At 36.4% G+C, this 121,896-nt stretch overlaps 1 protein-coding gene and 1 long non-coding RNA gene across 2 annotated transcripts; one reads left to right on the plus strand and one right to left on the minus strand.

Annotated features, from left to right (window-relative positions):
* Window positions 1-58,894: 58,894 nt before the first annotated feature.
* Window positions 58,895-59,457, minus strand: LOC132141803 (uncharacterized). Its single transcript, XR_009433925.1, has 3 exons — window positions 59,312-59,457; window positions 59,146-59,195; window positions 58,895-59,066 (listed from the first exon to the last, which is right to left on the minus strand). It is a non-coding gene; the product is annotated as an uncharacterized LOC132141803 (long non-coding RNA).
* A 4,916-nt stretch (window positions 59,458-64,373) lies between these two features.
* On the plus strand, window positions 64,374-119,842 carry LOC132142214 (bifunctional heparan sulfate N-deacetylase/N-sulfotransferase 4-like). Its single transcript, XM_059551898.1, has 14 exons — window positions 64,374-64,686; window positions 66,607-67,844; window positions 82,100-82,187; window positions 83,413-83,567; window positions 88,383-88,568; window positions 95,626-95,754; window positions 105,595-105,777; window positions 106,833-106,929; window positions 107,495-107,618; window positions 108,991-109,165; window positions 110,508-110,678; window positions 110,779-110,888; window positions 115,666-115,768; window positions 118,878-119,842. The coding sequence occupies exons 2-14, from the start codon at window positions 66,861-66,863 to the stop codon at window positions 118,995-118,997; spliced, it is 2,625 nt and encodes an 874-aa protein (XP_059407881.1). The 5' UTR covers window positions 64,374-64,686; window positions 66,607-66,860; the 3' UTR covers window positions 118,998-119,842.
* The last annotated feature ends 2,054 nt before the right edge of the window (window positions 119,843-121,896 follow it).

A 121,896-nucleotide genomic window follows, 5' to 3' on the forward strand; every position in this document is an offset into this window, starting at 1 on the left:
TTCCCTCGAGGAACTAGGGTTACATACGTAACCTAGAGACGTTTTTATACACTATACAGGAAACACTGAATTAGTGCATGATTAGTTGTAGAGTTCACCACTGCTTTGAGGTCAAGGTAATCAAGTCAGTAAAGTCACTAACTAAAATGGTTTAAATGATTACACCCAAACATTGGCTATTCCTGAAGGTGCAGAAGACAGGGTCCTTTCAGGAGCTCTGACACAATTCGACTGACTGTACAGTTTCTCCATTTAATTGTAGCCTCACAATAAAAAACAAAACAAAATGCAAGTTATTTCAACAGTCACTCATGCATTTTTCTCTAATGTTGGTTTCAGTGGCATTAGCATCTTTATCAGGTCGATTCTTTCACTGGAGCTGAGAAAGATTGCGGTTGCTAATGTGACTCGGCCTTGAGTTGCTGGAGGCCTGATTGATTTGTTAAACTGGTGCTATTTTACTCCTGATGGAGTCTACAGTTTCTATTTTTATCTCTTTGCAAATAAAATAAACTACATAAAAAAACAAATTGTGTATTCACCATTTTTTGTGTTTTAAATGTTTTAAAGACTGTAGACTTTACATTAGTACACTGTCACAAGACTAGTGCTAACATTTGACTCCATTCAAGTTCACCAGTGCATTCATTTCAATACCTGTGCAAATGTAAGCAGCAATTTTATACTTATGTTGATTGATACAGCTGATTAATCTCATATATATAAATAAAGCAGTGCAATCCACAATACTATGATTGGATTATTTGACTTATTTTTTCTACATTTGTCATTTTGTAAACATTGTTATTGCATTGTGAATATCGTACTAGGTTATTTTTATATATTTTTTTTTTCATTGACAAGATGAAGACTGCTCTTAAGAAGCTCTTTGACCTTCTTCTGTAGAAACACACACTTAGATTTTCCATTATTCGCTTCTTGGCAATACCTTTCTTGCATGATTCTGGTAAGATACTGTCTCTTCAACCCAAAACAACAAGTTACTTCCAATTTCAATCTGTTATCAGCCTGCCATTGTTTCTGTCGACTATTTTTCACTCTCATTTCTTCAAATGCAGGACGGAAATAGAAAGATGAGCTTGCGCAGATGCTGTTAAGTCATCAGGCTAACTCTGTCCTGTTACAATAACAGATCTCGCTGTGAGTAATTTGCATCACAATCCACTCTGACTGCTCACCCTCGTGTCTTTTATTTTCCCCCTTCATCATTCTCTTACTCATTCTCACTCGAACCCACTCGTGTGGTCTTTATTTATCCCGCTCTCAGCTGCCCATTAACTCGTGCCTCAACCCTTCACTTTGCTCTTATCTTTCACTGATGACAGAATTGCACAAATCTTCCTCAAGTGGCCCTTGCAAGGTTCATAACTGTGTGCGGTTGTGTGTAGACGAATAGTGTTTGCGTAGATTTTCTCAAGGCCTGCTTGTTGCAGACACACTAGTGATCTTTCATCGTTTCCTATCAAGCCCTCAGTTGAGTCCTCAGTCCCATTTCAGCTCCTAAACACTTGACCTTGGCTATGCAAAGGCTGTTGGCAAAGCATGATAAATATGTTTCTGGCATGTTGTATGTTTGGCTGGAGACGTACCCATATACATATTCCAGAATGACAATGCCAGAATTCATCAGGCTCAAATTGTGAAAGACTAGCCACCACAGAGTCCTGAACTTGAACCCACTGTAAGTCTTTTGAACGTGCTGGAGTGGACTTTACAATGCCTTGCCAAAATAAAATAAAAAAGCTATGCACTCTAATATTTATTTGGATCGCCTTTTGCTTTGATTAGTGTGGTTTCATTGTGCCATTGATTCAGCAATGTTAGGCAAAATTACAGCATTTATTTCCATCAAGAGCTGCATTAATGTTTGGCTAATATCTTGTATCGACAATGATAGAGTCAAAGTCGACTTCAGCACATCCTAAAGATGTTCAACGGGGTTAAGCTCAGGACTCTGTGGTGACCAATTCATGTATGAAAATGACTCCTCATGCGCTCTGAACCACTTTTTCACAATTTGGGTCCAATGAATCTTGAATTGGCATTCTGGAATATAGGCTAGACATGGGTATGTCTTCCAACACGGTTGTTTGAGAAGTAAAAAGCTGCATTAGTTAGTGTTAAAAGAATTGATACCAAACGTGCAATATGCCAGAAACATATTAATCACTGCAATAATGATCCAATCCTAGACTTTTCAGTATTTGGCAAAATGGCAGTGCACATTTATTGGTATTTAAATACAGGTACAGGCTTATATTAAACCTTATTCTTGTGTATACGGTTGCTGTAGCAGGAAATAAATAATTGAATGAAATTTTAAAATGGTTTCTATTGCTACAAGATATCCACTTCATCTGTGACAAAGTATGCAAAGAGTTTCACTATAGGGGAAGTAGATGTGTCTGACCTAATGTCTCCCATAACCATTTTATTTTTTGAGAATTTAAAGTGAGAAATGTGACACTTATAATTGTTATAATATAAGAGCATTTAACATATAAGAATTACATAATATAATTTAATATAAAATCAGTTATATTAATTATTCTGTTAAGGCAAATGCATGTAGTTTTGTGTGTTTTGCGACTTTAGAGACGCCTACAGTTAGATGAGTATAATACATTGTCATAAATATAACACCGCGGTAATCTCCAGCTGCACATGTGCATTTACTGCTGCCTTAAAGCAATCTGTTCTTTTGGTGGAATTTCCTGCTCACCAAACAATATGCACAGAACAAAGTTTGGAGGGAAATGTCGAAAATAAACAGCTGTTCGCTTTATTAGAAGAAAGTCCATCTGAATGATTTTGAAACTGATTTCAAGGTTAAAAAAATAAAATAAATGAATATAGTTACAGTTTTTTCTGATTGCTTAAGCACATTTTTTGTAACTATTGGCTATTTTTGCAAAACTCTACACACAAATAAGAAAATCTTTCACCCAATTATCAAAACATTGTAGTTCTCTTGCAAAAGCGAACACAGCTAGATTAACTCTTCACACCTTCGTAAAAATGGTGTTTTTCGTATCAAACAGTAAACCCAAGCCATCATCTACTAAGCACAGAATGTGCCAACTACACACTGATGGTATGAATACAAAACACACCTGGCTTTTGCTTTCTCTGTGTACAGATGTCAATTTGAGGTCATACTTTTGTCATAGTGTCATGTAAACATACAAGGATCCAAACTTCAAGTATTGGTTTTTATTCACACTCATCAAAACCAAGACAAAGTCAGAACACAAAATAGTAATTTCACAAAAAAAAAAGAAAAAAAAAAAGACAATCAGCCTACATCATGTCGTCTTTCTGGGTCCGGCCACAAAATTTCGTCCACATCGCATGCGATATCCTCCAGTCCAAGGCACCGGGGAAAATATCTCCTTGAATGCCGTATCCAGGCCTGACATGATGCCTGGTCAATATCTCCACATGCCTCCTCCATTGCCTGTAAAAGGGCTACCTGTTGATGAGGATGACGGTCGTACACTTTCCAGCGCCAGGCAGAGAAGAACTCCTTGATGGGATTTAAGAATAGAGAGTATGGAGGGAGGTTGAGTGCCATGAAGGATGGGTGGTCTGTAAACCAGTTGCGGACCAAAGCAGCCTTATGGAAACTAACATTGTCCCATATGATGACATATCGGGTATGCTCTGGTCTCTGAACAGTGGGCATGTCATGTAAGGTGTCCAGGAATGCAATAATGTGTGCAGTGTTGTATGGGCCTATGGTTGCATGATGGTGAACAACACCATTTTGGCTTATAGCTGCACACATGGTTATGTTACCACCACGTTGTCCTGGGACATTGATGATGGCACGGTGTCCAGTAATGTTCCTGCCACGTCTCCTGGTTTTACTGAGGTCTGGAGTAAACATTCTTCCTCTGCCCCCAACATCTGGACGTCTAGCAAATCTGTAAAGTAACAATTTCAGTATTTTTGCATGTATGGTACTGTTGTGTTTATCATTAGAGTATGGCAGTGCTACAAAGTACTTACCGATTCTCATTTCGAAATGTCCTAATGATGCTTGCCACAGTGTGCCAACCTTCCCTCAGGGTCATCCCATGGTTGATGACATGGTCCACTATTGTAGCTCTGATGTCATCAGTTATTCTATTTCTTACTCTTCTTACCCTTCCTCTTTCCCCTCCTCGTCCTCTTCTTGTTCCTCCTTGTCCTCGTCCTCTAACTTCCTCTAACCCTCTCGCTTCTTCACCTCCACGTCCTCTCCCTCGGCCTCCTCGGCCTCCTCTGATTCTCACTCTTCTCACTCTTACTGCTCCTTCCATTGTACTCCACACAGACAGCTTACCTGTGGCATATTTATAGTGCTTAGGCTGATTGGAAAGTGAACTAATTATCTAAAACAGTTTTCACAAGTGAAAGTGTGCCAGACAGTTGGCAAAATACTGTTATTGATAGCCATTCACATGTATAATTTTGCTAGGAGTGTGTTGGAAATTCGGTAATTGAGTGTAAGCAGTGAGTTGTGTTTAAAGTTCTGCAAAAAGATTGTTGTGCAGTGAATTGTGTCTACAGTTTTGCAAAGTGTGTGTTACAAAATTGCAAACTGAGTGCAAAGCAGTGTTTGTGCTTTTAGTTTTGCAAACTCAGTAAGTGGTTTTGCTATACGTATTAATAGTTTTAGAAATTGTGCTACAAGAATCACGATTAGCGCTTAAGCATTCAGAAAAAAACTGTAATTTAGTTGTATCTGTAAAGCCTTTTAAATCGTTGTTAAAGTCAGCTTACGTTTCAGTTATGCTGACATGGTTTTGAGGTTAATAGTAAAATTAAACAAAAGGTTAGTAAGCAAAATTATTTTAACAAGAATGTTGTTTATGTCTTGTTCCTTTGTCCCTATTCACTTCTATTGAAGTGCCTCCTAAACCAGATTTTGGTTTGTCTCTCTCTCTCTGTGTGTGTGTGTTTGTGTGTGTGAATGTGTGTCAATCTATTTTCTGCTACAAACACTGCTTTGAGCTTAAGTTGTACTCGACCTGAAGTATTCCTTTAAGTGTTGTTACAACTTCCTAGCACAATATATTACAGAGAGTTTGTTTTGTACTGATTATATAGCAGTGGAATTTTGGCCAAAGCAACTGTATGACTATCAGCACCGAACACACACACACACACACACACACACACACACACACACACACACACACACACACACACACACCAATAAGGAATAGAAAAATAATAGAACTGAGCATGAATGTAACTAATGCAGCTATCTATCTACCCATCCACATACAAACAAACAAACATTAACCTCCATAGAAATATTAGTAGTAGTAGCATTGGTAGTATTGTGGTTTGTAAATTCTTAAAAATAATTACTATTAATAAAGCCATTATATGTCGATCTCATGACAGAAAAACAGCTAGAAAAAAAGCCTCCCTACAGGTTATGTATTTAAAAGCATTGAAACTATTATAAAAATTATACTATAATTAAACTATATATCATAAATGAATCGCTTCATTCCAAAAAACCTAAGACAAATATGTGTTTAGTTATGTTAGCTTGGTTTGAATTCAGTGTTTTTTTATTTTTTTTTCTTGCTTTCTTCTTACAGCCTTTTAAACACTGGCTGTGCCAGGCCCACAGTCTGTGCCACTCGCCAGTGCACTGAGAATGTTTTCTTCATTTTTGATATTCAACAAGTAATTTAAAATCTTTCAACCATCCCTGGTCTCCCCAACGATAACAGAGCAGACGTTTAAGTGCAGAACAGTAGAGAAGACTTTTTCAAGTACAATTCATTAAGGAATAAATTAAAGACAGCATGCATGGAGACCAAATAAATGCCCAGATACTTTTGGCAGCTCGGCTGAAATGCAGTGGGATGTTTGTATACACAGTAAAAAAGAACAAGCTGGCTGCAAACCATCTTTCACGTTGTATGAGGTGACATACTTATTGTGAGAAATAAATATTTGAGCAGCATCTGAGCTGGGTGACAGGATTATTTGAACGAAGAATTACACATAGAGTTGCTAAATTTGATCATACATTTTCTATTATGCATTATGGTTGGGATTCGTTCAATACACAGTGGTAAAGAAACAGGCAGTGCGTGAGAGAAACTGTATGTGAAAGCACACATGCTTTCAGTCTGTCCTAGAACAATCCAAAATTATTGACAAGGCAAAGAGACAAACTGAGATTTTGAACAGTCTCCTCACTTCACTGATCATAGCAGGAGGACACCGCTTAGTGAAACATGCAGATTTGAAAGATATAAAGAAAAGGTCTAATAAAAATAACGTCAAGCCCTTTAGGGGAGACCCTCTCATAGAGAAGATGTGAAATTATTAAATACGTATATATGGATGTGTGTGTGTCCTTGAGATGAGAGCAGCTTTCATATCAGCTAAATAAATGAAAGAGAATTATGAATAGCATTAGATGGTGAAGCGAAGATATAAAGTGGGAATCATTTTCTCATGAGCAGGAGGCTAAGAGAGTGTCCTGATCTCTCTCTCTCTCTCTCTCTCTCTCTCTCTCACACACACACACACACACACACATGCACACACACACACACACACACGCACACACGCACACACACACGCACATGCACATGCGCACACACACACACACACTCACACACACACACACACACACACACACACACACACACACACGCACAGTAGTGCTAACTTCAAAGACAGCATTCAATACTGAATGACAAATAGCTGCCATTATAGTTAGTGAATAAATAGCTATTGTAGGAACTTTACACTACAGTTTGCATTTCACAGGCAACTTCTAAAATAGTATCAAAAATAAACTGGGTAAAAAAGGTAAGTGATTTGATTACGTATTGATTAGTTTGGGGTTTCTGAAGTACATAGCTGAATGTCTAAAAATAATGACAGGGTACAGCAGGGTTAATAGGTCCCTCAGGGCTTTTATTTTACTCTCACAGCACTAAATAAAAACAGACACCACAGCATTTTCCAAAAAACCTGTTCATCCAGATGCACTGCAAAATGTTCCAACCTACAAGGTAAGTGTGCAATGACAAAAGGTTGAATCTGAGATAAACTGATATAGTTATTCAAATAATGTTAAAATCACATGTAGATTTTTTTTAAAGCCTATTTTTGTTTGTATACTTGTTCATGATTTGTTGTATCCATGATTATTGATGGATAGTGATAATAGAGAATTTGTTATTTGTTAAAACTGTTAAAATTGATAAAAAAAAGAGGGACTAGTACACAAGTTGCCAATAATCAACATGAATAACTTGATAAAAAATAAAAAGTGTATGGTGACAATAAAGTATTTTTATTTTTTTTTTAACAAAAAGACATTTATTTTACAAAATGTTCTGTTTCAAATACATTTAAAGAGTCCTGGGAAAAAATGTATCAGCAGAAATGTTAACCATTACAACTATTTTCATTAATAAAGAGAAATGTTTCTTGAGCAGCAAATCAGCATATTAGAATGATTTCTGAAGACTGGAGGAATAATGCTGAAAATTCAACTTTCCATCAAATGAATAATTAATTTAAAATGTATTTAAGTAGTTATATTAAATTGTTATAATATTTCACAATATTGCTGTTTTACTAAATTTTTGGATTAAATAAACATACCTTGGTAAGCATGAGGGACTTTTATTTATTTATTTATTGCCAATTATTTACCAGTTTAAACAAAGGTACTGAACAAGTGTTTTGTGGTTAGAAAAACTGAATAACGTCCGAAACTGCAGGGCTAAAATAACAGAGTGTAGCGTCTCACAGACCCCTTAAAACAGACGCTTAAAATGAAAACAATAGCAAACCTCAACACCAGCGATGGCACTGGGGACATTAATATGAAGCTGTGGATGGGCTAAGCCTATGGGTGATTTTCATCCTGTTATATATTTTACACCTGCTTTGTCACATCCCTATGCTGTGCCTCTCAGACAGAGCTGGGAAAGAGAGTGTGTGTGTGTGTGTGTGTGTGTGTGTGTGTGTTTGTGTGTGTGTGTGTTGCTGTTGTAGAGTGTGTGTACATACTCATGCTTCAGTGACTGCTTATCTGGCTGTGCCACCATGTGCATTTGAGAGTGTGTGTTTACTCTTGATACACTCTGTACGCTGTACGTTTAGGGCTATCACCCTCAGTGGAGTGTGACCATTGTCTTAATACATCTAACAGGAAATGTGTGGAGTTCATTCTTAAGGGGCTTAGTCCTTTATCTTAGTCCTGAATAAAAGATGGTGCGTGTCCATGGAATATTTCTTGTTTCAAGTTTGCAAGGTCTATAGGTCATTATGTTTGACTGACAATTTCATATAAAAAAAGTGAAATTTATATAAATGTTTATAAAAGTTATACTATATATAAAATGAATAATATAACTAAAGGAAGACTATGGTATAGAGGCAGATTGTTCACGATATCGTCTCATTCTTTGTTGTCCGTGTAACTATCACAAAGCAAAACTAAACATATCCCTTCTGTGGAAATTGATTTTGTGAATGTTGTTTCTTCAGGATAATTTATAAAATAAATAAATAATTTACTATAATAGGCAGATACATAGTAAATACACAGTGTAAAATATATTATAGAAACTATAAATCTATAAAAAAAATTATTAGCATACAGTATGATAAACTCGTATGGGTGCATATATATATATGTGTGTGTGTGTGTGTGTGTGTGTGTGTGTGTGTTCTGCTCTGTGGCTGATTCAGAAAAGTTCTTTGTTTGGGATGAACTCACTGTCCTCAAAGCATTTAATCTGTTCACTAAGACTAAATAAATTAAATTACATTGGCATTCCAGTGCCAATATAGCATTTCAGAACTTTATTTATACTCCCTCATAGTAACATGTAGGTAATCCTGTCGTGATAAATGCCACTGTCCTTTAAAGTAATGTTCACACACACACACACACACACCATATGTGTATGCTGTATGATTGACATTTGTGGCAGATGTCAGGGCAGCTGATGTCACTCTGGTTGCTGGCATTTACACACAAATACAAGCAGGACTGTGAAGTAACAGGTGTTGGATGTGTATGGCTGTACATGTTTACTTCTAGAAGTATACAGAAAACCTGCACCTGTACTTTGATATGAAATCTAGGCCTGAGATTCAAACCTGTCAGGTGGATTTGGTGTTTGAGTGTGTGTTTGGGAGTCAACAGAGGGCAGTGTTTCCTCATGCTGGTTTAGTGTACCAGATTTAGTTTTAATTAGATCTCATTTGCAGCTCACTGGATGTTTTAGAATTATGTCAGAAACTGTGAATCAGTTCAGTAGCATCACATTATAGGCTATATTCTCAGATACACGCCAAAAGTCTCTGTTCTTCCATACTTCTGAAATTTCTCTTCCTCCCACTTCTTTATAACAGGTATATGATGAGGTCAGCCTGTTTTTCCTTTTTTTCCTCCTTTTTATAAGAGCATAAGTGCTTATTGATTGGAACCTTACACTCTTCATTACTTCTGTATGTGTGTTGCGGTAGCCCCCTTAAACCCAAGAACAGATCCGCACATCATATACTTTTAGAAGACAGGCTTTATTCAAGGTTTTTTATTTATTTATTTATTTATTTATTTATTTATTTATTTATTTATTTATTTATTTATTTTTATCCTGCCCGTGCTCATATATAACTTGATCTTACTGTGGGTATAGCCAACATTTTCAATTACATAATGTACATACAGGGACTATAAGGGATCTGACCTGCATCTGGTTAATTCAGAACTTTTTTCGGGTGCTATATCACACACACACACACACACACACACACACACACACACACACACACACACACACCAAAAGTACACACCTTCTCATTCAAAGAGTTTTCTTTATTTTCATGGCTATGAAAATTGTAGAGTCACACTGAAGGCATCAAGGGCTATTTGACCAAGAAGGAGAGTGATGCGGTGCTGCGCCAGATGACCTGGCCTCCACAGTCACCGGACCTGAACCCAATCGAGATGGTTTAGGGGTGAGCTGGACCGCAGACAGAAGGCAAAAGGGCCAACAAGTGCTAAGCATCTCTCGGGGAACTCCTTCAAGACTGTTGGAAGACCATTTCAGGTGACTACCTCTTGAAGCTCATCAAGAGAATGCCAAGAGTGTGCAAAGCAGTAATCAAAGCAAAAGGTGGCTACTTTGAAGAACCTACAATATGACATATTTTCAGTTGTTTCACACTTTTTTGTTATGTATATAATTCCATATATAATTCCACATGTGTTAATTCATAGTTTTGATGCCTTCAGTGTGAATCTACAATTTTCATAGTCATGAAAATAAAGAAAACTCTTTGAATGAGAAGGTGTGTCCAAACTTTTGGTCTGTACTGTATATATATATATATTAAATCAGGCATTAAAAATACCTAATACCTATAATTTGTTGTTTTTATTTATTTAATGTGTGATTGTATTTATTTAAAAGCAAAAATGGTCGTCACTTAATTGACCTTTTTTTTAAGCCCAAGATTATCTTGTCACTTATAATTTCTTTGGAGTATTTTTTTTCTATAGTGAAAAAATATTTAGGCATGTTCGTTCTATCTTTCTTTCTGCAGAGCAAACAGCAAGTCAATTTATAATTTTAACGATTGCTTATTTAATATATAGTATTACGTTATTCTCTAACTTTATCCTCTGATCTCTTTTAACTGGCTCAGTTAACCTGGGATGCCTGCTGGATATCTTTGTAATGACCTGATTTACTGAACACGGTCACTTAGAGGACACCCACCACACATACACTTATATGGCCTTTAGATGACTACAAGCCACCTGAAATTGGGCCGCCATGAAGTACAGGCCCTCGCTTTCACTCTGCATCTCTTTATAAGGGTGGAAAAGAAAAGCATCATAAAATTGGGAAAAGTGTTATTTCATTAGTACAACAAACAGAGACAGAGAGAGAGAGAGAGAGAGAGAGAGAGAGAACACTCTGTTGTGTGCAAAGGTGAATCTGTCCTTGAAGAAGTAGAGTGTGCAAACGGCCTTAAGATATACGTGAAAAAAAGCAGCTGATGGGCCTGATATATGTATGTGTGTGTGAGTATTGCATTAGACCAGATGTGTCTGTTGTTTCAGAGAGACACAATATGAGATAAAGCGCCAGTAAACATATTCCACATTCAGGCTGAGAAAGGGAGAATTGAAAAACTACATTATAAACAAATGATACATCTCCATCTGACATTCTCCATAGTCGACATGATAGCGTTGATCCAACCAAGCAACAACCATTGGAATTTGGTGCCATTTGTTAATTGAAGCAGTGTGAATTAGCCTTTAATTGTTGTAATGAATCAGTGGACTCTGTTTAATTACAGTATGTGTATTCATTACAGCTACTGTAGGAGCTTTCTGCTAATCTGGCTCAGGTTGCGTCTGAAATTTATTTTGATGCATTCATTCTGTTTAATGCTCCTTCAGAGTTTCTAAAAGAAGAGCTTTTTGGAAACTGAGCTGGAATCAATAGATTCGGGAGGAAGCTTCAGGGTGTTCTGGCATGTATTGGTCTTGTTCAGATTTCAGATACTCAAACTCTGAGTCCCATCTGAGTTCAGCGGAAAGCAGATACGCCCACCACATTCAGCATGAAGTTCCAGACTAAGGTTGCTCTCTGTTAGATTTTTAACCGTCAGCACTGTTTTTGAATGGTGGAGCTTCATACAGTCTGCACTGATAATTCACTTATCAGTAATACAGTTATCAAGAGAACAGGGTATTAAACAAGTAAAATTATACTTTAACTTTGCATCTGTGAGATGTACAGTGAAAGCCTCTTATGCTCTTCAATGGTGCATTTATTTGATTAAAAAAACTGTAATTGTGAAATATTATTATTGCATTTTAAAATATCTGTTTTCTAATTTAATCTATTTAAAAATGACTTTGTATTCCTGAATTTTTTTTTTCAGCATCATTACTCCAGTCTTCAGTGTTAGATGCTTATTCAGAAATCCTTCTGATATGCTGATTTGCTGCTCAAGAAACATGTCTGATTATTATCAACGCTGAAAGCTGTTGTGCTTAATATTCTTGTGTGGAAACCATTATGCATTTTTTCAGGATTGGTTAAGACAGTTCAAAAACAGCATTTATATATATATATATATATATATATATATATATATATATATATATAGAAATCTTCTGTAACATGTCTTTATTGTCATTTTCGGTTAATTTAATGCATCCTTACTTAATAAAAGTATAATTTAAAAAATTTAAATAAAATAGTTTGAACTGTAGGGTATATAATGGGATGAAATGCTCTCCACTGAGAGTGATTTCAAGCTACACGTTTATCATCTATTTTCTGGTCATCAAACCCTTTGGTGTTCCATTCTCTCCCAGTCGATGTGGTTATTCTTTTTTTAATTTTTTTTAACTGTTTAGAATAAGTAATAACCTTCTATTAAATGCTTAGCAACATTTCAGCATGGTTTGAAAACTCATAAACATGTAAATAAAGATATTTTGGATTATGCAGTAACCTAGTCAGTAGTTTTATCTCAGAGATGTTCTGAGTGCTTCTACGTGTGATACATATGTGAGAGAGAAAGAGAGGGATCTCACATCAGAAAAATTGACCCTTGTGACTACAGTACCTGTAGTTATGTGTAATACATTCATATTTGATTTTGTTGGTCATACTGAATATAAAAGACTCCTATTCTAAAAAAGACTTAAGCCTGCGATGGGTTTCAAAGGTCTGAATCGATATGAATTTCTGTACACTGTCATGTGATATATACCAGGTTCAGTATTGTCTTTAAATGTGGTGTCTTTAAAATACTCATTCCTAGCTTTAAAGTCTGTTGTGTTACATCTTCTGTGAATTCCATTTTCTACTTCTTTTCTGCTCATCTTGGACCCTGCATGTTGCTGCTTGCAGTTATTTTTGGGCTTTAAAGTTTATTAAAATATGTATTTCCAGTTCCAACTGTTTATCTTTCTTGCTGCTTGTTTACATGTGTTTTGAAGACATGAAAAAAAGCGTGTGCTTCATAATCTGGATATGTATATATATAAACACATATACACATGTATGTGTGTATTGCCATGTCACAATCATCTCTGTCTTTGTGTACCTTTAGTTTAATATTATCTAATTTAGAGTTATTTAAGTTATTAAATGCATAATTTAAGTTATGCATTTAATTGGCATGGTTGACATAAATGTCAAACATGTTTTTAGGCAAAATGCATTTTGTAAAAAAAAAAAAAGCATACCTTAACAATTCATATCAAGAACTACAATTACACCATAATGATAAACTATAACTGTTAGTTAACAATAATGATGATTATAATGATACATTAGCATTGTCACCAATTAATAATAAACATTATATGTTTATTCTCACATTAAAGTTAAAATGATTGTAATCGGCTGTCTGTTTTTATCATTCAGGAAAAGAAATTGATTATCATGGTTTTCTCATTGTATTATTATTTATTTAATATCTATTTAGATATCTAAATATCCAGATCTCAGTAACTAAATAACTCATATTTAATAATTTGAATGCCTTCCATCTTTAATGATGCACTAATGACAACCTATTTATTCAGTCGTTACTATGTTAAATTAGTTATAACATTGTGAATCTGAGTGCACAATTATTCTGAGATAACAAGTAATTATTTTTCTGTTTTGTGCCTTTGTGTTTGCAAGTGTGTCTCTAATCTTCCTCGTGGTAATGTTTGTTCAAGACTCAGATCCTTCTCCTCATCTTTTCATAGCATCTGGTTACACAGCACTGTCGCTATAGCAACACTGGGAGCTGTAGTCCAAACGTGTTAGACATACACAGACATCACACCTCTCTAATCAAATTAATCAGCCTCAAATTTGTTGAAGGCAGAGAAGTTTTTGAATTGGGTCCAATTTAACCATAAATCATACACCATTTTTGTATTTTTTTTTCTTTATTTTTTATACTCAATTCAAACCCTCGAAATGTAGCAGATAAACACAAACAGTGCAGAAGTAGTTCAGTTATTCTAAAGGCTTTGCTTCATTCTGTTTACCTCATTATGGTCAGTCATATACCTCTTTCAATGACAATTGGTGCTGATATTAAATAAGAAATAAAATAATTAATTAAAAAAATGGAACAGTCCATAGTTTAACAAAATTATATTTATAATATATAATAATTACATAGTCACAATTAAAATAGTTGCATTTGTACAATAAAAAGCTGTAATTACTTTTAACATTTTTATTTTTATTTTTTTTACTCTGAGGCAATAACAAACTTCCATATAGATCGTTTATCTTCTGAAATTTCAAAGCTTTAAGCTAAGCATATTCAAAACATTTTACCATTTTCTTTGCCCTTCCCTATTTTTTTGACTCCAATTTATTATTTTCCTAATCTGGTCAACTACAGAATGTCGAATCAGTGTGTCTCCTGATGATTGGTTCATTTGTGGAGTTAATTATTATTCTTTTTTAGACCTGTTAAGGATGTATTGTAATTGTACTGTTGTTATTTTATGTCAGGCAGTGAGCTACTGTATGGATGTGTGTGTGCTGGACACAGCAGGCTGTGATAAGTGAATCAGCAAGAGTTTATTGATTGGGGATGTGCACACCGTCAGTGTCCTGACCAGTGATCTCATGAATCATTATATCACCAAATTAACAAGAGAAGAGTGTGGATTTCTACATCATTACAAGAGTCAAAAAGAGGGAAAAGGAATAGCATGCAGGATTGGAACAACATGATGGCGAGAAAACTGTTGATTACTTATAAATTGTATCTATTACTAATTACGTGATGATAAACTGTAGTTAGTAATGTAATCTAGGTTTCTCATTTTAGGTAATTCTGAGTAATTTTTATATTACTTTTTATCAAACATGTTTTAAACTTACTATAAATGTCCCACATTCATTAAAAAACAAACAAAAAACAAAGATTAAATAAAGGTGTTTCATTTTTTAAGGGATTGACTGGCTTAAAATTTGCATTGCTATTTGTTTCACACATGGTCGAATTACTCGAGAGGTGCTTTTTTCCCGCAAATTCAGAGACATGGTTTGTAAATTTATTTATATATTGAATATATTGAAAGATATATATTCAAAGGAAAATATAAGAGAAAAAATAAGAATTAGGGAGAATCAATAAATTACGAACTATACTGCCATCTGTAATCATGTAATCCATAACATTGTAGCTGTAATCTGATTATGATCTTTTTAAAAAGTAATATACTCCAACTACAAGTACATCATTTTTGTAATCTGATTACATAATCCAGAATAGATGTAATCTTTTACAACCCAGCACTGGGAGTCATAATGACATGATTTTCATTTTTGTATGAACTTTCATTCAAATAAACATAATTTTTTCTAAGCAGCAAAGGTTAAGAATGCAGCTTCAAAAGGACATTATTGTCATTAATTGTTCAAACAGAAGTAGTTCTAGCACACCGCAGACCTGTTTCCATTCTCTGATATAGTGCACATAGTCATGCTTCCCTCTTTAGAGTCGCTCTCTTGAAGAATAGATTAATCCTCTATAATTGGTTGTAAAATAAGATGAAATTGTCCTGTGCCTCGGAGAAAGAGGCAAGAGATATAGAGAATGAGCATTATATTTATCACAAGGGACTATTAGTTTGCACACAAGAGCTGTTAAACAATGATTTTTCTAGTCTTTTTAATGTCTCTTTTGTGTTTGCATTTCTCTTTCTCTCCCTTCCTCCACTAAACCTTCTTCTCTCCTTTTTCTCTCTGCACTCGCTATTGGAACAACTCTAATTGAGAGATTTTCTCCATCTGCACTGAATCACAGATTTCATTATTCATTTCTTTTAATAATAAGTGTCGTTCAAGCCCTCCTGTGTTCCCAATTCATAACGAATTTCTCAGTTGGAGGCTTTTTTTTTTGTCATGTGATTGTCTCTTCAGACAGAACGTAATGTGATGTTACAGTGTCTCCAATATGTATCTTCACATGCTTTTTTAAAAATGTTTTAGTATGGAAATGAGCGAATTTAATGAACAATGTGGCTAATTTGGCACTGCAATCTGTTTAACTTGTGTTACAGAAAAAACAGGGGTTTTCCACCACCGCCTGTGAAATCTATCAAAGCTTAATGGCATGAGAGAATAGCCCACCGTTCCTTTCCAGAGCTGTGCTAATAAAAAACTAAACATACTAATGATAATACAGCAGCACATCAAACCAAGCCCATGGCAAGGACAGGGTTGCTATGACACCAGAGATGAGCAAGAGGAATGTGTTGATCAAGAAAGTTTGAATGCTAGAAGTTTGGTTTGACTCCAAATGCCAATTACAGAGAACGGGTATTTTTGACTCCGAGAACTGAGTGTTGTGTGAATTCTCCTGAGATCATGACTACAGCATTGAAAGCCTGTCTTATTTATGTTTCTATCCAAGATGAAACTGGTAAACCTTGGTAAAATGACAGATTACCGAAGGCATATGATGCACATGTCTGAATAATGACTTGACTGTGATAGATATGGACACAGACAGCCTAAAAATATGAATATTTTGTGCATTCATTACTCATTCTGCATTGAACTTGGCCTTTAGTGGTATTCCTAGATGAAATTCCTGAGCAGTATTTTTCTGCACATCCATAATGCGAATTTCACGTTCCAGCACATCCCAAAGCTGCTCTATTGGACTGAGATCTGGTGACTTTGGAGGCTTTTTGAGTAAAGTGAACTCATTGTCATGTTCAAGAAACCAGTCTGAGATGATTTGAGCTTTGAGACATGGTGCATTATCCATCAGAGGATGGGTACATGGTGGTCATAAAGGGATGGACATGGTCAGAAACAATACTCAAGTAGGCTGTGGCGTTTAAATAATGCTCAATTGGTACTAGTGGGGCCCAAAGTGTGCCAAGAATATATCCTCCACACCATTACACCACTACTAGCAGCCTGAACCGTTAAGACAAGGCAGGATGAATCCATGCTTTCATGTTCTTTATGCCAAATTCTGACTCTACCATCTGAATGCTGCAGCAGAAATCCAGACTCATCAGACCAGACAATGTTTTTTCAGTCTTCTATTGTCCAATTTTGGTTAGCCTGTGTGAATTGTATCCTCCATTTTCTGTTCTTAGCTGACAAGAGTGGCAGCAGTGTGGTCTTCTGCTGCTGTAGCCCATCTGCTCAGGGTTCGACGTGTTGTGTGTTCAGAGATGGTATTCTTGCATACCTTGGTTGTAACGAATGGTTATTTGAGTTACTTTTGCCTTTCTATCATCTCTAACCAGTCTGCCCATTCTCCTCTGACCTCTGACATCAACAATGCTTTTTTTATCCACACAACTGCCACTCACTGGATATTTTCTCTTTTTCTAACCATTCTCTGTAAACCCTAGAAATGGTTGTGTGTGAAAATCCCAGTAGATCAGCAGTTTTTGAAATGCTCAGACCTGCCCCTCTGGCACCATTAACCATTCCACGTCAAAGTCACTTAAATCCCCTTTCTTCCCCATTCTGATGCTCAGTTTGAACTTCAGCAAGTCGCCTTCACCACATCTAGATGACTAAATGCATTGAGTTGCTGCCATGTGATTGACTGATTAGCAATTTGTGTTACCAAGCAATTGAACTACCTAATAAAGTGGTCGGTGAGTGTATATTTCGTTATACAATGTTAAAATTCCATTAACTGTAATACAATCTATTTTGTTCTGGTCTAATATACTAAAGACAACTGTATCAATACAAATAGAGTTCATCACATGTGCCCTTTCCACAGGCTAAATAAAATACTAATATATCAGCCTGATCTCACAATCAAAACGTACATGTTTAGACGTAAATTAAACTGTCCAATACGTATGTGCCTTTACGTATTTACAGTGTCGTTTACGTATTATCTGGACGTAATAACAGGTTCCATACGTATCTAAATTTACGTAAAAACAACCTCAAATACGTACAGATAGAACGTGTTCTCTGACCAGTCAGTTATCCATAGAAATTTGCTCATGAAGCTGCTTTTAAATGAGTATCTGATTAATTTTTTTAATATTTATGTATATTTTCCCTTTTTATTTATTTTTTTGATAAATGTAAGATCCCTATACCCCACCCGAACCTAAACCTACCCCTTTTATACAGAATGTTAAAAGAATAAAACATAATAAAACACAATTTTAGTAAAAATGTAACATTAAAACGTTATTTTGAGCCACTAACGTAAATTCTACACCTACCCCTAAACCTACCCATAACCATTTCTTAAAACTACATAACGTTACTGTTATAAATAAAAAAATAACAGACACACAAATGTAACGTTAATCATTTATTTTTTGCGAAAATATCAAAAGTGGTACCAAAAGTAGTTCAAATGATAATGAGTTCCAGTCGCTGTCCTCTCTTGATGTAATAGTTTTTTATAGCGTACAGAGCAGAATTTAATTTATTAATTCGTGAAATTATGTATCTGTCTTCTCTCCATGAAGGCGCACTGGCGCTATTTTCAACTTCTAATCATAACGAGCGTGGGCTTTGACCGTGACGGACACTGTTCCTGAGAAGGAAGATGAAGATCGATTGATTAAGGGCTGAATTTGGATATGTTCCTTGCAAACATCTGGATTCTAAAGATATGGAGTACAGCAAACAAATAAAATGGATGTGATTTGTAATTTTATGCTGTGCTTTTGTGTATCTATGGTTGTATGGTCAGTCATTGGATAGGAGAAAATCACAAAATGGTTAAACAATTAACGTTACATAAATTGTATTCATTTTAAGGTTTCAAAGTGTAGTCTCGTTTAACATTATGTAATCCCCCCAAAAAAGAGTTTGCAGCATGCACAGAAATGTTATTTCCTATTAAGTAGATGAGTAAACTGCTTAATAAATTCAATAAAAACATGTATTGATATGACAATTAAATATAACAGATTTAAATCATTAAAGCCACAATTTTAATATTAATACATGGGAATTCATATACATTCATACTTTACATTAGATTATTTACGTTTTTTTAGCTGCTAACACGTAAGTATTTGTACGTTTTACTGCTATAAATACGTCTAAATTGTACGTTTTTATGTGCATGAAAACGTAAGTAAATGTACGTGTGGTAGAACCACATTTAACGTAAAAATACACACGTATTCTCATGAGATCACGTTGAATATATAAAAACAAACAGAAAACACCATCATGGTTTTTCAAAAGAAAAAGCTAAAAAAAACTGAAATTAACATTAAATAACTCAAGATTTTATAGAAAACCACATTTCAAAAGAATCATTAAGTTCTTAAGCAAAATACCATCAATTGTGTCATGTGGGGAATTTTTAATTATAAAATGAACATTAATTTGTACTTCTAAAATGTGTACATTTAATAGTATTTTACTGTAATATTACATAAAATGTCCCCTTAGATCAGCGGTTCTCAATTCCAGTCCTCGCTCCCCCGCTCTGCACATTTCGTATGTTTCTCTTATCGCTTCTCTTATCGTCCTATTCGAACGTAAGTGCCCTGCGAAGTGGACATCACGGGATATTCCGCCATGATTCCAGTTCAAGGCGAACGTATATGTTCCATTCAAAGTGCATTGAAGTGTGCGAGACATGAATTTAAATTGTATTTATTTACAGAGGTATATGATGTCACACCGTCCGTGTGTGAAGGCGTTGTGCAGAGCGAATCCATGAATGAATGTTTTGAAGTGAAGTGAACTTCAACAGATTTGCCCTGCATGGGGAGTAGGGAGCAATGAATACTGTGTAGGGACCATGTAAATGGGAACACAGTTCATGCACATAGCTCACTTCTAATGAGGTGATTATCTGAATCAGGTGTTAACAAAGAGAGACATACAAAATATGCAGAGCTGGGGGGCGCAAGGACTGGAACTGAGAAACGCTGATTTAGATCTATTGCATTTTTCCATCGTATGTAGGAAGAGAACTTGCTATTAACTAATTAACAGGTTTTAGTGTATCATTATTACAGTCCTTTACGGTTAAAATTACAAATATTTTTTACAGTGAAGAAAAACTCCCCATGAAGATAACTCAAAAATTAGAAATTACAAAAAGTGCCCTTAGAAGCCAATATATTGATTGTCCATATCATTGAAGACAAACCTGTTACAGTCATCAGTCATCATCTATTTTACAATCAAGTTTAGCGATCTGAATGTTCAGTTTGGTGGCCCATTCAAAGCACAACTTTCTTTTTTTCACTGGTGGTCTATACCTGTTTTTGAATGCAAGAACATACTTTTACTTATTTTATGCTTCCTGGATTCCCTTGTTGTCTGTAGTCTTTTTATTTATTTTTTGATCATTCGTTTATTTCCCAGAAATGAAAAACACTGTTTAATGCAGTTAACTGCTATTATCTTGTCTCTTGTTTTTAAAGTATCTTTATCTGAAGTCCACACCAAACATGGTGATCTCTCACCACTGGTGTTTACTGCTGCTTGGTAAGCCCACAGAATTCAATTTGTGTTGGGACAACAAAGTTCTCCATTGTCATGACAAATGCTGACTAAAAGCTACTCTCCTAACATTAAGCAATAACAGAAATATTGTGGCTTCCTTCCCTACAAGTTACCATCTGTGAGAGCTGAGAATGTAATATTAACAAAACTGCAAAAAAAGAAAAAAAAAAAGGATAACACATTGCCCCGTTCACCCAACGAGGTACTTTAAAAAAGGCTGCACTGTCGTGTTATATAATATTGTTTTTCTGAAACACTTTTATTTATTTTTTTTTCAAAAAAATAAAATAAATAATAATAATTAATAATTAAATCTAAAAATACAAATTTACCTTAAGTGGAACATACATGATGTCATCATTTACTGCCTATTAACTTTTCATTATTTTTGGAACTTGACATTCTCTGGTCACCATTTACTGTGGACATCCTTAATAAAACTTCCTTTTATATTTGACACATGACAATGTTCACAGCATGAGGGTGAGCAAATGATTACATCATTTTACATTTTGGGCGAAGTATCATGTTTTTGAACATTCCGTCTCAGTTAAGATATATAAAGTCATTATATAGTCATTATTACATTGTAGTGAAAGAAAAAAAGGCCAGCTAATAACTCCACAATGACAAAAGTTCACCAGCTGGAGTACCATTCCCTGCACAATCCAGCTCAACTCTTACCAACAAACCTAAAATCAAGTCTTTTCATGGCCTCAGTGTATTTGATTTGAACTAATCTAGCTTTGTGTGCATGACTAAAAAGTATTGACTGGGTGGCAGCATCAAAGATCATCATGGTTTGTTTTTTGGCTAGTGTTATTTACTGTTCAGGAGTTTTCAATATACGTGTCAAATGGAAAATGTTAGCGTGACCTTATGGGAAAGTGTGCCTAACATGGTAGAGGTGCACGTTGATGTGCCAAAGGAGGTCTCTAATTTCTAATATATGAAAAAGAAAATGAGATGCAAAGAGAGAGAGAGGAACATAATAATGACAGAGTATGATCCCCATGACACAGGGTGTTCTAAAGTCACACACACACACACACACACACACACACACACACACACACACACACACACACACACACACACACACATTAATGGACATATGCTTATCACTGAATATGTGTTAACTGTATCTCTATTATTAATCCCTTTCTCTTATCTTTAAGAGAGGGTATGTAATCACTGATTCATAAGTGTAGAGGAGAGGCAGCTGTATGCATGACAGACCATAATACAGCACCTGATTATACTATGGCTCTCATAAAAGAGAAGATTAATAAAAACAAGCTGTCTATGAAATACATGCTTTTTATTCGCAGTATAGAAGTAAATTTCACATTGTCAACATGAGTGTTAATTATATTTAATTATTTTACCTAATATGGCATTAAAGTGTTTTTTGCTTTGTTCAGTGTGATTTCTAAAGAAAGTAATAAGCAGCATAAAAGTGGCAGCACAGGTGTACAAAAAAAAAATAGAAAAATAGTCAGATGTGTTCCTATTTATTAGTAAAATTCTGAAGTGATTCTTAACAAGCTGTATATGAAATAAAATAAAACACAGGTAGGTTGTTTAAAAGTAAAGTCATTTTCCCTTTTTTGTGGTGAAACTTAATCACTTAAGGCCAGAGAAAAACAAAAAAAGGTGTAAAGAGGAATAAAGAACACTTTAAATTTACCACTAATAATAATGTATAAATCTACCACTGTCTTGTCTTATACAGTTTGTGCTGTACAGAAGAAACAATATGCTTTTATGATTAAGCCCCATAAAGCAATGTATGTAAAGAACAGAAAGGGACCAAGCACTGAACCCTGGGGAATTCCATGGTTGATATGTATGTGTGAGATTGGGTATCAGTGTTGGAGAAAAAGCTTATAGAAGATGATAGGGGTTGGGGTCTAGAGGACAGATTGTAGGACAGTTAGAGAGAAGACTTTAGTGTCTGCAATAGGAGAAAAAAAGGCAAACAGAGGATTTCATGTGGGTGGCTGTGAGTGTAGAAAACTAGTTGATGGTGGCCACCTTAGTGAAAAAGTTATAAGCAGTCAGAAAGGTGGTGGGAAGAGGGAATGGAGGGCAGGGGAGAAAGGTGAATGTTGTCTGTGGGTGTTTGAAATGCTGCTGATCTTGTTGTGGTAGTAGGTGACATTGGCATCAGAAACACTAGAGGAGAAAAGGAGAAAAGAGATTGATATTTGATAAAAGGTCAGTCGGGTCTGTTGACTTATTCTATTTCGTCAGCAGCCCAAAGCTTAGTCTGATGGCCATGAAGAGTCTCAGAGAGCCAGATGCTTACTTGGAGATGTGTGCAACCTGATTTGTAATCTTTGCTTACATTCAGTCTAGTCAGACTGATTCAAAATTAGCTGCCACTGCATAAATGCATAAACCATTCACAACACTCTGAATCTAGGTTTTATCACTGTAAAAATCACTGTAAAAAATGACTGTGATTTTAACAGTAGACCTGTTAATTGGTTAACAGCAAGTCTCATACTATATACGGTGAATAAATGTAATTACATTTAAATACATTTAGTAAAATACTGTTAAAATGATGGTTTTTAGAAGTGAAAAAGGTTATACTTTAATTAAAAGGTGTCCTTGTTACAGTGTAATAATACATACAAGTACTGAGCAATATTAATTAACAACATGTTCTATTTCAATAGGTTGGTATTTTAATATAACATCATCAAGTCTTTAAAAACTAAAATGTTGCTATCATATTTTTTACAGTTCTAGCAACCACTGCTGCAGGTATTTTACCATAAATGTCACAGATTTATTTATTTATTTATTTTTACTGTGTAGTAGGACTATGCTACAGTCCAGGTATCTTCAACCCTGCTCCTGGAGAGTTACCATCCTGCAGACTTTGGTTCCAAACCCACTCCATCACATCTGTCTGTAACTATCAAGTAACCCTGAGCACCTTGATTAGCTGGTTTAGGTGTGTTCGCTTGGGGTTGGAGCTGAAGGCTGCAGGAAGATAGCTCTCCAGGAACAGGGTTGGAGTCAATTCTTTCAAATTCTTTCTCCCATCAAATACTGTTTTTTTTAAAGCAGCCAAAATAGGACATGTACTGTTATTATCTTATCACATAGACCTTTTAAAGTCTTTACAGCACATACCATCCCATACTTTCTCACTAAACCTAGATTAGCTATTTGATAGCAATCTTTCCTTAGAAAGCCACGTTTCTAGCATTTGTAAAACTGCATTTTTCCATCTCAAAAATATATCTAAATTAAGGCCTATGCTCTCAATGTCAAATACAGAAATGTTAATCCATGCATTTATGACCTCAAGGTTAGATTATTGTAATGCTTTATTGGGTGGTTATTTTGCACGCAAACTAATAAACAAACTACAGCTAGTCCAAAATGCAGCAGCAAGAGTTCTTACTAGAACCAGGAAGTATGACCATATTAGCCCGGTCCTGTCAACACTGCACTGGCTCCCTATCAAACATCATATAGATTTTAAAATACTGCTTATTACTTATAAAGCACCGAATGGTTTAGCACCCCATTATTTGAATGAGCTCCTGTTACATTATAATCCTCTACGTCCGCTGCATTCTCAAAACTCAGGCAATTTTTCAGGATTTTTAGGCTGCATTAATTAGGTAAACCGGAACCGGGAACACTTCCCATAACACCCGATGTACTTGCTACATCGTTAGAAGAATGGCATCTACGCTAATATTAGTCTGTTTCTCTCTTATTCCGAGGTCACCGTAGTCACAAGATCCAGTCTGTGTCCAGATCAGAGGGTCACTGCAGTCACCCGGATCCAGTACGTATCCAGACCAGATGGTGGATATATATATATATATATATATATATATATATGTATGTATATATAAACTTTTTTTTCTGTAGTTTGGTTTAAGAATTTCAGATGAGCTGGAATGGTAAGATTTAATCCCTGCCAAGTCTTTTATTTCAGGTCAAACCATTTAGATGTGTGCAGTAGGGGTGACCCCGACTAAGGGTTTTCATAGTCGAATCGTAATTTTCGAATCTTGCCGATATTCGACTAATAGTCGAATCATATGTTTGGGGGCGGGGCAAAATACATTGAGTCAAGTGAGACATTCACCAGCCATAATTACTGATGTTAACACACAGGGAAAATGTGTAACAAATGCCTCGCAGATACAAACAGGGTAAATAATGTTTTTAATCAATGGGATTAAACTCATAATTTCATGTAGAATATGCTTCGTTATTTATACAACATAACATTAATATTAAGACTTATAGGCTATCTGGCAAAATAGCCCGAGTGCAAATGAACGTGTCTGCGTGGCTATGAATGCGAACTCCTTTTGTGGACGCGTTCTTCACGAAACAATGCGCAGAAACACGGCAGCTAAACTCTAAAGATTCACAGCGTTTTATTATAATGGTCTTCTTATTATAATGGTATGGATGTGACAGTCCAGTCATAGTTATTAATATTCTGCATTGTAGTTTGACCTGCTCGCGCTGTGCGCTGAAGAGATAATCACCGTAGTACTACAATGAAGTGCTTGACTGAACCAAACACATTTTATATCAGGTAAACAATATATCCATGATATATATAAACCGGCTGAAAGGTTTTGAAATCACTTGTACCCTACCTGTTCGAAAAAATTCAGTCTCTGTCTGTGTCAGTTTGAGTCTTGGTAAAGTATTAAATCCCTGCTGCCAAGATGCTCCTCTGTCGGTCTATGGAAAGTGGATTATGGAAAGTGAAACATAAATCTATACGGGTGGTTGGATTTATTCACGAACTTTAAAATATTTATTTGAAGCTTCTTTATTTTCAGATTCTTATTCCCGGATTTATCATAATAGGCTGCATATTAACTCACATATAGTCAGAATGGCATAATCATAACAGCCTGCGAATATTCGACTGTGAGATTGTTAGTCGAATCAGGCTCCTCGAATCGAAGCATCGAATCGTCGACTATTTGGGGACACCCCTAGTGTGCAGTATATCCAAATGTGAAGCAGGAAAGAATGCTTGTATCACTTTTATCTGGCTCCCTTAAAGTCATGTAGTCACCCAATTGTGTGTGTGTGTGTGTGTGTGTGTGTGTGTGTGTGTGAGTGTGTGTGTGTGTGTGTGTGAGAGAGAGAGAGAGAGAGAGCTTGAGAGAGAGAGAGAGAGTTTTAAAGGTAATATGTTTCTGTCCTGTCTGGGATTTGAGCTGAAGATTAGGAAATATCAAGATGAAGATGTCAGAGACCCTAGCGGCAAGACAAGCCCCTTCACCTGCCAATAACACACACTCACACAATCCTAGCATTAACACACACACAAACACACACACACACACACACACACACACACACACACACACACACACACACACACACACACACTCCTGTGAAAATGGCTATCCACTAGGGTTTTGAGGGCTGTTTCGTCCTACACAGGCAGTCGAGTTGAAGTTGGAGGAGGAGAAAACCCCAGCAAGATTTCTGAAAGTCAAACACTGGAAAAAATGAATACGTAAAGCCGTAATACATTCACCCCTGTCTGTGACACTGATGTTTATAAAAATGCACAAAGTCTGAGCCAGTGAATTACCACTATTTTTGTTCATTGCTATTAGTCTCAACTTCAACAGCATATCTTAAACGGATAGTTCAACTAAAATTATAGCTATAATTTGAGATAAGATAATGAATTATTCAAACATTAAGATAATTTAATGAATATCTGGTTGGGTGAATTTGATACAACTGCTGTAAATCATGACTCGCTTTAGTGCGTATTAAAGCACCCAAGCATGTCAATAAAAAACTTTTATGTAGTTTGCTGACAATTTTCCAAGTACTCTGACCCATTTCTTTGAAAAACAAACTTGATAGTTAGACTGCAGAAGTAAAAATTCCATGTATTTTCTCCATAGGGGAACTGATTAAAAAAAAAAAAAATTATAAAACTTTCAGACCTTTTGTGTGCTCCAAGCTTGTTAAGCGAAAGTATATGATTTAAAGCCATCAGCCTGCATTATTTTAACTTACTTTTTAAAATTAAGCTTGTACCAACAAGTCAATGTAAGTCACTCAACATTAAGTTGTTGCTTAACTTTTTAACTTACACTCACAATTGCTGTTGGTCTGAAAATCTACCTGTGGCAAGATTTGTGTTTTAATTTTGTTACCATTAGCGCGTTTTAGCTCCTGAAACTCTCTCATGTAAGCATCCATTGCAACCAGAAGAGAAGACACACTGTCCAGCAACAGGGGCAATACATTATTCATTTCGGTGAGCTCCCAATCTCTGGTTTGGGTACACACATGCGAGTCTGTGTGTGGGTTGTTGAAACCCGAACTTGTTTGCCCTCTCTTCCACCCGCACTTACAAACTGAAAGAAAAAAAGAGATTGATTATCATCTTCTTTTCGGTCTATTGATCGTTAGACACAGAAGTTGTAGTAAATGCTCACAACTACAATAACAGAACATGAGCCTGGACCCAAGAGACTAGCTTGAGCAAAGAAACGCTCACAGCCAAGCACACCATTCAGTCATAGTGAGCTAAGTGACACTTCCAATGCAGTAAATGCTTTCTTAAGAATGTTACGGTGTCCTTTCCTTGTATCTCTGTCTTACTTTAAAATTATGAGCCATATAAAGCCTTTTTTTCAATGCTTCCTATATAAGAAATTACAAACAGCAAATTTTATAATATTAGTGGGGTTACAGATTGCACGCTCAAGCATTTTATGTAGTGTTACTATTGTTGAATTTGCACATTCACGTGTTTTTAATGTAAGATAAATATTGCCTTGTGTCAGTCCCATTGTGGTGTGTTTATTTTTATGAAGTAGTTCACTCAGATTGTCACATGCTACATTAAAGTCTAGTTCAGTTATGAAAATATTTCATGTTACCTTTTTATTCATACTGCAACTTGGCTGTCACTGGCTGCCATGCATCTAAATTATAGATAAATATCATAGTTATATCATAGGGTCGAACAGAGTCTGTCCTTGAGGTTGTTATTGAGGGGACAAATATTGAATAGTATAGCAACAGCTTCAGATCGCAAGAGGGATGGAGTCAATAAATCACATAAACAGAACACGCATGTTCATGCTTTGAAACATGTAAACTAGCGTTGTGAAACATAAGACATGTGGCTGCATATGAATAAGCTTATACATCTGAAAGAGCATGTATTTTCTTTATACAACAGCTGCTGAACTTCATCTGTGTGCATGCACGTGCACCCTGGGTTGTGAATTCAGCTGCAGAGATAATGTTATCATGTCCACCATATGTCTTGAGACATCAGCAAATTACAGCTGTGCATGCCTGGCCTATACATGTAGTCAATACCATAACAACAGCAGATTGCCAATCTCTGTTTTAGTGTACTTACATACACCGGCACACACTCCTGCATTATAAAGAGTTCACTATCACAAGAAACTCTCAGATGCTGCCTTGAAAATGTCAATCTTGTCTTTGGTGTATTTTTAGCAGAACATAATGAATTAAGACATTTTCCTTTGATTTAAATGCATGTTAATGTGTGTGAAACTGGTAAGGAGCAGATCAGAGTGTTAAAGGCACCCCTGTGATATTAAAACATTAACCTCACAGTTGGGTCAAAAGACCTATCCTCAATTAATGTTATCTGTCAAACTGAAAAGCACTTTTATAGTTCCTCTAAAAATTAACTACTCACCTTCATGATGTTTAAAACTGGTCTGATTTTCTTCCTTCTGTGAAAAACAAAATGTTTATTTGATTTTAGCTGGATGTCTCAACTGTGAACTGGGTCTGTCAAGCAATAACAATCTGAATCAGAATGTGCATTATTCACCCAGTGTGCACAAAAACACAAGGAATTTGATATGGTTTCCAGAAGCTTTAGGTACTTATAGAATAGAGAGAGAGAATTAAATAAGCTGAATGGAATAAACACATAATATACATCTACAAAAATTAAGTAAAATTAAAAAATAAAAATAAATAAAAATAATTAAAAGTACTAAGACGGACCTACCTAGCACTCATGTTTTTGCTCACAGTAAACTTGCATTTAGTCATTTATTCACTCTAATATTATAAAGATTATACCTCTATTAGTTGGGTTTTAGCATGAACTATCAAAAATTAAAAAAAAACTCCCTGTTCCTCACACAACGCTCTAAGACTTAAGATTCTATATATAGTGCTCAAGTCTAATGGGTTATTTATTCCTGACTCAGGTCTTATTAATTCTGCTAAAAAATTATTGAAGACAAAACAGATTTCAAATGAAATTGTGTGTAGAACATTTTCTTTTCAAGGCGAACTATCCCTTCATGAATCAGTCCAATTAACTCCCAAGAACGCCTCCTATTTTTCACTATAACTACAGTACCTTTGACTTGAATCCACTGTCATTTGTTAGCATATGTTGTTTTCTTTTCTTTTTATAAGCTGTGCACTCGGAGGACTGGAAATAAATGAACTCCTCGTGGCTCATGCTCTGACTTAGCTTTTTAAGTGAGCTATTAGTCCTAATGACACTACAGTACTGCCGAGCAACCTTTAAACCACATAAACACACACACAAAAAATGAGTCTACATGTCATTTCATAGTAGAAACAGCAAGAAAAAAAAGAGCTTCAGTGCTGCACCATGCACTGCTTGTTTGAATGTGTTCATGGTAAAAATTGGAAAGTTCCTGGAGTCACTGGAAAAAGGTGAGCAATTTTATTTTTGGAATATAAGCACTTATTCGCTATATATACAGCCTATCTATTGCAACTCTGAGAAATAGGGTGAATCATCAACCTTATGAGAATTTGTAAGCATCTATACTTTAAACTTAATCTTTTCTGAAATGAATATGCTCACTGGCTCACTCATTGGAAAATATAGTGTAAGCTGGAGAGAAATGAGCTCAGTTTTGAGTACAAGCACACAGATATGGATGTATCTGCCCTCCTTACACACTCACACACACACTCACTCAGGCTGACAATGTGTTATCCATTAGCAGGGTTTCATATAGCAGGCCACTGGGTCTTCAGAGATCAGACTTGCCTAAAATAAGAGCACTTTTAGCAATCTCTAGTGCACACGGCAAGGACATCACTCAGTTTTCCTTCACACACAACTCTTTCAATACCTCACAGATGTACATGCAATGAAATATTTTGTTACTTGTTGGCTTTTATTAAAGATTTTCATCATTATCAGTGTTAAAGTGTGGTTAGAAATTTCTTGAACCATGGTTTTAGTTGGAATAACGTGTGCACTTACGCTTGCAAAGCTTTTCCCAGTGTTCACACATCCTGCTCTTAATGCCTCAGTTTGTTCAAATGTCATTCCCTGAACTGAGGCCATTTTTAGCACTATTTTCTGACCATGTTCACCGTTACAGAGAGGCTCGTCATGAACATGCCACATGTGATCGATTCACCACTGTTCCCATCAAAAATATTTTATGATGTAGTTAAGGTAGCCAAGTTTTGTGTGAGGGGTAAGGATAAGAGTATATAAAATATAGTTTATAGGCAGTTGTGTATATAATATATGCGTGTTTGTGTGACAGAGAGAAACATAAAAAACAGGATTTTAAAAGTAATTTAATGACTGCATTTGCACCTCATATTAAACAAATATTTCAGCAAAAAATTGCGATCATGTCATCATTTACTCCATCACATGCCATTTCATGACTTTCTCCCTTGGAACACAAAGCAAAAAGCCAACAAGTCATAGTTTACAGTAAATTTAGACCAGCGAAGGTGAGTTGTTCTAAATTCACTGTAATCCACTGCTTAATAGGGCTTGCTGCTTTCATAAAACAGTTAGTCTAGAGTAATTCACAGTGGCTTTGAACGCAGCTACACCAGTCCTGATCAAGGACCTGAACCAAAGAGTTTTATTACCATTGACTTTCATTGTATTGACAAAAAAAATGTATACGACCCCATAGCATTTCAAGTGTTAATACTGATCATGATGTTTCCCGAACAACAGCCAGTCACTTGTGTTCATTGTGTAACAGGCAATGACACTGCAGCTTGCAGCTTATTTCTGAGTAATTTATTTGTCATAAATCACAACATCAGGAAGTGGCAAAACTATAATAGTTTCACATGCACATATTTTGTGCCACCTTATAAGCGCCGATCTACAACTGCTGCCCTGAACACAACAATCTTCAAAGGGTGAGATTGCTTTGAATTCTAATTATTTAATTATTTACTGTTGTAACTGCATTGCTATTTATGTTTTTTTCCACCTCACAATTTCATCTTGATGACATATTACTTATTTTGTTAGTGTGCGTGAATATAAGAGAGAACAAATATTATTTTGAGCTGTTTAGGCCTATTTGTTACAACGAAAATAAATAATGTGCATTTTGAAATATTCAGTTTTTTTTAATACAAATAATAATCAAATATTTGTAACACTTCAGCTCTCTCCATGGCAACATAAGCCCAGTCAGTTTATACCTACCTATACTGCACACACACACACACACACACAATAATATTGTCTACAGTCTTTCATTACTAAACAATTAAAGCATTTAGCATACAGCTAATGGGCATGTAAGGTCGAGTGTGAGATCTCAGTCACCGTATCCACACACACACACACACATGTTAAAATACTGCGGCAATTAATGTGATATTTACGCCACAAGGCATTTAAGACTATGAATCATTTAGCTTCTGTCAGAGTGAGTCAAGTCGCTATTAGAATAATTCTTAGCCTTATTAATGCAGTAATTGTTATTTGACAGTCATTCCCCATATTTTACTCATAGTGTCTTTACTCCTAATGTAAGGACATTAGTGCATTTGATGGTAAATGCATCGAGAGTGAGTTCCAAAGTGCATTTATAGTAAGAAGCTAAGTACATTTATGTTAGCCGACAGTGCATTTAGACTAAATTTGCAGTGCAGGGGTTAAATCGCGTGAGATGGTGTGTGGTGGGCTGGCTACAGTATGCGAAACAGACATGAGTGTTTTTGTAGTAAAGCGCAAGTTCATTTAGACAGTGCCTTCAGTAACTTCAGTATGCTAATGCAGTGTCCAAGTGGGCCATTATCTGAGCATTTGAGCTCTGTGAAAAGGTCTGGAAGATGAATTCACTGCCAGTATGCTCTCAGGGTAAAACCACCATTTTTGAAAGAAGAAAAGAAAAGGACTGGAAGCTGTGTTTGAAACTGGACACTTTGTATGTGTCTGAATTGCTAAGATGCTCCAGGCCGGAGTACACTTGACAAATGATCATGAATTTTTATGAGAAGAAAGAATGTCGAAGCGTATTTTAAATAAATGAATAAATAAATAAATACGGTTGGAATGCTTTTATAACACTGAATCATTCTCCCTACTGCACATACTTACACATGCACACAAAAATGTTAGTTATAATATATTTAATTCCAGTGAATTGAATTGCTTTCTTGTAAAGCTGCATTTGGATAAAATAATCTGTCATAAACTGTAGCACACACTCAGCATATATATTTTTTATCATAGTGGTTTGAAAATGCATCTTCCCTTACATGGAATCACTGAAGGATCTCAGTCCTGAATCATGGCACTGATTTGTGTTGTTAGGAGATCACTGAAAATGGGTAAAGAGTGAAAAAAGAAAAGACACTGATAAATGTGTGTCAACCAGATAGATGACTAGAAACATTTGAGAAGGTATCTTAAAATCTATTTAACACCAAAATACATAAAAAAAAAAAAAACTGAGATGGAAAGTACATGGGTTAAAATACATTTATCATGAAACACAAGAGAGGCTATTTGAAAATAAATAGTTTGAAAGACTCTGATATACTCCAAGTAAAATCTTAAAACAAACTGGTGTGACGTCATTTTGAACAGAATCAGGCCAAAATGAAGTTTATGTGGAGTTTGAAACATCTTTACAAAGCAGACTTTCCAGAAAAGTTTGCTTCAGCTGGTAAACACTTTCAAGCGTTGGTCCATGCCGATTACATAGTGGCTGGATGTGTTCTGAGGCTCCGCCTTCTTTTACATGAACAAGTAAAGTGAGTGAGCAAAGACACGAAAACACACTGAAGAGCTGCTTTATAATAAGCGATTTCTGAGAAACACTTTTGAAAGTGGATCAAACTGAGCACCAAACACACTTGTAGCCAATCACTTTCATTTCTTATAAATCACTTACTGCTCCTTTAATACTGTAAAGCTGCTTGCTTTAAAGCAATCTGTTATATAAAGTCTATATAAATGAACGTGATGTGACTGGACTGGAGTGCAGAATTGAATAGCTTATGCAAACATATCCAAGTCGCTATGGTCAGGTAGTTTCTTAAATGCCATTTTCTCACTACTCTCTTTTTGTTGTTATGGTTTATTTTGTTACTGAGAGGAAAGTGCACAATGTATTTGCATATTCATCTAAACACACTGGGATGTTCGCTAACAGTATACCGCTCCAAAGGATTTGAACTTCTTTTCACCCCTAAATGAAGATTTTTTTATTTTCTTTTTTCTGTGAGTATACTGGGTATGTAAAAGTTGTATCTGGTCTTTCAGTATGGTTATACTATAACTAGTTTTTAGGGGTTAATTATTTTGCCTTTAATATTCCTCATTAATAGCTGCAAAGTACATGCAATGTTATTCAAAAGTGTGTGTGTGTGTGTGTGTGTGTGTGTGTGTGTGTGTGTGTGTGTGTATGTGTGTGTGTGTGTGTGTGTGTGTGTGTTTGTGATTGTCTCTCTTTACCTACAAACTCTAAACAGGCTTATCTCTCCAAACGCTATACCCTATTAGAGTAGAAATAATTAGAGGCATTTAGTGGGATCATGTTTAACTTTAACTGAATACCAAATTAGTATAATGTTCCCTCTTTCTCTCTACTGAACTACAGCAAGTGTTTTAATCAATAAACGTGGGCTGTCTGAAACAGATTTAGTGAGTCATCCATGGGTTTCAGGTCCCCTTCTAATAGGCCTGCATTAATAGTTTGATGTTAAATCAGTCGGTAATGGACACATATATATACACATGTCTTTTCTGGTTACAGGTCCACAATGCAGTGGGAGAGGGAAGTGAGACAAAGTGAGAGCTAAATCCAAACTAAATTTTGCATATCATAACCATTAAATCTGCCTACACTGGAAGAGTATGTTGCTTCAGACACTCTATTTTTGACTTGGTTCAGATCTGCTCCAGGCATTTTATTTACTTCTACTTCCACTCGCTATGAATTTTATTTGTTATACAGCATTATTTTGTATCAATAAATGTAAATAAATAACTTTTTTTTTTTTGCTTTCCCTAATGTGTGACCAATAATTAATTTGAAGAATGATTTTAACCCATTTTATTGCTTCTGAAGTTGCAGTTTATTGGTCTGTGTTAGTGAACATTCTGATATGACATGCACCACTTTGAGTGTAGACAGGTGCAGGAGTTTGTGATATAACTAAGTTACCCAATGGAATTTCCTCTCTGTCCGCTTTTGCCAAATCTAAATGTATGATACAGCATGCTGTTTAAAATGCAAATGAACTGCTAGAAGTTTCTTAGCAAAATCAATGTATATTATTTTCATTACATCTCCTGTGCTATATCAGTTTAAACCCTGCAGCACTAAGTGTCAGAACAGAGATCGACGGAGAGAGAGAGAGAGAGAGAGAGAGAGAGAGAGAGAGCAATAGAAAGAGAGAAAGAGAGAGATGCATCTCCCTTCCCCAGGATTTATTCTGCAATTTATTTTTGTCACAGCTTTGCAAAATAAATCGTAATTCTTCAAGCGACTGGCTATTTTTTCTCCCCCTGGAAGCTTTGATGAGTTGTTAAGGTGGGTTTGACTGAGGCAATAATTGCCTGTTTGTAGTGGCGCAGTAGCATAGCTCTCTGAAATGTGAGTGAATTATTGCCTCACCGCTCCTCTCTAACCACACAAACTGAGCATTGCCAGAACACACCTGTGTTGGTACACAAAGCTTTTTCTAGACATCTCCTACAGGACATTTTCAACAGTCTTCCAGGTCGAACAGAATTTTGACACAGAATACTGCCAAGGAGAGGCAAGATACAGAAATTACACATTGAGTTGTTACCAGAATAGGGTCTGGGGATCCCATGGGGTTGTGCTTGGGGGGGGGGGGGACCAACCCCCTGAAATAAAAAAATAAAAAAAAAGATTTAGCAAAATATCAGTGTTCACACGTGCACTTAGGATAGTAATGAAATGTGTTCTAATCATATTTGAGCATTGGCATGACAACAAGTTTGAAAAAAACTTTGTCTTAGAACCTTGTCATAGACTGTATTAAAAGATGGATGTAGTGTCCGTGACGTCACCCGTAGTTTTCTGAAGAGCATTTTTGAAGCCCAAAGTGGGCGGAGCTGGCTGTTGCCATATTGGCAGTGCGTCAACACGCATCAGTCCTAGATAATCGAAAATGGGCAAAGAGGTGGGACGTGGGTGGAGCTTGTTGCTAACACCACGCCCACTTAGCTTGACAGTGGTGACATCAGCAGCAATCCACCTGTCACTGAAGAACATTCTGTAATATTCTAGTGCATTCTGGAATATTCCAGTCATAAAAGACAAACCTCATCTAACAGACACTTCTGAAGTGTTGGACTCACTTTTGCTTACTGTTTATGTCAAACTGCTGTTGTTAGCTCAGTATTATGCATGTAGCATGTCATTTTTATGTATGAGTAATAACAGATTAGGTTGTATAAGTTGTCAATTGAGTTTTCAAATTTTTTTTTTTTTAGTTTTCATTAAACTCAAGTAATGTAATTTTCGTATTCAGCATGTCAAACTTCATAAAAGGAACATTCAAAATGAATCAAAACTCTCATAAAAATTTGTTTCACTGTGTAATAATACTGTAATTAAATAATTTCTCTTGAAAACCAATAATATTTTATTCTATTACTATTTTACTGTTTTTCTGATCAAATAAATGCAGCCTTGGTAGGCATTAATGACTCACTTTTACTGACCCCAGACTGATCATATAAATTGTGGTGTATTCAATATGGGAGACATTATAAATGTGCAATGCTTCCAGAATTGAGATCTACTGCCTATATAGTTTGATATAGTCTTATTTCAACTATGTGCACTTATGTTTAGTTGAATTTGATTGTTTTCATTTTACCTAATTTTTTTACCTTGTTTTTGGCTTTGTCAGAAGAGATTTGTGACCCACCACTTAAGAACCACTGAGTCAAAGAATAACTCCTGATGCAAACTCTTGTTTGCCCTTGGGAGTCTTTCAAAAGGAGAATACTTCTAATACTGCTTGGTAGTGAGACAAAAAGTAAAAAAAAAATCAATAGCAATTCAAATTTGTTGAAAATGTTGAACTCAGCATGAAAATACAACATTCTTTTCAGTTTTGGTTCATTTTAAAGTGTTCTCCACAGGTGTTGATATAAAATATCAGTCAGCAGTCTCTCTCCTTCTCAGTGTTTCTTATAAAATGTTATATAGTTTGGCTCCATCTCTCAGCAGATGACTGCACTCAGCAGATGAAACAGTCTGTATGCGGGTATCACCTTTCATGTTTCCCGCATTTTCCTTTTCATTCACCTGTAAGCGAGGCAGAGAGGCAAAAAGGGAAAAAGATGACAGGAAGGTGCTGTATTTTTCAGTAGCTCCAAACCATTGCATGAAACGGAAGTCAGAGAAGTCATCTTACTTGAGAATGACCAGCTTCCTGTCCGTGTGTAAGTGTGTGTTAGACAAGGTTTTAAAGTCTGAACGTCTGTGTATCAGATGTTTTGGGAGTTGGCATATTACATCACACCCACACACACACACACACTGGCATGCAGCGGTTTGGTATTGCAGTGAGCAGACAGTGAGAGGTTGATGATATCGATCTAACCTGATACTCTATACAGGAACTACAGTATTATTCATTACACACTCATGTATATAACATGATACCTGAGAGACAAAGAGACATTGATAGGCTGATAGACGGAGACACAAAGATAGGCAGGGGAGATACAGAGATGAGGGACAGACGAAACAGAGACAGAAGAATTAAATATGTTGTGACCTGTGTCACAATATTAAAACTGGAATAAAACTTCTGAAAAAAAACTGAAAAACTGAAAAAAAAAACCACAACAACATTTTTCCTAATAATTTAATGAGTTTATTCTCAACGTAATTTTGAGTTTTTTTCTCAAAATGTAAGAATTTTTTTTTCTCAAAAAAAAAAACAACAACATTTGTTTCTCTTAATTTAATGAGTTTATTCTCAAAATGTAATGATTAAATTTTTCTTGAAATTTACGAGTTTAATCTCGCATTATAATGACTTTAATCTCGAGAGGGTTTAATTTGTTTTTATCATTGCTTAATACTGCACACTAGCAGAGAGACCTTGTCATCTCTTATATTGGAAAAATTCCATTATTTGTTTCAGACTTGTGACTAAACTTAGAAATGCTCTCTTATTGTATATTTGGAAAAGACAATACCACAGAAATACTATAGCTACAAAATGTTTGCAACTTGTAGCCTATGAAAGATGTAATACATTTATTTGTTTTCATTTATTGTGTGTTAGACCATTTGTAACATTTCTAATTAAAGCTAATTGAACTGACACTGAATCAATGGAGTGAAAGAGAGTGACGGAGATGGGGTGTGTGAGAGGACAGCTGCTGAAATAAAGCTGAGTCAGGTTTACTGATATATTTGCTGTAGCTGCTGGTTAATGAGACCTCACTGGTTTGATATGAAGAGCACCAGCCTGTCTCGGGAGTCAGGCCTGAACCTTACCACAACCCTCTGCTTCAATGCCTCTTAAAATTGGAAAAGGTTACCTCGGCAAAAAAGTAGGATGCAATCATATTTACAGTGTTTAAGTGATCCAAAAAATTATTTGTGTTAAAAATTAATATTCTAATTTACTCACCCTAATGTTGTTTCTAATAAGACTTTGCTTAGTCTTCTAATCACAATTATGATTATTTTAATGAAACCTGAGAGGTTTCTGTCTCTCCATTTAAAGTCAGGTAACCAAAACCCACACTGATCGAATCCATCTGAGATTACATCAAGAGACAGAAGCATCTGAGACACTATAAATCCATAGAAAAGCTGTGGCCACTTCCTCAAGATGCCGTTTTTTGTTGCACTTCAGGATTGCACAAAATAGTATACTAGTGCAAAGATATTGACAGTGCTTAAGTGTGCTTAAAACATGCAAAAGAGCCTCACATTTTTTATTTACTGCTATGCATGATTTTTACATGACTATCCTTAGTTTTTAGAAACACTAAGCAAAAGCTGTTGCATGTGCTATTGTGCTGAGCCATCCTTTTCCAATTTTAACAGCAGCTGAGGCGCCTCTTCACACTCACCTTCTCTATTATACTCTCAAAGCTGTTCTCAAATCAGTTTGATGAGATCTGGGAGAAGCTGCTACCACACATGAGACTGAAATATCCTACGTCAGGCTTTTGTGTCTAGCACACATTGCAAATCTGTGGAGTTCACACACACCGGGGAGCACATTGTGTCTCTGATGTACTGTACCTGTCATATCAAACTGTTACAAATAAACCCAGCAACTTAAATTAACCTCACTTTATAGCTTTTATCCCATCTCATCCCTTTCTCTTTCTGTCACTCTACTGCATGCATGTCTGTCTGTTTCAGGAAAAGAGAGTGGTGGAGTTTGCAGGCAGCTCGTGGCAATTTAGTGAAACGCTGATCAAAGGAGACGGTCCAATCCTAAACATCCTCCACATCTCACATGTCCTCCCTGCTTCAACCACACACACGCACACATTACATTATGAAGTAGGAAACGCAAGTGTAATTGGTATTAAGAGGTGCAAGATATCTTTTTTTTAAGTGAATGCTCATTATACAGTGGGCTCAAAACATATCTGGACACTTCAGCCACAGGTAAAATATATGCATGTCTTATCTAATTTCTAATCATTAAAAAATGACCATAAGAACTGACCTACTAAAGTAACAATAAGAGTGTGCATGATAAAAAACACATACCTTTAAAAAAAAAAAAAAATATATATATATATATATATATATATATATATATATATATATATATATATATATATATATATATATTTTGACATCCAGGCTCTCTCTTTTTTTATTTAATGATGTTAATGTAAAAAGTACTATACCTTGAATACATATAATTGTGCATCTCTCAATCAATAAAAAGGTTTCAAATATTTGAAGGTAAAAATGTATTATTATAATTATTACACTAATATCAGGAATGATTAATTCATAAATATATTTAGATACTTTTTGGCTGATGTCAATCTCATCAGTTATCAGTAATAGTATCATTCATTATAGTATTAGGAGAGATGAGATGTAAAATATGCTTATCTTAGAAGAGATATATTCCAGTCATTGCACGCATGAATTGCTTGTAATTTGAATAAATTAATAGACAGGATTAATTGCCATTGACCCAAATGCAAAAAAAAAAGATCATCTCTAGATTAATTGGATTTCAGATGCCACTTGATTCAGTATTTTATCTATCTGAATAAACTCATATTTTGAAGTGTGACTTGTGCCCAAAAGCTAATACATTTTGGGACCACTGTAGAGACAAACTTGTTATAAGGAAAGACAACAAATGTCTAGAACTTATAGTATGCACATCTGCATGGGTAATTATGTTTACTTGTACATGTTTATGTATGCATAAGGTATATACTGTATGTGTAGGAGTAAAGAAATGTTCAGAGTTCATTCAAGTAAACATTTGAACCAGCTTGCAGTGAGTTTTTTTTTTAATTTGAACTTCTCTGTGTGTGTGAGAGAGGAAGATTTGGCAAGGCCTGTCACATAGATCACGTCAGTTTGACTGAATGGTGAGTGAATGTTGCTTTGAACTTTCTCTACATCCCAGACCTGCCAAAACCCTCAATTATTATTAATATTACTCTCTCTCTCCCTCTCTCACTGAAGGAAATGTTAAATAAACCTGACACTCACTCAGTTGCATGAAGTAGTTTTGCGCACTATGAAGCTAAAGAGCTTGTTTTGAACTCCCACTGAGATTTCACCCACACTCCAACTCTGACCAAAGCAAAAATCATTCAGAAGTCTTTACTTTCATCTTTGCACATTAATAACTGTGTTGTCTTTGTTTCCTGTTTTTGTATATTGCAGGACAGTTTTGATGTAGGGAAGTTTTGACAATATCTAAATGGGGACATACTATAGACATCTATTGGTTTTAGCTAATTATAATTACAGATTAAGACTAACCCAAATCTATCAAAGCATGTTTAATAAAAAGTTAATTGCAACTCTCTATCTTGCTTTTCTGATTTTATATCTTGCAAATTCAGACTTTAAATCCCAAGTTTATGTCTCACAACTTTTTCACACTATTTTCTCACAATTCTGATAACTAAATCTGAAGTGTAAGATATATAAATTTACAAATCAGAAAAAAAAAGTCAAAATTTGTACCTTTTTCTCAGAATTGAGAATATATCTCACTGATCTTTTTCTGAGAATTACAAGTTAAGTAAACTCAGATATAAACTCAATTACGAGATGCAAACTCATGTTTTCTGATTAAAAAGTCTGTTCTGATTAAGTTTCTCTCTTTTTTTTTCTATTTTAGAATTTCAAGGAAAAAAGTCTTTGTACGGAAGCCCATTTCTGCCACTGAATAAAAATGAATGAAGAAAAAAAAACTATAACTCTGATAAAAGAAGTCAGAATTGCGAGATACAAACGTGCAATTGCAGAAAATAAAATTGAATTGTAAGATAAACTGAAAAAAAAAGTTGTAAGATACAGTCAAAATTACATTTACATTTTTTATTTAGTGGCAGAATAAGGCTTCCATACCAACCTCTGCCTAAACACATTATAACCTCTTTTTTTCTTCTTTTTTCTTCTTTTTTTTAGAATAACAATTTTTTTAGTAAATTTATAATAAATAATTTAATTATTTTTTTTATAATAAAATTGTTTAGTAAATGAATACTAAATGTTTAATTTAATTTAATTTAATTTTATTTTATTTTATTTTATTTTATTTTATTTTATTTTATTTTATTTTATTTTATTTTATTTTATTTTATTTTATTTTATTTTATTTTATTTTATTTTATTTTATTTTTTTACTTATAAGAAACTAACATTCCAGGATGTCCCCAAATGGAGGATTTGTCACTTTGAGCTCACGTTTGTGGTCAAATTCATCCCCAAAGTATAGCTAAGTGTGTACACCCACACACACACACATCAATGTATTTCATTTCGAGATAAGGTGAACATATTCTCTACCCTTAAGGTTTGTGGAAGAGATTTGTCATATACTTTGCAAGCGAATATATTTTAGAATGCAATTTAAAGCATCCGATCGCTCGTCTGGTTTAGAGGGGGCGACTTTCACACACGCACATGTACAACTCTGTTGTGTCTGATCTTCTGATGTGGAGGAACAGGAAAGGAAGTGCAGTGTGTTATCTGAGACAACGCTATCAGGTTTAACACATCGCCTCGCTCCCTGTCTCTATTTACACTTCAGCCTCATCAGTGACACAGTGAGCGACAGTGAGAAGAAGAGACGAGAGAACAAGAACAGAGAGAGAGAGAGAGAGAGAGAGAGAAATGAGAGAGATTTACCTGAGAAGCTTTATCTGAGATGATTTGCACTGGGACACCATTCTTTATTTATTCTGCTCTGAAGAAGGCAAAAAATAAAGTTTATCTGAGGACATCAGTCAGTTTAAACACTGAAGTTTAAATGCCAACATGAAAAACAAGAAACACACACATACACAAAAAAAATCGCAATGTTTTTGTCATGTTTTAGGAAGAAACATCTAAACAACCCTAAAATGAATTTACCCGAGAAGCAAAATTGCACAAAATCTAAGTTATACTTTTTTATTTGCAAGCTTAATTATATAAATATAAATTATAAATACCTCTTGACTACTAAAATTAAATGAAACCATTAAAGAGGGTTCCAGAAAAAAAAAATGTATGGGATACATACAATAATAATAATAATAAATGTAATCCAATAAAATGAAAATGATTTTTTTTTTAATAAAATAAAATTCATAGGGCCCTATATGAATGTTATATTTAAATAATGAAATGTTAGGGTTAGGGTTAGGGTTAGGGTTTTGCATGCATTAAGTTTAGTTGGCACAGACACATTTTAGTTACATATATATTTTTTTTATTATTATTTTATTTTTGTTATAATGAACTAATGCTATTTTCCATCCCCCAACCCTAAACCTAAGCCTCGCACAAAGTTTCTTTCTTTCTTTCTTTCTTTAAAAATATTATTTAGTATGTTTATTAATACTTGTGGGAACCACTGGCTAATCCACACAATGAATATAATTTTCAGGTCAAACACAACCACGCCTGATTAGCTGGCACAGGTGACCTTGACGTGATGTCTCTATACTGAGGTGTTTAGATGACACACATCAGCTGCCAGAACTGTGTGTGTGTGTGTGTGTGTGTGTGTGTGTGTGTGTGTGTGTGTGTGCGTGTGCGTGTGCGTGTGTGTGACAGGTATCCCTCCTTCTTAGCAGTGCAATTTATCACTCACCTGGTGGCCAGACACTCTGTCTGGAAAGGCATCTGTCACATTGGGCATGCAAACACATGGCATGTTTTTCAGTTTCTGATTTTTGAATAATGGGTTAGTACTGGATTAGTCTGTTCAAAATGTTCAGAGATGTTCATGTATGTTGGGGTGCAACTTTTTTCTTTTTTTTTTCTTCACTAGTTTTGGTTTTTACTATTCTATAACATTGTATGGGTGTAAATGGGGACAAATCTACCATCCATTTAAATGCTTAAAATTAATGTTTGTTTGTTTGTTTAGTTTAGTTTTTTTATGTTTTCATATGTGCAAAAACAATTTTCTGTTCTGTAACAGTCTCTCTCTCTGCAGTGAGTGAGTGAGTGAGTGAGGGGTAATTACTGTTAGATAAATGCCTGTGACCTGGTTTAATTAGATGCCCAGAGAGGGGAGTTCTGGGTCTGCACTGCCACTGCAGCTAAAATGACCAGACAAATAGGACACATGTACTGATGAACTCCTCGACAGAGACCTTTAACACCACTGTGTTAAAACAGACCTTTTCTACTGCTTCCTTGTAGCCATGTTGGAGTTATTGTGTTTATGGGATGAACACACATTAGACAAAAATGCTACAATTGATAGATGATGGTAAATTCCTTTGGCCATAATTAAGCTATAACTGTGAATGTAGTATAATGTTTTTCATTCACTCTATTGTTCAAAATTTTGAGTCAGTATTTTTTATTTTTTTTTAATTAAGTAATACTATTCAGCAGGAATGTATTACAATGGTCAAAAATTATAGGAAAGATTTATTTTTTAAATGAATACCGTTCTTTTAAACTTTATTTACATGAATGGATACTGAAAAGTAATTTGAAAACATGATCCAAACCGCTTTTTAAGTTGGTTTAAAATCTAATTAAAATCTGATTTGTGTTAATGCGCTTACATCTGTACAATCAGATCAAATAATAAAAATTAAAAAATCCACCAGAATTCTATGTGCAATATGTTCACATGATGTGAGGAAAAAGACTTTATTAAAACATTACATGGCATTTATTCTCAGTGCAACAAAAAGAAACAGAATGCATGGGTCTCGAGCTGAATTTTTTTCTTGCAAAGGTAACTGTTTTTAATATGACACAGCATTTTATTTTTAAATTCACCACTTGTGGTATGAGATGCTGAACAGCAAGAAAAGTGATGCAGCAGTTAAAAACACCTGATGCATATAAAGAACAATTTTAAATAAATAAATAAATGTGACCCTGGAACACTAAAGTGTAAATTTTTCGTAACTGAGATGTATACAGAATCTGGAAGCTGAGTAAATAAGATTTCCATTGATGTATGGTTTATTAGGATCGGACAATATTTGGCTGAGATGCAACTATTTGAAAATCTGGAATCTGAGGGTGTAAAAAAATCGAAATACTGAGAAAATCACCTTTAAGTCAAGATCATGTTCCATGAAGATATTTTGTAAATTTCCTACTGTAAATATATTAAAAAAACTTAATTTTTGATTAGTGATATGCATCGATAAGAACTTCATTTGTACAACTTTAATATCTTAATGATTTTTGGCCACACACACACACACACACACACATATATGGAGAGAGAGAGAGAGAGAGAGAGAGAGAGAGAGAGAGAGAGAGAGAGAGAGAGAGAGAGAGAGAGAGAGATAGTCCTGTGCAAAGTTTACCATGTTCATACAATTCATTAAAACAAAAATCTTGAAATAGAAAATATTAAATTGAGGCTAGAAAATACCTGTTTTCACAGAAAAAGAAGACTAAAAGACTGATTAAGAAAATGTTTTTTGCAGTAAAGAGAACGATCTTGAGTTGGTGCATCACTGTCAAACAGGCTTTCGGTGCTATTAATGTGCTGCAACAATTTCTGTGATATGGGCACCTGTATCTACATTAATTAATATCACAAACATGTTCCATCATTAGCATTAATGGTGTAGCGTTCTTGTATGTTACACCAACTATTACACTACTGAGTGTAAATGTAAAGATTTCAACAGGTCTAAATAGCATTTTATTGAAAAGCTATGCTGTTGAGTGAGTTTTACAGAGCAAAATGCTGGCTAGATGCTGACACTTACGATAGGGAACGAAAGAAATAGAAAATGTCTCTGTTTGAATGATGTGTGGTAAACTTCCAGGTCAAAGCAAGAGAGACTGCGGTATAATGTTCCTGTTGTTTTATTTAGGAGCTTCACTAATGGCTTTTAATGATTAGCAGTCAAGAGTAATGCTTTTATTGCCTCATTAACATGTCAGTTAGCCAAGTAATAGCTAACTGCTTGTCCTGAGGCAAGTCACTTCAAGAATCAAACTCTTAGTTCCCATCATGGATGGGAATCATTTCCACTCACACAGACTCACTTTTCACAGAGGGCACTATAAAGCGTAATATATAAGCATTTCAAATGATTAGCCTAACTGGTGTGAAATGAAATGCATGTGTGTTGCTTATTTTGCAGTCAGCACATGAAACATCTACCTAAAAATCACCTTTTAGCATGTGTACAAACACATACACACTCTCTGGCTCTGGAATGTGACCTGGAAACATGCTGCTGTCTTTGGAAAAGGATTTTATATATATTATTATTTTCAAAGTACCTGACAGAGAGCCTTATGCAAAGGCTTGAATGTATTTGTGCATCCGTTGTTCCCTACTAGAACATCCAGTGGTTTATATTATGGCGGGAATCACTACTGACATCTTTTGTTATCAGTCAATGACAAATAAGAGTCCATGATAAAGAAAAGAGAAGATTATTACTATTATTATTTTTTTTAATAAAAGCTTAAATGTAATTAATGACCTTGAACGTATGTGAGTATGCACATTTCAGTTAAAATGATCAGTATTACAGTTTGTCTGAGAGAGACTTATTGACCTCTCTATATGATATTTCCCCTTTTCTGTTTTGTTTCTAACTTTGATTTTGGCAAACAAATGCTTTTCAAATATATTAATAATATTTTAACAAAACTTCACTGCTTTGTTAAAGATTATGCCAAGCTACCTAATAAGGTTTTAATCTAAGAATCTATTTTAATGAGGCTTTTTCTTCATTATGATATCAGGATAGTTTTATCATCATGACATTTTTTTTTGACTGAAACAAATACCAATTTTATTCTTTCTTTTTTTATTCTTAAGTATAAAATGAGTGTCATGTCTTTGACCTATTAATTATTTTTATTGTTTATGCTAATAAATTAAAGGCTTATTTTTAAGAGTTGCACAGTGTAATGTGGTTATAATTGTCATAGACTAGCCTAAATCAAGGGAACAAGATAAATTTGTCTCTTTGTGAATCTGCGTATTAAGGAAGTTTATTTATTTTTTTGTCAAAGTATATATATATATATATATATATATATATATATATATATATATATATATATATATATATATTAAAAAGTTATTGTGACTTTTTATCATTAAAAAAAACTGACTTTTTTTCTGACAATTCAGACTTGTTTCTTGCGATTGTGATATAAAGTTTGAATAGTTCATAACTCACATGTGTGAGATATAAATTCACAATTCTAAGAAGAAAAGTCAGGATTTCACTGGAAAAGGTTATAATTACCAGAACTGCAAGATTAGCGAGGTATAAACTGAGAACTGAGATACGAGAAAATACTGCTCGCAATTCTCAGTTTATAAAAAAGTCAGAATTGTGAAAGAAGTTTTAATTATTTCTTTTATTTTATTAATTTTCCCCCCTTGTGGAACCACAAGGTTTGTAAACATTTTATTTTAAGGACAATTCTCACTACTAACTAGCATATTACTAGAATATTGGCTGTTTATTAGTACTTATAAAGCACATATTCGTTCATTTTTAAGAGGTGGCTAATTCATATGAATTTGTACAACCTCATTCGTGCAAATTGATAAGATTTGTGCTAAATCGTACCTATTTTACGAGTTGCACAATTCGTATGATTTTGACCTACACCTAACCCTGCCCCTAAACGGTTGTACTCTTTTTGGAGGCGAGATGACACACACAATGATTTACCACATTGTGCTCAGCACTGAGAAAATCGATTAAAACGGGCTGTCACTGGTGGCAGTCATATTTAAAAAGTCTAAAGGTTAAAGTGACAATTAAGCAGTGGATGTTTCATCGCCACCCCTCTGTTTGGGGAATCAGGCATGCACATAGCCTTCTCACCCAAATATTACTGTCGAGCTCATATACAAGCGACAGGCCTCCACACAGCAGGTTACATACTATAACCCACCCCCGTGCATATTGAAACTTGGCAACCCTGGCATTCAGCGAAGCCCATTACAGTCATTAGTTTGCTGTTTGTCTCCGTGCATTACACACAACAGTGACGTGCCATTTATTGAATGGCTTTTGCTGCTGGGTGAAAAAAGAGCGCCAGGGAAAGAAAGCCATTACAAACAAGCGTGTGATTTATGAAATCAATCTCCTGCGCAGTCAGTGCCCCTCATTGTGTATGCGTGCTGCGAGACAAACACAAACTACACACCTTATGCAAAAGAAAAATAGCCTTCGAGTTAAACAACGACCGAGAGCGAGGGAAAAGACCTGCGCGTAATCAGCTCCAGAAATTAAACATCAAAAATCCCAAAATTATTGTGTGTGGCAAAGCGATTTGTCTGCAATTAGGTGACTTGCACATCAGTCAGAGTGCAGAGGAGAGGAACAGAACGTTAATGGAATGGCAGAGGCTATTAAGACATTTTAAAATACAGCCCGACCCGACGTTTAAAAAACATGCAGAATTAATAAGCAGGTCGGCGTTAACAAGAGCTGCGGTAATTTGTCCCCTGCGACTTCATTTGCTAGTGAGCCATATTGAGGGTTTTTAAAGAGGTCGTTGTTTTGGTTTATTGTCTCGACGGAGGCATTTATTGAGGCGAGAAATAGAGAGAGAGCGGGAAGGGAAAGACAGTGAAATGCAGAGAGAAAAGGGTGATCAAAGTGTGGAATTGAAAGACGCGGAGTGATTGAAGGTGGATAAAGGGATGCAAGAGTAAAACTGCTTCTCCAATCGGCCCATGCGCACATGTGATGTGACATTTATAAACAGAGAAGTAATTTGTAATTTGAAGTTTCAGGAGTTGATAACATTTCGTATGTATGTGTATGTGATGCTTTGGCCTACAGGTCTTATTGGTGCTGTAATTTAGTGTGAAGGACCTCAGCTCGGGTGATATAGTGTGACACACAGAGTGTGTGTGCACTCCGGATTGCCGACGCTGCATAATTGTGCAGCAGTGTGGATAATGAATTAGGCAGTGCTGTGAATGATATGTGCTGTGTATTATAGGGATGGACTCAAATGTCTAAATCTATCTATAATGTCTCAACTCTCTGGCAAACTGCTTTTCTCACCTTTTTTTCTTTCCTCCTTTTTAAAAAAAAAAACGTAGAAAAGTTCGTTTAAAATGTCAGTATAAAAAGTCCCTTGGGTTCCATTAATTTATTGTCATGAAAGAATACCACCGCCATTATTCTTGTATTTATAGGCATAGCTCTCCTCACACACATCACAGGTTTGCTGGACTTATTATCACGTCCTTGAACTTTTGAAAGTTAATTTGACATGCCCTTTAATGTCTTCTTGTAGACTGCTGTACCACTACATCCTTTCCGCATGTTACCGCGTCACGCTTGTTGCCAAGTCTCTACTCCTCTTCTTTTCTTGCAGTGTTGTTCAGATGTGTTCCGTGTGGCTCCAGAAAAGAGTGGGCGGCACTCAAGAAGATGACAGGAAGTTAAATGGAATGCTCTAAAGCCTGGCATATTTGATATGTTGCTGTAATGAACATAACACAGTTGAAATTGAGAGGAATACAACTCAGTCAGTTTAATGTTGCTACTTTCATGAAAAATAACAGTTGTGTTAATCTATTTTTTTTCTTACAGACCTATTTCCACAAAAAAAAATAAAGCAATACTGTTTTGAATACTAATAACAATTTGTATTGATCACCAAATCCTTGTATTTGCTTAATTTCTGAAGGATCAGGTGACACTGAAAATGCAACTTTTTTTGTCATAAATAAATAAATATTTTAAAATAATACTTTTATTGCATTACATTTAGTTAGTTCGTTCATTTACAAACAATTAAGCTGCACTACTGTAGTTCACTAACTTACCATCATTCGTATGTATTAAATATTATTTGAAAGTAAAATTAAATGGCATTGGCGGTTTCAATGAAGAACCTTTAACATCCTTTGAGCTTTTGCAATTCCCAAAATATTTTTATAGAGGAAAAAGGTTCAGGTTGTTTGGGGAACCAAAAGTCCTTTTGGGACCTTTATTTTTAGGTATTTTAAATATTTATGTATTTTTAGTTGCAGGTACTAACAGTCTCTTAGCAAACTGATGCAAGCGTTGCTAGGAAAGAATGATTTAGTCTGCATTTAAACAGTACAATATGAAAGAAAATCTTTTTTTCTGGTAACATGTGGATATTCATAAAGGGAAAAGCCTGCAGGATGCTCAGACTGAAGCCAAGATCTTTCTGTATTTTTTGTTTTACATTTTGCTCAATATGATGTGTTGATCAAATTTTCATGTAGCAATGTATCTTTAAGTCAATTTTATAAGCTCTGAGGATATTTTTTAAATCGCCTGATAGCTACATTTCAGCATCAAGTACAGCAGGCTGGAATCAAATTCAGCCATATTATCTTTTTTTTGCTGTGAGGAGAGAGAAATGGAAAACTGCAAAATCAGCTCCAAGTCACACCAAGTAAGGAGTAAAGCGAGCTTACTGGTTTATTGAAAGTGAGACGCAAGCCTTCCTCTGGCTCAGCGTGGAATTGAGTTTGATTTGAGATCCACCATCTGCTGTCTCTTTTGGTCTTTTTCGCCATTTTCAAAACTGTTGATAATATAAATAACAGTTACTGTGTAAAACACACATCTTATTAAGAAATATCCCATGTAGAAAAGATGTTTTTGTTGATTGCCTTGATATAAAATGTGTGCATCATGGGTAATTCCTGCTATCCAGTACATTTCATGACGTCTTACGTCTCAATATCTTACATCTAAATTTTTTTTTTTTTTTTCTCAAGGTGGCTATGTTTAAAAATAAAAATCATCAGCTAATCTTGCCATGGCTCAGCGATTTATTGCAAAGCAAGTTCTTGATTAAATATTATCATCATTTAATGGTAGATCTGATGACGAAGCTGTTGGTGAACAAAATATTAATGGTGGTGAAGTAGTTTCTCAAAACGCCCTTCCAAGTTCCAACTGATAACGAAAAATGCTTTATTTTATTGCTGTGTGATTGTTATTACAGTAAAATATCAGGACAGTTTTATACTATTGGGTCAAAATGTGAGCAAACTCTCTCTGAGGATCTTTTTTCCTCACATCTTTAGCTCTTTATTTCCATCCTGTCAGACATAATGTTCTTATCAAATCAAATTAATTATTAACAATTAGGTGTCTAAACTTGACCAGGGCATTTTTTTCTACAAGTCTAGTCCACTCTTTTACAAATGATTACTAAAATAAAATAAAAAAACACATTTTCTAAAAATACTGCATAACAGGAATTACTCATCTTATATTGACTATATTACAGATTTTGCAGACGCTAGGACACATTTCTCAATACTTAGGTCACTTTTGCTAAACTCTTCACACAGTTGTCCTAACCAACTTTCAGCTTGGCAAAGCAGTTCATTTCACATTCAAACTCATTCTTCCAGAACACTAGCAAAGGTCGACAGCCGACAAACACACTTTGTCACCCACAAAACAATGACATGTAGCACTAACAACATGTCTAACAACATGTAGCATTATACAATGTTTTGTTGTGTAAAACAAGGACACATCTCTGTTTATAATTCACTGCAATATATGTTACTGGAATGAATCAGACATGATGCAGAATTCATCAATATTTTATGTCGTTTATTTATTTTTATTTTTTTCCACTGACTACAGTAATTCCAAAATAGAAGAATTTGTATTACACACCATCCACTGATACAGATACAATAGTAATGCTAATCTACTATTTGTCCAATAGTTTTTATAGCATTTAATTTTAAGATTTAAAATATATTTCTTTCAAATATTACAAATGTAGCAAATTGCTGTCTTATTCATTTTGTATTATGTTGTTTTGAACATAAGTTTAACAGTTTTGAAAACAGTATGTAAGCATGTGCAAACTGGCCTGTACGTACAAAGAGTTTTGGCAGTTGTTGTGTCTGAGTGAGAAAAGAATTCATGAAATTTGAGAGATGTAGTCATTGAATGCATCTTGTGCCAAAGCAATGATAATTGATCCTCAGTTTAGCCCACATAGACTTCTGTTGTGCTCACTGTGTGAAGAGTTTTGCAAAAGTGACCTAAGAATTGAGAAATGTGTCCTAGCGTCTGTAAAAAAACTCTATTATATTATTACACATTCTGTCTCCTCCCCACATTCCTTACAACACAATGTTTGACCTAAACGTATTGTCAGACACTTTAAAGGAGGTGACTATGAGATTTTCCCCATCATGCCGAGTGGTGGGCAGCAGTGTTGTGATTGGTTTCTAAACGGAAGTTGTTTCAAGGCCAATTAAGCAGCTACTGAAATTAATCTCTCTACAGCAGTTATAAATTATAGTCCTTCACTGTTGGCCAAACACTGCTGCAGGGAATGATGAAGCACTGGTGAAAATGAGAGGTCTTGAAGATGGAAGAAATAAAGGCCAACTTATTATAAAGGTGGTCTAGATGAAAGGAAAAAGAGAACACACAATCTGAAATATGGAAAAAGTGTATCATTATTTTGACAGAGATACAAAAAATCAGAAAAGATGGAGATTCAACTGTGTGTCTATTTTACTTTCGACTTTATTTCTCAGAATTGCGACTTTATTTTATAAATGTGACTTTTTATCTTGCAGCGTTACTATGTCCTGCAGTTTAATGATCGGATTTGTGACTGTATTTCTCAGAATGGTGACTTTTTGTCACAGTGTGACTTTGTTTTATAATGCTACTTTTTTTTAAATCTCAGTTACCTTTTTTTATTTTCTACTCTCAAACGCAAACAGGCTTTTATAGAAAGCACCCATTCACATGTCTAAATTTGGTCATTCCAACAGAGATTCACCATGTGCTGATTGCTTAAAACTTAAATTTCTTTCATCATCTACCCACCAACCAAATTGTTGCAATTTTTGCTTTATTAAAAATATGTTAAGTCTGTGTTTGAACTCTGGATCCCCTTTCATGCAAAACAAAAACTGCTTATCTTATGCATATATAAAGAAATACTAAGCAGTTACAAGTTTTTTGTTCCTCAGTAATGTCTCATCTCACCTAGAAAGCCACTTATGCCCTTTCAATTAAAAAATGTGCATGGAAAAAATGTGCTTCCAGCCAAACTAATCAAACAGGCCTCACAGCACTTCTCCAGTGTGTGTGTGTGTGTGTGTGTGTGTGTGTGTGTGTGTGTGTGTGTGTGTGTGTGTTTCCTGGTGTTTCGCATCTGACTTTTTCCACTTAAAAAGAGTGTGGTGTGTAACATTAGTTTTGTGTGTGTCTGCTTTGTTATAGCGGCAGGTGCTATGGGAAAGTTTTTGGCCTCTGAGGAAAATAAAAACTCTGCAGGGATCCTGGTGAGAGCCGTGTGTGTGCGTCCGTGTGTGTGTGTGTGAAGGAGACTATTGTCTATTAATTTTCAGCAGAGTGAATCTAATCTATTCGGCTGATTTTCTTTAAGATCCAGACACGCTCCCGGAGTCGCACAGCATGAGACAGGAGTGTAAACAATGCACATATGCTAATGTATGATAGTTAGTCAAAAACGTGTGGATGTCTTCCTGTGCATGAGTTCATCATGTATGTGTGTGAGTGTGATGTGTAGCTCTTTTTTCCTGAAAGGTTTTGCAAGCCTCTGAGCTGAATGCTAACTGCCTTGCCTGGGGCACAACAGGCTACTACAACCTACACACACAGACACACTCTTGCAGGGTTAAGCACTGGTGAAGCTCTAGAGCCACACTTTCATATATTTTGCAACAGAGGTTAGCTTCGGAGACACTATGTGTGTATGTGTGTGTTTACCTACTTCACTTTTGGGTTCAAATTTGTCGCCAAAATATGGTTAACTAAACCTGACAAAATATCCCAAAACCTCCCTTTGGGGATGTCCTCATTTGTAAAACTGGTATAAAAATAAAGTAAACAGTTTGGGGGTTTTTTTTATTGTAAAAATGCACAACGTTTCCTGTAAGGGGTAGGATTAGGTGTAGGGTTGGTGTAGGGCGATAGAAAATACTGTTTGTACAGTATAAAAACCATTACAACTATGGGATGTCCCCGTTTAGATTGCGAAGTAAACATGTGGGTGGGTGGGTGTTTTTTGGAAAGAGATTTGTATCGGTGATCGAAACTGTTCTCTTTGTATACATTTGTTTAATAACTGAAAAAAAAACTAGTAATAATATAGTAATTATTTGATACTATTACAGTATACTGCAAAATTCTCACACTCTCTAAAACGGCCCTTTCTCACATAATTTCTGTAGTATTGGGAAGTTCAAATCATTTTAGTGAATCAATTTGGAAGTGGTAATATGGTTCAAATAAATGACTTGGTGATTCACTTGAGTTTTGACAGATACATTACCATTGAAAATTTGGAGTTGGTAAGTTCCCTTTCAGTCGGTCACTCTCGACGCCACGACGGTGACCGACGAATATGGGATATCGCTTCGATAGACCAATCTACTTTGAGTGTAAACTAAACGAACCAATGCACATTGGCATGCAATTATTGCATCCAGCTGCCGCTGATCACTGCGTGAGTATAAGAGAGCAGCAGGTGCAATGCATACCAGCTTTTCGCTTCGAAGCCGAGCGACAGTGTCGTTCTGCTTACCTTGAACTGTGTCTACGGTGAACTGCGAGTTCAGCACGCTCTGGGAAGCTTCCTGTGTTGGCGGGACGGCGCTACAGCGGCGGTCGTTCCAGTATCGAGTGGGTTGCACACTTCAGGCTGCACTATCCCCTGTCGTGTGGCAAGCGGCCATCTCCCCTGTGCGCCTCAGCACTGAAAAGAGCAATTTCCTAAAAGAGCAAATTTTCTCTAAAAGAGCTTCACGGGTGCGTCTTTTAAAGACGACGGGTCGTCCTTTTAAGGATGCCGTTTCACCCGTGCGTTTCTGGGTGCGGTCGTTTCCTGGCACCGGGTGATGGTCACGATCGCTGCCTCACGTGTCTGGGCGTTAAGCATGCTGAGGTGGCTTTCGTGGATGAGTCCTGTTCCCATTGCGGGAAGATGGCCATGAGAATCTTTTGTTTCATTTTTTCCCGCTGTTGGCCTCACGGCCGACGGTACCCAAATACTCGATAAAAGAGCAATTTCCCTTATCTCTGGGTCCCAAGGGGGCACGGAGAGTTGCGGACGGCCAAGCTCCGGACCCCACTCATCCTCCTCCTTCGCCAGATGGCAGCAGCGGGCGGTTCGAGAGCGTCAACAAAGGCCCTACTCACGCTCCCTCTGCCAACCCGTGGAACCATGTGAGCCCTGCACCCCACACTCGCACCACACTCCGGCCTGCTCACAAGCCGCCCGAGTTGGGTCCCTGTGTTCCACCTCGCTGCCCCACTGCGGGTACGGCTGTGGTTCTGCTGGTCCCGCTTGTACGGTTTTTAAGCGCTACCCAGCCCGTCTCGCTGGCTTCTGCAAACCATCAGCCTCGGCTATGCGATTCAGTTCGCCCGGCGTCCCCCCAAGTTCCGTGGTATCCGCTTCACTGCAGTGAAAGCGTCCGATGCCCCTGTCTTGCGGGAAGAGATCGCAGTCCTAATTGGCGAAGGACGCAATAGAGCCGGTCCCTCCAGCCGATATGAGGACAGGGTTTTACAGCCCCTACTTCATTGTACCCAAGAAAGGCGGTGGGTTACGACCGATCTTGGATCTGCGAGTTTTGAATCGGGCCCTCCATCGGCTACCGTTCAAAATGTTGACACAGAAACGCATTTTCGGGTGCGTCCGTCCCCAAGATTGGTTTGCAGCGGTCGACCTGAAGGACGCGTACTTTCATGTGTCCGTCCTTCCGCGCCACAGACCTTTTCTGCGGTTTGCGTTCGAAGGAAGGGCATATCAGTACAAGGTCCTGCCCTTTGGGCTGTCCCTGTCTCCCCGTGTCTTTACGAAGATCACGGAGGCAGCTCTCGTTCCCCTCAGAGAGCAAGGTGTTTGCATACTCAACTACTTAGACGATTGGCTGATACTAGCACAGTCTCGAGATCAGTTGTGCGAGCACAGGGATGTGGTGCTCCGGCACCTGAGCCTGCTGGGCTTTCGGGTCAACTGGCAGAAGAGCAAACTCTCGCCGAGGCAGAGGGTCTCTTTTCTTGGTATGGAGTTGGATTCGGTCGGACAGACAGCACGCCTCACAGAGGAACGTGCGTGGTCGGTGCTAGGCTGCTTAAATAGGTGTGTGTGTGTGTGTGTGTGTGTGTGTGTGTGTGTGTGTGTGTGTGTGTGTGTGTGTGTGTGTGTGTGTGTGCGTGTGTGTGCGTGCGTGTGTGTGTGTGTAGAAAATTATATTATCTCTTTATAAAAACCATTACGCCTTTAAAAACTCCTAATAATTGTAGGTGTATCAATGTGTGTGTGCAAACGGATGTTTAATTTAATACTTTCACTCTAAATGTGTGTACAGCTTCCCCAACACCGTTGAAAGTTTTAATTGCATGAAGAAAAAAAAAGCTGTCAGGACATTCTGCAAAATTTCTCCCAAAGAAAGAGAATGACTTGGGTCTGGGGCAGCCCAAGGGTGAGTAAATTATGGCCTAATTTTCATACAGTTATGACTGGTACAAAAGTCAAGAGAGAAAGCAAAAGTGGGAGAGTTGGTGAAGAAGGGCTGATCGAGACTTATAAGAAGTTGTGTGTGTTGGCAGTTATACGCCTACGTCCTCCTCACAAACATGGAGGAGGGGAGAGAGGGATGTGGTTCACCTCAACAGCAACCGAAGTGACGATCTACCTTAACACACAGAAATACTCACATGTATGGGTACACATACACACACACACTCACACACACCATGTCAAACTCCCACGCAGCTCCACAACACTTACAGACACACGTGCTTTCTTCAACATGTTTACAGTTTAAGCCACAAGAACACTTGTGACTGACACACACTTTAACCATATGCTAATAACACAATAACCCCCTACACACACTATTACACAGCCACAAGGCAATTTATGAAACGATACGTCTGTGTTATCTCAGTGTTACTTCTCAGAGTTTTCAAGCAGCAGGTCACTATTAGATTAATAAAGCCCTGTTTAAACACATCTCCCACACATACGTTTGAATTCTCAGTTATTTTTTTGCCCAGATTCTTTGTCATTTCTTTTAACTTGATATAATTACATTTTGCTCTCTTAATGGAAGGCGTTTTAAAAAGATACAACTCATCAAATTGTCACAGCAGTCACACCAGATTATTTTTCTCAGTAAAATATGAGGTGAATATTATGTCCTCTGACAGATTTAAAAAGTGACTCTTTAAAATAAGTATTTTCAATGAAGTGCATGGCAGTTTTGGAACTCAGGTGTTGTTTATATTATAAGCATCATTGTAAATGATTGTTTCTGTTTGTAAAAAGCTGTGGAGTTATGAAAGGTTGTTACTTGGGAGCTGAGGCCCTTCGGTACAACACTAGTGATAACAAAACACTCTCTAGAGACCCGTGATAATGTCATTGACGTAATTACTGATAAAAATGTTTGTTGAAAGTTGTGTTTTTAGATTTCATCTGCAATAACAAAAACAAGATTAAAAATATGAAACATTTTAATAATCTTGACAACAATATGTCTAGAAAAACGTTTGTATGTATGTATTTTATTTCTTTTTTATGTAAATTTTTAACACTTTTATTCAGATAGAATTGCTGTTATTCTGAACGTTCTAATAATTTTGCTGTTTCATTGAGGATAAAAATAAATATTTCTCAAGCACCAAATCAGCATATTACAATGATTTCTGAATGATCACATGAAACTTAAGACTGGAATAATGGCTGCTGAAATGTTAAAATGTAAAATATATTAAAATAGAAATCAATTCATTTAAATGGTTATAGCATTTCATAGTTTTACACAGTTTTCGTTCTAATTTAGCAAAGAAAAAAAAAGCAACACTGGAGAAAAGAGAATTATTTAAAAAAACATTTTAAAAAATCTTTCAGACTCCAAATTTATAAACAGATCTTTTTTTTATAAAAGGTCCATTTATTAAATGCATATTTTAATATATTAGAATATTTGGTTACAATTTGACACTACTTTTGCACATTATCTAATTTTATTGACTTAATAAAGATGGAATTTTCAGTTGAAATACATTAGACTAACATGAATAAATGACACCACACAAGTTGGATTATGTTTAAAGGACATTATCATCAAAGACTGAGTAAAATATTTATCACTGCATTTAAGACAATGGTGCTCAAATATACAAGCTTGAGGAACTACAAAATCACTGGTCGATTCTAATTTTACTTCTTTGGGTCTGTGACATGAAACGTTTACTTTATGCTGAGAAAACATTTCACTGTCACGGGTACTTAATAAATCAGTTATCAGATCCCAAATATGCGATTACTGCCTGAGCCCTCCGTGTCATCATATTCATATTACTGCACTCAGCAAAAGAGCAGTTGCAAAAAGTAAAGTGGTTTGGCCAGAGTGATGGAGAGAGAGAAAAAGACAAGAAGGAATGTGGAAGGGGGAAAGATGGAGGAAAAAAAGAAGTAAAACAGGAGAGACAATGTGAGGTGGAAGACAGAGAAAGAGAGATGACTTGTATTGGCAGTGAAAAACGTGTCCAGAATGATCATATCTCAGTGACAGGGAACCTACTCAGCAGAAGTAGGGAGTGTGTAAATGATCTGCCCCTGGACACACACACATACACACATACACATGCACACTGACCTTGCTCAGTCATAGGGAAAAAATGAAAGAAAAAAAAACCCTTGAGTTACGATGTGATATTAAAGGCGATCTACTGCACCTCTCAGTCATAAATCATCATGTAATTACTAGTCCATCGATCGCTATCTCCTCACTCTGCCTCCTTTCTACATCTTTCTCACTCTTTATTCTTCCATCATTTGCTCATTTTTGCCTCCCTTTGTCCCATCGCTTTCATTTAATCTTTTACAGTCTAACCATCTCTCTCTCTCTGCTTTGGTTGTCGAATAGTGAATAAGGCACTGACGTTGCTGGAGGAAAACACTCTGTTATTATCGACAGCCTCGGCCATCACCTTTAACTTTGTTACTGTGACTTTATCAAACAATGCAGCAGTCAAGGTGCATTTAACACTTCAAACTTGAAATAATCACCAGAATTTTTACTAAATCACACATAAATAATGCACAAGTATCATGCTTAAAGTAATAGTTCACCTAAAAATGAAACTCTGTCATCGTTTACTTACCCTCATGTTGTTCCAAACCTATATGACTTCCTTTCTTCTATGGAACACAAATCCTTATTTTGAAAAAATGTCAGTTTAGTTAGTTAGTTAGTCCATATAGGAAAAGTCTAAGTAGTCCAGAGGACAAATATGCCTCTACAAACATGAAAAGAGCTTTCCTGAAGCCTTTCAGTTCTTGGTAGTGCAACTGAAGCAAACAATCAACTATAGGCACCCATTAAAAGATCACCAGGATAAAGTTGTCGACAGGCACAAGTTGAGAAATGGATACAAAAAAATCCAAAGGCTTTAACAATGCCTAAGCACAGTGAAGTCTATTATTAAGAAGTGGAAGGTATTTGGTACAACACAGATCCTCCCTGGATCAGGACATCAATCCAAACTGGATGAAAGAGCCAGGAGGAAACTGATCGGAGAGGCGACCAAGAGGCCTACAGCAACTCCAAAGCAGGAATTTATGACGAAAAGTCGTCATTGTGTGCATTTGACAACAATATCACAAATTCTCCACAAATGTGGCTTTAATGGGAGTGTTGCTAGAAAAAAAGCCACTCCTCAAGAAAGGCCACATGCAGTCATAACTGACTGCCAGACTGACTAAAATTGAATTATTTGGCCTCAACACCAATGTTTGGGGGAAATATAAAACAGCTCACCATCCAAATAACAGCATTCCTGCAGTAAAGCATGGAGGTGAAGATAACCTGTTATGAGGGTTTTTCTCTGCAGCAGGGACTGGAACACTTGTCAGAACAGAAGGGAAATGGATGTGGCAAAATACTATAAAATTCTTGAGGAAAATCTGCTACCCTCTGCCAGAAAGTTTGTCAATGGGAAGAAGGTTTACCTTCCAACACGACAATGACCCAAAGCACACAGCAAAACTGAGCACACAAGGAGAAAAAGGGGAATGTCATTGAATGGCCGTCAGAGTCCAGATTTAAACCCCATATTAAATCTGTCGAATGACTTGAAGACTTAAATACCAACATTGATAGATTCACATACATTTTTTCTGATTCAACTGAAAGAAACACTTTCACATTTTAACTTTGAAGGTGTTGCAACACATGCAAGAAAATAAATAAATATCATCACAGGCACTTTTTTTTTCAAATGAGCTTGGGCTGGTATATATAAGTATAATGGTAAGTATAGCAAAGTAGCATCGAGTTTTACCTGTTGCCGAGTAATGCTAAGATTAAAAGCTGGACGTTGTATATTTTCCCTTCCCTTTCAAAATGTTTTAGAATCACTCTGCTCCAGTTCCACATCAGGATTCCCTCCACTCAACGCTCAAAGCTTCTTTCAAGGTGAATCGGTTCACTCTCTGGCCATTTTGGGAAAACACTTATGTAGCTCAGTCATGGAAGTACAGGTCCTCTCTAACAGAATGGAAAAAATACCAAATTCTTAAGAATCTGCTTGTCAAATTTAAATTTCAAATCAGAAATAAAATCTTACCCTCAAATTACATTAAAAAGCTGTATATTTTAGGTTGGTCTGCCTAATGCCTAAGTGTGATGTAGAGCAAATGTTGAGCAGTTAGTAAAACTGGATGTATGAATGAGTAGGTGAGTGAGAACAAACCGCTGTGTCTGTGTGTGTGTGTGTGTGTGTGTGTGATTACCGTCTGTTTGCAAGGCTCCTGACACCACGACAAATGAAACCGCAAAAAAAAAACACTCGCCCTCACCAACTGAAAAGAAATATGACAAGTCTGAAAGAATCTGCATTGCTTTTATGATACTGAAACACATCGTTAAATGTTGAAATGTCTGATTGCTGATAAACACTTTTGTAATTTGTCAGAATAGATCAACTCTGCAGTTACAGTGCAATTGTCCTAACACAAAAGGTTTTCTTTCAAGTTTCTTTCTTTTCAGGCTTAGCTCATTCTCATCTGTTACTTGGTAGGTGGATATGCATAGTTGTGGTTACTTTGATTCAGTTAGACTGAAATTGATCAATAAAGAAAGTCATTTCAGAAGTCTTGTAGACATTGATTAACTGAAAGTGTGTGTGTGTGTGTGTGTGTGTGTGTGTGTGTGTGTGTGTGTGTGTGTGTGTGTGTGTGTGTGTGTGTGTGTGCGTGCGTGTGTGTGTGTGTGCGTGTGTGTGTGTGCCTATTGCTCTGGCCTGAGGAAAGGTTTATAAAATAAGAGGTAGAATGTGATGGATTGCAAGTACTACTCTATAAGCAGGCTACACAGCTTTTAAGGACAGAATTGCCGTTTTCGTTATAATTTGGAGCATTTTAGATGAAAGCACTATTGTTTCCTTAGGGTTTCTGTGTCTTGTATTATTTATGTATATTTTAACTGGCCAATGTGCTTAGAAATTATTTGAATATTAAAAACATTGCATGTATGATAATTTCATTTTAGTCAACACTTAAATTTATTAGAATTATTTAGAAATGGATGCAGCAAAAAATATTTATGATAGACAGTATCTTCTTGTGAAGACAAAGTGACTTCCTGTGTAACTAACTCGGGCAGAAATGGAAAATATAAAATGCACCATATTTGCTGTCAAAACTGAAATGGAAATGCACTTTGTCTTGATTGTTTCAAACCAGTTTTTTTTTCTAAATGTTTTCAAAAACTTGTATTTGTGTAGTCTTGCATGCAGTAAGTGCTCTTATTTTTACTTGACTAGATTCTGTTTGAATAGAATGAGTCGGTTCTTTGTCCAATAGTACAAAACTATACTGCTCATAGTGTCTTTATATCTCAAAAAGTCCTGTTTTCACCTGACACTGACTGAGATTATACATTGTGAAGTTTTAATATAAAATTATCTTCCAATTAAACTGAGCTGAAGTACAGAAACCTTACCAACCAGTTAAAATAGCTAATCAATTCAGACATGCTACATACATTACTCTAGGCTTTTCATTTGCATTGGTCTGACGTTCGCAGTGATGTGTAATGCTGAGGAAAACCATGGTCTATTCGTTTCAGGCATAACCAGTTAAACGATTTCAGTTTTGTTGTAAACTTTCCCCCAACAAATAAGTGTTTTTATTTTTTTTTGTTTTGTTTTTTGTTTTTTTTTTGTTTTTTTTTATCTAGGTTGATCTACATCTATTAAATACCCATTTAATGTGGTTGTCAAGGATGCCTGAAGAACACTCAAAAACGTTAAGAGAATGTATTCTAGATAAGCCTGGCTGATTTGCTGATTGAAAATGATGTGCGTCTGCTGACAGGCCGCTTGAAGTATAGTTGTTGGCTGTCATAGTGATGCTATCTCTTCACCAATCAAAGTGCAGGTAGAGGATGACAGGGAATTTATCTCTGTGTTAGAGCGCTATATCTCATGGCCTCAATTACAGCATAGAGTGTTAAGCCTTCATTGAGAGGAGTGTGTATGTATGTGCGTATGTTTTTGATGGTGTAAAAGAGGAAGAAAGACATGAATCAACAGCAATACCCGGACAGCAAGCAGGGGGTTTTGAAGCTTTGATAGCAAGATCACACAGTGGTGATGTGCCAGTGTGTGTGTCAGTGAAACAGAGACTGAAAAAGAAAGCTACAAGATACATAAAAATTGAGACTAAAATTTGCACTTTAAAATTAGTTAGTATGCATAAAAATGAACCCCCATCTGATCTGCATCATTTTAAATGGAGGTTGCCAGGAGGGGAAAAAATAGTTTTGTTATTTAATATTTGTCTTTATTTGTATTGAAAACTTTAGAAGCAAAATTGTGTTATAAAAAAGCTTGTTTTCAGAGAATGTTAGTGTATAGTTATGTTTCTAACACAATTATAAAATAGTCTCTCAAGCTTTAAATAAACTTCACTGAATTTTGTTAAAAAATGCCAGAGGTCAGAAACATGATTCAATAAATACTATCTAAATCCAAGTCTTAATATATATTATATACACTTATTTTTTTCTTCTTAATTGACGCATTTTGGGTCACTTCTGCATCGGGTCTGATTAGAAGAGGACCTTATTGATCCCCCCTTGAAAAGCCCAGGAAAATGTTACTGGTTTTCCCCAACTTACAATATTAAACAAACATTTACCCTTTAAAAAACAGCTGACAACAGCATGAATTTCTTGATCAAGTTTTTTTCTGATTTAGCGATTGAGGTAGCTTTCTGTGGGACAAACATCACATCATTATTCAGTGCTCGAGGACAAGTATTCAAAAACACAACATATGACGGTGCCCAGATATGCTAGTCTTTTTAAGTATATCATTAGTCTTATACATTTAATTAAACATATTTGTTTGAATTATGTTGATCTAACTGTATAGAAAAATTCTGCTTAAGAAGTACAACAATAAAACTTTTTCTTTAGTTTAGTAGGAAGTTTATTAAACATGTAAATGCTTGAGGGGGGAGTTTGACAGTTCATAGTTTCCTATAAGTTTATTTTCTTTATTTGGGGGATGGTTTCGATAAGTTAAAGTGTTGGTCCTATTGGGTTTAAATCTAAATGGCTGACTTGAGTGCAACACAGTGGATCCATAGACAACCGAGGAGCCTCAATTTGAATAACAAATACAAGCTGGGCTTCTCCTGTCATACACACACAATACACACTCGTCACACACACAATTACCCTCTTACAAACCACACACTCACACATAGACATTCAGAGTATTCTCTCTGTCTCTCTCACTTGCGATTTTCACACACATATTGCCTTCCGTCCTTCTCTCACAAACATACACCTTGTCTCTTTTTTCTTTTTACTTTCTTCATAGGGAAGAAAACAATAGGTTGTAAATAATCAAATTAAACGCATGTTTTAGCAGAGAACTGCTGGAAGCTTTCAGTCATTAGCTCCAGAAAGGAAGGAGGGAGAGGGGAGAAAGGGAAGGAATGGACAGGGAGGGAAACATGGATGGAGAGGAGAGGAGTGGTGGGAGAGCAAGAGGAAGGAGAGCTGAACGCTTGCCAGACCATCACATTTGGCCTAAATGAGCCATACGCTAATGCTGCTTCTTCAGAGTATCTAAGAACTGTGTGTGTGTGTGTGTGTGTGTGTGTGTGTGTGTGTGTGTGTGTGTGTGTGTGTGTGTGTGTGTGTGTGTGTGTGTGTGTGTGAGTGAGAGAGAGAGAAAGTGAGAGAGAGAGATTCTTTGGCTCATATCTAACTCATCAGACTTGCAGGCCACCCAACAGAAGCTCTCTTCTTGGTTTAAATAGCTGTTTAACTTTGAGTGTGCATATGTGTTTGCATGCCCATAGTGAGTTCTCGTTTGTTCTATTCAAATCATGAATTGTGGAGTACTCATGTTTGTTATACTGCATTGTAAACATGTCTCTAATAACCTCCTTCATTTTTAAAACCCTCTGATAATCAACCATAACTGCACCTCCCTTCATCCTGCGTAAAATCACATCAATCTCTTTATCCCAGATGTAGTTAATTCTAAAGTACAGTTTGGTCCATGCTGCCTTCAGCATTTCCGCAATAGTCAGCACTGTCCTGTTCCATTTTGATTTAAACTCTCAAACCGTTTGGATTTACTAAAAGCAGAACAGAAAATCCTATGCATGGAAACCGTGTGCTTCCAGTGAGCATTGGAATTAAATGCTAAAAGAAGTATGATGTTACGGTTTAAGTATCCAGAACTTGGGGAAACATAGCCTTTTAATAAATATATTATTATTTTTCATTCACATCTCCCTCCTTGCGTGGTTAAGACTAATCTTGGAATTTTATTATTGGGAATGTTATTAGGGTCTGGAATAAAAAGAATTTAAAGCAAGCAAGCATGCTTGTTGAGGAAAGTGAAATGGTCTAATTATACGCCACCACACTGGCATAAATCCACCAGGGTGGATGGAATGTGTTTACTATGAAATACTATGGATCATTTTCATTTTAAATGTTTGCTATATTGTAATAAATACATACATAAAACTAGCAGCTGTAACAAGCATTACAGGATGCGACTAGTTTCTGTATGTCATTTGGCTGATACAATGTCAGTAAATCAACATCTTTTGGATACTAAAATATGTTAGTGTACTGATAATAACAGTGCATACAACAGAACAGTGGCTTAAAATTAAAAATTCACCTCTTCTGAAACACAAAACACCATCATGGTGACACTCATAACAATAAACCAAGAATAAGCAATAAGCATAAATATATGCATTTAGCATAAACACTCTATTTTGCATAATTGATTTAAAAATCCGTTTTTAAAAACGTTTATAAAAATCCAGATAAATGTAGTTGTTCGGGAATTCTGGGAAACATAATATTTTAACATAAAATGGCTGAAATATAAGTGACATATTATCTATAATTATAAAGTAATTTTTTTTTACAATATTTGTAAGACAGATTTAACAATAATTTACTTTTTTTGTATTATTACAAAAACTAAGTAACGCAAATTGGATAAAGTATAGAATATTTTAATGTGGCATTATTTGGCGGAGCTGCCTGTAAGTGTACATGATTAATTTAATTAATTATAATAAGAATGAATAATTAGGGATACCGTAATTTAAAAAATACAAATAAAATAAAAGTAGCGTTCGTCTCACGTTCCATATAATATTTCACCGCTTATCATACCATCACATTACATAGGCTACCATAATAAAAAAGTGCCAATCACTCAGCATCTCTCTCTCTCTCTCTCTCTCTCTCTCTCTCTCTCTCTCTCTCTCTCTCTCTCTCTCTCTCTCAGCGGTGGCACTGGAGGGCAGTCGTATATCTCAGCGCTCCTCTCTGGATAGCTATTCTCTTAAGTTCGTCTTTTGAGCGCTTCTGTCTCCAGTCCTGTCTCCCCCCGCGCGCTCCTCTAATCCGTGTCGCAGCGAGAGAAAGGGAGAAAGGGGAAGAGGGCGCGCAGAGAATAACGAACCGGTCCCCGCATCATTCCAGATGGCTGCCTCTGAATCAGTGGATGAGATTGGGCTCTCGGGTTCAGAGCCGTGAGAAGCTGGTGTTCTTGGAGAAAGGCGGCTTTGGTGTGACGGCTTCCCGCTCAGCAGTGCCTCAGGTTCGGTTTAAGGTAAGGTTTCGTCGGCTGGAGAAAGCAAAGTGCGGCTTATTTTGAGTTGGGTTTATTGTAGTAACTTTGTGCCGAATGGGGTGCTGAACGTTATTTTGTGCGAGAGATTTAGAGATGCGCTGTGCTGGAATGTCATGGTAGCCTACCGGTATCTGACCGGAGACGCTGTGCGTTTAATTTTTTTACTCGTGTTTCTTTTACGGTCTTTTACTTTATTATCATTTTTCATATTTCATCAGTGCTTTAAGCGTGACTGATGGCGGTCTCCGGTTTAGCTTTTGAAGAACCATACATATAGCACGAGCACATGTGTAGGACTATGTTTGTTTGTCACCATTGCATATCAATGTCTTGGGCTAAGTATTTGAAAACCTTTTTGTAATTATTAGTTTTTCTAGCTCACAGAGCATCATGGCTTTTGTTCGCCTTTTGTTTCTTTCTTTTTTATTAAATGTTAGACTTTCATTTCCTTTTTTAGGTTTAGACATTACCTCAGCTTATTATTTGCGTAAATTTAATATTTAATTTTAGTGCAACTGTAGCTTGTTTAGGTTTTTAACCCAGATTTCTTAATGCATTTAGTCTGTTGAACAAGAGAGGACCTTGCCAAAAAATGTATGAGATACAATATTGTTATTAATGTAAATTAAAATAAGCAAAAGATCTCGTCCTTTGCGATGTTTTCCAGCTCACAGAATGCGCCGCCTCGCATGGAAACACTCACACGCGCGCGCGCGCACACGTTGGTTTGATTATTTTAGTAAGGGCAACTCACAGACGCAGTGTTTTTATAAGGAGGTGGTGATATTTTCTAAACCTAACCCGTACATAAGTCTGCTGACGATATAAATCAAAATAAGATTTGGTCGATTTATGAGACTTTTAAATTGTGACCCCCCACTTCAAATGTTTCACTGTGCTTTTAAAAGTATTCGCAAGTACTAGGCTGATCTGCACGTGGGACAGCCTGCAGACTGCACTAAACTCCCTTATTATTCAGTTTTCAATAAGCATAGTAGAATAGTCAAGTATTAATACACACTCCAAAAAGAATCACTTGCAATTTGAATTAGAGTGTCATGTAAATGTAAATTGCTAGAAAGTCAAAATCTCTAATAATCCACTTAGTAAACCTTTATCTCAGTTTAAATGCATAAGGACACGGTTTTGGTCATTTTAGTTTTCTCATGTTATGAAATACATCCTGCACCTCAATCTCACATTCCCACCTTCTTGAATTCCCCTGTGATGTTCTCGAAACAACGCTGTAATCTGTTACTTCGATCTTGTTTAATTCATGTCTCTTTAATTACGTACTCCGATATCACACCAACCGTGACATGCACATAGTCACAAACACATAAACAGAGAGTGCACAAGAGCACTTCCTACTAAATGTATTAGTTTAGAACGAATCGTTGCATTTAATGAGAATATATTCCATAATTTATTTTCTCACAAACCATCCTCAATGTATTTGCCCCAACCTGTGTTGGGCTGTCTAAAAGAGGAAAAAGAAAGTGTACACTTTAGCCACCATGTCTTTTTTTGCAGAAGCAACTTGGAAGACAAAATGCGGTCGAGCAGATTACCTGATGCACAAAAAGTACATGTGTGACAGTTGATTCCCATTAGACAAATGATGAATTTCTCCCTTAGAGCCACCCTTAGGCTCCTATTGGCTTATCCTCCAACTTCCTATTTATATGCGGCCAATCACACACTCCTCCCGGGAAGTGTTGGCCACAGCTGGTGAAGTGTTGATTGAAAACAACCTGAAGGCTGACGGCCCCTCAAGAGCATCCATACACACCCTTGATGAACACTTCTGTGACAGAAAAAACACACACAGACACACATACCTCAGAGATGCTTAACGTTATGCTAAAACATTGTCTTTTGAACCCGTCTTCTCTCCAGGTTTGTTGGAGGTCAGTAGAAATCCAAGGACATGGAGGGTCACTAGTTGGATGCAGATTCCTTTCGGGAACAGCTGGTGACGTAGGTTGAGTATTGTGCCACATTTTCAACTCTTTCAGTGGCCTGTCTTGGAAGCGAATTTGCCAGTTTTGTGAGATGGTCACATGACTGCAGCATGATTACCATAAAAGCCAATTAGCAAACAATCAGAGATTCCCACCCACACACACTCCCACACATGTGTGCCGTTTGCCATGAATCTGGCCACCAAACTGCGGAGGAATCTGAGGAGGCTGATCATCCTCCTCGCCACCTTCTGTATGGTCAGCGTATTAGTCTCTGCCTACTACCTTTACACAGGCTCCACCCAAGAACTGGACCTCGCGGATCGCGCCGTAGGTCTAGACTGTGCCGATCTCCGGGCGCTCCCTTTCCGACAGTCAGAGCCTCGGACGCCTAAACCGATTGATCTGTCACGTAAGGATCCAGTGGTGTTGGTATTTATAGAGAGTCAGTATTCTCAGCTGGGACAGGACATCATCGCCATTCTAGAATCCAACCAATTCCGTTACCATGCCGAAATAGCGCCGGGAAAAGGTGACATCCCGCCTCTAACGCATAAAGGACGTGGACGCTATGCGCTGGTCATCTACGAAAATCTTCTTAAGTATGTTGGAATGGACACATGGAACCGTGATCTGCTGGATAAATACTGTGCCGAATACAGTGTTGGCGTCATTGCCTTTCACCGTGCAAGTGAAAACTCCCAGCCTGCACTTCAGCTGAGGGGTTTCCCTCTGACATTGCGAACAAATGTTGCACTTCGAGACTGCTGCGTAAACCCCCGCTCACCTCTGCTTTACGTAACACGGGCGGAAGTGGATCGAGACCCTTTACCAGGAGAGGACTGGACTGTGTTTCAGTTCAACCATTCCACGTATGAACCAGTCCTGTTGGCAAAAACTCGGCCCAGTGAGAGTGGGGCAGTCCACGTGATCCCAGGTCCCCAGGGTCTCCATGCTACCGTCGTGCAGGACTTGGGCCTGTATGATGGGGTGCAGCGTGTACTATTTGGACACGGGCTGAGCTACTGGTTACACAGACTTATACTAGTGGATGCAATCGCTTATCTCACAGGCAAGAAGCTGTCACGATCTCTGGAACGCTACATCCTGGTTGACATAGATGATATTTTCGTGGGGAAGAAAGGGACGAGAATGAATATGAATGATGTGAAGGTAAGAGAATTGGTTAAAGAGTATGTGTGTTGGAGAAATTTTAAAATATAAAAAAAGCTAAATAAAAATTCATTTTCTAAATCTATAATAATTAGCGCATTTAAATGGTGTCGTGATATGATGCATCAACAGAGACATTTTACATTCTACACACACATCTACCGTAAAATTACTTCCAATCTGTTCCAACTAATCAGCAAAGGCGAGACAAAGACTGCTAGCTGAGCTCTAATTAGCTGTGTGGGATTTTGGAAGCAGCATTTGGTTGATATTTAGTCTGAGTTTCCCTTCACAGGTGTTCACGTCTGAATTACTAAATGTGAATGTTTTTTGTGTGGACAAGAAGGGGATGTTGTGTGTGTCAGTGAATTGGAGAGGGTGTTTGAGTTGGCCTCAGTCAGTATAAAGAGGCTATTTAGAGGGACAAGAGCAGTAAAATGGTGTTCATTCTCTCTTTCACACACTCATTCATAATCTCGTTCCCACGTTTGGCCCTCTCTGAGGCTGTTCAACAGATTGAAGGGCCGTTCAGACTCCATTGTGAAATGACTTCACGACTTCCAGAGCTTTCAGTTTCAAGTGCAAACACACGAGTGTATATAAATTAATGTGGGCATCATGCAACAATTAGAAATGGATACACTGATAGAAGAGAGTTAAATATATAGAAGAACAGTTCACCTAAAAATAAAAATTCTGTCATAAGTTACTGATTTTGTTCCAAACCTGTATGATGTTATTTATAGATGTAGATTTAGATAGTTTGTAGTGAACTGTCAAAGGACAGAAAACCATAAAAGTAGTCTTCTACAAGTCTTTGTGAGAAACAGACTATAATGGAATTAATGAAAACAAAGAATTCACACAATTAATACAAAGTTAAGTACAATGGCAGTACGTTGTGACTCAATTTAACTCTTAATAAAGCATTTAAGTAGTGTCACCAAAAAAATTAAATGCATAAATTCACAAATGCTCCAAATGGTTTTGGTGAAAAACAACTCAATATTTAAGTAACTGTACAGTAAAATTGTGGCAGCCACCATTGATCTGATGTGCGCCACGCATCATGACACTCTCCCATCCAGTAGGTGGCAGAAATGCAACATTATTTTTCTACGTATGTTGTTTTAATGGCAGGGCTTGTCCCAAATCCCACACTTGCAGTCTTGGCCACTTGATAGCATATGCATGTGACATGAAGTAGGAGCGCAAAACTCGAAGCTCAGTGCCCTTAACGCACACTAAATCTGAAGCTAAGTGTATTCCATCATCCATTACATTAAGGATCCTTAAAATTGGGAAATGTTGAGAAAAACTTTGCAGGGTAAGTTAGTTTATTTCAGTATCAGTTTGTGTAAAATGTAAAGTGTTGGACATTTTACTGGTGCAAAGATGCATATGTGTATTTTGTAAAATGTTTGCAACAATTTAAAGTGCAAGCTATTACATATACAAAGTAAATAGTCTGTAAATAAAGCTCTGTCTGTAAATAAAGCTTTTTAAAAACTTGAAAAGTGGGATTAACCTATTGGTTAATTTGAAGGAAATTAGTAGATAAGTGTTCAATTGCAAAGACTGCAAGTGTGGGTATTGGGACAGACGCGCAATTGTCAAATGGAGCACAATGTTGGCCGCCATGATTTAACTGTAACTTTTTTGGGTGAACTACTCCTGCCTTCTACAGACTCGCATACCCTCTTTTTTGTTGTCTTAACTAAAATAAACTACACACATCTTTTATGAAATGCATTAATTCATAATTGTATTGCTAACAGTTTCCGTACTATATCTCTTCTGTCTGACTAATCAGAAACTTTAGTCACTTGTTATGCAGTTTTACAACATTTAAATGTATGTATTGAGAAGTACCAATTATGTGTATATTCGTATTTTTATATTGTGTCCATACATATTTAATTAGAGTGATTATAAATGAGGTGCCTAACATTCACACATTTCTGAACCCATGGCACGTTCTTCATGGTTCCACCGTATGGGTCATTTCCTTGTTAACTGTCCCTCAATTTCAAACAAACAAACTCTTTAAACAGTGTGATACCATTATACCTAGCGTTGGTATACATTTAATTTCCGAATCTAATGTTCTCTGAGAAAGGTTAGTGGCGAAGCACGTGACAGCTCCCCAGATGTTGCTAGCTAAGAATGTGCACTATCAAATTCTTCCCGATTGGTCTGAGCTAATTCAGACCTGGCAAATTAGCCGGCGGTAAGATGGAGGTTTTGGAGGGGGTGCTCAGGGAGAGAATTAGAGCTAGTCGCTCTGGAGCACGGCTGGAAATGTCAGTGGAAAATTCCCAGAGGATTCTGGGGAAAAACAAGGCGTGTAGTGATGGGGGAGAGAAGTGGGAAGGCTTTGATCCACCAGCCATTGTTTTTAGCCATTGTTACTGCTGGTTATAGAGAAGCCTCTGACTGTTTACGGCTGGCTGTCAGAATCCAGAACAGGTGCGAGTGTTTGTGCGTGTGTGAGGAAAGGCCGATACTAAGCCAGTGGAATGAAATGGCAGATAACAGCTAATCAATGGAAACCCACGGTTCTTAACTGCTGGGTTGCGACCCAAAAATGGGACACAAGTCTGTTCTGGTTGGGTCATGAGTTAAAAAACTAAATACTAAAAATAAAGTGCAACTAATCTTATAATCATATATAGTTAGACTAATGAACTTATATAGTGAGGGAAAAAAACATCCATGTATTGGTAGAAATTGCTTGGTAGAAAGAAGCCAACGTGTCCTCATTCTCATAAACTAGGTAAAAAAAGATAAAAAAAACAAAATATATCCAGACTGTGTTAAATATGTGTTCACTTAAATTGAATAAAAACATGTCTCCATTAGATTACTGTAGTAATCATACGAGAGATACATTTTTACTTTTGTTAGAATAGGCTTATGCAATGTATTTGTTGAGAGTATAAAGATGAGAGAGAGAGAGAGAGAGAAAACATGAGCGAGAGCGAGAGAGAAAGGAACCCTGTGTGCTCTAGATGTAGGTGTTGTAGATTAGAATGTCACTCTTAGTGACTGCTTGCCATATCTCCCATCAGCCCATGGGGCAGGCTGAAAAAACAGGGGACACCAGTGATAAATGACTTGATGCACACTTGCACACACTCAAAAAACACAAATGGGATTTACCTTCACTTTATGTGAATGTATGTGTGGATTCCCCAAGCAGAGATTCTGCTGAAATTGCAGTTAAAGTGACCTTGTGTCTGTGATTGTGTAAGAGGGCATTTCAGCACAGCTGTGTGTATGTAAAACTTTGATTTTGTGTGGTTGTATGCAGTGCCGTCGCTAGTGTGGTGAAAAGTGGTGATGATTATAGGGGCCCCCTGGTGAATGCCTGAGACCAGCATCAAATACGCTCAGGATAGTTGATGGGCCTATGCTATGTGTATTCATTTAAGCTTATCATTTGCACGTGTTTTTATTTAAACCTTGCCAATTAAAACATTCAAGAGATTGGAACCCATTTAAACACAATGCAAAAAATCTTGACTGAGGACTTGTGCGCTGTGTTCAGTGCACGGACACCAAATTGAGTTCTCATTTGCTTCTTCTTGCAATTGAACGAACAAATATAACTCATCAATTTAAACATTCAAGCACAAAAAGATGTGAAAGAGCTTAATTCAGCACCCATGCACACAGAGAGCTGCGTCTCACAGCCCTTGAACACTGAATTTAGTTTTGCCTCTTCTTTCGCTTGAACGGACAAATACATCGAAAATTGTGTTGAAAAACCTGTCTTGGCAGATATCTTCAAAAAAACAGTTAGTTACGTCTTAAGAGAGAAATCTGATGTGTACCATTATATTGGATGCCTTGTCTCTTGTCTCTTAAAGTGGCCTTTTAATTAATTTAATTCATCTTTGCTAAATAAAATTATTGATTGCTTAAAAAAAACACCTTGGTTACCCCAAACATTTTAATAATTGTGTTATTAGTTTACTGTTCACCATTTCAAAAACAGTTTTGACAGTCACTGGCATTGTGGTTTTGTATGCTTGCATAATTTGACATCAAGCATTGATAGCATTAATGCTTATTTATATCAAGTATGGTGCTGAAAGCAAAAAGCAACAAATAAAAAGACTAAAAATGGCTATCATCTGCTCAGCTGCATTTTGTGATGGACACTTATTTCCTGTTAGCTTTAGTTCATTTAGGTGACTCAGACTATCCATTTCAGTGAAGTTCATACTACATTAGTTCAAAAAAGTTCATGTTTCATTTCCACCATCACTCAAAAATGTTCACTGAAGACCCTGAGTAGCTTTTTTTATGTATTAAAATATTATTGCAGGTTATTGTTGTGGAAAACCATGGAATGACTTAATTATTTTTTACAGGGTTTTGATTGTATTTGACATCTTGCTTGAATTCTAAATGGCTACAAAGGCTGTTTGGTTGAAATGATTGCTTCTCTGAAACAAATCACTCTTTTCATTACAAAGCAAATGTATAAATATTAAGATGGTACTGTTAGCAATATCTTGCAGCCTTAATACACGTACAGTAAGTCATTGTGTGTGTGTGTGTGTGTGTGTGTGTGTGGTAAGTATGATTCTTGGCTTTGAAACAGCATATAGATGAGGATTAAACACAAAGCTGCCACTTCTTCAGCTGCACACTGACTTCAGCATGTACTGTAAAACAGAATCACAGTGAACAGAATCACAATATCAAAGCTATATCTGCACACATTCAGTCAGAGACTGAGAGCAGAATCAAAGTGACTCCTGAAGCCTCCCTCTCACACTTCAGCTCATACATACACACAAATATGGGTTAGAAAACAAGGGAAATGAGAGAGAAGAACAGAACAGCCTCTCATTTCCGTTACAGACACTTCAGAAGGGAGAAAAAAAATGTAAAGGGAGTTAAAGAAATTGTTTACCCCAAAGAAAAAAAAATGCTCATCATTAGGACATCCAAGATGTAGATGAGTTTGTTTCTTTACAGAACTTTTTTTTTGAGAACTGTAGCATTGCATCACTTGCTCAACAATGGATGCTCTGCAGTGAATGGCTGCCGTCAGAATGAGAGGCCAAACAGCTGATAAAAAAACATCACAATCATCCACATGTAATCCACACCACTCCAGACCATTAATTAACATCTTAATAAGTGGAAAGCTGAATGTTTGTAAGAGACAAATCCATCATCCATTGGTAAGCAAGTGATCTAATGCTAAATTTCTCAATGTAAGGCTACTGTACCAGCTGCCGTTTATTTGATTAAGGGCAGATTTTTCAGATGTGCATTGGTCTTTACAAACAAAAAAAAAGAAAAGAAAAAAAAAACAGTGGAAAATAGGTATGGACTTAAAGAAATCGCAGATTCTGGCCTGAAGTGCTCATTGAATCAGCCGGTACCTTGTTAACATGACTTCTTTCCCCTGTGGACTGATAAAAACCCCCTATGAGCCTTTACTCTCAGAAGTTGTCAGATTAGGCCTTGCCAGATTGAGCAAGTGCTTTCCAGTTTTGTGTGCAATATGCGTCTGGGCGGTTCATGCTGTCTGTGAGTAAGACTAGCTTAAACATAGAAGTACATTTTTTTGGGATATAGCTATGCTTAATTTTTAATTGCATTTTTTTGATTTTCAGATATTTTTCAGATATTTTGACTTATTTTGAGAAAAAATTACAACAATGGCTGCAACCAATGATGGAGAGAAGGTGAAGGAAGTGGGAATAATGTTTTCTTTTGCCATTTTTCTTCTCTCCTTTTTTTGTCTTCACACAGACCGTATGGTGCAATTATACTTTAGGTGACCTGATTCGAGTAACAGATTGTGGTTCTTTTCAATCCCATCCCCCTCTTTCCCACTTTACTTCCTATCCAAATCTAGTCAAATCTAAATAATGGCAAAAAAAAAAGGCCCCAAAAATTGTGCACAAACCAACTTAAACAGCCACTTGTTTCTTAGACTACATTTCTGGCCCAAATTCCCAAATTCAGTGGCAATTTCTTTTTTCTTGTGTGTATTTTAGTAGATAAACAGACTCTGTTCTAGGTCAGAGATTTTGTCATTTGTGCACTCCGTCCAAGTTTGATTGTGTAGTGTGCTCTCTGCTTTTCTAACAAGACGACAGACTGAAAGAATGTTGTATAATGCAAGCAGTGCAGTGATTTAGGTAATTTGAAAGTCATGTGAACCTGACACTTTTAGAGCAGATTGAAACTGAAGCATCAGTCTGATGTAAAATCTGAGCTTCCGGAGGTCAAATACAGAACAATCAGAGAAAAACTCACACCAGACCTATTTTCAGAAAGTATTGATCCAATGATATTTCTGTTCAGAGTAAGATGGAGCTGGTGTATGTGTGTTTCCATTAAAGGACTCCGGAGGTTGCTAAGCAGCTGTCTTCATTTTCAGCTGCACACTCACGTCAACAACACACTCACACATGCGTGTCCTCTCGCACTTGACACATTATGAGATGTGTTGGGGAAGCTACTTGCCAAACTGCATATAATTTAAAGTATAGACAAGCTACCCTTTAGAAAAATTGTTTACAAATAACAAAAAAAATAGCCAACTACAATGAAGATATGGCAATTCTATCTTTAACTTATATAATTATCACATATGACTCAGTTAAAAAGACCTTTATTTATCATGTTTAACAAAGAATAATCAATTAGGGCATCAACCTTACTATATTGATATGGTACACATAAATGTACAGTACACATGTTTTGAACTTGAAATTTGAAAACAATTATTTGAATATATATTTTTTTATTACTAAAAGAAGATTTGCTGCATCTCAGCTCAAGTGGAGCGTTTTCTGTTGCAGCGATAAAACTCTGAAGGAAAGTTCCACTAAAATAATTAATCTCCATTCATATCATCACCTACATATGTGAACTCAATATAATAGTAAGAGCATCAGAAGAGCCTTGTCCATTCATACTGAGTGGGCACGTGGCTCTTTACGAGGATTTCTGAGCCAAGTGGATTTTAAATGCAACTTCCAAAGGCTAAAAACAATATTTGCATCTTTGATAAGTAATTTTCCTGTTCATTGTAGCTTCAAAAAGTATGCAAGAGTAGCTGATTTTTTGAAAAATGCTATCACTTATCCACCGATATGTTCCACTGAAAATCATATGTCAGATCTTGGAGGACATGCATGTAATCACTGTATGTAGTAGGGGTGTAATGGTACACAAAAATGATGAAGTCATGGCTCGATATGTTTTTGGTACAGCAGAAAGAAAACATTGTTTGCTTGTTTGTTTGTTTAAAACAAAAGTTTGCTGAACACACTATGCCTTTAGTTAAAAAAAAAGAAATTGTCATTGCTGGTGTAAAACACTCTTCGTACTGCAGTTTACGGTGCTTTTCTAAAAAGGGGAAAAAGTTTAAAGTGCTTCCATGTTTGGATGCTAAATATTTTAAGGAAAAAAGTATATTTTAGTCAGAATTATTTCCCTCCCATTCTGTTGCACAGTTTGATATCTTCGAGCAGAGATCAATAAATGTAAAGAAAACTAAAAAAATGTTAAAATAATAAACTACTGTTTAGACTATAGTCACATGATATCTTACATTCAAGTGTTTTTGTTACCTTTTATCTTTCAGTATGTTTTAGTGTACAGAAAAAAAAAGAAAAGAAAAAACTTATAGAAAACTATTCTACTTTGTGAGCCCCTATGCAATCCCTCGAGGAAGGCAACGTTTTGTCCCACAGCAAGCAGTCCAATATCACACACAACCCAACAGGATTTAGATGGCTCCTTATCCCACTGTATTCTTCTCCCCCTCATGACATCAGTATTTAACATGTTGTGTATATAGCAGTGTTATCAAAAATAAAATGCACAAACACACACACACACACACACACACAAACTGACATAAAAGTAGTATTTTTCCTCCAGTAATCAAAGAATGAGGCTTCACCGAGGTAGACTAAAATATGCACTTGCTCTTTTTTTCTCATGGCCTCAGGAATAAGCAATGATTTCATGTCCAATAAATATTACATGTGGAGCCTTTCCCAGTTCCCCTGGTGCACACACACACACACACACATGTACACATATGCACATAGTCTGCCTTTGAAAAGCAGATTTGATCTGCAAAAGACCATGTTGAGCATTATGGCTTCAGAAAGTCATTAAACACATTCCTAACATGAAATATATGAGGTAAGATGGATGGATGGATAGATGATGGACGGACAGACGGACGGACTATAGACTATCTATCCATAGATAGATAGATAGATAGATAGATAGATAGATAGATAGATAGATAGATAGATAGATAGATAGATAGATAGATTTGTTTGTCAGTTCAATATTTAAGGAACATGTTGCTAACAAAACTCTAGAAATAGCTGTCTCTGTCTTTCTTTGTCGCTCTCTCTCTGTCGTTCTCTGGGGGCATGTTCGTCTTCTTGCCTGCCCAGATGTCTTCAGCTATTTGTCAGCATTTCAACAGGTCCACTCCTTCTTCCCTCCTCCACTTTCAGTCTTTTTTCCCTCCTTCCTTCTCTCTCTCTATCTCTCCCCTGTGAGGAATCGATCAGTGCTTTCAGGTCATTAACATGCATCTCTGTCACTCTGTCTTCTCCCTGATCGGCCCTCAATGTCAGCAGAGAGACACCAGAAGAGAGGAGAGAAAAAGAAACATTCAGATGAAAGAGTGAGGGATAAGAAGAGATAATGTAAAAACCCAAAAGAGGACAGTGAGTTTGAAGGGAAAATGATATAAAGAACAAGTGATAAACATACACTGGTCTTGATACGGATGTGTGTTTTTAAACTCTCACCAGAGGCTTGTCTACGTATGTGTGTGCAATAAAATGAAGCACAGCTTTGGTTGTAGTTTTTAAATATAATTTGCTCTCTCTGCAGTCTACTAAAAGCCAGTCAATCGGATTAAATCTGGTGCTCAGTCCTTTTCTCCCCATCACTGTTCTTTTTATGAGGATCTAAACACTAAACTTAGAAACTTACTGTTATGACTAAATATGATTGTAGTTTTGGGGAAACTTTTGGAATAATTTTATATGCTCAACAGGTGCCTGTGAAATTAAAAAAGCACTTAGATATCACTTTGACATACTGACTGTCTGTGTTAACCTTCCATTGCACAATGAGTAAAAACCACTGACAATAATAGAAAAACTCCTATTCATGTAAACATGTTATAGTTTTTTTTTTTTTTTTTTTTTGACTGCAAGTGTTTCAAAAATAATTTCATTAACAGCATTCATTTTGAAGCAGGTAATGATTTAAACGTTGGTTAAAATAATTATTAATTCAACATATACATAATGCTAGTAAAACCCAATAGAAATTGTCCAATCTTGGAGAATCTGAAATAGATCAAGCTCAATCGGGACATTAAAAATATACACATAACTTATTCCGAGAAATAATGCTTACTACATACGGTACGGACTTAAAGACATGAAGGTTTATTGTTTCCATGATGATGCATGGTAGATTTTGAATTTTAATACAGTATTGAACAATATAGTAACAGAATCAAATAATTTCAAATACTAATACCAGATATATGTTTATGTTTAATATTCTCTGCACAAGAATTATGTTTTGTGTTGGCTCAGTGACACACTCACCTTAACGATTTCAAAATATCACTTATCCTGCCCAAAAAAGACCATAAACATTGCAAGTAATGTCTGAGTTAAAAATTAAGTTTAGAACGCAGTGAGCAATCCAGTCATTCTGTGGTAGAATCTTTGTAAACACATTGTGCATAAACGATAACAACATTCAATATGAAGGGGTGACTTATTATTTGTGCCCTTACTGTAGGTCTCACATGGGATGAAGAGGATTACATACGTATTAAGACTTATGATTCACATTTGTTAATGAGTAAACAGTTCAAAAATGTAATACAAATACAATGTAATACAATGTAATAAAAATGGTATTCACATGTTTTTTATCATCTATTATTAAATATCTACCTTTTAGTATTTACTTAACATTTAATAAAATAAAAATGCAATTTTCATTCGTTTCTGTTATGTAGCAGTGTTTGACATTCAGCAATGGCATAGAGTTTGATTATTTTCTTTTCGATGTCACATAGTGTTGCCTCCAGGAAAAGAAGTCCATAAATATTACTTTTCAAAAATGTATTTTATTATTATTTTTTTTTATAAAACTCTCTAACATCATATCAATGAAGTCTATTTAATGCAAGAATATTAAACTTTTATTTAAACATTGCCTTCAGTTAAAGACAATTCTGCAAAAAGTCTTATGAAATGGTCCATTTATACTGCACACCTGTATTGAGCAAGTGAATTATACATCTCTCCATTACGTCTTAAGGGTACTGATTAAATTTCTGTGGAGCAAAAGTCAGTAGAATGCACTTTCCTTGAAGAAACCGTATCATTGTACGCTCTGATTACTTTGTCTGATTAGTATCTCGGTGGATCAGAGCTAGTATGGGGTTACTAATTAGGCTGAAGCTGATTAATGAATTAAAATTACTACAGTTCATCCAAGGCATTTTTAGGTCAACCAAAGACAATAAGTTTAAAACTGAGCTTAATTGTGTGTGGCCTCTGTTTGAAGTTGGTAAAAGATGTAGCTTCTAAAAGTGGAAATTAAGCTTTTGTGTGTGTGTGTGTGTGTGTGTGTGTGTGTGTGTGGGTATGTTTTCTGGAAGATTCAAATTCCACTAATATCCAGATACAGCATCTGGATTAGTGCAGGCCACAGAAGTGATGTCAGTTGTAATCTTGGCAGAAACACCCATTCCTAGTGGCTGATGTTGGTATACACAGGTTTCAAATATTTGTCATACATATGTGAGTGTGTGTGTGTGTGTGTGTGTGTGTGTGTGTGTGTGTGTGTGTGTGTGTGTGTGTGTGTGTGTGTGTGTGTGTGTGTGTGTGTGTTCCCTTATGCACTTGGGGTATGTAAGAACAAATTAACAATTTTTTTTTTTTTTTGTCTACTGAAGGTTTGAAACTTTGTGGTTACTCTTTTAAAACAAAATATGCTGCTTCAGTAAATGATAATATTAGGATATTTATAAAAGTTTTAAACATGTTCAACAGTACTCTTGGTAAGCTTCATAGAGACATGTGACAAATGCATCATGGCATACAAATTATACTCCGAATATGACGCTGTGGATTATTGTCTATATATTTCCATGACATTTTGTTCTATCAACATCCATTTAGATATTAGACAGTTCAGGCAATGTCAGGATAGAGGCGGATGAAATTATCTTGTATTGTTATAAAATGATATATTAATTATAATAGGTTTCACAGACTGTTCAAACTTAACATGTGAAAATAAAGCTGCTGTTCTTTTTAAATCAATGTGCTAAGGTTCCAAGATTTAGAATGTTTGCTTGTCCTAAAACAACCTTCTTAACAAATAATCATAGGCCAAACACCTTTTATCTACCCATAATCTACCCCTGATGTGAGTCCCAAAAGACTGTTTTTTAAAAATGTAGTCCAAGCCTAACGGGTCAAACTTACAGTAAGCTCAAAACCAACATGAATATCATACTGGGGTAAAGCATGTGAAGGTTTTGGTGATAATAAATGACAAAACACAGATTATTCAAAATAACACTGAATCTCCAAGCTGATGGGCAGCATCTGAACTATGATGCCATTATGAAGCTGCTTCTTCGGCTTATTAATGCATTAATGATTCATGCACACTCTTTTGAAGTATGCTCAGTAAATGTAAGGAATCGATTTAAGACAGAGCTGTTTAAAACCTAGCTGTTCTATAATTAATTTAGCTCAGTTTGTTGCATTTTAATAATGAGGACCCTGACAGTGGATGGGAATGCAGACTGTAGAAATGAGCTGAAGAACTTCCAGTAACTTTTCCCATGTGTTTGTTGTTTGTGTTGCTATTTTAGATTTGTGTTCTGGAAGAGTTTTGCGATTTATGCGTGTGCCATGCATGTCACAGCGCTGTCTGTAAAAATCTCCTAGAATAGCTCTGTCTCTCTCTTTTTTCCTTCTGTCATCTATTTCAGGTTCTCTCTCTCCTCTCATCCTGTCATTCCCCTCCCATCTCTCCTGCACTCTAGTTTGGCGTTCTTATCCTATAATGTCAGATTCGCAACATCCCAGATTCCCACATCAATAATAAATGGGTTCCCACTCTTTCTTTTATTTGCATTCTTCCCTCTCACTCCTGCAACAAAATACGTCCCATCTACATTTTGCAGGGTAAGATGAGGTACCATTTATTGTCACCTATACAAGAAAGCTTAGACAAAAGACAAGTGAAGATCTACTTTTTTTCAAGGCATCATTGGATAAAACAAAGATTCTCATTGGATGAGTCTATGAGAGAAAACTGCACACATAAGGCTTTTTTTGATTGTTTTATATATGTTTCATTGGCTGGAGTTGCTTCTAGTCAGAAGCTAAGATGAGCTGAAGGTGAAGTGATCAATTTAAATATTCAAGTAAAATATATAAATTATTTCTTACCTTTAATTGCATTGCTGTAATCTGTTTATTAATTATTATATATTAATGTGTTATGTGATTTTGTTTACTGTTTATTTAATTTATTTAAAATTGTACATGTATATTAATCTAAATCACATAGAGTTTGACTGGGAATACAGTGTATGGTTTTATTATATATTTTAATAATTAAATACACTTACAAATATTTATATTATATCTAAATGTATATTGTACAAATGATAGAAAAATTGGGTCAACCACATAAAAACAGCAAAAATGTTACTAGTTTTTCTTTAAAAAAGACCAGTAATTAGTTTCAAACATTATAAATAATTATTAAGAAAATATATAGCTAAATTTAAATGACATTTAGGTCCTCTTATTAATGACAAAAAACTTAAACAGAGCTGCAATAAACTAGATTTAATTCAAATATATTGCTGGAACAAATCAAATGTTTTGCCACAGAAGTCATAAAAACTTTAAATGTAACAAAAAATACTTTGGCCAGTGTAAATGTATACACTGTAAAAAAAAAAAAAAAAAAACTATATATATATATATATATATATATATATATATCAAGGTTGTAAACAGATTATTGGAATGAATTTTACAAGAAAATACTATTTCAGTTTTTCTACTTCAGATTTTCACATTTGGTTCAATGTGTTACTTGCCATTTCTTTGTAATTGTTTGTAAAATTTACTGGTAATTTGTGTAAAATAGTGCTTTTGCCATATGTTTAAATACAGATGGATATTTCCTGTTTATATGATCACATGACAAAAACATGTATAGATACCTGGATGCAAGAGTTGGGTTAACCTCCTCCCAGGTTCATGTTACCCACTCTGCCTTACCTTTCTTTCTGCGTTCAGAGCCACGAGCCTTCAAACATCAGGCCGAATCTCCCGGGAGACACATAACACACTCCATCCCTTATTGAGAAAGGCATCTCACCAAAAGCCTCAGTTTTAGTAATATCACATTAGGACATGAACATTGAATTAGATGACAGTCGCTTGTGAGGGCAGATCATTTTAAATTAATGAGTGCTCGATCAAAATGCCACTTTATTAGGTTAAGATGTAAAAGGCACATTGACTGGTGCACCATCACGTGGGTGAGCTGATTGGATTACCAGGATGCGAGTACCTGTGCTGATTTTGTTGCTGTTGTTTAGTTAGATGTAAATGGAATTAATTACCAAAATGTCATCAGGGATAACTGGCACACTCTCACTGGAGGATAAAATCAAATATATTACACCTGTCTCCTGGGTCCTTTCCGTGTGTGTCTGCCTGTTTGCCGGAGTGTGTGTCAGCATATCTTCCCGAGCTCTGTGAGTAATGACTTGATGACACCGTCTAAGTCAGCCAGCACGCCCCTTCCTGCCTTCTGCGATATTACCATATATCCTGCAAAACAGTGACACACACGCTCACACTCGCTGTCAGTCGTCAGACAGATATTGATTGTATTTGCATGGTGTCTAAGGCTAGAAATATATGAGACCGTTTTATTGGAACTGCTGCAATGAGGCACCTGCCAAACCCAAATGTCATTACTCATCACGGAAAGATCGATCACATCCTTATACACAGACCATGCACAGATATACTACTGCATAATGTTAATTTAAAGAGTTCATTATTGTGATGTGTATTATGCTTGATTGATTTACAATGGATAAATGGAAATGTATAATACAATGCAGTCTTTAGATTCTAATGTTTGACGTTTTCATCTTCTAGGCTCTTCTGGAAACACAGAACATGTTGAGGGCGTACATCTCTAACTTCACCTTTAACCTAGGATTTTCTGGGAAATTTTTCCATACAGGTAACTGTGTATGTTTTAACTGATTTGTTGTAACATGCCTGATTACGTTGCTTTAAAAATAACTGCCATCAGGCGTTCTGTAATGTTCTGATTGGTATGGTAACAGAACTCTGCCATAGCAACTCTGAAGTTTCTCATGTTAGAGTTTACATGTTCTATTTTTGAAGTGTGTGTGAGTGTGTTTGTGTGGAGAACTAAATTAAGTTTATATTATTGTCACTGATTAGTTTTGCAAATTGTAGCTTATTCTGGTCAAAAACCAGACAGGTAGAGACCAGTGTTATTTTATTACTGTTACTATTATAGTTTTTGTTTATATTAAGAATTTTATAAAAAATCTATATATTTTGTTTTCATTATAAACATGTATAGTTTTTTTTGTTTGTTTGTTTTATTATTTTAGTACTGCAACTTAAACTTAATGAAAATGAGAAATGTTGCCATGTCAATTAGCTGAAATAACATACATGTAGGTGTATTAATATATATTCATATTTTAATTAATTTATCTTTATTTTAAGTTATGAAAATGTTTTTTTTTTATGGTTTTAGTTTTAGTTAGATCACCCAAACGTTGTGGGTTTTTATATATGTTTGTTAAGACTTTATGATATGTATAATGTTTGCTATGTATAAAGTTTGCTGCAGACCCAGACTTTCAATCTTGAAATATGAAATAATAATTTGTTAACTATATATATGTGTGTGTGTGTGTGTGCGTGTGTGTGCGTGTGTGTGCGTGTGTGCGCGTGTGTGCGCGTGTGTGCGCGTGTGTGCGCGTGTGTGCGTGTGTGTGTGTGTGCGTGTATATATGTTTGATGTGGGGAAAAATCTAGGTACATAAATGGCATAATTTCTAATAAACAATAATTTTGTCAAATTATGTAAAAAATGAAAATATTTAATTGTATTTAGGATACATAAAATGCTTACAAAAAAATAGCTTTAGCAAAATGATGGAGTCATCAATTTTTGTCCAATTTGATATTTCCCTCACCATCATTTCCACCACAAAATGCTGTTAAACAAAATCAATATTTGAGCTGCAGTGGAAATGATGCTGCGATGGAAATGACATTTGTTCTTCCATGATGCTGTTTTGGGAACATACGTTTTTTTGGGGAATTTAAGAATGTTTATTTTCTAAAATTACACGCCCCCTCATCATCCCCACAACGGAAAAAACAAAAACTATTTGCGAATGATGTAATGTTTGTTTGTGTAGGTACGCAGGAGGAAGATGACGGAGATGATCTGTTGTTGAAATATGTCGATGAGTTCTGGTGGTTTCCTCATATGTGGAGTCATATGCAGCCTCATCTCTTCCACAATGAATCCTCTCTGATGGAACAAATGATCCTGAACAAAGACTTTGCTTTGGTGAGAAAAACTACACCCTTTACTTACCCAATACACAATCACTGAACAAAACCATCATCCAGGTATTATCATATCCAGCGAAATACTTATTCACCTGAGGAACCATTAGCCCGGCAGCGAGTCGTGTCATTTACAGTGAGAAAATGAACACTAATTATACGTGTTTCACAGGTGCTTCGAGACTTCAGTTGTTCCTCAAATAGAGAAGTGCCTCTTATGATTTTGACAGAATCATTGAAACCCACACATGAATGGAGGAGAGTGTGAGTGTGTGTGTGTGCTCTCATTTAGTTATCTCTCGGAAACACTCCTGCATTTATTTGTCCCCCTTTTTCTGTGAAGCTGCACTCTCATGTCACACTCAAAGACACTTTTCTAGCAGAATGTAATACTCTGACACATATATTTACCCTTCGTGTATTTCAGAGTGATACGCATACTGTAAATTGATGCAAGCGACCCAAGTGCATATCCGGCTCATTCCATTTCCTGATCCTTTCCACTCTTCTGCTCCTTATCATTCCCTGACTGACTTTCCCTATCTATAACATGGATAAGATATTTATAATGTATAAAATATATTTAAAAAATCAGGAATTCTCTACTAAGACATGACAAAAACATTCAGATGAGAGAATTTCAAGGAAAAACAATCTAGCTGTGTGCTGGCACAAGATGGCATGATCGTTGGCATTCCTCATTGTCACACAGCCTGTTTTATTTAGTTATGAGCTGTTTGGAAGCCAAACACTGCAGCTGAACCGTTAGAGAGGATTTCTGCACAACCCACTGAACAAGTAAATTGACACGCAAGTAAACTACCCATCCCACTCGTGCACTTGTGGTGAACTTTAGTCTTTTGCTGCTTTTTGCTCTCGGAATTACACTTTGTATTAAAGGAATAGTGCACCCAGAAATGTAAATTTATTCACTCCCATCCAAGATGTATCCATAATTGTTGTTTTAATGATATGTGAGCTGACATTATCGAGTGTGTCACTTACTTACACTTACATTCACTGCGTGATGAAGCCTATTGGAATGCAGTTAAAATGTGCCTATAATTCAAGTTATAAAGGCAAAAAATATCCATGTATAGCCTAGGCTTTGTGTTGTATATTTATATGATTTAGGAATATCATACATGCAACAGTGCCGTTTTCCTGAGTATCAGTGCATGAGCGCAATCGCAAATAAGATTGATTTAATACGACAGTTCAAAAACTATACATTTTTATTGAGTGAATTACATATTAGACACAAAGTTGTCTGTTTTTTTTCTGTTTCACCATTGAAAACAAAACTGGAGCAGAGCACTTGTGCTTCCCAGAGCAACATTGCAGTGTTTTGTTTTTCAATTAATCTGATTTTGAACAAATCATTTGAGTAAATGATTCAATGATCCATTCATGAAGCACTTGTTTCAGTTCTGAAAGAATCATTTGTTTTGAACAAATTGCAATTGTTTTGATTCAATGGATCACTCATTAAGACAGGCACTTGCTTGCATTGCACTGGTGGTTTTAGTGTAAAAATTTATTTATCTATAAAAACACACTCAGCAAAATATTGTTTATCATTATCAAAAAAATCCCAAAACATATTGCGATATAATTTTTTTGTCAATATATCTCACCCCCCGAATATACAGCAACTTATTGTAGATGGTTGTATAGTCACTAGCTGTCTCTGTCTAGACTTTCTCTGTATTATTGTTAGGCTGTGTATTAGCATCACTGTCAGTTGGCAGTTTGAATATTAGAAATACAGCCGTGTGATGTGAAGAGCAGAGAGAGTGATAAACTACAGATCGTAAAGTGCCCCTGCTGGAAGTCACAAACAAACACAGTCTCTGTCTGAAAACAGAACCGCCAGCTAAATTAGCATTTGAGTCATGCGCTATACAGCTTAAACAGTTTAACTAATAGTTTTTTATGCAAATGCAGTTTGCATTCAAATGTGACTAAAATTTAATTTTATCAAGGATCTTTTGAAAACATGAGTTTTTTTTTTCGTAAAACTACTGATTGATTTATCCATATAACTATTATCTTTGTTGTTTATCTTTATATATAAAGAGGGCTTTATATTACAGTAAACTGGCGTTTAATGTGTAAGCTGAGAAATTTAATAAAACAAAAACAATACATCACAGTTTCTGTATCACATTGTTTGGTTTATGTCTGTGGCAATAATCATACACATTCTCCTAAAGCTCTCCTACAATGTGCTGTCTTTCATTTGTAGTTTTAGAGTCAAATTTACTTTTGTGACTCAATTCATTCAAATGATTCATATAAGTGAACTGAATAAAAAAGAAATGATTCACAGATGCAAACATCTGCTAATGGCTTGAAGCCTCTGGTGGTATGTTTTTATAGCAAAATATTTAATTTAAGTTCTGTTCATAATTTTTGTTTTTAACTCTAATATTTGTGTGTGTGTGTGTGTGTGTGTGTGTGTGTGTGTGTGTGTGTGTGTGTGTGTGTGTGTGTGTGTGTGTGTGTGTGTGTGTGTGTGTGTGTGCACATCAGTTTTTGCCTGCATTATGTGGTCCAAATGTCCCCACAAGGATAGTAAAACCTGAAATTAACTATACATTTTGGGGAGCAACCAACAGTACAAAGAAAACAGCTCAACAAATATATTAAATAATGTCTTAATTAAGATTTAAATATGCAGAAAGGATTATGTGATGTTTAGGAAATAGAAAATATCATTAACTCAGTATACAAAATAGATAGAAAGACTACACCATGATAGAAAAACAAATATGTGTATGCGTGTGAGCTTTATCTCTTAAAGGTCACCTGAAAGTGCCTTGAAATATACGCAGAATTATTCTATGTGGTGACGTACTTCAAACTGAAACAGGAAAAGAGGGCGAGGCTGCTCGATATGAAATAGCCAATAGCCAATAAATAGCCTTTTTAAAATAGCCAATAGCGTTTTGTTTATATCTGCTTTGGCCAGAGCCATTGAACTCTGTAAAGCTGCATTTGATAGCCACTGTCTAATTTATTAGCCACTAGATTCAATATGAAACTCTTAGTAAAATAAAATAGTGCTCATAATCATGCTGAGGCTGTGTAGTTGTAAAAGTTTTTAATATATGCACATATGATCCGCTCTGTGCGATCTTGTCTCTGGTCCGGAGCCAAAGTCCCGATTAGACTGTGTGCGCTGACGTGGTTTGCTTGAAACAACGTTAAACCAGACCTCATTTGCACCAATTGAAAGCATATTTACACTGTTTGAATTGTTCCCTATTACCTACAGTGTGCACTACGAGTCATTCACTGTACAGGAAATACTACGCTGTGAACAAGTGACCGATCTAACCCCGCTTCAGCGTCTTTCTATAGTGCAGGGGGCGGGGACTTCGGATTCTAGAGAGCATTTGATTGGTCAGAACATTTGATGAGAAGATGAAGTACGATGTGATGTCAAAAAATCGTTGAGCCGTTTTGGTGGAAGTGATGAACTGAATGCTTATATCTTCTAAATGCAAATGTTGTTGCTGTTTTGGCGCACACTACCTTGTAGATAACCAACCTTAAGACTAACATATTGATACTATTAATTTTGATTTCATGGGGACTTTAATGTCACAACGCAATTGAAGTAGCGACTTATCCTTTTTTTCATATTGTGACGTGCATCTGAGTGAAACAGATTATTGAAGTAAAATGTAGGACGGGTTCTTGGTTCAGTTCTTCGATTGTTGAATGGATGTACGTAGACAGGCTTAATGTGCAGATTAAAAAAATAAAATAAAATCAACATATGCATGGACGAATCATTCACAATAAGATCAACATGCATTTTATGCTGATACATTTTAATGCATTTTTTATACTTTTAATACATGTTCCTCTCAGAGCTCATAGTCAATAACAATCAACAAACATCCACACTCCTACATAACGACCAAGGTCAAGCAGTTAGCATGCGCTTGACTCCGGGTGCTGAGTTAAACAGACTAGTGTCTGTCAGCTCAGAGGGCAGAGACTGTGAGAGTCGAGCTGACAGAGAATTTTAATGGGCCACAAGCAGAAGTTTGATCATCTAGAGAAGACAGCTTTGATTTGCCTTTATTGGTTTGGGGGTTGGATTAAATCAGACACATGAGAGAACGTAGAATGGTTTGTGTGTGTGTGTGTGTGTGTGTGTGTGTGTGTGTGTGTGTGTGTGCACATTCTCTTGAGGGAAATTCCATGGATTACTGGATCCTCACGATAAGGAAGTTAAATCTGAGAATCAGATCAATCAACTCAGCTGTTCTTTAGATGTCTGTTATCTAGGCCTATATGATTTTAATTAGTTAGCCCAGAGAAATTGAAAAATTAAAAGTGATTTTTTTTTTTTTTGGAAAGATTTTGAGCTCTGTGTAACTCTGAAGATAAGTGTCAATGAGTGCACCAGCTATAAAAATGTATATGCATCTGTGTCTGGGAAATGGGATTTTTTGGTCATTTTGTCTACCCAAGCACTCAGCAGATAAATTAACTCCGTACTAATTGAGTAGTAAATGTAAGTCTATGTGTTCTAATCAGGCGTGACGCACAACAAGCTTTTTCTTTAGTGCAAAAAAGGTTTTGTGCCATAACCAGCTGCATTCATGAAAAGCAACAATCTATAGCACATATTATAATGATTTCAGCTTTGTAATCACTAAAATAAATAGATTTAAATGAGTACTTCAGTACTTGATTACTTGTGCATGTGTGTTTATGAAACATTCTAATATGCTTGTGTATGTGCATGATATTCAACTATAAGTATATTTATTTGTGTGTGTATTTCTCATTACAGGAGCATGGTATTCCAGTAGATCAGGGATATGCCGTGGCACCTCATCATTCTGGTGTGTATCCAGTGCATATTCAGCTTTATGAGGCTTGGAAGAAAGCATGGGGCATACGAGTGACCAGCACTGAGGAATACCCACACCTCAAACCTGCACGCCACCGCAAGGGATTCATTCATAACGACATCATGGTACGGTTCAACACATCTTTACACCATACAAAAATCTTTTGTCGTATATGACAAAAAAAAGTTTTTAAAGTTTTTGATGTGGAATAAAATGCATTTTTCCTGGGATCAGTATCGCAGGAAACAATACATCACGTACTTGAAAGACTAATATCACAGAATATTTATATTAGAAACTGTAATTGTTTAAAATTTAATAATTGATTTCGTCCAAATTGATTTTATACAAGATCCCTCCTCAATGCCTGATTAAAATCATAGTGTGTTATTATAATCTTTATTTCTGGCTAACCAAAATATATTTTCTTAACCCATTAGTGCCATGCAAGCAGGTTGAGCTGTCAATAACAAGCTTACTTAACATACACAAAATCAATTAATGTGGGCGGGCTGCATTTTATGCTTTGCAGGAGGTTGTATAGATTTGTAATCTGCCAGAGGTTGCTACGCAGGTAGTGTAGTGAAAATGCAGTGAGACTTGACTAAAAGAGACTGCCAAAATACAAGCAACAGCTAGCATAGCAAATTAATGAAACACACACACACACTCCAAAAGAATTAATGATGACACACTGGGACTGAGATGAAATAGCCCATAGTGCATTTACCACAGCCAAATCTGGTACAAACGCACAGATTTTGCATAGATGTCCCCAGCCGCAGCTTTGAATGAGTTTTTTAAATAGCTTTTTGCTGTCTCTGTCTCTCATTTCTGGTTAAAGGCCTCAATGATTATCTGAAGATTTCATTTAAAGGCATAGCTCACCCTGAAATGAAATTTCTGAAATAAATCATTTACTCACCTTTATGTAATGTAACCCATCTTAAGAAGAATGTTTAGGAATGATAACCGTTAAATTTTATTTCACTTTCAAAAATTATTATTGATATTTTTTAGATTAATATTTTATTTTGTGTTCCACAAAAGAAAGTTTTATAAGGGGTAAAAAAAATGTCTTCCTGTTTTCCAGTTCCTTTAATTAATTAAATTTATAAATAGAGCTTATTTTGAAATAACCCCTAATCATATATGACAATATGTCTTGAACTCATTAGATTTTTCTTACCCAATTGCCAAATTGATTTTGTTGAGGTCAAAGCATAAACCTAACTATATGTTGTTAGATTTATGCTTCCAATAAGAAAAAGCAATTTGCCAACTTTTAATCTTTTATGCAATTTTAGAGAATTGGATTGTTTTAAGCTGTTTAGATATTTTACTGAAAAAAAATACTGATTAAGAAAATTCGTTTTTGAAGTGCAACTCTCATGAAACAGCAGGAATAAATGCACTCTTTATTTGGTTTTATGAATACTTGTGCCTTGTTTGTGAAGTTCAGACGAACAAATTAGAGTACTCTCTTTTGTTAGAGCATCAACACACTACAACATGTCCCTTTTTGTTCTTTCTAGTGAATTAGAGAGCTGTCATATTCTCTCATTCACAATACAGAAGAACAAATGTTGGCAGGCCTAGTCAAGTCAGTTTTGTTTTTACATGCACTTTAGATGTCATCATCATCTCTTGCTTTTTAAGAGCGTTTTGGATCTAGCTAAAGACAGATGTTTTGCAGCAGGTGTTCGTGAGCCCAGATCTGTCATTTTATTTAGTGCATGCACCAAAACAGTTTTGGGTCAGTTGTTCGGACACCTGCGACCTAACTACTAGCATAACAGGTCTCAGATAAGAGATCCAGAGTGCTGAATTCTGATGAGTATGGATCCGTGGAGCTATGAAGCATGTCAGACTGTTACAGTTTGGTCTGGCTCCGCAATACAGAAAGTCAACATTGCCCCATAGAACTGACTGCTCCTTTCACAAACCACAATAATATACTGACAGGGCAAGTTACATTCAATGAGAAGAAAGAAGAGGGAAGGTGGGTGGAAATATGCATGAATAGAGTTTCATAAATTCTCCAGACATGCTGGTTAGACAGAAAGTTTAGTGTGTTTGCACTGGAATTGAATTTTAGGAGATGGAGGAGATTCAGATATTAAATCAAGACCAAATGCATGCAATACAATTGTTCTATGCCCGTCAAGTGTATGTAGTTTCAGCAAAGGCACGAGTTTAGTTGAACACGCGTGCCACACAATAAAACAGAGAGAGATGTTAAAGGGGGAAAGGCAATTAAGTTTAAGGTAGATGGAAAGATTGGAGAGGGCCACAAAGATCTGTACCAGTTCAATAAAGCAGTCCGAAAACAAGCACATGGGTGATGAAAGCTCTTTTATGAGTGCATTAGAGCCCAGTGTGTTTGTGGGTGTGTTAATGTAATAGATTTAGCTGTTTTAGCAGTTTGCTGGAGGAGTCTAGCTGACTCTCTGATTCACACACTGTTACAGTGTTGAGAAATTTACTCTGTTGGTCCTTATAAATGTACTAGCATCTCTCAACCTGCCCCTCTCTCTGTCCGTCATGCACAGAGCAAGTATGTCGGACATACACTTTACTGTTCAGAAGTGTGTGGTCGGTAAGATTTTCTGAAAAAAAAAAAATGAGGAAAAAAAAGTTGTTGTAAGTGCTCACAAAGGCTGCATTTAGTTGATCAAAATACAGTAAAAATAGAAATGTTGTCAAATATCATTACAAATTAAAATTTTCTTTTTTAATATATTTTAAAAAATTAATTTATTTCTGTGATGCAAAGCTGAACCTTCAGCATCATTACTCCAGTCTTCAGTGTCACATGATCCTTCAGAAAATAATTATAATATGCTGATTAGATTTCTTATGATTTTCAGTGTTAAGGCAGTTTCACTTTTCTTAAAAATATTACTGAACCCATACTGAATGGTAAATCAAATCAAATCAAATCAAAGTTTATTTATAAAGCACAGTAAAAACAACAATAGTTGACCACTGTGCTGTACAATGTCATACTAAAAAAAGGTATAAAATAATTAATATGCATATATACACATACACATGTACACATGCACAAATATACATACATGCGTATATACACACAGTACACACCTATACACAAAAACATGCATAACACATACATACATACATACATAAATATAATAAAGACCGCAATGCAAATCAGAACACTGATAAATGGTCTAAAAAGTCTAGGAACAGTTATATGCCTGAGAAAAAAGGTATGTTTTTAGCTTAGATTTAAATTCAGCTTCTGATGAAACTGATCTGAGGGAGACCGGGAGACTGTTCCACAACTTTGGCCCAACAACAGAAAAAGCCCGGTCACCTTGCAGCTTTAATCTAGATCATCAGTAATTTTTGTTCAGAGGATCTCAGAGATCTGACAGAGGTTTTTGGGTTCACAAGGTCGCAAAGATAAGTAGTGGCTAAACCATTCAAAGCTTTAAAAACAAAAAGTAAAATTTTAAAATCAATTCTGTAGTGGACCGGCAACCAGTGCAAGGAGCGCAGTACAGGGGTAATATGTTCGAACTTGCGAGTACCAGTCAAAAGTCTGGCAGCTGCGTTCTGAACCATCTGAAGTCGATTTATATTAGATTGACTAATTCCAACATAGAGAGAATTACAATAATCCAGCCGAGATGACACAAATGCATGGATCACTCTCTCAAACTCAGAAAAGGTTAAAAAACTCTTGGTTTTAGATAACAATCGTAGTTGGAAAAAACAAGATCTAACTACAGAGTTTATCTGTTTGTCAAATTTGAGTAAGGATTCAAAAATGACACCCACATTTTTTGTAGAGGGTCTTTCATAACAAACTAAGTCTCCCAAATCATAATTAAAAGTGCCTGAAGGCTCAAAAACCATAACCTCTGTTTTGCTCTCATTAAGGTGCAAAAAATTTGAAGAAAGCCAAGACTTAATATCAGCCAGACATGCAGCTAACGATCTCAAAGCTGTTTTGTCGTTGTGCTTCAGGGGCAAATAAATTTGGGTGTCATCAGCATAAAAATGAAATGACAGCTTGTGCTTGGTAAAAAATAGACCCCAAAGGAAGCATATATAATGAGAACAAAACAGGAGCCAAAATGGAGCCCTGAGGAACTCCAAACATCAGGGCGCAGCTGGATGAAGAAAAACCATCAAGACAAACAGAAAAAGTCCTATCTTCGAGATATGATTTGAACCAGTCCAGAGCGCGACCTTGAATACCCACATATTTTTCTAGGCGCGATATAAGAATTTTGTGGTCGACGGTATCGAAAGCAGCGCTTAAATCTAAAAGTAGAAGTATCATTGAGTCCCCTAAGTCTACAGTTAATAAAATAACATTTAAACTTTTAAAAGTGCAGACTCCGTACTATGATGCTTCCTGAAACCAGATTGAAATTTTTCAAATATATTGTTTGATTCTAAGAAGCTCTGTAATTGTACTAAAACAACCTTTTCTAAGGCTTTAGAAATGAAAGCCAAATTTGAGATCGGTCTATAACTTGATAAGACGGCCGGGTCGAGATTAGGTTTTTTAAGCAGTGGTTTAACAATTGCATGTTCAAAATATCTTGGAACGGTTGCTGTAAGAAGTGACTTATTTATTATAGCTAAAATACTTGGTCCAACAACATCAGACCTCAAGAAAAAACCGAGTGGGAACAATATCAAGAGGGCATGTAGAGGGTTTCAAATGCTTAATTATGTCTTGAAAGGAGCTTAAAGAGATTGTCTGGAATTCATTACAAATTGGAGTGCAGAGATGCGGGACAGATAGGTCATAATTTGAAGATACTATACTATGGTAGTGTATATACACTGAACAAAATTATAAATGTAACACTTTTGTTTTTGACCCCATTTTTCATGAGCTGTACTCAAAGATCCAAGACTTTTTCTATTTACACAAAAGGCCTATTTCTCTCAGATATAGTTCACAAATCTGTCTAAATCTGTGTTAGTGAACACTTCTCCTTTGCCGAGATAATCCATCCACATCACAGGTGTGGCACATCAAGATGCTGATTAGGCAGAATGATTATTGCACAGGTGTACCTTAGATTGGCCACAATAAAAGGCCACTCTAAAATGTGCAGTTTTATCACACAGCACAATGCTACAGATGTCACAAGTTTTGTGGGAGCGTGCAGTTGACATGCTGACTTCAGGAATGTCCACCAGAGATATTTATTTCTCTACCATAAGCCGTCTCCAAAGGCGTTTCAGAGAATTTGGCAGTTCATCCAACCGCAGACCACGTGTAACCACACCAGCCCAGGACCTCCACATCCAGCATCTTCACCTCCAAGATCATCTGTGACCAGCCACCTGGACAGCTGCTGCAACAATCAGTTTGCATAACCAAAGAATTTCTGCACAAACTGTCAGAAACCGTCTCAGGGAAGCTCATCTGCATGCACGTCGTCTTCTCGACCTGACTGTAGTTCGTCGTCGTAACTGACTTGAGTGGACAAATGCTCACATTCGATGGCGTCGATGAATCCTGGTTTTAACTGTACAGGGCAGATGACAGACCGTGTGTATGGCATCATGTGGATGAGCGGTTTGCTGATGTCAACGTTGTGGATCGAGTGGCCCATGGTGGCACTGGGGTTATGGTTTGGGCAGGCATATGTTATGGACAACGAACACAGGTGCATTTTATTGATAGCATTTTGAATGCACAGAGATACCGTGACGAGATACTGAGGCACATTGTTGTGCCATTCATCCACGATCATCACCTCATGTTGCAGCATGATAATGCACAGTCCCATGTTGCAAGGATCTGTACACAATTCCAGGAAGCTGAAAACATCCCAGTTCTTGCATGGCCAGTTCTTGCATGACTCACCGGACATGTCACCCATTGAGCATGTTTGGGATGCTCTGGATCGGTGTATATGCCAGCGTGTTCCAGTTCCTGCCAATATCCAGCATCTTCACACAGAATGTTGGTCACACCAGATACTGAGTGGTTTTCGGACTCCCTAATACAGTAAAACTTCACATTTCAGAGTGGCCTTTTATTGTGGCCAATCTAAGGTACACCTGTGCAATAATCATTCTGTCTAATCAGCATCTTGATGTGCCACACCTGTGATGTGGATGGATTATCTCGGCAAAGGAGAAGTGCTCACTAACACAGATTTAGACAGATTTGTCAACAATATTTGACAGAAATAGGCCTTTTGTGTTGATAGAAAAAGTCTTGGATCTTTGAGTTCAGCTCATGATAAATGGGGGCAAAAAAATGGGTTGAGATATTAAAGGAAATGTTAATTAAAAATGAAACCATTGTTGTTTAGTCACGTTCATGTTCCAAGCCAAATATATTTTCTTTCTTCATCAAAATACAGGAGGAATTCTGAAGAATGTATTGTCTGTCTTGAATGAATGTCGGTCTTTTCTACAATTATACTGAATGGCAACTGGCAACTTTCAAAGCCTCAAAAAGTCTAGTTTCCAATCTGTTCATCACACAAAACTATTTTATAACTTTTCTTTTTACAATATAAAACACAAGGAATTTCATAGACTACTTTTATGATATTTGTGTGGCATTATATTGAAACCCAAAAGCCTCAGTCCACATTTGTTGTAATTACATTGAAAAGAGTGGCTGTTTTGTCAAAATACATGTATATAATGTGTTTTACTGTGACTGGATGAGTATGCTAGAGAAAAGGAGACAGCAGTTTTTGTGTTGTTGTCAAGCAGTAATTTTGTCACATTGAGTCACAGTATATTTTTTATTCTCTTTCTCTTTTATTCTTATCTGTCTTTGCCTGTTTGCCACATATTTTATTGAAGCATTCAGCTTTTTCCCACTGAGACATGATCCTGTTTTCTTTGACTGATTTAGACAGAAAGCGAATGGATGAATATATATGAAGTTGTCTCCACACAACGCCAGAATACATATACATTGATATGAGACCTAATAAAATGTCACGTGTAGAACTGAAACTGCCAGTATTACATGATGAACGACAGAGAGGTTTATCAATCCACCATTAGAAGATTCATAATGAGGTTTCATTAGCAAATACTCAGTTTGGTTTGCACCGAATTGACTGCAAATCTTTGTTGTCCTAAACTGTGTGTGTGTGTGTGTATGTGTGTGTGTGTGTGTGTGTGTGTGTGTGTGTGTGTGTGTGTGTGTGTGAGCAGGTGCTGCCCCGTCAGACATGCGGCTTATTCACACACACCATCTTCTATAAAGAGTATCCAGGAGGCCCTAAAGAACTGGACAAAAGCATACGAGGAGGAGAGCTGTTTCTGACCGTCCTGCTCAACCCTGTGAGTGTAAATCACACAGACGCTCACACACTGCTACTCCCTGTCGTCTCTGCTCATTTCATTCTATCAGCCTGTTGTATTGTTTTTCTCTGTCTTATTCTGTCCTCATGCCCCCCTCCTCTCTCTCTCAAGATTTCCATGTTAGTGTTGCTTATAGATTTGTTCTCCCAGCATGAATCACTGTTCTTATGCTGAAACTCTGCTCTGCTTGAATCAGCAGCGAAATGAAAAACAAGAGCGTGTGTATGTACAGTCGTGTATGTGTGCTGTGTGTTTCTACATTAATTCAGTGCTCCTCAACTAGTGGGTTGCGGCCCCAAATTGAGTCACAGGACTATCCTGATAGGGTCATGAACTGCAGGAAATAAAATATAATGCATAAAACAATACATAGAGGTTATGAAATTTTAAAAGGGAAAAATTTTCCCATGTATTTTGCTATGGATGTCAAAGGTTGTGCATCCAATTTTGGCCCAAATCGGCGTGTTGCTGTGTTAAGACCATTGTAGTCTATTACAAGTCATTTTTGTAAAAGAAATAAAGCTGAAATCAAATAAAAAGAAATGGCAAATTTAAATGAAATTTAGTAAAGTTGTAACTAACTGAAATATTTCTTAAGGGATAGTTTACCCAAAAATGACAGTTTGCTGTTAATTTACTCACCCTCGGGTTATCCATGATGTAGTTGACTTAATTTCTTGAGTAGAACAGTAAAGAAGATTTTTAGCTCAAATCGTGCTCCTTGGTGATTCAAAATTAATACACATGGCCTCTGCAGATATAATGAGGTCTTATGAAGTGAAATAATCGGTCTGTGCAAGAAACTGAACATTATTTACAACATTACTACAACTACCTGTAATCCAGAGCCTCAGGCAATTAATTTTAACCAATTAATTTTGGTGGACTTGAACCAGTTCACCAAATCAGACTAAACCATCTGTTGATGAAAATGATTTTATTCTCTTTATATGCTTTAGACATCCACTAATCACATTATTATTGGGTGCTTTATTAATATATATGTATATGTTATGTGATTGCATGATTACGTAAGCAAACTAGTGAATTGAAACAAAGAACCAGTTCGCGGTTTTGCCAGAGGCTCTGGATTACAGGTAATAATGTTATAAATAATGTTCAGTTTCTTGCAAAGACCGATTGTTTCACTTCATAAGAACTCAATATATCGTCAGGAGCCACTGGAATTAATTTTGTGTTGCCTGATATGCTTTTTTGACTCTCAAAGTAGCTGATGAATTGCATCTTATGAATCACCAAGGACCATGATTTCTACTGTTCTACTCAAGAATACAGTCAACTACATCATGGATGACCTCAAGGTGACTAAATTAATAGCAAATTTTCATTTTTGGGTGTACTGTTCCTCTAAAGTTTGCAAATACTAAAACTGAAAAACAAAAAAGAAAAAAGAAAATCTAAATGGAAATATGTATAAACAGTACTTTATAAATACTGCTAAAATAGCACTGGTTGACTTGCTACCGGATGGCTAATGTAAAATCCTGAAGAACTACTGTAGAGCATTAATGGATACTGTAGATGGGCTGATGAATAGATGCTGTATGTATTGTGGACTGCTCGCATTAACATCCTGTGCATTCTTCATGGGTATAAGGTATGAAAATTTGATGTTTAAAGAGTCTCTGTGTGTTTGTTTGTGTGAAAAAAGCATCAGAGTGAACCTTCTCCTGTGGCTAAAGGCCATTACTGACTGTTGACTCATTCCCATGGTACAGCACGGACCTGAAAAACAAGCAGAATGTAATCAGAGATTGTGTGTGTTCTCATGTTCGCACAGATCCTGATCATCTGTAATGCCAGCAATAACAAACAACCAACAGAGACAGACAGGGGTGGGGGGGGGGTGGGGGTGTCTGGGGTTGAAATGAACATAAGGAGATACAGAGGTGTGAAGATATAGTATATTGTAGGCAGTGTGTGTGGGATGAGATTGTTCCCTTCACACTTACCTTGCCAAAGCCAACTATGTGTGATGCTGTGTTAATAGTGTGTTAACTGTTTGGCTGAATAAAAGAAGAACCGATGAGAAAGAGATATTGACAATCATTTATATTCTTTGTATAGTGGATGTTATTTAATTGTTTTTAATTAATATTTTATATTAATTATATTAATATATTTGATTATTATTATAATATATATATATATATATATTATTATTATTATTATTATTATTATGCACATTACCAGTAACATGATCACACATCTGTTTTTCTACATCAAACTCAAAGTCATCACATACATACATTAATCTGACCGTAGGCTCTCTGATTTATTTATCACAGCCACATTCTTCTGTGTTAAAATGAATCACTGTTAACACGAAGACACATCACTACTTATTAATGACATTCCTCTCTTCTCTTCTCTTCTCTTCTCTTCTCTTCTCTTCTCTTCTCTTCTCTTCTCTTCTCTTCTCTTCTCTTCTCTTCTCTTCTCTTCTCGCATCGATTAAACATTTTATGGCAGTGATAAAAATGTTATTAAATAGAAAAAAAACATTGGTACAACAATGATGGAAAAAGAAAAAAATTCCACCAGACTCTCTTGTGTTCTCTTTGTCTTCCTATCCAGAGGGCTTTAAAGGAAACTCATTTATCTGCCCATTCATTATTGAGGTCCTGAAACGAGGCATGTGTGTGTGTGGTGTGCTTGAGAGCATGAGGTTAACAGAGCATAAGATCGGTTACAGTGGGGAGAACACAGTGTTTTTGACACTCCATTTTACCTCATTTATGCCCTTCCCCGAAAACAGGACAGTATACATGGGGCATCTGTTATAGGGATATCTTATACAAAAATGTACATTCTGCCATTACTTGCTCAACATTATGTTGTATCAAACCCATATCTGTTTCTATATATATATATATATATATATATATATATAACCCAATGAAAAATGAGTAAAAGACCTACGTTTATGTCATTATATACTCTTATATCATCATTTTCCCATTAGCCATAGCTCTCAGATTAAATATACTCATTTTGGGCCCTATTTTAACGATCTAAATGCAAAGTGTAAAGCGCACGGCGCAGGTGAACTCAGGGCGTGTCCAAATCCACTTTTGCTATTTTAACGATGGAAAAACGTTTGGCGCGCCTGGGCGCATGGTCTAAACGGGTTGTCCCTTTTCTCTTAATGAGTAATGGGTGTTTTTTGGGTGTAACGTGCAATAAACCAATCAGAGTCTCATCTTCCATTCCCTTTAAGAGTCAGTTGCGCTTGTGCCATGACGGATTTGCTATTTACACGGCGGAATTTGGCAAGTGCAAAGACAGAACGCATCTCTGAGATGAAACGGAGCTGCTCGTGTGCAAGCAAATAGGTAGCCTAATTCTGATACATGCAATGACTATCCATTAAGACATGTAGGCATTTATGTATATACAACCCGAATTCCGGAAAAGTTGGGACGTTTTTAAATTTTAATAAAATGAAAACTAAAAGACTTTCAAATCACATGAGCCAATATTTTATTCACAATAGAACATAGATAACATAGCAAATGTTTAAACTGAGAAAGTTTACAATTTTATGCACAAAATGAGCTCATTTCAATTTTGATTTCTGCTACAGGTCTCAAAATAGTTGGGACGGGGCATGTTTACCATGGTGTAGCATCTCCTTTTCTTTTCAAAACAGTTTGAAGACGTCTGGGCATTGAGGCTATGAGTTGCTGGAGTTTTGCTGTTGGAATTTGGTCCCATTCTTGCCTTATATAGATTTCCAGCTGCTGAAGAGTTCGTGGTCGTCTTTGACGTATTTTTCGTTTAATGATGCGCCAAATGTTCTCTATAGGTGAAAGATCTGGACTGCAGGCAGGCCAGGTTAGCACCCGGACTCTTCTACGACGAAGCCATGCTGTTGTTATAGCTGCAGTATGTGGTTTTGCATTGTCCTGCTGAAATAAACAAGGCCTTCCCTGAAATAGACGTTGTTTGGAGGGAAGCATATGTTGCTCTAAAACCTTTATATGCCTTTCAGCATTCACAGAGCCTTCCAAAACATGCAAGCTGCCCATACCGTATGCACTTATGCACCCCCATACCATCAGAGATGCTGGCTTTTGAACTGAACGCTGATAACATGCTGGAAGGTCTCCCTCCTCTTTAGCCCGGAGGACACGGCATCCGTGATTTCCAACAAGAATGTCAAATTTGGACTCGTCTGACCATAAAACACTATTCCACTTTGAAATAGTCCATTTTAAATGAGCCTTGGCCCACAGGACACGACGGCGCTTCTGGACCATGTTCACATATGGCTTCCTTTTTGCATGATAGAGCTTTAGTTGGCATCTGCTGATGGCACGGCGGATTGTGTTTACCGACAGTGGTTTCTGAAAGTATTCCTGGGCCCATTTAGTAATGTCATTGACACAATCATGCCGATGAGTGATGCAGTGTCGTCTGAGAGCCCGAAGACCACGGGCATCCAATAAAGGTCTCCGGCCTTGTCCCTTACGCACAGAGATTTCTCCAGTTTCTCTGAATCTTTTGATGATGTTATGCACTGTAGATGATGAGATTTGCAAAGCCTTTGCAATTTGACGTTGAGGAACATTGTTTTTAAAGTTTTCCACAATTTTTTTACGCAGTCTTTCACAGATTGGAGAGCCTCTGCCCATCTTTACTTCTGAGAGACTCTGCTTCTCTAAGACAAAGCTTTTATAGCTAATCATGTTACAGACCTGATATCAATTAACTTAATTAATCACTAGATGTTCTCCCAGCTGAATCTTTTCAAAACTGCTTGCTTTTTTAGCCATTTGTTGCCCCCGTGCCAACTTTTTTGAGACCTGTAGCAGGCATTAAATTTTAAATGATCTAATTAAGTGGATAAAAGTGTAAAATGTCTCAGTTTAAACATTTGCTATGTTATCTATGTTCTATTGTGAATAAAATATTGGCTCATGTTATTTGAAATTCCTTTAGTTTTCATTTTATTACAATTTAAAAAACGTCCCAACTTTTCCGGAATTCGGGTTGTATATATCTATATTTAATAAGCATACAAAAAAATCGTATGCATTGCAATCCTTTAATTTTTAATATTTGACATGTTTGTGTGCTGCTGTGAGTCCCTGTGTTTAATAAGCAGCGTGTACGTTCTTTAAATAACAAAGAAAAAACATTGCTCCAGACTTTAGACCAGGTTTGAGTTGGTCTTTGGCGCAGTCTATTTTCAGCTCCTTAAAATAGCAATGCACCATCAATGCGCCTGAACACGCCTCTTTTTTAGACCAGCACGCCCATGGGCGCACAAATGAGCGCAAATGCATTTGCTAATTAAATGATGTGGCGCTGGATGGGAAAATGCGAATGGCACCGGACTGAAACTAGCAAACACACTTGCGCTGCGCCTTGCGTTGCATTTCGCCGGGTGTATTATAGGGCCCATGGTCTCTCAAGCTTTTATTTTGGCCAAAGGGCTGCTGGGTGAACTTTAAAGGTGTGCTGTATTAGATTTTTTTTTGACTGTACCAAAGCATAAAAATACCATAATGTTCACATACTTGTTTCTCTGAAGAACAATGCTTCAGCCAGTGGTTCTACTGTGAAATGCTCATTCTGTGACTGAATGTCTGTTTTTGTTCTGGTCTGTGTGATTCCACCCACTGCCAGTTTAACTAATAGTATTTCAACACCCCGGGTTGCCAGTTGGTGGAAAACTCAACCTATTGCAGCCATTGATGCCAGCAAACGAACTGGGTCAGAGGTCGCAGATTCTAGCTGACCTATAAAGTTTTTGTCACCAATCTAAAAATCTCTGTGAGCAGAAGAATATTAAAACAGATAAATCACCTCAGTGTAAGGCTCATTGCCTAACATCTTTGGTTTTGCTCATTCCTTCATGCATCTGGCAACCTGTGAGTGTCGAGTCTGAGGAGGTGAAGAAACAACTCTCTCCAATATTTTTAATTTGGACTGCAGTACATACTGCAGCTTTAAGCTTTATGTTTCTGTGACAACAGGTTTACAAACACTTTTCCTTAGAAATCTAGTGAAATGTTGTAATCGTCTATCCACAAATATCTTGGCAATTATGTGAATGAAAATAAAGTCATTTTGGGGTGAATTGTTCCTTGAAAAGCAACACAACAAATTATTTAACATCATGTGTGTTGATGTCAACTTTCCATTATCCTGATAATGCATGGTCAAAAAACATGCAGCACTGAGAGAGAGAGACTATACACATAACTAAGCAGTTTGTACAGGAAATAGAAGGGTGTCAAATCAGAGAAAAAGAGAGAGGGGGTATGTGTTTGTAAGAGAGAGAGCTTAAAGAACAAAAAGAGAGAGAGGAATGATGCTTGAGGACAAAATTTTCCAGCTGGACTCTCTTGTTAAATGAGCCGATGGGGTGTGTGTGTGTGTGTGTGTGTGTGTGATTCTGAGTCTTATTAAGCTACACTATCTCAGGGAAAGCTAGTAATACATACACCTAAATGGTTGTTCAGCACCACTTTTTTTTAAATCTTTATTAAAAAAAAAATGTCAATACATTTAGCACTGAGAGGAATAGACATCAGAATATACAAACATGCCCTTCTTGTGTTGCTGAATTGTCCAGTATTTATGCATGAAATGCAAAATCATTTTTAAACCTTTTTGATCATAAATAAAATGGAAAAGCATGATAAAACTCCAAGTTTTGTGAAAAACCTATATGATAGCTTTTATTAGGGAGGTCACAAATGAAGTGAATGTCAGATTTTTCGAATGAAACTGGTTGATCTACTTCACAGAGTCTCAATCATTCCTTCATAAACCAGACTGAGCAGTGATCTGGTTGCAGAAGTTAACAGTTTTGCATCAACTATTCCTTTAATACTGTATTCTGTCAGAAGAAGTGTGTGTGTGTTTTTGTGTGTGTGTGTGTTAATGCCATTGTCAGGCCAAGTCATTATAAGTACATGTGACAATCGTGTAGCACCAGTCTGAACAAGTAGGTCAAGATTAATACTATACAGAACAGAAAAAGAGATCAGGTTGGATTTTGCAGGTGTGCTGCATATGGAGAAATAGAATAGAATAGAATAGAATAGAATCGAATATAGTATAATAATTGTAGGTTTTCTGTTCAAATTCATTGTTGTTTATAGAGCAATGGAGAAAAGTCAACCTTTTCTTGCTCTTACATTGTGTTTGTGTTTGTTTGTTAGTTGTCAGCATGAATTTGGCAAATATACAGTAATTTTCCTCCTATAAGAAGTTGGAATAAAATGATTAATATAATAAGAGTTATATTAATATATTATAATGTAATAATTATAATAATATTTGTTGTATACATATATATATATATATATATATATATATATATATATATAAGAAAAAAAAGTACACAATGACTATAGTGACAGTAACCTCTCGTTATTATGCCCCTTGTGTGAACATCACATCCTAATTTAAGTAACCTTACAGAAACATCAGCCTGTAATGCTCATAGTCACAGTGAAAGGTGAGCAGTGGTAATTGGAGTCTCTCATCCTTGTGTGTGTGTGTGTGTGTGTGTGTGTGTGTGTGTGTGTGTGTGTGTGTGTGTGTGTGTGTGTGTGTGTGTGTGTGTCTGTGTGTGTGTGTGTGTGTCTGTGTGTGTGTGTGTGTCTGTCTGTGTGTGTGTGTGTGTGTGTGTGTGTGTGTGTGTGTGTGTGTGTGTTTGCTGGTTAAATTTTCATGACTTTTCTAGGCTAGTGATTTATAATTCTGTCAGGTCCCGAACCTCTTCCAGAAGGAACATCTGTTTGGAACCCTTTAGATCCTCTCACTGTGTGTGTGTGTGTGTGTGTGTGTGTGTGTTTGTGTGCATGTTCAATAGGTTGTCCAAATGTAGCTGTTAAAATGGTGGCTTGTGCTGGCATTAAGACAAGCAGGATGCTTTTGGACCTGAGATCCTTTAAGGATGCTTTTTTTTTTTTTTTTTCGCTCACTCTCGTTTCTTCTTGTTGCTTGCTCTCTTTCTTTGCCCTGGCTGCTAACGCTAGGTAAAATGAATCATATATGGCTGTGTGTGTGTGTAGGGGTTGCTCCTTTTGGTGTCTATTTCACAGAGCTTATGTGTGTCTTTGTTATTAACCGCTGAAAGCGCAACATAAATCATATCTTGATCAGTCTGTTTGAGGTACAGCAGAACTTGCTCAGTGGTCAGATTGATGTTGTACATACGGGAAAAGCCTGTGTTCTTATGTGTGTGGAGCGAAGGCGAACATTCACCACAATCCCACCAAAATACTTTATAATGCATGACATCTTTTTAATATCACGGGTCCCATTCATTTTCCCTTGAGGGTTAAATTGAATTCAGCAGCTGCGAGTGTGTATGCGAGAGTGTGTGTTACACCGGTCCGGCATAAAGCATGCCTGTGTGACAGAAGCTGCTAAACTTGTCTCATTATCCCATAAATATTCCCCGCCCTGCTCACGGTCACCTAGCATCCCATCCATCAATCAAAGCCTGCTGCCATTGCCGTGCCGCCAGCATATCCACAGCAACCTTCTGAGGGAGCAGCACTTAGGCCCTGATACAGAGTCCATTACACGCTCCAACCAGATCCTGGCTGATTATAAAACACTTTCAGCTTACAGGAGACAGTGTGTTCTAATGGATCGTGGTCTTTTCTTTTACCTTAAATCTAATAAAACTGATATATAATACAGCAGATCTCATTTTAGGATAAATGTACGAGTTATGTGGAAAATAAATTGATGTCAGTGGGTGAAGTTCTGTGTGGATGCTTAGTTGGCTGTAAAGTTTGTGACAGACTTCTGCTGGATTTTGCTGCTTCATGTCTCTGTGTTTATTAAAGATTATTGGTTTAAACATCACATTTTATTATTATATATCATGTATATATAATATTTATATTATTGTTAATAATAGGGTGGCCTAAGGGTCTCTATCTCATACTACTCAATGCACCAGGACAAGTGTTGTTTCTCCCATAAAAACTTTGTCCTGTGTCGGGTGTATTTTAGCGTCAGCTCTGCCTGGCATTGCTGGGAGTGTCTGTTTTAAACTAGGCCACATATTCCCTCTCCTCTCGAAATGCAACCTACTAAACCAGTCAAGCATATTAGAGACCCAATAAAACTTCTTCACTCTTCCTTTTTCTCTGTCTTTCCCTCCTCGCTCCTCTCATCTTTTTTCTTCTCTCAGCAGACCCTTGTTAATTGTATTGATTCTAATCTCCGCAGACACTGTCCGCGAGTGACCTTACTCTAGTGGATTACATCAGAATTACAGCTCCCCTCCACATCAAGTGGATGCATCCGCTGGGCTTACCTCATTTGAAAGGCCGCTGATCGGCTTGCAGTAATTGAATGTGCCCCAGGGGTGCTCTGAAACACCCAATAAAGGGCCCGACGCAGGAAATCAGCACACCCTAGTGCAGCGTATAGGGTTGCTATGCAACATTTAGCCTTTATCAGACACTGCCACCAAACCAAATGATCAACATTACTGCAACATCTGCTGGGCCGTTTAAAACACATTTGACAAATAAAATCATGCACAAATGTGGGTCGGTTTGTAATTAATAATGCTCATATGAGAAATGGATGTTAGTATAATAAAGGAGCAAAGGTTTAAAACTTGAGCATTAATGTACACAATACTGCTACCTACAGGAAACACTGGGGTGTTACAACTAAGGTCATCACATTCACTTATTTCACTGTGGGTTTTTATGTTAGCACGTATGTTATAGTAGCAAAGGCTGCTGTTTACTTCTGACATGTACTTACTTATGAATGAATGAAAACTGTTTCTCTGTTTCTCTGTAGATCAGTATATTTATGACTCATCTTTCCAACTATGGGAACGACCGCTTGGGATTGTATACGTTCACTAATCTGGCTAACTTCCTGAAATGCTGGACCAACCTGAAGCTGCACACACTTCCTCCCCTGCAGCTCGCGCACAAGTACTTCACACTCTTCCCAGAGCAGAGAAATCCACTATGGCAGGTCAGCTATGATAGAGATACAGACATTTATCTTATTTTAATTTACTTTCATGTTTAATCAGATTAGCAGCTTTTTTAAATAAATGTATACTCTTATTCAACAAAAATGTGTTAAACTGGCTAAAAGTGACAATAAAAACTTTATTTAAATATATATATATATATATATATATATATATATATATATATATATATATATATAAATGTAATCTTTCTATTCATCAAACAATCATCCTATCATGGTTCGCACAAAAACTTTAGCTAGCACAGCTGTTTTCAACATTTATAATCTTATATATTTATAAGTGTTTTCTAAGCACCAAATCAGCATATTAGAATGATTTCTGAAGGATAATGTGACACTGAAGACTGGAGTCATGATGCTGGAAATTCAGCTTAACCATTAATAAATAATTTTTTTTATCAATTTACAGTAAATCACTTAAACTGTCATTTATTTCAAAATCATTTAAAAAGTCTTATGAATCCCATTTGTCTTGTTAGTTTTTTGGTTTGTTTGTTTGTTTGTTTTTGTTTTCTGTAACTATGGTTGTACATAGATATACTTCATTTATCTCAAGTGGATGCTGACCAATGAAAAGCCACCAGAAAATGAAAAGATGTACTTTACAACTGGGACAACACTTGGATTTATGTGCATATGTGCAATATGTAGCATATTTTTGTTTGGTTGCTACAATTGTTTTATTTTGAAAAGATTTACATCTTAGCCTAATACAGTTTAACAGTTACTGAACTAAAAAAAAAAAGATTTCTGATTGTTCTGTTTTCAAAAGAAATTTTGTGCATCATGTGCAAATTGATGACATGTAGACATCAGCAGTAACAATTGCAGACATACTGTCCGTCCTGAAAAACAGATCCTATATCCGAATAGGGCTCTAGAATATCTATTAATATCTGTCATATGAAATCTGAAGATGATCTCAATGATTATCCATATACTGTAGGCATCGAGATGCAGACCATGTCAAGTCCTCTGTCTCCATGCTTCATTTATTGATGCCTGATCTCCTTTATGATGTTGTTCTTCAGAACCCATGTGATGATAAAAGGCATAAGGACATCTGGTCCAAAGAGAAGACCTGCGACAGGCTGCCCAAGTTCATGGTGGTCGGGCCTCAGAAAACAGGTAATGTTTCTTTCGTCTTTCCTTTTAAAGGGCTTCAAAATCGTGAATATGTGCGTGTGAATCTCCTCACTTCTCTGTTCCCCTTGATCCTGCTTCATATCTTACCTTGCTGCTGGAAATGATGAAAGTGCAACTACGGGCATCAGCTCTAGAGGAGAACAATACAGACACGTCTCCAGAGGGCTAGCGGGGTAGAACAAGGGAAGAGACAGAGCGCTGTTTTGGGGCTGTAAGATTTTGATTGGTGTCAAGACACTGTCTTGTTAAACACTTCTCCTCTCTGGACTTGTCTTCTTCTTCCCTGCTGTATCGCAAACTCGCAACACACACACACACACACACAAAAATCCATAAGGTAAATGGTGTATTGATCCCATGTCTCTTAGTTTCTCTGTCTGTGGGCTGAATCTCCAGGCCTCGAATATTTCTCTTCAGCGCTATCAGCTCCACATATAATTTCATCATTAGCACGGGAAGGGCTCGTTAATTTACTTCCCCTCCTTCTTCCTTTCTCTCCTGCCCTCCTCCCTTTTCTCTTCATCTCTTTCTCTCTCTCTCTTGCCAGGCACAACGGCGCTCTACCTCTTCCTGATCATGCATCCCTTCATCTCCAGCAACTTTCCAAGTGTGAAAACATTCGAGGAAGTTCAGTTTTTCAACACCAACAACTACCACAAAGGCATCGACTGGTGAGTGTAAAGTGTGCACTCGTGCACCAGACATGTGTTTCACTTTCTTTTGGAGGAATACACAACGGTTGTAATGTCACATGAGTGATTAAGACATTAAGTAGGTTATGCACAAATAATTAAACATGATCTTCCACTGTTTTGGAAAATATTCTATGCCATGTATAGATCTGGAGAACAGTAGAATATGGTTTCTTTTCCAAGCCAAAATGTAGTCACATGTTATTTCAAGGTCCAGTTTTAACTATTAACCGTTAGCTATGACTTTTGCCTCAGTAAACTCCTAATTTGCTGCTTATTAATAGTTAGCAAGGTAGTTGTTAAGTTTAGTTATGGGGTTGGATTAAGGGATCTAGAATACGGTCATGCAGGATAAAGCATTAATATGTGCTTTGTAAGAGCTAATAAACAATATGCATGCTAATATAAGCAACTAGTTAATCATGAAAATTGGTCCTTGAAATAGTGTTACCCAAAATGTAATTATAATGAATATTATTTTAAATAGAATTGTATAAAAAAAATCATTTAAATAACTATTCCTGATATCTATTCTTACTTAAATTCATAAGTTCTTCTTACACAGGGGAGCAATTCTACTCACTGAAAAATTCAAGTGCTTAAATATGTTTGTGGCGTATTTGAAAATGTAATTTCTTCTTCTGCTACTGTCCATTTTAGGGGTTTTGTAGATCAGTGGATTAATGTATGGATCCACCGTATAAATTGTTAAATCTTAAAATCTAGTATTAACGTCTTGTGGCAAATGGCTTATTACAAGGGGTTCATAAATTATAAATATTTTGAATTGTTTTTGTGGGCCAAATTGAAGTCATATACTGCTTTTTTACTTTAATTAATATGTAAGATGTGTAGACTGACATGTACAAAGCCCACTATGAATAAGTCTCCATGACTTACTAATTCATGGCTACATTTGATTTATTTGATCCCCAATTTTAGGTAAATTCGTGGCTACATTGTGCTAGTTTGTTCCCTTGAGGAACAAATCAGTGCAACATGGCCATGATTTATGTAAAACTAAGGGAAACATTAATAAATTCTTAATTTGTGGCACAAGGTGTAATGTACTTGGTGGTTAAACAAGATTTTCCTTTTTCTTTATCTTGGACAGTATTATTTGTCATTGACCTAGATATATTCCTGCCGCAAGCACTTTTCATAAATTGGTGAGGAAAAAATCTTCCATGGCAAAATCCCCCACTGTAAATGGCACCTACTGTAGGCATGTGTGTGTGTGTGTGTGTGTGTGTGTGTGTGTGTGTGTGTGTGTGTGTGTGTGTGTGTGTGTGTGTGTGTGCATTTGTCTTGTGTGAGTTTTCTCTGACTCAATATACATCTCTTCTCAAAGGTACATGGAGTTTTTTCCTGTACCCTCTAATGTCAGCACAGATTTCCTGTTTGAGAAGAGTGCAAACTACTTTTCTTCAGAGGAGACGCCCAAACGAGCTGCCGCTCTCTTGCCTAAAGCCAAAATCCTTACTCTGCTGATCAACCCTTCAGACAGGGCATACAGCTGGTATCAGGTATGACTCTGACCAATCACAAAGCACAGACTAGTAGAACTGCTCAGTCAGAGTTGTGTGGATGTGTGAAAGATAACGCTGTACAGCACAACAGTCAATGCCACTGACCATGTTTACGTTTTCCAGTTTTTTCCAGTATTAATTAGGATCAAATTTTTTGATTATGTACAAGTTTTTTTAGCTAGGCCGCTTGAAATAAATTCATCAAGTGTGATTAAAATATCAAAAGTGACAAAACAAAAATCTATTTCAAATAAACGCTGTTCTTTTGAACTTTCTAATGATCAAAGAATCCTGACAAAAAAAACACTATCACTGTTTCCACAAAAATATGAAGCAACATACAACATTACTTGAACATCATATCAGCATATAAGTATGGTTCACAGAAATAAATTAAAATAGAGTAGTAATTTGTATTTGTGCATATCCAGACGAAGATCTGAAATCATTCTGATTGAACACATGGCAGCTGTGAAATTCAAGCTGTCAGACAAATACACCAGAATACATGAAACATTAATAAGTACATGAGGATGAATGTGCTGTGCAGAATTACTAAAATGCATCTTAATAGATGCAGAAAAATAAGCATGAATCACTTATTATTACATAAAGGAAAAAACATTGTCTTACATGCATGAGTTTTAAATATAAAGGCAACACAAATTCATCCATAACGCAATAAAGGGAAAAAGGGGTCAGAAGGGAGCTCAAATACCTGGGCAGACGTATAGAGGACACTGTATTTTTTTGGGATTTTCTTACAGCATTACTACACATTTGAACTCTTGCAGAATAGTATACATAGCACTTAAATACATGAAATCATGTGTTGTGTGTATGCGTGTTGGTGTGCTTGGTGGATTTCCGTAGGAAGCAAGCGTGCACATGTTCATGTGTGATATTGTGGAGAGATTGAATATGTGTAAGTGTGAGTGAGAACATCACTGGGTGTAACCGCATGTTAGAGTTTGTGTGAGGGTGAAATCTCATCAACAGCATGCACAGGAGGGCACAGCATGAAGCTGCTACCACACGACACATCAATTGTATTAAAATAATAATATTGAAGATTAAATACAGTTTAAGCCCTGTACGTTATCTTGCTTATTTCATGGACATGAACTTTTAATTTGAGTTGAAATTGTCATTTAAATAATCTTTTTAATATCGTATCTTCTTAATCAGACTAGCAACAAGACGGGCGGCAATATGACAGTTATAGAAAAGTATTTGACCAATTTGTAATTGCTGACCAATCGGAATCAGAATAAATATAATGTTTAAGTCATTGCGCAGTTAGGTTTGGTTTTTAACATAGTTGTAATTTCACTGGCAGCATCAGAGGGCTCATGAAGAGCCGGCAGCACTGCAGTTCAGTTTCTATGAGGTGATTTCAGCAGACCAGCTGTCTCCACCTGAATTGCGCTCTCTCCAGAACCGCTGTCTCGTACCTGGACTCTACGCCACACACCTGGAGAGATGGCTCACATACTACCCTCCAAACCAGGTAACCAATCTGGACCAACCTTTACTGGTTTTGGTATTTATACAGTATGTTTTCTGAATTTTTCTACTTCCTGTCTGTCTCTCTCTGTCTCCTCCTGCAGCTAATGATAATCGATGGACAGCAGCTGAGGAATGACCCAGCTAAAGTACTGGACGAGCTTCAGAAATTTCTTGGTGTTACTCCCTATTACAACTACTCCCAGGCACTCACGTAAGGGTCACACACACATATCTTTTATATCAAGGTGGGGACCTCCCAGATTTACATAATTGCAGTCATTCTGTAATATTTTTTACCTAAAGTCTGTTTTTTTGCATTGTACATAAGCTAAATCTAAGCTAAATTCTGTTCTAAAGTGTCGAGTTAAGGTTTTTCTTCTTTTTTTTTTTTTTACTTTTTAAGAAGTTTCTTGTGGCCAGCACATCTGTATTTATTTACAGCAAAAACAGTACAATTTTTAAATATTGTTACATTATAATATAACTGTTTTCTAGTTATATATTAATCAATAATTCATTCCTGCGATAGGATCATTACTCCAGTCTAAAGTGCCACATGATCCTTCAGAAATTATTTTAATATGCCATGGTGCTTAAGTAATATTTCTTTTTATCAATGTTGAAACTAAATATTTTTGAGGAAACAGATGCTTTTTCAGGATTCTTTGATGAATAGAAGTTCAAAAGAACAGCATGGGTTTAAAAAAAGAAATATTTTGTAATGTTATAAATGTCTTTACTGCCAAACTATTAAATTTATGAGCGGTAGTTTAAATCACTCAAACTATTTTAAAATGCACAGGAATGGCAAACACGAACATGCAAATCTCCAGTAATTCAAAAATGAAATCACTTTTCTAACACTTTATGGAATTATGTGTAAAGCTATTTTAGCCATGAGCCTACAGTCCTCCACTGGTGTTCGCACCAACATTTCTGTGAATGATGTTGTTTCACTTCATTAGTGAATTTTTTGAAAATTAATAAAACGGTTATAATGTCAAATTCAGTAAATGCATTTGCACTGTTAAGTACAGCACATATTTAATAAATAAACTTTGACAGCCCTACAAATTAAAAAGGTTATTTTATGCAGCTGTGTGATGTAGGTCCAGAGAATGTAGTTTTTTAGGTTTTACTTTCACAGTGGAAACATTTGGTCTGCACTTGGATACACAAACAAGAATATCCACATCCACACAGATGGACACAGGCTCATCCAGAGATACAATACAGGATGAAGCCTGTCATCCATGCTGTCCCTGATCCCATGTGTTTGAGAATCAGCTGATAAAATGAGGTGACAGATCCGTGTTCTGAGCAGTTGATGCCTGTTTAATCTGTACAGAGCCTGAATGAGATTAATTGTGATCATCTGGCTGTAGCCATTAGCACATGATTAACTCTCCAATTAAAAGCAGCTCGTTAGGCATCTGACACTGTGTGTTAGATTGCTCATAAGGTGTCTTGTACATTTGAACAATTTTGAAAACATAATAGGAGACAGTGAGGAAAGAAGGAATGTCGTTCATTGTTAACCATGCTTGTGAATGGTTGGAAACCCACCTGTCAGAGGATGAGGTCACGCCTTGTCATGATTAATAATTCAAAATTAACACTCAGCATGTTCAGTCATGTTTGAACTGTAAGAAAGATCTTGTGACAAGACTTGTGTAACTTGTGACTCAAATTGATTTCATACATATTAGAAAACATCTGTCACAACTCTCGTTTTCTAACAACTTTTAAAAGAGAAGTTCTTCTGATGAATAAAAAATAAAAATAAAAACAGTCAGCAAGTGTGGCAAAATGTCAAATTTGGACCATGTATATAAATCATATTGTACTATAATATATTTTTTATGAAATTCAATTGAATGGAAATTATATTCACTCATTTCAACTTTGAAAGAGAAAATGATCAAAATGAACATTATATAGTTCCTAAGTAAACATTTCCTTTAAATAATGCATGCTATTCTATATTATAAAAAATTATAAAATATTATATATTAGGGGTGTAACGTGTATTCGTACCGGACCGTTGTGGTACAGGGCTTTCGGTACGGTGCACGTGTGTACCGAATGACCGAATGCAATATTTTGTTTGCGGAACATATAGATTTTCGTGTTTCCAAACGAACATATTAAGTGGCGGAAGTCTCCGCATTCAGCGCAAATCCCGCCCTGCAGCTGATTCTAAGGCCGGTGACAAACTGGCTGCGTCTATATATGATCTATATATGACTATATTATAGATCAATGGTCTTTATACACCAGAATCGTGCCTGACGTGGCGCTGGCGCGCTGCTGCTACTGTAGGTGACATGGAGGGAGACCGCTGCGCTGACAGACCAGGATCTTGTCTTCACGACAACAATATCTATACTTCATGTTGAGCATAAATATAAAGCCTACTGATAAAGGACACCATCAACAGTATTGACGGCAAAATAGACTATGTTTGACAGGTGCAATATGCCAGTGTGTCACCGGCCTAAGTTTTTCAAAAGGCATCACACGAGTGTGAACATCACTACAACTAGGAAAAACGATTGTAATTCAAACGCAGCTCCCGTCGGCATTTAAACAGACCTTTGCTCTTAATTCCGATCGGTCCAACGCAATAACGAAATCTGAACAGGTCTAAAAACTGAAACTGTTGATGCTGCACTTTACACTTTGGAAAAGTTATATATATATTTTAAATATGAGCAGGCCTAAAAGCTGGGATTGGTAATGCTGCACTGTAATCATAGTTATTTGTTTATATTTTTCATTATATTTTATTATATGATATTGGTTTGAGACTGAGAGTATTTTATTTAGTGGAGAACTTTGCAGCAGTATTTTATTTCTTATTCTTTTTTTATTTTATATATATTTTATTAAAAAGTATTTTAAAAACGTGTAAACAAATTGTTAAAAAAAGTTTATAGTAATAAACAACCTGCAGTTTAATGTTTGCATTTCTTTCCCTTACTGTACCGAAAATGAACCGAACCGTGACTTTAAAACCGAGGTACGTACCGAACCGTGATTTTTGCGTACCGTTACACCCCTAATATATATAAAATATTTCCAGTGGCCCCTCAATCAAAAGGACCTAAAATGCATTGTGGTAAAAAAAAAAAAAAAAAAAAAAAAAAAGGAGGAACATTTTTTTTTGTATTTTGAAATGAAGTAATGGCTGTATCAGATTATCATTCTTCATATAAAATGCCAAAACATTGAACTCAGTATTACCTGTGTCAGGTGTGGTCTATTTCAGTCTTTCTCTCCCTCTCTCTCTCTTTCTCTCACACGTGTGTGTGTGTGTGTGTGTGTGTGTGTGTGTGCGTGTGTGTGTGTGTGTGTGTGTGTGTGTGTGTGTGTGTGTGTGTGTGTGTGTGTGTGTGTGTGTGTGTGTGTGTGTTTGGTCGTTCTGTGAGTCTCTGCATGTGTTCTCTATCACAGACAGCTCCATCAATCTTTGGCTTTTATTAATAACCTCCCTCTGTTTGAGTCTTTCTCACTTCATCTCACCACATCTCCTCTCTCTTTCACTTACTGTCACTTCTTTTTGTGCCTCCACTTTCCTCATTTGGTATTTTGTTTCAGTCTTCCAGCAGTTTTCTTTAGCTCTGTCTGTCACTCATCAGGCAAGCCATACATCACTCTCTCTCTCTGCCTCTCTGTTGCTTTCATCTCTTTTTCTTGGGTACTTTTTACCTTGCTGACATTTAAAATAACCATCTTAAAACATACATTTTACAGTCACAATTTACTTTTTTTGGTTAATTTATATCTGTTTTAAAAAATTTTCTCCCTTATTTTATTTAATGTCTCCACTAACAATGCTCAACAGGTGTTATCTCCATCTCATATGATGTATTGTGTTTGATAATGTGATGAAAATGTGATGGAAATTAAATTTTAAATGTTCTGTTTTGGATAAAAAACTAAAAATGTAAAAAAATCGAATCAGTCCTCCACTGGTGCTTGTTGATTCTACCACACAAAAAATCCAAATGTTTGTTAAACATTCTGTCCTGCTTAAATTATAATATATATATCTTGTTTGACTGAGCAATATGTGTTCTGAATTTTTCCAAATCGCATTCAAATGCATAATTTGACAAAATTACAGATGATTAAATATAATTTTTTTGTGAAGATTTTTAAACTTTTAAATGGATATTAATTATAGGACATTTAATAATGAAATGGCTTTTTAATTAGATTGTCACCTTTGAAATAACAATAATATTTTAAGGGTGAAACCAAGGTTTTGAAATTTCAAAATACCTTCTGCTTGCTGCTTTGTCAAAGAACGAACACAGACACAGACGCACACACACACACTTTCTATCACATTTGTCTGAGAGTGGTAAGAGATTGCTGATGTGTTTCTGAATGCTTATCAAACCAGGCCATGTCTTATCTGACAAACAGATAAGGTTACAGCAGACCTCTGTCAGTCAGGTGTGTGTGTGTGTGTGTGTGTGTGTGTGTGTGTGTGTGTGTGTGTGTGTGTGTGTGTGTGTGTGTGTGTGTGTGTGTGTGTGTGTGTGTGCACTGGTTTGGGTGGTTTATGAGGACACAGTATGACACAGGTATTACAATGTGAAGGTGGTTGCTGTGTCCCTGTAATTCAAAAGGCTTAAAAATATACTAAAAGGTGTTTTTTTTTTATCTAAATGTGCACAAAGTTTTTTTGTGAGAGGTAGGTTTAGTTGTAAGGCTATAGAAAATATAGTTTGTACAGTATAAAAACCTTTATGTCTAGTGTGTCTGTTTGTGTGTATTTTTTCCAGATTTTCTTCATTGCTGAGTGTACAAATAAAAGGAGTTAAGAGACTTAATACAGATAGATGGACAGATACACGATATGTACAATATACTGTATATTAAAATGAATATGTAATTAAAAGGATGTTTGTTTGTTTGTTTGTTTGTTTGTAGAAAGAAATCTTTTAGATTGTAAAGCGTTCTCAATCTCTTCACAGGTTTGATCCTCAGAAGGGCTTTTGGTGTCAGCTGTTGGAAGGGGGCAGGACTAAGTGTTTGGGGAAGAGCAAGGGCCGCAAATACCCGCCCATGGACTCTGAGGTACCACCTAACAACAGTAAACTCTTTAATGATTGCAGCTGTACTATAGAGGCATGCCAACACTGAGCAATATGGGTCATAGAGAGAGAGAGAACTCACTCTGACCTCTGACTGTTCAATCTTGCAACAGCTAACATGTCTGTAGCTCATGTACTGAATAACTGATACCTACAGAACAACTCAGACTCTCGCTTCATGTTTCTCTATTTTTTCTTCTCTCTATTTTTCCTCACACACACATACAAGAAAATTCTTACATTTACTCACCCTTGTGTCATTATAAACCTACACTCTCAGAAAAAAAGGTACAAAAGCTGGGGAGTTACCTTAAGCTAAACTTTTGTACCTAAAGGGTCTATATTGGTCCCTTGAAAACCATATATTAGTACCTAAAATGTGCATATTAAAACCCAAAGTGTACCTTTTGAAAAGGCACTGTCCCAGTGACACAGTTTGGTATGTTTTCGGTACAGTGAAAAATAAAACATAAAATGAAGTTGTCTTTCTGTGCTTTCATTTTTGGATGCAAAATGTTTTAGCAAAATGTATTTTTGATAGTGTAAATTATTGTGTTATTTGTTAGACTAACAGTGCTTGTTGGATAAAGTTTAACAGAGACAGGCTGACCTTTATGCAAAATGGATATGCAATACTTTCTAATATTTACAAATGAAAATACAACCATAAGATAAAAAAAATATTAAAAATGCATTACATATAACACACTGAAAAGATGTTAAGAAGATTCAAAACTATACTTTTATGTTAGTTTGAAGTGCTTAATTAGTTTAGTACAACTTGGATTGTGTTCTTTTCCTGAAGCAGTTATTTTTCAGATGCATTCACAACACCAGAGTATATCGATTTAAATGGTATTGTCCAATCTTACTTGAAAATATATATTTAGTATACCGCCCAGACCTAAGCTGAACTAACAACATCCAGTCAAAGTTAGTCAACACAGCACACTGTAAAACCCGACAAGTTAACTTAACTCAAACCGTTTGAGTAAACAGATTGCCTTGATTTAAACCATGTAAGTTTTGAAACTTTGCATTCAAGTAATTAAGTGATTAACTGAGTGCTGATTGAGAATTAGTGATGAACAGCTGCTGTTAACAAACAGAATCACTGAAGAAAAGAGAAACACAAGAACTACTACAACTGAAATCAACTGAAATACATTTGAATCTCTCAAGATCTGATTAAACAACCCCACAAACAGCATCACCAGCTCCACTTATTAATAACCAGACTGACTTTATTTCTGTCAGACGTCTACAGAAGATCTTATTGAGAATGAACTAAGGTTTAGATGTTGATTTATTGTTTCATTTGAAGTAACCATGTTAGAGATCAGTGTTTGCTTTAGTTGGGCTCTTGACCCTTGACTTCTGTCTTAGTCTTTTCACTGGCTGTTATAACCGTGTGTTTCTAAAACACATTTGTTGTAATTCAAAAGCCCAGAAGAAATGCCATCAGGTGTTAACCTGTACCTAGGTGTAGGTTGTTATACTTTATATTGGTGATGATAATCATCAATTATTGAACTGTTCTGAGTCTAATCTCCGATGAAATAGGTGTTGTGTAATTTGATTGATTATAGTAAAAGTGATGCCAAGAGCCAGTGGTTCTGTGATAATCAGTTAATACAAAGACTTCCCAACAGTTTGGACTTCTATGGTGTCAATTAGTCACACACAGACATCAATAATCAGCATATGAACCTCAACAATGGTGACCATAAAAAAAAATGCTGCAGAGCATGCTGGGAGCCATGGATGAGTTTTGTACTACAATAATACCCAGAATGCATTGCAGCATGTTTTTTTTCTTCACCATTGTAGAGGTTCATATTCTGATTATTAATGTCTGTGTTTGACTAACTACTGGCATAGAAGAAAAATGTATGTGTACAAAATGTTTAGAAAGTCATTTTTATATTAACTGATTATCACAGAACCACTGGCTCTTAGTGTCATTTTTTACTAGAACCATTTCTACAAATTACACAACACCTATTTCATCAGAGATTAGACTCCGTACGGCTCAATAATTGTGAATAATAATGAATAATTATCATCACCAATATAAAGTATAACAACCTACACCTAGGTACAGGTTAACACCTGATGGCATTTCTTCTGGGCTTTTGAATTACAACAAATGTGTTTTAGAAACACACGGTTATAACAGCCAGTGAAAAGACTAAGACAGAAATCAAGGGTCAAGAGCCCAACTAAAGCAAACACTGATCTCTAACATGGTTACTTCAAATGAAACAATAAATCAACATCTAAACCTTAGTTCATTCTCAATAAGATCTTCTGTAGACGTCTGACAGAAATAAAGTCAGTCTGGTTATTAATAAGTGGAGCTGGTGATGCTGTTTGTGGGGTTGTTTAATCAGATCTTGAGAGATTTCATGTATTTTATTTCAGTTGATTTCATCTAAGGCTGTGTCTGAAGTCAGTTGTAGTAGTTCTTGTGTTTCTCTTTTCTTCAGTGATTCTGTTTGTTAACAGCAGCTGTTCATCACTAATTAACAATCAGCACTTAGTTAATCTTAATTGCAATGTACATCTTCTTTCAGTGAACTCAACTGAATTAAGTTCAGAGTACTCATAACTGTTAGTTTTTTTTCAACTTAAATGGTTTAAGGCAATTGGTTTCCTCAAACGGTTTGAGTTAACATAACTTGTCAGGTTTGAGTGAGGCTGTGTCTGAAGTCAGCTGTAGTTCCTTTCTCTCTTTTCTTCAGTAATTCTGTTTGTTAACAGCAGGTGTTCATCACTAAACTCAGTTATCACTCAAATAATCACTTAATTACTTAATTGCAATGTATATCTTCTTTCAGTGAACTCAACTGAATTAAGTTCAGAGTACTCATAACTGTTAGTTTTTTCAACTTAAACGGTTTAAGGCAATCGGTTTCCTCAAATGGTTTGAGTTAACATAACTTAAGGATATCTGTTTACTCAAACCGTTTGAGTTAAGTTTACTTGTCGGGTTTTACAGTGCACTGTATTTGTTTTATACAGGTGTGCACCTAATTAAAAGCTGTTCTGCTCACTAAAATATGTGTTGTTTTTACTCTTTCCTTTTCTAGTCACGAGTGTTTCTCTCCAGATTCTACAGGGATCAGAACATTGAATTATCTAAGCTGCTGCACAGACTGGGTCAGCCGCTACCAGCCTGGCTCAGAGAGGAACTACAGAAGGTCAGGTAGCCCTAACCAAACCACCGCTCCTCTGGGTCAAAGATCCGGATTCAGCCCTCAATGGAAACTAGACACTTGTACAGTACTCAATGCTACCTACCTGCAAGCTTGCGGAGCAAAGGTCAAAAATTCAGCTCACCATTTATTGGTGCCTCTGGAAATCCAAACAAAGCAGTATGATGTTTCCATGGCAGCATGAAAATTCTGTTACAGAAGGTCAGATTTTTTTTTCGGTGAGGTAACTGTGACCCTTGAACTTCAGATGCAGCTAACGAAAGACTGCATGAAAACTGTAACTGAAAAAAAAAGTAAACATCCACAGACTTCCTCCTATTTATACTGTACGCTCCCTAATCAGACACTGGATATAAAGGTACAGCTTTAGATTTTATACGTCGTTACAGAGAGATTTAGAACTGCACAACCACTGTTCATAACCTCACTCTTGCAAATATATCAGTCAATCAATCTATCAGTGAAGATGCAAAATGAGTATGGAGAAATAAAGAGCACAGTCAATTTTTTTGCGTCAGCTTTCAATGGAGTGATGTCATTGTGATGTCAATGTTTCAGTCCACGTCCCAATTACTGTTGTTCTGGACACAATGGCATGAAGAGCGGAAATCATTTCAGTCTGTGTATGTGTGTGTGTAAGCCCTTGTGTGAGTGTGTGTCTAGGCATATGTATGTAGTCAAGTAGCCTTAGCCCTGCCCACTGCACTGCAACTGGTTGGCTGATGGATTTGAAGTGTGACTTTTATTTTTGAAAACAAATTGCCTCAATAAGGTAAGAAAGTGCTTTGAGAAATATGTAAATAACTATATATATTCAATAAACACTGGAGAGAGACATGTTTCCGTAAAACTGTCCTTGCTAAGTTCTGTCTCTGCACATGATATATATCATATATATTACATATCACACATTAGACGCGAGGTCAAGAAGTTTTAAACAGTATGCTTTTGAGTTAGTTTGAAGTGCTTAATTTGAAGCAAATCTCCCTTGGATTTTGTTTGTGCTTTATGTATGTAGGGTTAGGGTTAGGTTAAAGGGTCAGATCACCCGAGAATGAAAATTCGTCCATCTTCTACTCACCCTCGAAGCATCCTTGATGTATGTGACTTTTTTGATGCATGCATCTGTAATAAAACGTCCCTCACATGGCTTCGGGGGGTGAATAAAGGCCCCCTGTAGCTAATCCATGAGTTTTGTACGATACATATCCAGATTTCAAATGTAATAAACACTTATTTCTAACATCTGCTGACTGTGGGATGCAGAAGACGTGCAGGCGGAAGATGGAAGACGTATGCGTTGTGCATGCACGTCTGGGAAATGTACAGTAGGAGCACAGGAAATAAAGTTTCCTTACTTTAGCAAAGAAAAACCAGTCTCCTCTTGGCCTTTTTTCAGATGTTAGAAAAAAGTGTTTATTATGTTAGAAATCTGGATATTTATCTTACAAAATGCATGGATTCGCTACAGGGGTCCCTGGAGCCATATGAGGGACGTTTAATTACAGATGCTCGTAAGATTTCACGTCTTCTGAACTGTTGACAACAAACACCCGCTTACCCCAATTGAACGGCTTGGAGGAGCAAGGACAATTTTTTTTATATAAATTCTATTTAATTATTCTGAAAGAAGAAAGTCACATACACCTAGGATGTTTCGAGGGTGAGTAGAAGATGTACAAATGTTCGTTCTCGGATGAACTAACCCTTTAAGTTACCTTACTGTTAAGATGTGTGTAGTGATCATGTTTTTAATTAAATACCTCCCTCTAGTGGTGACAGGCTGTACTAACATTAAAAAAAAGGTATTACAACTATAAAATAAATCAGTGCATCTGATCTGGCTGATTCTTCAGGTGAGAGTCTTGCTGGTATTGGCTTTAAATATGGAGTGATTCTTCATGAACCAGTAGTGTGCACAGACCAATGGAGGGGCAGGGGAGAAGTGGCATGACAAGAGCACAGTCGTGTGTGTCCCTCGGTAGAAATTGGGACCAAAAGGGCACTTTTGTGTTGGCGTTTAAAGGGGCAGGGACTTGAAATTACATCATGCGAGTCTCCATTAAACCTTACCCCATTTGTTCAACATATGGTTTCTGTGCTTCATTAGTCTGTCAAAGTACTGATAAGGAGACAATTAGAAACACATTTATGAAAATGCCATTTTACATGCTTTATTATTAATGCAACACTGGGCTTAAATAAATCAGTTTTAAAATGCATAACAGAAGATGTGATGAGCATGATAAACAAATCATGCTGTTTTCTCAAGCTGACAGTGTACAACAAAGAAAGTTGAATAAAAAAGATTTTATTCTTCTGACAAAAGATTTCTGATGACCCTTTCTACATGGATTCTTAGATGTGCTAAATGATCTGTCAGATACTCAATAGTGTAATGGTTCTTGTAGACAGAAGACATTTGGCCACAAACTTTTAGACTTAATAGATTCTATGTGAAAATCTGTGTTTGTGCAGGCGGATCCAATCTGAGAAGTAGCCTACTTGATTTTCCTGTTTAGGTATTTGGGTATATGTTATCAGGGTAGTCAGTATTTTTCAAAATTGTAAAAAGTAAAAATTGTTTTGTCATTGAAAATGTATTTTAATAGAAGTATTCCGTTTTAAAATGCACTTTTCACAGTGAGGTACAAACCCCCAAAATTATTAATTTCAGTAGGGAGGAGGACACATCTTTTAACCGAAAAGTCATAACTATGGCATTAACGCATAAAGTATGCCTACAGAAAATGGAACTTGTAGTGTAATTATGCTTATACATGACTACAACACACTCCCAAAAGAACCTCCTCCAATAGAACGAACTTATTAATTATTCAAATGGCCTACAACAACCAATGGCAAGTCTTCAGCAGCAAGCTTCTTCAATAGC

Source organism: Carassius carassius, chromosome 6 (assembly GCF_963082965.1).
Source record: "Carassius carassius chromosome 6, fCarCar2.1, whole genome shotgun sequence".
NCBI lineage: Eukaryota > Metazoa > Chordata > Actinopteri > Cypriniformes > Cyprinidae > Carassius > Carassius carassius.

Excerpts from the sequence above, each read along its gene's own strand:
- LOC132142214 (XM_059551898.1), top strand. The coding sequence starts at position 66,861 with ATGAATCTGGCCACCAAACTGCGGAGGAATCTGAGGAGGCTGATCATC. Across the intron at positions 83,568-88,382 it reads TGAACAAAGACTTTGCTTTG|GAGCATGGTATTCCAGTAGA; the intron begins GTGAGAAAAACT and ends TTCTCATTACAG. Across the intron at positions 107,619-108,990 it reads TACCACAAAGGCATCGACTG|GTACATGGAGTTTTTTCCTG; the intron begins GTGAGTGTAAAG and ends CTCTTCTCAAAG.